The sequence below is a fragment of the Diospyros lotus genome, chromosome 7 (genome assembly GCF_014633365.1).
Source record: "Diospyros lotus cultivar Yz01 chromosome 7, ASM1463336v1, whole genome shotgun sequence".
NCBI lineage: Eukaryota > Viridiplantae > Streptophyta > Magnoliopsida > Ericales > Ebenaceae > Diospyros > Diospyros lotus.
The window spans coordinates 25,471,344-25,606,179 of record NC_068344.1 but is presented as its reverse complement, the minus strand read 5'-3'; the positions used below and the strand labels follow the sequence as shown (position 1 = coordinate 25,606,179).

At 35.9% G+C, this 134,836-nt stretch overlaps 3 protein-coding genes across 4 annotated transcripts; 2 read left to right on the top strand and 1 right to left on the bottom strand.

Moving 5' to 3' along the window:
- Nucleotides 1–35,152: 35,152 nt before the first annotated feature.
- LOC127806065 (histidine--tRNA ligase, chloroplastic/mitochondrial) lies at nt 35,153–93,957 on the top strand. Its single transcript, XM_052343057.1, has 11 exons — nt 35,153–35,725; nt 35,844–35,939; nt 38,364–38,452; nt 38,634–38,763; nt 44,612–44,704; nt 47,385–47,459; nt 48,905–49,022; nt 89,143–89,285; nt 90,065–90,193; nt 93,315–93,478; nt 93,571–93,957. Exons 1-11 carry the CDS (start codon nt 35,243–35,245, stop codon nt 93,707–93,709), a joined length of 1,659 nt encoding a protein of 552 aa, XP_052199017.1. The 5' UTR covers nt 35,153–35,242; the 3' UTR covers nt 93,710–93,957.
- Nucleotides 63,335–65,229, bottom strand: LOC127806066 (uncharacterized). The gene is made up of 3 exons (XM_052343058.1): nt 64,449–65,229; nt 64,248–64,366; nt 63,335–64,151 (listed from the first exon to the last, which is right to left on the bottom strand). The coding sequence occupies exons 1-3, from the start codon at nt 65,182–65,184 to the stop codon at nt 63,648–63,650; spliced, it is 1,359 nt and encodes a 452-aa protein (XP_052199018.1). The 5' UTR covers nt 65,185–65,229; the 3' UTR covers nt 63,335–63,647.
- Nucleotides 93,958–125,595: 31,638 nt separating the features above from the next.
- LOC127806540 (transcription factor MYB1-like) lies at nt 125,596–127,181 on the top strand. Of its 2 annotated transcripts, XM_052343903.1 has the most exons (4): nt 125,611–125,690; nt 125,721–125,864; nt 126,040–126,169; nt 126,422–127,181. In XM_052343903.1, exons 2-4 carry the CDS (start codon nt 125,732–125,734, stop codon nt 126,921–126,923), a joined length of 765 nt encoding a protein of 254 aa, XP_052199863.1. In that variant the 5' UTR covers nt 125,611–125,690; nt 125,721–125,731; the 3' UTR covers nt 126,924–127,181. The 2 variants fall into 2 exon arrangements, with proteins under 2 accessions (XP_052199862.1, XP_052199863.1); XM_052343902.1 differs by having other exon boundaries at nt 125,596–125,864.
- The last annotated feature ends 7,655 nt before the right edge of the window (nt 127,182–134,836 follow it).

The following is a 134,836-nucleotide window of genomic DNA, read 5'->3' as shown; positions in this document are numbered from 1 at the left end:
TTCTGTTAATGTTGTTAACGTTAATATTTCTGTTAACTGTTAATATTAATATTTCTTATAATATTAATTAACTGTTATTTATTAATGTTAGTATTATTTCTAACAGAAATAACAGAAATAATACTAACAGATTTATATTTATAACAGAAATAATATTCTATTTACAATAGAAATAATAGCAAATCTGTTAGCATTATTTATAACAGATTTATAAATAATAATCTGTTAGTATATTTTCTGTTATAATTTTAAATATTTGTTAGTATTATTTTTGTTATTATTTATAAATTATTATTATGTATTATGTGATTTAATTAAATAAATTAAATTTAAAATAGTATATAATTAAAAATTGAGTGACTGTGTTGGGGGCGGGGGGGGAGGGGCGACTGTTAGGGGGAGGGTTTATTATATATTTTGTATTATTATTATTATGTATTATGTGATTTAATTAAATAAATTAAATTTAAAATAGTATATAATTAAAAATTGAGTGACTGTGTTGGGGGAGGGGCGACTGTTAGGGGGGAGGGTTTATTATATATTTTATATTATTATTATGTATTATGTGACTTAATTAAATAAATTAAATTTAAAATAATATATAATTAAAACTTTAGTGACTGTGGGGGGGGGGGGAGGGGCGATTGTTAGGGAGAGGGTTTATTATATATTTTGTATAAATTATTATTATATATTTTGTGATCTAAATAAATAAATTAAATTTAAAATAATATATAATTCAAAACTTTGTGACTTGGGGGAAGGGCGGCTGTTAGGGGGTTAAATTAAAAATAAAAATTTAATATAAAAAATATTATATTAAATAATTAGTAAAATGATTAAAAATATAAAAAATGAATAAAAATAGGAGTTTTATTATAGGAAATTAAATAATTTATAAGAGTTTTAATAGAGGAAAAATTAGAGTTTCTTCTCCTTGTGCCTTTTCTACGTTAGATTTTAGATTATAAGGAAGATGAGAAATGAATAAAAATAAGTAGATGATATTTTAAATAGATAAAAAAAAATTATAAATCAAAAAATATAAGAGTTTTTTGTAATTATTATTTTTAATATCAAAAATATTTATTCAATCTAAAAATAGATATAAATTTTATAATGACTTTAAACAAATTTAAAAAAATTAAAATTTTTGAGTAAATTTTCGTCTAGAATTTTTTTTTGTTGCTAAGTTAAAACATATTTTTTTTATTTTTTATTTTTTTTGGATGAAACTATTTTTAATTTCATTTTTTTGACACATAGAATGAATAATAAGAATAGGAGTTTTAATTTTTAATAATATATGTATATTAGGTGATTTTGTTTAGTTTTTAAGTCATTGAAAGTTTAATCAATATTATTTGGGCAAATTAGAATTAAAGAAAAATCAAAACATTAAACATTAGAATTAAAATGAAAACATTAAATGAGTGGATTCTTGAATGTTTTAATTTTGAATTTATGATGTGATTTAATTTGTAGCTCAAAAATGATTTAATTTGTGATGTGATCATTTAATTCAATGCTTTAGCCACCGGCACGATAAACACTGGAATCAAACATAGAATATTCCACGTTGATACCACTATAATTGCAATTGCTTGCACAAAATTCATAAATTAATTTATGTTTGGCATGTTGATTGTGAGGGTTATGAGGTATCAAATTAATTTATCTAATACTCAACATTTTTTGTAACGACCTTTAGTGGGCCTAGGAGTTTTCTAATATTTTATTTATGAAAATTGGAAAATTTTTTCCTATCAATTTAAATGTTGAGAAATATTGTTTTTTATGTGGCAAAATTTATGTAATTAAATGATGTATTAAATTAATGGATTGGTCTTTGGAAACTTGGGTTGAGCCCAAGGGGAGATTTTGTATATTGCAAGTGTTGTATGATTGTGAAGCCCATTGGGCTTAATGTTATGTTGAGACCTTTGAGTGGGCTAATGGAAGTGGGCCATTATAATTAATTGAGCCAATGAGTTGGGATTGGGCCCATGTAAGTGTATGAGTGGATTTTTGAATTGGGCTTAGGCTTATGTGTAAAAATGTGTAAAATATGAGAGATGGAATTTAATAAATAAAATTATATATATATATATTTGTATTTTGTGGATTAAAAGAAAAGAAGAAAAGAATTGTAAAATGCAAAATGACCAAATGGTCCTTGCTTTATTGAAAAATGTGAGGGTAATTAAGGAATTTTATAATGAGGTTGAATAAAGAAAATGAGAAAAAAATAAGAAAAATGAGAAATGTCCAAATGGGGCATGTGGATATTTTCATTTGTGTGCGAGGGGAGGGGCTTAAGGGTCATTGTGAGGGGGGGGTAGTAGTTGGGAGACCATCCCCTTTGTCTTCTCATGTTTCTCCCAATTCTTCCCTCTCTCTCTCTTGTGGCTCTCTCTTCATCATCTTCTTCTTCTTCTTCCATTTTTGTAGCCCATTGAAGCTTCAAGTGGAGAGGTCCAAGTTGGGTGCTCTTCTTCTCCTTGGGATTCCATCATCAAGGCAAGTTCTCCTTGCACTCTTGTTTTCTTGTGTGTGCAAGTTTGTCATTTTCGTTTATTGTGATGTCAAAATGCCTCGTGGCTCTTTACCTTCTCATGGTTAAAAGTATTTTTGGTATTGGATATATATTTTCTCTTAACCATTTGTTATTTCAAAACCTGTATTGGGTCTTTGTGTTAGTCTCCATGGGGCTTGTTCACCCCATTTTTCATTTAAGGAATGGCATTTGTGGGTTAGGATGCTAGTGGGAATTGTTTTGGGGTGTTTATTGAGCATTTTGAGGGGTTTTGGAGGCTTTTTGGGCCCTTTTTAGGTGTTCTCGACCAAGTCGACTCACCCAGGTGGTCAAGTTGACTCAGGGCCGAGTCGACTCGATTTTGGGCAAGTCGACTCGGGCCAAGTCGACTCGACCGCAGCTTTGACTGCTCTGCGCATGCTTCACTTTTTTGGCCATAACTTTTGACGTAAACTCAGAATTGATATCCGTTTGAAGCGTCATAAATTAGACTTCGAGGGCTTCGATTTGATATATAATATCATATATTTTGGATATGATTCGAGCTGATTAAAGCTTTTCTTAAACCAAATCATGTGAGAATGTTAAAGTAAAATTGTTTTTAAATGCTCCTTTAGATATCCCTCAATCCTCTAAATGATAAGATGTGTTTGAAGATATATATATATATGTAAATACATGGGATTCATAAGATAAAAATACAATTGACTTGTATGAGGAGGTATAATAATAATCAATTGCGAGATTGTTAAGAAATATCATTGGATGGTATGTTCATAGAGTCTCATGGGGGATGCATTGATAACTCTAGATAAATAATTATACTTAAATAAAATATAGTAGCCATAAAAGGATGTGATTGAAGATATGTATATGTGCATGAATAGACTCATGAGTGAATATGTTATTGGCATGTTAAATGTGCATGATGTTATATTTATGTGAGATTTCATGAACATTGCATGACATTATGATCTGCACCCTATTGCTATTATTTTGGCGCTGCAGTTATGTTTCGCAAATGGGAAAAGAAAAGGATATCCTAAAAAGCATCTAACGCGGGTGAGGTAGCCATAAACCCGGTAGGCGATGCTCAGGCTACTGAGTGGCAAATTGATTTTTTTATATATATGTATGCATTCATGCATGTGAATAAAAGGGCTTTGAGAGCCAATGTGATCCATGTATATGGAAGGCTGTGTGAGCCAATGTGATGTATGGAGATTTATGTATTTATGAGAAATGAATCGATGCATAAAATGCATAATGTCAATGGCATGGAAATGATTTAAATGATGGGAATTAATGGGAAATGCTACCGTATTTGGAAAATCGAATCTATTCCACTTGGGATATTTTTCCATGCCTTAACCCTATTGCTTTATTGTTGTAGCATATGGTTGCTCATATAATGGTTTTATAAATGAGAATTGAAGGATAGGTTTAAATTATATTGGGGAGTCGGGTGTACTCTATTTTGTATCCATTCCTTCATTCGTGCTCCCAATATTATATATATGTATACTTGTTGAGCCTTATGGCTCACTTTGAGATATGGGTTGATGAACCAAAAAGGAAGTATATTTCTTTGAGGATGTTATTGTCCAGTCTAGAAGGCATGAACCCAATAGGTATCTGGATGTTGGGGAATGGTCTTTCTTTGGCTCTAAATTATTCATGCCTTCATGTATCGTGCTATGATTACTTCATTTGCTATATACTTACTGAGCCTTGTGGCTCATGTTGTTTCTTTTGTCATTCCAGGTAATGGAAGATAGTTATTTTTGGGACGAGTTCTGGTTAGATGTGTACAGAGATGTCCCGGCCTCAAAGATTCGTAGGGTGTATGTTAAGGGCAAGAATTTGAGGGTTTATCTTATTTCTAAAACCTTGTTGTCTTGTATTTTCAAAAGGTATGGGCTGTAAGCCTAGGATGTTGATGTAATGAGTGTTATGTAATTTATTATGACTCCTATTGTTAGTGAGCAAATTCGAAAAATAAATTTCTTGTAAATTTGAGTATCTGTATCCATTTTGAATGGACCTTCTCTCGGACTTCCTGTGCTAGCGGGAAAATCTGAGAGCGGGCCCTGACATTTTTAAATGCTAATAAATTGCGATGGCAAAAATTAATGGCAAAGTTTGAAGAGTTATATAATTTTCTTACATGTCTCATGTTTTGGGATATATAAGATATATGGGGTTTAATTAATGTTAAATTTAAATTAAAAAATTAATTTTAATTATTAAAAAATTATAATTAAATAACAAAATGGGGCCGATTAGGGGTTCAAGTAAACGAGTGTTTTAAAAATAAATTATTAATAAATTTTAAATAAAATTTAATTTTATATTTAGTATTATTTAAAAAAATTTATGTTATTAATATTAATAATATAGTTAAATAATTTTAGTAGGATTAAATAAAATTATTTTGCACAATTGGGGTTTTAAATGTATAATCTTAATAAAATTAGATAATAATATATAATTTTAATTAAATTAATAATAATCACAATTAGGGTTTTAAATGTGGTGTGGTCGGGGCTTTGGTTTACGGGTTTGGTTAATTGTAAATTTGGAATAAAATTAAAATATGTAAAATAATTTATATTAAATTTTTATTAAGTTATTAATATTACTATAAATTTGGTTGTTAAATAATTTTTTTAGGGCCAAATCAATATTTTCTTAATTAATTTTGATATTTTGACTTTAATTTTAATTAAAATAATTATTCATAAAATTCATAAATTTGTGTATTAGTATTGTTCTTAAGAATATAGCCTAATTTTCTAACTTTATTTTTTATTAAATCTCTTATTAGAAATTAAAATAATTTAATTTTTGAATTTTATTAATTATATATTATAAATTTAAAATATTAAATATATGTTTTTTAATTTTTTAATAATAATGGGTGGGTTTCAAGATTTAAGCAGGGTTTAACTTTAGGTTTAATGAAGACTAATCTTAACAAAATTATACAATAATACATAACTAAAATAAATAAAAACTTGTGGTCTAGTCTAATTTAATTGAAAAAATGATTAGTTTAACGATAAATAATATGTTTAAATATAACAGTTGAATGTTCGATAATATAGTTCTCGAGTTAGTTATTTATTTAATACAATTTTAAAATTATAACTACAAATATAATGTTATTAATTATTTGGTTAAACTTTTGTTACTTAGTAAAAAATTTAAAGTTCTGTACGTCTGAAAGTGCAATTATAAATTACGTACTAAAGGATAATTTTGTGAATTTTCAGGATAGTTTTTTCGTCATACATATTATTTAATTTAAAATAAAAATTTCGTCGCATCGTAAGTGGATTGATAATAGGTGTAACCCAAGAAGGGGCGGGATTACTAGAGAATTTTATGAGGGTGTCGATGAGTTCATTCAATTTGCGTCTACCCAAGAAAGTTTTATAAGATTAGAAGGAAAGTTAAAGTGTCATTGTATGAAATGCGAGTGTCTAAGGTTTAAATCAGTCAATGAGGTGAAAAGAGATATTTGTGAACATGGATTCATGAAAGGTTATTATTATTGAACGCATCATGGTGAAGAAGTGCCCGTTATACCTCATTCGGTTGTTGAAAATGAATATTATAGAGAAGACAATTTTAGGGATCAGTTTAATTCTTATGAACAGATGGTAATGGATGCGGCTGGGCCATCAAATGCGCCATATATAATGCAAGAGACTGGTACTGGAAGTGGTTATCAAACTTACAAGATAGATGAAGCATCGAATGAAAATGCACAAGCATTTTATGACATGTTATCTACTGCACAAGCTCTATTGTATCCAAACTGCGAAGTAGAAAGTGAATTTTCTGCTACAGTTAGGATGTTGAGTATAAAGTCTGATTACAATATTCCCGAAGGTGGATATAATGAAATCATGCAGTTTATGCATCAAACAATGCCAACTGGTAATTGGGTGCTAACTGATTTTTATCATACCAAGAAATTGGTTTCGTAGGTTGGCCTTGGTTATCAGAAGATTGATTGTTGTTCAAATGGGTGTATATTGTGATAGAATTGAACTTATATGACACACACCAAGAGGGGATTGGTGAATTGGTATAATTAAAAAATTTCTTTTGAGAAGCAAAGATACTTTCAAATGGTGAAGAGTAAATATGGAATTTTATCAATGAACATTCAAAGTCAGTAGAACCAGAAATGCAAAGGAAGCAAGAAGAAATATGAAAAGCAGTGAAGACACGTATTTATAGTGGTTCAGCTTTCCAAGCTTAGTCCACTACCTTAGCTATCAACTAAGGATTTTTAAAACCAATCTTTACTCTCAAACCCCCTACTCAATACGAGCAGGTCCTCTAGTCCTTGACTAGGGAACTTACAACCTCCCAACTTAATGGGCCCTCTAGCTACCGCTAGGAAAAATACAGAGAATGAAATGGAGATTCTAAGAGTACAACTCTTAGTTACAAGCTTTCTCTTTAAATGTAAGATCGAGGCTTAAAAGTAATATAACAGTAAAATATCAAAGCCTCTTAAATGAAAATACAGAGAGAAAAGTTAAAGCTCGATGTAACAGTGAAGGCACGATTGTTCAAGATATTCAATGTGTTTCAGCAGCCTTCAATGCATCTTCAACCACCTATTTATAGTTGATGGTGGGTAAGTTTGAATTTTGGACCGTTGTGGGTGGTTGGGCGAGCATTTAATGCGCCAAAAACTAGCCGTTATAAGTTTCTGTAAAACACATAATCGACAGAGAAAATGGGTTAGTCAACTATTTTATCAAATAAAGCTAAGCATAGTCGACAGACAGAAAGAGATAGTCGACTATCTTTTAATACAAAAATCCCATAGTTGACAGATGCAAGTGAATAGTCGACAGATGAGAAAATGTGAAGAAAATTTTGAATTTACAGAACAAAAATAGTCGACAGATGAAAAGCCATAGTCGACTATCCTTACTTGATAGTCGACAGACTAAGAAATAGTCGACAGATGCCTCACGTAGTCGACAGATCAAACCAGCATAGTCGACTATCCTTATACATAGTCGACTATCCTTAACAGTATAGTCGACTATTCTAAGGCATAGTCAACAGAATGAAACACATAGTCGACTATCCTTTTGAAAACATAGAAAACTTTAACAAATCCTCATTTTGATCTTTTTAAAGGCAAGTTGAGATTATCAAAAGTATATTTTTAAAATAAATATCACTCAACCAAACTCAATATTTCTTCTATAGGATTTCATATCTTACTTCAAAGTTCATGTATTGTAAATTTGTTTTCTCATTCATATAATCCATACCTTACTTCACAATTCACATATTAAAAGCTATTTTCTCATTTACATAATCCATGCCTTGCTTCATATTATAAAAGTTATTTTCTCATTTATGTAATCCATATTGTAGAGATTGATTTTCATATAGTCATTATCAAAACCATTTTATTACTAAGAGTAAAATATCATGTTGTATTACAAGGATGACGAATCCGGGATGAGTTGTAAGTTTTGCGGTCATCCTCATTTTAAACCTGTAAGAAGTGGGAAAGAAAAATTTAAACAAATTTCTTATAAAAAAATGTGGCATTTGCCTCTCATACCAAGACTGCAGAGAATATATGCTTCTACGATTACAGTTGCGAACATGAGATGACATCATGAAAGTCGGAGGGAGCCTGGTGTTTTATCTCACCCATTTGACGGGGAAGCATGGAAACATTTTGATCAGAAATATCCTAACTTTGCCGCTGATCCTAGAAGTGTGAGGTTTGGTCTTTGTACAAATAGATTCACTCCATATGGTAATTCGGGTCGACCGTATTCTTATTGGCCAGTTATTGTGACACCATATAACTTGCCTCCTGAATTATGTTTGAAAAGAGAGTTTCTTTTTCTGACTACTATTATTTCAGGTCCATCAAATCCGGAAAACAAAATAGATGTGTTCTTACAGCCTTTAATTGATGAACTAAAATTGTTGTGGTACGAAGGTATTCTGACTTATGATATATCAACCAAAAATAATTTTTTCATCAAGGCTGCTCTATTGTGGACCGTCAATGATTTTCCTGCCTATGGAATGTTATCTGGTTGGATGACATCGGGTAGATTAGCGTGTCCATATTGTATGGATAAAACTAAAGCATTCAACCTTAAGTATGGTGGAAAGACGGCATTTTTTGACTGTCATAGACAATTTTTACCTATGGATCATGCCTTCCGGAGAAATACAAGTGCATTTAGAAAAAACAGAGTCGATAATTCTTCTCCACCACCACAGTTAACTGGATATACCATTTTTTAGAGAGTCTACAATTTTTCCTCTATCCTCCAATTACAGGACTGTGCGATGCTTGGGTATGGTGTTGAGCACAATTGGACAAAAGGAAGCATTTTCTGAGAATTGCCATATTGGAAAGATAATCTGATCCGACATAACTTAGATGTCATGCATATTGAGAAAAAAAAATTGATAATCTTTTCAATACAGTTGTGGATTTGAAAGGTAAAACTAAAGATAATACCAAGGCTAGAATGGACCTTAAAGAATATTGTCGGCGCAAAGAACTTGAACTAATAGACAGTGATGGGGGCAAATATTGGAAACCTAAGGCCCAATACACGTTCACAAGGGAACAAAAGTTAATGTTTTTACGTGGATAAAAGAACTTAAGCTCCCTGATGGATATGCTTCCAGATTAGGTAAGTGCGTTGATATCAGAAACACAAAGTTAGTTGGGTTGAAAAGTCATGATTGCCATGTTCTCATAGAGCGATTACTTCCAACGGCATTTGCAGTATTACCAGATCGAATTTGGAATCCGGTCACTGAGTTATGCCAGTTTTTCAAAGATATTTGCTCAACAATATTGAGGATTGAACACCTAGATGTTATGGAACAAAATATACCCATCATTTTATGCAAATTAAAGCATGTATTTCCTCCCAGATGGCTTAACCCAATGGAGCATCTCCCAGTGCACTTAGTTTACGAAGCAAAGCTGGGGGGACCAGTACAATACAGATGGATGTATTCGTTTGAAAGGTACCTCTGATATAATTTGAATCGTTAATTTTTAACGATAATAAAATTCTTTTATATTGATGAGATTTTCGAATGATTTAGGTTTCTCAACACTTTAAAGAAGAAGGTCCACAATAAAGCTCGTGTAGAAGGATCCATATGTGAGGCATATTTAATTGAGGAGACGTTCACATTTGGTTCATATTATTTTGCACCAAATGTTCCATCAAGAAGAACGAGAGTCCCTCGAAATGACAATGGGGGAGATTCTTCATATCCACAAATTTCCGTGTTCAATTATCCAGGCCGTGCTACAGGAGCAATGAAAATCAGGTGGATGGATGGGAAAGAGTTTGAAGCCGCCAAATTATATGTCTTGTTGAATACTCTGGAGGTCGAACCTTATATCAAGTAAGAATTAAAATTTAAATGAATATATTTATAAGTTTATTCTTGGTTCATATTAAATGATTGATATATCATTTAAATTTTTTAGCATGTACACCAATCTATTGCATCAGCTATATTCAAATATCACAGACGCAGAAATAGACAAAGAAATCGAGAAACATTTTCCTAGGTGGTTCCATCATCAAGTATGTTACTTCATATTAGATTATTTTTTAATTAAACTTTAAAAATACATTACGTGATTCAAATATTTTTTCAGGTTAATTCGAATACTCAAGTTGTTACAGATCCACTAATTCAGAATATATGATGGGGACCGACTCTAAACGTGCGGTATTGGTGTTTGCGTGCCTAGGACTATAAATTTCAGAATAGAGGATGAGGACCGACTCCAAACGTGCGGTATTGGTGTTTGGTGTATTCGCGAACGGATATAAATTTTATACCGTCGAATGCAGTACTAGTAGATCTACCAAAAATTTTGGTGTTTGCGTGCCTAAGACAGGGGTTGGATCCTCAAAGACCTATTATTACGGAAAATTTTTAGATATTATTGAATTGGAATATGCAGGCCTACCAATTAAAAGGGTAGTTATGTTCAAATGTGAATGATACGATCCAAGTCCCAAGGGAACCAAAATTCACGAAAAGTATGGTATTATCGAGATTCGATCATCAAGAAGGTATAGGAAATATGATCCTTTCATTTTTTGCTCAACGAGCTGAACAAGTGTATTACGTGTTGTACCCCAACACTTGCCGTGATAAACATGATTGGATGGTTGTTATTAAAACAAAGGCATGACCTACAATAACGGCTCCCGAGGCTAATATGGAAGAACCTTTCTAGGAGGATGAAATACCAAAACTCCCGCAAATTGATCAAAATGATGATCTTAGAGGTAGTTTACAAGATTTAGATGGGATAGTCAAGGAAATAGATGTTTCAAATATTATTCAGCAAGAAGAAGATGATACAGAGGAAGAATCTATATCAGAAGACGACGAAGAAGAGTTATTGTCTGATGACATAGATAGTGATGAATTTGTAGAAGAAGATTGATATATTTATGAATGCATGTGAATTTAAATATATATATTATGATATAATATCGATCTTTTGTATTTTTTAATGTCTGTGACCTTATATGTTTTATCGTATTTTTTTGTTCATGTAATTTCAAAAACAGATGTCAGGGCATTCATCTCCCAAACCAAGTAGGGGTAGGGGTAGGGGTAGAGGAAGACGTCGATCTTATAGGGACACACATTCCCCAGATCCTAGTAGTGCTGGTTCACAGTCTTCTCTTTCTGTCTCCACACATACTGTTCCGTCTACTCCTTTATATCCTCAACCATCGCACCCACATGCTTTCATTCCCATGCCTCAGTTCCAACAACCATTCCTCTTTATGCCATATCATATGGGTTATACTACAGTCTCACCCACATCCCACCCACCTGAGACTACACCACATTCTATCCCCTATCCTGGGTCTACTTTTCATCCCATAGAAGGTTCATATCCATACTCATTTATGCCGACACCACATGCACATCCTTCGACATCTTTTCCTACACAGAATGTTGACCCGACTCCATCTCAGCCAATTAATACCGACCAAGCTGATCACCGAGTAGAGTTATCCTGCAATCAGAACTGTGATCAGTGAGTATCTTAATTATATTCTTTTTAATTAATGGTTTGTGATTGTTTTACATATAAATGCAATTTCTTACATGATAAATATTGGTTTTACAATTTTTTTTCCCCGAGGTTGGCCCACCAGGTGTACAATCCAAGATTTGGAAGAGACGGTACACTGAAGCTTAGCTTCATTGGGATGATGTGTCTGAATTAACACGACGGATGTGGGTAGACGAATTTAGCGTAAGTTTAATTGCAATTCTTAATTATAGAAAGTTTTAATTTAAAATTGTATACATATTTATTCATTTTTAATTTCTTGTAGAAGGAGTTTAAGTGGCAACCCGATGAGAGTGATCATATACGGATCACTTAGAATAAATCTGGTCGGAGAAGTTTTAGAAATAATTTGAACAAAATTAAAGGAGGTGCAGATAAGGGGGAATGGATGGATCCGATGGTGCGGCGAGCATTACAGGCCAAGTGAGATGAAGATGAATACAAGAAGAGAGTAGAACAAAACAAAAAGAATCGCACATCCGAGACTGGTGGGTCAATCCACACAGGTGGATCCATTCCTTTCACAAAGAGCCGAAGAAGGATAGTAATTAGTTTTTTTACTAATTAAATGTAAATTTTATAAATTTATATAATGGTTTATATTATTTTTTATTTATTTCATATATTTGTCATGCAAACAAGGGAATTAGACCACGAGCCCAATGAATTTGAGATTTTTAGGAGAACCCACACTCGAAAGAATGATCAAAAACAAGAAGTGTGGGTTGATAATAGATCAAAGACCGTCGCGATAATTGTATTTTGTACAATTTAATAAATATTATAATTTAATAATTTTTTTTAATTAGTTGACAACATCAATATTTTAATTTATATAGGAGGCATTCGAAAGATTAAGTGCAGAGGCATCTTCAGCATCAGCCGGTGGTAGTGAGTCGTCCTCTCCACCTACAATCGACGAACGTCATATTTTTTATCAAGGTGTCTTTGGTAGGAACAAGAAGGGTCATGTCTACAGTCTCGGCTCTTAAGGTAGGCAATCCTTCCCAGTTGGATCTGATAGCAATTCCAGTGGTTCATATGGTTTGTTGACGAAATTAGAACAAATGAGATTAAGGGTCACTCAGCTAAACGAGGAGTTACATTCTGCTCAAACCAAGGTCGTCTAGGTGGAAAATCAGTTGCAATCCACCGAGTCTCGGATGAATGCGGAGGTGACAGATGTGAGAAATGAGAATGTATAGCTGCGTCAGTGGCAGCAACAGATGATGGCATGGCAAGAGCAGATGAATAGACAAATGATGGTGTTACAACAACCTGGCATGTCTTATCAGCAACCTAGACTATCAATTCAACTAGGACCGAGTAATCAGTTTTTTGATGATGAGGAACAAAATGATGATGATGATGATGATTGTAACTGAATATTTATGAATTAATCAGTTTGACTTACAAATTCAGTATTGTTATGAATTTTGATATGAATTTAGTTTGACCTAATATGAATTTTGATTTTTTTTAAAATAATATATTTTTAATTTATAATAATTAATTAAAATAAATTGTTAATTATCATTAATTTCATTTATATATAAATTTTTTTAAATAAATATAAATATAAAAAAATTGAATAATAATTAAATATGAATTTTTTTATTTATTGTAAATTTTTAAAATTTTATTTTTAATTTATGTTAAAAATTATTTTTTTTATTTTATCTATTAAAATTATTATAGAAAATAATTTAAAAAATTTGTTTTTTTAAATGTTTTAAAAAAATTTATTTATATAAATTATTAATAATTTTAATTTACATTTAAATTTAAATAATTTAATTTTTTTATTTAATATTTTTTTATTTTTAAAAAGTTGCCGGTCAGCGACGGACCCCAATCCCGTCGCTGAATCTGTCACAAAACTGTTCCGTCGCTAAATTTTAGCGACGCAAACTTTAGCGACGTATTTTAATGTTTTAATGACGGAAAATTCCATCGCTAAAACTCTAATTTTTTGTAGTGGAACGACATGAGAAAATTTTGAAAATCATTGCCAAGAAGCCTCTTTTAAACCATAGATGGACTTATATAATCAACATACCAATTTCTCCCCCTTATTACAAGAAACCTAAGGTTTATACCCAAGAGGTAAGTCCATATAAACCTCCTCAAAAAGATCTCCATTTAAAAAGGCATTATTGACGTCTAATTGAACAAGAACCCACTACTTCATAGCAGTTAGAGCAAGTTAAACCTTTATTGTAACAAGTTTTGCAACAGGAGAATAAATGTCTAAGAAATCCAACCCTTCTTGTTGAGTATACCTCTTTGCCAATAAACGAGCCTTATGCCTTTCTATGGAACCATTTGACTTAATTATACTTAATTTTGTAAATGCATTTGCACCCAATCGTATGTTTATCAGAAGGAAAAGAAGTGACAGTCCATGTGTTATGCAAATGCATGGCATCTAACTCAACTGCCATTGCATCTCTCCATTGAGGATATTAAACAACCTAGTGATAGAATTAAAGCTTAAAATTAGAAGAAACATTAAGAAAGAATGAGTTGTGAACAACGAAGAATTTTAAATAAGAAAGAAAATGTTGTAAAGGATAAGAGGATGAAGTGGAAGGAAATGGTTTATGAGATTATAAGTTGCAATGATAGTCACGAAGATAAGAAGGTGGTCTAATGTTTCTAGAGGTCCTGCGAATAGATATAGGAACAAAACCACTAGAATTAGAAATGGGGATGATAGACTGATTCTTAGGTAGGATGGATGAGGTATTCAAAGGAATAAATGAGCAAGAAGGTAAATCAGACAAAAGAACAAGCAAAACCATATCAGGAAAGGGATCTATGACTTCATTAGAAGAAGTAATAAAGTGAAAAGGAAAAATATGTTCATGAAACACCACATCTTTGTAAACGAAAACAAATTTGGTGTTAATATCATACACTTTATATGCCTTGACACTAGGAGGATATCCTATGAAAACACATGTTGTAGCTCGAGGAGAAAATTTTGTTTGACGAGAGGATAGTGTAGAAGCAAAACAAAGGCTGCCAAAGACCCTAAAAAATGAGTAATTCACATGGGAATGATATAATAACTGATAGGTCGAATTGTTTTGTAGAATAGGGGCATGAGTCCTATTAATCAAGAATGTAGCAGTAAGAACACAGTCCCCCCAAAACTTTATAGGAATTCTAGACTAAAAAAATAATGCCCTAGCCACATTAAGATGTTGGTGTTTCCTCTCCACTATTGAGTTTTGTTCAAACCTTTCAACACATGAAAACTAATGAATGACACCTTTAGAAGAAAAAAACTCAATAAATTGTAATTTTGGGGTATAATTAAATCTGAAATTTTTCATTACCTTATTAAACTGAGTTTCAACTAAAGAGAAGAACTTAGGAATAATAACCCTAGCCTCAGATTTGTGTTTCATAAGGAAGACCCAAGTAAATCTAGTGCAATCATCAACTAAAGTAAGGAAATATCGAAGCCCATCATAAGTTGGCGTATGATAGGGACCCCAAGTATCACAATGCACTGTTGGCATTTGATGCCTTTGCAGTTGCAACAAAGCTGGAGGTCTACAAACACATGCAATGGAAAAACGTGTCTAAATAGCTGCAACTTGGAATGGATGACTTAGTCTTTAGAAGTTTGTTACGACCTAGTCTTTAGGATCCTATTGCATCTGTATTTTTAAATTAGGATGTTGTTAGTCATGCTTAAGAATAAGGGATGTATCTGATTTTCTATTAGACTCTAGCTCTATTTATGGAGCCTTGCAATGAAGGTTTAAATTATCCTCCGCATAACACTTCTGATCTTCTTTTCTCTAGCCTTCTGCTGTTAAAATAACTATAGATTGGTATCAGAGCCTATATATCTTGAGGGATCTGTGAGGAAACCCAAAAAACACATTCACAAACACTCAAATTTAAGCCAACAATCTACAAAAATGGAAGCAGAATTAGGTCACGGAATGCCGATAACACCGATATTTGGTGGCGACAACTATCAGGTATGGGCTATCAAAATGAAAGTCCATCTCAAGGCACAAGATCTTTGGGAAGCAATTGAGGTAGACTACGAAGTTGCTGATTTGCCGGCCAATCCAACTGTGAACCAAATAAGGATTCACAAGGAGAGGAAGACAAGGAAGGCTAAAGCCATGGCCTACTTGTATGCTGTAGTTTCTCCTTATATTTTCAAAAAAGTCATGAACCTGCTTTCAGCAAAAGCCATTTGGGATTATCTCAAAGAAGAATACCAAGGCAATGAACGAGTGAAGAATATGCAAGTGTTAAACTTGATCAGAGAGTTTGAAATGCAAAGAATAAAGGAGTCAGAAACTGTGAAGGAGTACACTAACATGTTGCTTAGCCTTGCTAACAAAGTCAGGTTGTTAGGTAAGGATTTTCCTAATCAAAGAATCATCGAAAAAATACTTGTTACACTTCTAGAGAGGTATGAAGCCATCATCTCTTCTCTAGAAAATGCTAAAGATTTGTCAAGCATTTCCTTGGTAGAGTTAATTAATGCTTTATAAGCTTAAAAACAAAGAAGGCTTATGAGGAAAGCAGGAGTCGTCGAAGGAGCTTTGTAGGCACAAACAAGGATCATTGGTGAAAAAAAATTCAGGAATCACAACTAGAAGCTTGCAAATGCTGAAAACAGCAATAATGGAAATTATCCACCTTGCTCATACTGCAAAAAAACCAATCATCCACAACACAAGTGTTGGTGGAGGCCCGATGTAAAGTGCAACAAGTGTGGTCAATTGGGTCCCATCAAAATTGTGTGCAGATCACAACAAGAAGAATGAGAAGCTAGAGCTGCTGCTGACCAACATGAGGAGGAGATAGAGGAGTTGTTCATAGCAGCAACCACAAATATAAAGCATTGCTCATCAGAAAGCTAGCTCATTGATAGTGGTGCCACACACCACATGACAAACAACAAAAGACTCTTTAGAGAGCTCTATAAATCTATAATTTAGAGTTACAATTGGAAATTGAGGCCAAATTGTTGTGAAGGGTGAAAGAACGGTTGCTATACAATGTCATAAAGGTTTGAAACTTGTTCGAAATGTCTTATATGTTCCTGAAGTTGCAAAAAACTTGTTTAGTGTTAGCCAGTTGCTTGATAATGGTTACAAGGTCCTATTTGAGGGCAAATGCTGCACAATAATAGATGCAGGAGGTAGATAAGCCTTCAAAATCATGAAAAAGATAAGAGTATTGCTTTGAATCCATTGGATGAGGAGGATCCTTTAGATAAAGATTTAAGTTCAAAGTCTGCATATATTATCAGTGCAGAATATCAAGAATACTCTCCTTCAACTAAGAAGGGGATTCACGTGGAGGTGAACAACATAGGACCAACACAAAAAATGAAAAGAGTAAAATTGTAGCAACCATTTCCCATCTAGCATAGGAAATCCAAAAGGAGGTCGTCACAAAATGGATATAGAAATAATAACTCGGGTTTATCACCAAAACTTTTTTTTTACTTGCTCACTGATCATCAGGAGCCAAAATAAAACATATCCACATATGTTCACAATCAATAGAAGCTCAAAATAAATATTACACACCCTTTACATTATCATCTTGGGCTTACCGCCCATACATTTTCCAAATAAAATGGCACTAAGGTTCTAACAATAAATTGAGCCCTCTATTTCCTACCCTCAACATTACACCCATGGATCTTGAGGCTGGGACATCCCTGTACACAACTAAAACCCGAGCTCTAGCCTCATTGGACTCACCCTCAGCAATTGCTTTTCCCTTACTTGGAATGACATGAATAAATAAGGTGAGCCACAAGGCTTAACAAGCATGTAATACAACAAATAGAGCAGTAAAGTCAAGGCATGGATAAACCAAAGTGGAATAGACTTGACTTCCCAAGAACGAGTAGCATTTCCCATTAGATTCCAATGTTATTATCATTCCCATCCATTGTCATTATGCATTTCATGCATCATTTCATTTCTCAATCATTATTATCATTCCCTAATCATTATTATCATTCCCATGCTTTTGTCATTATGCATCTTATGCATCATTTCATTTCTCATGAATACATAATTTCCATGCAGCACACCAGCCCTCAAGGCCTTTCATTCACATGCGTGCATACATATACATAGAAAAATCATTTAACCATTCATTTGGCTTGAGCATCGCCTACCGGGTTTTAAAGCCACCTCACCCGCGTCAGGCGCTCTTTAGGATATCTTTTTCTCACCCCGCAGTACATAGCCGTCGCACAAAATAATAGGTGCACAAATAATAATACCATGCAATGCTCATGAAGGTTTCAAGTAAACATATCGAACATGCTTCATTATTAGAAATGTTCTCATCATGATTATCATGCGCACTTAGACTTTCAAGATTATATCCTCACATGAGCCAATGATATTTTCATCACATGATTTAGTATCATTCATTGGGATTCATTTCCATACCATAAATAATAATACCATGTAATGCTCATGAAGGTTTCAAGTAAACATATCAAACATGCTTCATTATTAACAATGTTCTCATCATAATCATCATGTGTACTTAGACAATTCAAGATTATATCCTCACATGAGCTAATGGTATTTTCATCTCATGATTTAACATCATTCATTGAGATTTATTTCCATACCATTTCTCAAGGTCAAACAAGTTGATTACATGAATTCACGATTAAAAACTCATGATTTTCATTTTCAATTCTCACCATTAATTAACTTCCCCATTTTTGGAACACCTACATATCCACGAGATGATTTTTGAAGCCAACAAAAATATCACAAGAGCTTTGGGGAAGAATTACAAACTTTAGAAAAGAATCGGACCAAAAAGAGAGAATTAATGCATTATGTTAGTTGACCGAATAAAAGAGTTGGTCAACCAACTAAGGACTTAGTCAACTGATGAAGAAGACTTAGTCAACTAAATAGGGATTTGGTCAACCGAGTAAAACACTTAGTCGACTAACAGAAGTCAAAATACCTACTTGGTCAACCGATTGAAACATTTGGTCGACTAACAGAAGCTAAATTACCCACTTAGTCGACCGACTAAAACACTTGGTCGACTAACAGAAGCCAAAATACCCACTTAGTCAATCGAAGCATAAATTTGGTCGACTAACAAAACCTCACACCCCCACTTAGTCGACAGAATGAGGACTTAGTCGACTAACAGAGGTCTGAAACTCAAAAGTAACAAAGACAATCCACAAAACTCAACATCCGAAGCTAGATATACCAAAGCCTTGCTTCTCTAACATTCTTAATCAATCAAGTGTCATTCCTTTGAGAATTTAGGGTGAGCTAGACCCTAATGACAACTCTCAAAAAGACCCATCAATGATAAAACACAAAGTTTTTAAAGGGATGAGAAGAAGATCCTCCAATCAGTATGGATTCAAGATTGGATCTTCTAATGAGGCAGAAGAATAGAAGACAAGTGAACAACAAAGATAACCAACCTAACCTTAGAGAGAAAGAAGAACCAAACTTGCATTAACAAGGAAAAGTACCATGAACGTGCATTGAGATGAAATAAAAGAAACAAATCTCACACCGAAATGGAAGGAAATAATAGAACCTTTATTTAGAAGAAGAACTTGCCTTCAAAAGAAACAAGGAGGAAAGGGAACTTGCCATGTAAAAGAAATAGAGTAAAAACTTGCATAACCAAAAAGAAATGCAAGAAGAACTTGCCTTAATGATGCTCGGTCCAAAGAGAAAAACAACCAGCTGCAACTTCCACCTTTGAAGCATCAATGGAGATTGACAATGGAAGAAGAAGAAGAAAAAGATGACCGATCGAGAAAGGAGGGAAGGAAAGAGAAAAGGAGACAAGGAAAAGAAAAAAACATGGGGGAATGATGGTCGCCATCAGCTTTCCAACCACCCCTCTTGGCCAAATTACCACTTTGCCCATCTCTTTTACCCACACACCACAACTCATTAGACCCACTTTGGTCTTTTGTCTCTTTTTCTTTTCTTTTCCATTTTCTTTTTTTCCTAATATCACTCATAAATTCATTTATAATAATACCCATTTATGAAATTCCCATTTCACCCTTACTTTTCACACACACAATGAACAAACTTCAAGCCCTCATTAGACTTTTCATAATTCATTTATTTTGATTAATTAAAATACACAAATCTTTATGCTCATGGGCCTAATGCCCATTTCATTAGCCCAACACAATGGCTCCAATATATATTCTTAGGCCCAAGGTGTAATACCCTAAGTCATTATGAATAAATTTAATATTATACTTAGTTATGCTTTTATTTAGTTTAAATAAATTATGCTTATATGATATATTTACTTAGTTTAATATGATATGTAATTAAGTTATTAAAGTATGCTTAGTATATAAGTATGTGTAAGTATGTAAATATGTAAAATATAAGTAAATATATAAGTATGTAAATGAAAATAATATGATTTAAGTTATTAAAGTATGCTTATGACAGAAATTATATAAGTATATAAGTATGTAAATAAAAAATAAGTATGTATATAGCTTGCTGTATATATAATTTAATATGTATGTATGTATATGTATATAGCTTACTGTATATATAAGTATGTATGAAAATTCGTATATATATATAATATATATCTGTATATGTATATATAATAATAATACAAAAAAAATCCAAAAAATCTGGATTTTGCAGAGTAGACACGCGGCCAGAGCATGGTCACGCCTGCAATCAGCCATCTAGGGTTAAGGGAGGGTTTTAATGCTTGCAAGGACGTCGAGTATGGCTTCTAAGGCACGTGGGTGCCTCGATGGGACGTTCCGCGGTGGAGTTTTGGCTATAAACAGCCGCGGCCGAACGAAGCTTCTCATCCGAAAATTTTGAGACTTAGATCGGTCGAGTGGGAGAGTGTTTGAGAGATTTGAGAACGGGGTCTTGGTCTTTGCTTCGTGGGTAGCATTTCGGGTAACTTTGGTGGCCAACAGATCAGTAAGGAAGAAGAAATCAAGCTCATCGAAAAACGTGCAACTCGCCGAAGCCGAGGCTTCATCACGCGATTAAGGTATTTTTGCTACTCTTTTCTCATTTTTTTTGGCATTTTTGGGTTCGGGGGGTCAGAATTTAGGAGATTAGAGGCTCCTTTCGAAGCTTCGAAAAGTAGCAGCGTCGCTGGTGGCAATAAGGCTGCCGGAGAAGACGACCCGAGAGGGAGGGAGTCAGGCGCGTGGGCGCACGCGCTCGCAAGTGAGGCGAAGGCGCGTGGCCCACACGCACCTGCCAGAAAGAAATAAAAATAAATAAAAAGAAAAGAAAGAAATAAATAGAAATAAAAAATAAAAGAAATAAATTTTGCAAAAAATTTTAAGTCTGGAATGTTGTTTATTTTGTGAAAAATTTTCTGGAAAATGCTAATTTTATTAATTATTTAAGTAGTTTTTCTATTATGGAAATAAAGAAAAAATAGGATTTTAATTTGGAAAATTCCAAGAAAATTACAGAATGTTAGAAATAGTATTTAAGGAATATTAGTAAAGAGAAATCAGATTTTTATGAAAGTCTAGATAATTTTTATGCAATTTTGAGGAAATAAGGTTTAGAAATAAAGAGAAATTATAGAAATTATGGAAAAATAGTAAAATGATATTCTAAAAATAAGTCTAATGTTTTAGGAGTCCTCGAGAGTAAGAAGATTAAGCGAAAGCCGCTCGGCATGATTTTCGAGGCCGACACGTTTCTCGAGACAACTTAGCTGTAAGTGTACTGTTTCAAGCTTAGTACGATTATATCTTTAAGAATGCCTACGTCATATTGACATACTATGATATGTACCTATCACGTAGATTGCATCTATGACATGACTATGAAATGCATAAATACACGTTGATGTTGTTGATCACACGCATATGAGGCCGTAGGGAGTACGAACTGGCACCGTTGCCTTACCAAGGGTGCACCCATACACCCCAGCTTCGAAAGAGGTGGCCGCTAAAATGGTAGGTAGCATGAGGGGTGCAGTTGACACCTACGATGAAAGATATTGCATACACTCATGACATAACATTATGTACCCTTACTTAGATGGTTTATCATCTAACTTGGGTTTGCCCCTGGAACATTCAACGTTCCAGTCGGGACTTGCAGTGATGATACAGAGGTTGGAGATGTGTAGTGATGCGAGATGAGGAAATGTGCCATGTAATAGTTTAAGAACTTTGTACAATTGTTTTATTTTCAGAAGCTTATGTAATAACTTTGTAATAAATATTATGTCCAAATATTCATGTATGTATTGCCATGAGCAAGTTCGATTCAGCTTCCATTTCGTATTTATTTTCTAGTGTAAACATCTCATCTAACACTAGATAAGGTCTTAGGGAATTTCGGATATAAAAAAAAAAAAAAAGACCAAATTTCCTAAGGCATAACATGCCCCGAAGAGGTGGGCTATTACACAAGGGCTTCACAGCCTCATTCTTAAATAAAAATCAACCCAAAACAAATGGTTTCAACCCAAGTTTTCTTTAAAAGCCCGATCCCTTAAATTAGGCACCTTACAATTTTTATAGCACCTAATTCTTGAGGCTAATTTATCACACATAATAATCATAATTCAAGAAAAACTCTAGACCCGCTAACGGGTCGTTACAAAAATTGCAACCACAAAGTCAATGAGGAGTTTGTTGGCATTTGATGCCTTTGCAGTTGCAACAAAGTTGGAGGTCTACAAACACATGCAATGGAAAAATGTGTCTAAATAGCTACAACTTGGAATGGATGACTTAGTCTTTAGAAGTTTGTTATGACCTAGTCTTTAGGATGTTGTTGCATCTGTTTTTTGAAATTAGGATGTTGTTAGTCATGCCTAAGAATAAGGGATGTATCTGATTTTCTGTTAGACTCTAGCTCTATTTATGGAGCCTTGCAATGAAGATTTAAATTCTCCTCTGCATAACACTTTCAATCTTCTTTTCTCTAGCCTTCTACTGTTAAAATAACTACATGCACAAGTTCAAAAGCACACGAAGACATGTGATTAATTATTTGAAACAAAAGAAAGCCTATTCTATTTAGCTAAAGGTCATACAAAACAAAAATCAAGTCCAGCATTGCTATCTTTTAGAGTATCCATTTTCTTAAAAGATAAATGCCTAGCCTATTATGCCAAGTACTCTTATCAATCACACGAGCAATAGTAAAGTTTTGAATACATCCCTTATTAGTCATCCTATCTCTAGAAGCATCCTTGGTGGCATCAAAAACATATAAGCCATCAATCAAATCACCCTTGCCAATCATCTTCAAACTATAAGTGTCCTGAATAATGCAGGCATGAGTTGAGACTTAGGCCATTTTTTCCAACCAATTCAGTTATAGAGATTAGGTTGAACTTGAATTGAGGAACATATAGAACATTTTCCAATATAATATGTGGGGTAAGCTTCACAGTGCTAATAAAATCTACTAATAACCTAGTATGATTAGGGAGGGAGATAACAGTATTTCTAATAGGCAATAGTTCAACAAATAAGGATTTGGTATAGTAAACATGGCTAGTGGCTCCAGAATCCAATGTCCAATTCTTAGGATTAAACAACCTACTCTCACATATAGGGAGACAAGTACCTGACACCTAATCAGTTGAAGTATCAGATTATGTACTTGTTTTAGCCATTGTTAGGTGAGAACTCAACATATTCGGCAAGTGTTGATATTGTCCTGGGTTCAAAGACTGCATAAACCCCTCAATGTCCTGAGAATTACCACTACTTGGATCAGAAACTTGACTAACAACAGCAGACTTGGCATTAGAATTCGTTTGGTTAGGATTATTTCATTGCTTAGGCTTGTACCTTGGGGGATATCCATGAAGTTTATAGCACTTGTCTACTATGTATCCATTATACCCACAGTAAGTGCATACAGGCCTTTTTTGAGATTTATTTTGGTTAGGCTTATTCACATTATGCTTATTAGAAAATGTAATGGGATTAGAACCATTTGACAAGACAGATTGAATGGATAGACTATATTGTCTATTAAAAAAAAAATGCTCGAACAATTTGATTATGTTAATTTGATTGATATTTTCGTCTTCAAAATTGTAAAAATAGTAGTTTTTAATTGATCATTTTGAAAAAAAAAATATTTTATTCTTTGATATGGTATGAATATTTATTTATTTTTTTAATATTTTATTATAAAAAAATAAAATTTGAATATACGCTACGATTCAAGGGCTCATTTTTACATTTCTCTCACAAGGCCCCAAAATCTCAGGTATGGCCCATGATAAATGCTATAACATGCTATGAGAATTAACTAGCAAGGATTAGTTCAATGAAAACCAATTTAGAATGGAATCTTAACATTAAATCACACATTCAATTAACTTAACTTGTGACCTGGGTAACCATTGTTTCACTTTTTGTCAGACACGAAAGGAATATGCGAAGTGGAATGGCACAAAATACCTCATTCATTGTATGTTTTGAAAGGATTTTTTTTTATACAAGTTTGACACCTATTATTGAAAATCAAAGAGAACTCATGTTTTTGGGCCTCATATAAGTTTTCCATCAAAACAAATGTTAGCCCAATGTTAAGTATGGTAGCCCAATGTTAAGTATGGTAGTACACAAGAAGTAAGTAATTTTTCTTACCAAAACTAGGGCTACCTTTCTACCATATCATAGTTCTCATTTCCCAAATCTCTATATACAAAGAGTAGTATTCAATGAAAGTTGAATTTTAGGGCTCTACTCCGTCATTCTTTTGAGTTGAAAAGGTTTTTCTTTTCTTTCTTTTACATCTCTCTCTCTCTTCTCTCTCTCTCTCTCTCTCTGTCTCTTTCTCTCTAAATTTAAAGATCTTCCTTTTTGGTACCATTTCGTGCACTTTCGTCTTCTTCCTTTTGCTTTCACCCTAGGGTAATTTTAAGTGATTTTATTTATTGAGATGAATTTCAATATATATATATATATATTGTTTTTTCTTGCCATATAAAGCTAAACTTGGACTGACAATTTGTTGATGTGTTGATGCAAGGCAGATATCAGAATTTCCAACTAGAAGAGAATGGAGAAGAAAGTTTTGAGCGATAACATCTTTAATTGGGCTAATTTGATACCAACAGCATAATAAAGGGATTAAAAGTTTCTTGGTTGTGGTTGATATTTAACATTGAAGTGTGTTTTGATTAACCTATTTTCTCATTTCTTAGTACCACCACATGTACATTTCCCACACAAGCACCCTAGCTTATAGTTACAAAGTTCCTCCCAAAGAGTCTTTAGTTTTGTGAAATATGCAGTCACGGATAATTGTCCCTTATTCAAATTCATCAATTCTTTCCTAAGCTGAAAATTTCGAGGTCCATTACTTTGTTGAAATCTTTCCTTTAGATCAGTCCATATATATATCATGAGCAGAATTAAAGAAAATTAAACTTGCAGATATCTCCTTAGAAACAGAGTTCAATATCCAAGAAATCATCATATTATTATTTTTGATTCAAGCATTGAGAAGAAGAGTATCACCTGATGGTTGAGAAATTGAACCATTTACAAACCCCAGCTTATTCTTTATCGATAATGAGATCCACATTGCTCGGCTCCAAGAACTGTAGTTATCTCCTGTCAAAGGCTGAGACACCAGGACTAGGCCAGGGCTGCCAGAGTGATGTAAGAAAAAAGGACTTGTTTCGTCATCAATGGCAAAATTGAGCCTTGATGAGGAAGAAGACAGATTTTTTGTCGCCATATATCAAAGATGGATGAACATATTATGAAAAAAAGTAGAAAAATATTGAACAAAGGAAATCACAAGTGTAACATCCTGCATCGAGCAATAGGAAGGAGCGGAACAACTTCCCCTAATGGACCTACGCGAACTTCCCAGGGGGTCACCCATCCTTGAGCTTCCCCAGCTCAAGCACGCTTAACCCCGGAGTTCCTTACCTACATTCAGCCCAAAAGATATCCAACTGGTGTTATTTCCTTCCTTACTTATCCTCGATATATACTACTTTTCTCTAGGCTCTTAGGGTATTACATTCTCCCCCCTTGAGCACATGACGTCCTCGTCATGCGACCTTACAACCAGTCCCAGATCTCCGCCATTTGCATGGCCGATGTAGGATTCACCTAAAGTGCTTACACGCACCCCCCCTTGGGGACTCAGCATCCTCCCTGAGGTTTGCCCCACCACTGCGCTCAGAGGCTCAAGGGTCGGCTCTGATACCACTTGTAACATCCCGCATCCAATAATAGGAAGGACTGGAACAACTTACCCTAATGGGCCTACGCGAACTTCCCAATGGGTCACCCATCCTTGAGCTTTCCCAGCTCAAGCACACTTAACCCCGGAGTTTCTTGCCTATATTCAGCCTAAAAGGTATCCAGCTGGTATTATTTCCTTCCTTACTTATTCTCGATATATACTACTTTTCTCTGGGTTCTTGGGGTATTACATTCTCCCCCCTTAGTACATGACGTCATCGTCATGCGACCTTACAACCAGTCCCAGATCTCCCCATTTGCATGGTCAATACGGGTTTTGCCTAAAGTGCTTACACGCACCCCCCTTTGGGGACTCAGCATCCTCCTTTAGGTTTGCCCCACCACGCGCTCAGAGGCTCGGGAGTCGGCTCTGATACCACCTGTAACATCCCGTATCGAGTAATAGGAAGGACCGAAACAACTTACCCTAATGGGCCTACGCGAACTTCCCAGGGGGTCACTCATTCTTGAGTTTTCCCAGGTCAAACACACTTAACTCTGGAGTTCCTTGTCTATATTCAACCTAAAAGGTATCCAACTGGTGTTGTTTCCTTCCTTATTTATCCTCAATATATATTACTTTTCTCTGAACTCTTGGGGTATTACAGCAAGATTCACGATTACTAAAAATATTCAATTGCAGATCTCTGAACAAGAAAAACTACAAGTAATCGAGAAAAATATTCAGTTGCAGATCTTCGAACAAGGAATAACTGCAAACAATTGAAAAAAACAAACCCCCAGAGAAGAAGAACATAGTGGTCGTTGAAGAAGAAAAAGAAGCAAAGAGGTAGAAAGAACTGACGAAAACCCTAGGCTTCAAAATCGCTCTGACACCATGTTTGAGACAGATAGCATATTCGAGAGAGAGAGAGACAGAAGATTATAAAATGTCTCATTGACTATTTTATTTATGGGTGTCCACTTTAAATACCTAGAACTAAAAACAACATCTAATAACAAGAATGCCATTGATTTAACTAATCAATACAACGAACTAACTAGTAACAATAATATAAAAATAATAATATAACAGAAACAAAATACAAAAAATACAACATCAAACTTTGTTACTGTCTAACAACAGGAAGAAGAGACAGCAGCGTGAGCCTCCCTTGGCGTGCATTATATTAAAAGAATGATTGGTTGATTAATTTAATATTAAAAAGGAGGAGTGGTTATCGGCAAACATGGAATTGGAGAATTGGTGCATATACATAAATATATGATGTGATATATAATATATAGTAAGAAAAGATGTAGGTGATCGGCATGTGCTTGAAAATTTTTATACATTGTGTAAATTTAAATTTTTATTAATAGTTAATAAATTTATTATTAAAAAATTAATAATATTTTAATAAAATATTAGTTATAAAAATTATTTTTATTATGTGATTAATTTTTATATAATATTATGTGTAAAATAATTATACATATATTATATTAAGAAAATATTTAATTAAAAAATAAAAAATTAATAATGGAAGGCGACCATGGAAGGTGATTGATGGAGGGAGGGCCATTCACGTGATTATATATATTATATTATAATAATATATTATATAATATATAATATTATAAAAAAGAAAGCCAGCTGGCGCTGTCTCCTCCACTCTCCCCTATATAATATATAAAAATATATTATAATATATTTAATATAAAATAAAGAAAGAGGCAGTTGAGAGAGCCGCTTCCTCCACTCTCACCCTTCTCTCTCTCTCATTTATTTATTAAATATAATATATAATATTATTATTACAATAAAAAAAAGACAGCAGCGCGTTTATTTCAAATATCTTTTCCTTTTCTAATTTCTCTATATAATGTTTTTCTCCTTCCTTTCTTACTTGGATAGCTCCCAAGTTTATTTCAAATATCTTAAACACTTATTTTCAAGTAAGAATCAAATGGAAAAGTATCTAAAACAAATTCTTTTTATTCCTTTCGAAGATAAGTTCTTATAGTTCTTTTTCTTTTGTATACAAGTTCCTAAACCTCTTTTACATTTGAGAAAATTTATTTCTTTTATTTTTGAATTTTTGTTTTTAAAATTCTTATTTTCAAATAAGTTGATATTATCATTCTTGCCAACTCTATCATGATTAATCTTGTTGTTTTTCTTGAAAATACAGCCATTTTTGACATTTGTGGAAGAAGAAGTTAGAACATGAAAGAAGCCAATGCAACATTGAAATTAAACAAAAGGAAAAAGAAGAAAAAAAAGCTAGCAGATACAGAAGAAGTTGGAAAAAGCTAGCAGCTGCAGTAGTAACCAAAATTTTATGCAGCGCCAATGCATAAAGAGATAGGCATCCCCAGCTCAATTGCATTACATTCCAATATCCCATTTGCAAAGAGAGGGAGAGAGAAAATAGAGATTTAGAAATATTCAGAATGTTTTTCTCCTAGTTTAGAGATATTCTTATTATTATCTTATTGTGATTTAGAAAAAAAGTTGTAACTCCTATTATTTTTGTATAGTGAATTTTCTATCCTTATCCTTGATTTTTACTCTAATTTGTTTGGGGGGTTTTCACGTAAAATTTGTGTGTCCAATTTTTTTCATTATTATTATTTTTCTCAAATTATTAGTTGTAACCTTATTTTAATTCGGTGTTATTTTTACAACAAGTGGTATTATAGCCTAACTTGGGATGTTTATTTATCTACTTATTGTATGTTCTGTGGTTGCCACTATAAAAGTGGATCCTCCATATCAAAAAATAAATTAGATTATTAACCACTCTTTTGAAGGTACTAGATACTATTCACGTATACGAGAGTACTATTCTCATGTACGATTATTGTTCACGTGAAATAGTGAAAGCTAATTTTATGCGCAAAGCAATTCGTGATAAAAGCAATGGCGATAAAATTTGAGATTGAAAAGTTCAACGGAAGAAATTTCTCATTGCAAAAATTGAAGATAAAAGCTAACTTGAGAAAAGATAATTGCTTGGCAACTATTAGGGATAGGCCGAGGGACTTCACATATAACAAGAAGAGAAATGAGATGGATGGGAATGTTGTTGCAAATCTTTATCTAGTACAAGTAGATGAGATATTGTCTAGCATAAAAGAGAAAAAAATGACGAATGATATTTGGGATCATCTTACAAAATTGTACGAGAATAAAACACTTCACAACAAATTTTTGTTAAGAGGAAATTGTATACTCTACGGATGTTAGAATCTACTTCAGTAACAGAGCACATCAACCCTTTGAATACTCTATTTTCTCAACTCACATCTTTGGGTTATAAAATAGAGATAAATGAATATGCTGAATTTTTTACTTCAAAGTCTATTAGATTCGTATAATCAACTCATCATCAATTTGACAAATACTTCCACAACAAAAATCCTAGTCTTTGATAATATTGTAGCTGCTATTATGGAAGAATAAAATCGACATGAAAATAAAGAAAACAAATTGGTCAATTTGCAACAAGCTGAGACACTAACAATGGTGTGAGACAGATCAACGGAACGTGACTCAAGTGGGAGTAAAAATCATGGTAGGTCAAAGTCAAGACGTAAGAAGAACCTAAAGTGCTACCATTGTGGCAAGAAGGGTCACCTGAAGAAGGATATTGCTGAAATTTGAACAAGAAAAATTCCAGTCCTCGAGGAAATATAGCAAGTACCTCAGGTGAAGATGATGCACTATGTTGTGAAGCAACGACAACTTATGAAGGTAGAAAAAGATTTGTTGATATATGGTTCATTGATTCTAGAGCCACATTTCACATGACCTCTTGAAGAGAATGGTTCCATCATTATGAACCTGTCTTTGAACGATCTATGTACAGTTGTGATGATCATGCCTTAAAGATTGTCGGTATTAGAACCAACAAGTTGAAGTTCCATGATGGTACAGTTCGCACTATTCGAGAAGTGCGGCATGTGGAAGGCCTGAGGAATAACTTGTTTTCTTTAGGATAACTAGATGAACTTGACTGCAAAATTGTGGTTGAAAAACGGATTATGAAAGTGGTTCAATGAGCGCTTGTACTAATGAAGGGAGAAAAGATGACTATGAGGTTATACATATTAAAGGAAGAGACTTTGCTAGAAGGAGAAGCATCAGTTGATTCAAGTAATCTAAGTGAAAGATCTACAATAGTGTGGCATTAGAAACTTAGACATATGTCTGAACAAAGAATGAAAATTCTTGTGGAGAATAATCTACTTCCAGGTTTCACAAAGGTATCATTACCCTTTAATTATTTGAGATAACAAACTATTATTTTAAATAAAAATCCATTAGCATTGTTCTACCCTGCAATTGGGAATCATAAGGTAGATCTCGAGTTTTACAAAAAAGTTTAAAAAATAAAAATCTAAAGCTTCCACCGCACCTAGGATTCCCAATTGTAGGGTAGAATAATGCTAATGGATTTCATTATTGATTGAGAAAGTATTGTAGTTATTGGTAGAACCCATCTGATCAACACAATGGACTCCAGATATTGGTGAATTTCATCTATAACTTAGAGAGAAAAAGAGAGAGGACGAATGATAAAGAGATGACAACATGAGGTAATTTGTTGAAACACCAACTAATGGTGTGAGGAAAGAGATGATCGCAATGGCGACAAATGATCAATGGTTGGTTGTTGACAAATAATAGTTAGTGACTAACAAATAGTGGCAAAGAAGAAAGAGAGATCTAGATTAAAATTTCTAAATTTATTTGAAAATATATTTATTTTTTTCTTAGTCAACATTAGCATTTTATACATAACACTTAAACTTCAAAAATAAAAGTTAACCCCGTATAGTTTTTTTATAATATAACTATTAAATGTACTAAATAAATATTTATTTATATATATTTTTATTTTTTTAACAAGAATAGCAATGTCACTTCTCTAGTTGTTTATTATGAATAACTTTTTACTTTTAAATTATACATTTAATTATGTTACAATGTCTATATATTAGATAGTAACATATGATATTGTTATCAAGTATAAAATATAATGTCATTCATATATTATGGTTTTTAAACTTTTTGTTTAGCGAAAAATTCTCATATTTATAGAGAAAAAGAGACTGACATGATAGCTCTTAGACTTCTTTCTATATAATGTAATCCTTCAATATTATTTTATTTTTATAATTTCTAAAATTTAAAATAATAAAAACTTTAACAATATTATGATTTTAAACTTTTTATTTATTTTCAAATATAGTGTTTGTTTACATTTTGTACACATTTAATAAATATTACCAATAGTTAATCATTATACATTTAATATATTTTTTAATTTTTTATTTTATGCACATGAAATATATTAACAATATTATGGTTTTTAAACTTAATATATTCATTTAAATTTTATAAATTAATTTTTTTATATTCATCTCATGTTTAAATGTATATTTAATTTTTTAAATATACATTAATATATTTATTTTTTTAAATTTAAATATTTATATATTTAAATATTCATCTCAAGTTTAAATATTTATAAATTAATTAACTAAAAATAAAAAAATAAAAGTTGAACTTAAATTTAGTGACGGATTGAATATTCTGTCGCTAACGTTAATTTTTTATTTTTTTTATTTAAACTAATATTAAATCTATTTTTTTATTTTAAATTTAGCCATGAAAATAATAATCTTCGCTATATTTATGGATAGAAAATTATTTCAGTTGATAAATTTTAATAATAAAAAAATAAAAATAAAATTTATTTTTATGGATGAAAAATTAATTTTTCGTGGCTAAAATTAACAATGAAATATTCATTCCGTCACTAAAACTAAATTTTTATTTTTTATTTTTTTGTTATCTAAGCAAATATTAAAATTAATTTTTTATTTTTAATTTTTACGACAAAAATAGTAATCCATCGCTAATGCTAGCAACGAAAAGTTGTTTCTATCTCTAAAATTAGCGACAAAAATTTGTTAACAGAATTTATTTCTCTGTCACTAAAATTATCGACGAAAAATAAATTGTCGCTATATAAAAATTTAATTTTTTTTATGTTTAAAATTTAGAGAAAATAACTTTTCCTCACTAATTTGAGTGACAGATTATTTGTTCCATCACTAAGAAATTAATTTTTTTATTATTTTAGTGACAAAATTTTTTTTCCGTTGCTAGTTTCCTTTGCTAATCCTTACAAAAAAAAAATTCCTGCAATTTCGTTGTTGTTTCGTCACAAAATAGTGAAGAAAATTTTCGTCGCTAAATCCTAAATTTTTTGTAATGGTAGTTTGATTTTTATATTTTTTAAAGTAAATTTTAATTATTAAAATAATAAAGTTGCTTTTATTTTATCATGTCTAGAGGTCATATATTTAAATCAAGAAATATATTTTTTGATTGTTGCTTTTTTTATATTTTAAAGCAAAATATATAAAAAAAAATTGAAAAAACATAAAAAATGACTTTAGCAATTATTAATTGATAACGCTTAGTTTGATATTACTTACATGATAAAGCATGTAGAGATGAAATAATGAACCAACCCAAATAGCACAACACATAAATAATTTGTACATTTGAACATGAAAATAATCGTTTTATACACTAATCCTCAGAATTAGCACTAAGTTGTATTATAACAATAACTAATATTATTACTCTTAATATTAAAATTTTGAGATTGAATTTTGTGACCGTCAATTACTTATTCAATATTTATATTAGTGTCAATTATTATGGATTGCGGAAATTTTCATATGAATGAACCAAGTTTTCTATTGTTGACGGTTCAAGGTTTGCAATTGCAGCCCGTTTTAAGTACCAGTGCGGAAAGGGGGAAGCCCTCAAATGGGGGATAGTCATGATATGTTGATTCCTATCATAATCCTTTAGATTAATAGACCGAAACAACATATACAAATAAAAAAAACGAATGACCTTGCTAGCAACCAATAAATTGAGTAGATATCAAAAAAACAAATCAGACATGGTTGCACATATATATGAGTGTCAACATAAAACTGGAGTGGTGGGGAGCTTACAACTATGGAGACATTGGTTGATGGTTGTTGCCTCCTTACAAGTGTTCTTACAAAGAGGGCATGCCATGAACCGAAGGTCAAAACGAACTTTTTTATTCATTGGTGTCTCACTTGTTTTACTCAAGCCTACAAGAGGTAATGGAATTTTAGTAGAAAAACTCACAACAAAGAAACAACAAGAAAGTTAGAAGAATATATTTAAGCATTCAATATGTATTATTTGCACAAAAAAGAAAAGCATCAATGAAATGGTGTGATGGTAAGGAGTAAAAAGAATATAATTAAAGTAGATCAGAAGAATAAGGCTCATTGCATCTTTACAGTATGAAATTCTGAATTACATATGATGCCACAACATTTTGATAGAATGTTCAACATATAAATCTATCATGTATACATGTTTTGCGTGATGAATAGATTTAATTGTCAATAAATAATACCAAATAAAGACTAGTGAGAAAAGCTCTTCATCTACCTACTTTAAGTGTTTTTAACTTTTTAATTCTACATGTAAGTATTTTGCAAGGAAAATACGAGTTTGTATTTATTGCGAGTTATCAAAATGAATGTGTAAAGCAAGCAAGGAAGTTTTTTTTTTGCAAGTTGAAATTTTCGACAATTAAACTAGATTACTAAAACATATACCAATGAGTGTAGATGCTTAGCAATTATTAAAATTGTCAAATAGGACAACTTTTTTGACAGTTATGGAGACCACTAAAGGTTCTTCAATAGTATAACTATCTTGGGGTTTGCCATTGAAGGTTTCCGAAATTGATGAGTTTAAACATTTGCAAATATCTTTGCGCGCCAACATTAATAAGGACTTTTCGTGGACATGTTAACCACTGCTAATGTCCATAAAAAATGCCCTTTAGATAATTATAAATGAGTTCAAACTGTTCCATTAAGTTTGAAGATCCCAATTTAGGGAAATAAAACGAAACAAACATAAAATGAGAAAACAAAAGTTATTTGCACTTTGTCGAAGAGACTGCACCCCACTAAATTTAAAAATTCTAATTTGGGGAAGGAAATATTGTTTACTAGTTTCTAGTCCTAAATAGGAGCAAAGTTTCTAGTCCTAAATAGGAGCAATCAAGACGGAAAACAAAAATTATGCCATCAAAAACTAACCAAGAATTAAGGAATCATTCGCTCTTGCACTAACTTATTTTGTTTGTGTTTTGGAATAAAAAGAAAAGAATGTAGCATCATCAAATTTAGTCACACCAACACTAGTTAAGACTTGAAAAAACATTTTAAGAGAACAATCAAACACAATTAGTTAATCATGCGTGACTAAAGCTCTAATAACTTGAAGCGAAAAAAGTTATTATAAATCATGGATAATGCTAACCTTATTTTCAACCTCTAAACAATTGGTTGATGGTATCATATTTTAAAACATTTAATCAATCAAAATAATTGTTTGGAAAATTGCAAACAAGATACAATAAATCCTTCTTGTTTGAAAACAAGGTACACTTATTGCAGCTTAACCATTGCCTTAGCATTACCCTAAATCAATTTATCCTAAACCTAAATTTATTTATTTTCCTTATAAACCACTATAAATAATTAGATTTCCCAAATTTAGTTGAATGTAGCCATAAAATACCAATTAAAATTGCCCTGTTTGATTATATATGAAGATATCAACAAAGAATTGAAAATTTATAGAAAGTAACTCAAGAATCGGATGAAACACACTACATGATATATGAATTGTCAAAAAATAAAGTTATTTTTATATTTTTTAAAGTAAATTTTAATTATTAAAATAATAAAGTTATTTTTATTCTATTATGTCTAGAGGTCATATATTTAAATCAAGAAATATAATTTTTTGATTATTTTTTTATTTTTAAAACAAAATATATAAAAAAATAAAAAAATAAAAAATGACTTTAACGATTGTTAATTGATAACACTGAGTTTGATATTACTTATATGATAAAGTACATAGAGATGACATAATAAGTCAACCCAAATAACACAGATACATGAATAAGCATGAAAATAATCCTCAGAATTAGCACTAAATTGTATTATAACAATAACTAATTTTGTTATCTTAATATTAAAATTTTGAGATTGAATCTTGTGAGCGTCAATTATTTATTCAATATTTATATAGTGTCAATTATTATGGATTGCGGAAATTTTCAAATGAATGAACCAAGTTTCGTATTGTTGACGGTTCAAGGTTTGCAATTGCAGCCCGTTTTAAGTTCCGGTGCGGAAAGGGGGAAGCCCTCCCTCTCTCTCCCTCTCTCTGGCGAATACAATGCCTGGAAGTGGAAGCCCATCGGCTTCACTTCTTATCCTCCACCATCCCCGCTTCACCATCACCGCCCTTTTTCTCAGACCACTCGCCTCCTCTCCCGCCGCTCACCCACGCCACAACCATTTCTCTCTCTTCTCTCCTTCACGGAAATCCTATGTTCCTTTCAGTCGCTCCTTCGGCCTCACTGCCGTTGCCTCCCGTCGGCAGTCCACTGCCGCCGCCTTTTCAAGTAGTTTTAGATGCCACTCTTCTTCTCCTTCGCCTTCTTCTTCTCTATCCGCGGCGGCATCAGCGGAGTCGCTTCCTCTGGATGAAAATAATGGGGGCGGGCCTTCTGGCCGTTCCGGAGCATTGCTTCCTTCAACGGTGGCACCGGACGCTGCGCAGAAGGAGAGAATCGACGTGAATCCTCCGAAAGGAACCCGAGATTTTCCGCCAGAGGAGATGCGCATTCGAAATTGGCTTTTTCGCAATTTCAGAGAGGTTAAGTTGCTATATGGAAGTTTTGGACTTGTTTACTATGCTAGAATAGAAAATTACAAGTAAAATAAGTCCACACATTTGCTTCCAATCCTCCCTTTTTTCTCCCCCCTCATTTCAGGTCTCGCAATTGTTTGGTTTTGAAGAGATTGATTTTCCGGTTCTGGAGTCCGAGGCTTTGTTTATTAGAAAAGCTGGCGAGGAGATAAGGGAACAGGTATGTTTAATATTGACAATTTGCTCGAGCTCTATAGCAAACCCTGTAATTTCGGCTTGAATTTGGTATTGGTTTGCGAAAAAATGAGCTTGGTTTGACTTTGGTAGTAAATGAATGCGAACTAGAGAAAGAAATGCTGCAGCTCTCTTTAACTTGCTTTTGGCCCTACGTTTTCATGAGTAAACAAGCCACGCAAACAACTTTTCTTATTATCTTCTACTTGAAAAGCTGCTTGATGGTTGGAGACAGAGGTATGACTTGACATGTTAACTTAACGAATGGTTTGGTACCCAGAGGCCCACTTAACTTGGAGAGGGAGTATTTGTTTGAATCTATTAGGAATTAATTTTAAGAGATAAGGCATATCTGTAAATACCCCAAAATAGTTTGGGTTGAAATTATCCTTATTCTTTGTTGAAATGATGTCCTAGGAGATATGAAAGGTTGTCCTCTATATATGGGATCTCTAATCCCAGGGGATCATGATTGAATCTTAGGATTGGAAAATCCTTATCTTGACCCCCCCCCCCCTCTCTAGTCTTGTTGCAGTACCTTTCGTCCTTTTCCCACACCCATGCTTCCTATGTGCATTAAATCACTACAGAATTTGTGTATTAGCAATTCCACTTACTTTGCCTCTCTCCCTTTATAGTCCTGTAACTCCTGTTACAATGTTTTTCATCTCTATCTTTGATACCCTTTTTTCTTGCCTTTCATCTCTATTTACCCACAATCATTTAACCAATGACTCTTTTTAACCCTGGGGAGAGGAACTTGGTGATTATCCACCAAACTGATAGGCCTCCAATCCTTCATTTCTTTTTCCCCCGCCTCTCTTTTGCACAAGAGTAAAGAAAGAGCTCCTCTCTAATTCCCCCCTCACAGAACCATTGCATTACTGCCCAATCTTATTCAAACCATGCACTAATATTTCTTAAAGCAGTGTTGAATCCATCAAGGTCTGGAGCTTTGTCCTCATTCAAACTTTAATGCTCTTGATACCCTTTTTATTGAATTGGGTCTCTCAGTAAAATCTGTCCTAGTTAATATCTCTAGTCCTTCAACCAAAGGTTGGCTAATCATAATCTTAGAATGCGAGCCCTCATAGAAGTCCGGTATACCTTGTTAAGTCTTCTCGTTCTTGTCCTTCCCCTCGCATTAATCCTTATCTTGCTAATATGGGTGGGTCAATATTGCACATTGGCTGATTTATGAAAGAACTTAATATTAGTCTCATCATCCTTAAGTCTAAGGTATCTCATAGTTGACCTTTGAATATTTTAGGGATTAACAACTTTGGTTACTCTTTGCCGCCTTCTTAGCACGTTAACCAAATTGGTGTTAATACAAACCTCCTTACCCTATTTATCATCAAGATTGCTAATTTGGGTGGAGATTTTATAAGTTCACCTTCAATCTCTTACACACTTCTTTTTCCCCATTTTTTAGATATTACAGTGTTTTGTTGACTCGGTAATTCTGGTGTCATGTAGGACTTTGCCCCGCCCCACCCCAAAAAAATGGGCGGGGTAGAAATATTTTCTTCAATCTTATCTTTTGTCTTGCCTTTCTAAATGACAACTGGAGTAGGGTTAATATAGATGGAAGAGAAAGTAAGAGTGGGACCTTGAAAGAGGAACTTAACTAGGTTAATCTTAGGATCTATGTTTATTAAGGACTTTATAATCCGTCTCAACAAGAATATTTTGGCCTCATCATCATAAGGGATTTGATAAGTTTAAATTAGATATTGGAATAAAACACCAAACCTGCTGGCTATCAAGACTTATAACTGCTTTCGATATTCAAAATTAAATGAAGAGTTTAGCTAATGCAAATCCAAAATCCTTATTTGCACGCAGAGGTGGTCTTTCTGGCCATTGGTTTGACTTCAGTAGGTAAAGTTCAGAACTGCTGGTTGGAATATAATGTGTGTTAGTTTGATAGGAGCTTAACCTAATGACTATAGAAGACAAAAATGAGGTCAAGTCTCGAATTCTGCAACAAAACAATCATTATTTGTGATTCAAAGGTGAGATTTCTGATATTTTAGTTACTTATTTTTATGCTACTATGGGACATGGGTATGATAAAGTGCCTCCTCATCTTATAATGTGACAAATATTCAATTCCAGTTTTTATAATTGCAACCTAATATGAATTGTGGCACACACAAATGATGGCATTGTGATAATTCTAGATTCTTGATCTTTTATCTTCTTGTTAAAAGCAATATTTTCTTCATCACTGAACTTGGCATTCTTCTTTGATATAGTTCCAGGTATTGAGACTCATTGAGATAAGTTGCAAACTGTAAATTCGTTGGCATGCCAAACCTAAATTTGAATCAATTTAAAAGTGAAACCTCACATTTTAGAGATTTTACTGTTAGACTTGATAAAATTCTATGTATTGCAATTGCAGCTTTATTGTTTTGAGGATCGCGGGAACCGTCGAGTTGCATTGAGGCCTGAACTCACGCCTTCCTTGGCAAGGCTTGTTATACAGAAAGGGTGCTTGAATGTAGTTTTTTGTTGCTATTATTTCAAAAGCGTTTCCTTGCAGTTGCTGAATTGCAGTGCAGTTTTTTGTAAAATTTAATTATTCACCTACTTATATGTTCTTTATTCATACTTTTGTATCTAGGTGAGATGCCAAAATTTGATCTCCATCTTCTTTTCCCTATCTATCCAGAAAATCTGTATCCTTGCCATTGAAATGGTTTGCCATTGGTCAATGCTGGCGTTATGAGAGAATGACTAGGGGACGGCGTCGAGAGCACTATCAATGGAATATGGATGTTATTGGTGTGACTGATGTTACAGTGAGTCAATTCAACATGCTTTACTGGATGTTTTTTCCTTTCTCTTTCTCTTTATACGATGAGAGTTTACATAGTTTTATGTGCTAAAATTTGTCTCTTTTTCATGCTTTACTGGATGTTTTATGTTTTTTCCTTTCTCTTTCTCTTCATACGATGAGAGTTTACATAGTTTTATGTGCTAAAATTTGTCTCTTTTTCATGTTCAAGTGATTCTGTTCTGAGTGGTCATTGCTACTCATACTTACTAGGGAAAGGTCATTACTAGTCCTTGGAAGGTTCAATTTGAATGCTTTTTCTTTTCCTTTTTTTTTTTTTTGGGGGGGGGGGGGGGGGGGTGTGGGAAAGGAAGATTCATGGAGATTTTCGTGTGACTTTTGATGATTAATATTTGGTAATTCTTGTAAATGAGGGGTATATTTTGGGAATATTTAACTCTTAATGAATGTTGGAAAATATTTTACATTAGGGATTGGTTTGTTTCACTTTGTGTGTGTATGGGCCTTATGGAGAACCATCATTTATAGCCATTTTTCTTTTGTTCATTCTCTCTCGATGAGTTGTGTACAACTTTAAATATATGGTGTTTTTTTTTTTGGGATCAATGCTGTTATTTAGGGTTCAACATGTCTTTAATAGTGATTTCTTCTGTATCTCTTTACTTAAAAAAAAGGCTTCAAAATATGATAAATCTAGGAGAAATACAATGATATGAATGGAAATGAGCATGGTCGTGAGAAATAAAATCTTTTGTAAGTGATGGTATTCTGAGAGTTTGAATCACAAAATATTGGTTTGCACATATGATAGAGTGGTTTAATGTTATTCACATGGACATAAAATAGTGTTGTTTAATGTTATTTGAAGTTAATACACATGGAAATATGATTGTGACTTGTTTTTATAATATCAACCATAATAAGAAATGGTATGCCCTGCAAACAGCAGATAGTCTAGATATGGAACGGACTCATGTGGCAAGTCCTATTCAAAATCTACAAGGGAAGTAAAGCCATGCATGTGAAGACATAATTGAAGATGGCTGCATATTAAATTGGAGATGGCCACAATTGAAGCAAGTGTTATGGTAGCTAGTTGTTTAGTATAGATAACAGTGTATTTGGGCTATTAGAATGTAAATAATCATTGAGCATAGCAGGGGAAAATGTCCCAACATGCAGGAACGCATGAAGCACACCCAAGCGCACACTGTAAGTGCACATGGCTAGTGGTTCGTGCACATGGGCGAGACCCAACGGCTTTTGGTGCCCAAACGAGCTTGATTAGTATATATAACTAATCAAGAGCGCCTAAAATAGCATGTTGAATGAAATCAGGAAATCAGTTTCCTTCTTAATTCTTTTCCCTCCTAAATTTCACTCTTCTTTTTCCCTCCAAATTCTCTCAAGTCTTCTCTCTTTTTTCCTCTTGCCATTCTCGATTTCACTTGTTAGATCAGGAATCTGACAGCAAGCATGAATATTAATAAACAAATGGAAGCTTGGAATGAAACAATTGAATAATGGAAGCTTGGAATGAATTGAATAATGGAAGCAAGAAATGAAAACATCAAGTGGAGGCTGAAAGGCCCCCACTTGGCTCATCCAAGAGGCTCTTGGTTCAAGTTGCAACCACCTTCGATGATCACCACCGACCAAGAGTCTCTCGGTTCAAGCTGCCACCATCGAGAACCTCTCGGTTCTTGATGTCCCAATGCTTCTTCAAGTCTCGAACCAAATATGCTGCGGAATATACCAAGAATATACCCGGAATATGCCATCCGAGAAATTTGGGATGGTTGCCACGTGTCCCCCTCTCCCTCTTCTATAAATAGGAGGCTTGCCTCCTTCCTCAGGCAGGCTCACTCATTTGCTAGGACTCCATTTTGCTCTCAAGCTCGAACTGACTTAAGCATCGGAGGGTTTGCGCAGGGGTTTCCCGCGCCTCTCATTGTTTGTTAATTTTGCAGCCCTCTCCATTCTCTAGGGCCAGTCGGTTCTTCAGGTCCAGACAGTTATTTGTGGTCTTTCAGTTATTTTTGCCTCCCATTCATTCAGGAGACGGTTCTAGAGGCAATTTCCTAGTAGCGATTTTAACTGTTGATTCAATAGAAATTATCAAATGGCATGTGAAGGCGAAGCAAAGCCGGTGATCCTCGGCCATTGAATTGCAATTGAGGGCTAAGTAGATTCGATAGATTTGGAAGCCATTTCATAAACTACTACAGTGATCAATTCCCAATTTCGGCGAATTCTGTTGGTTGCATTAGTGTCGATAAATGTGGCAGAGTTGTTAAGCCTCGGCCGTGGTTTCAGTTTGATTTAAAGGAAGTAGAGACAGATTGAGTCACAAGAAGTACTCTGGGCTTTCGATTCGAAGTGTGAAGGCAAAGTAGGAGGTTAATTCTTGGCTGCACATCCTAATATTCTTACAGTTGATCAAGGAAGGCAAGCAACCTAAGCAATTTCGATGGTGAATTCCGGCGATCTGGCAGAATTCCGGCGAATGGAAGGTTATGCAATAATCAACGTTGTGTAGGTCCTGAGACAACAAATCCTAGCTGTAATTGAAGGCAATTCAAAACAGCGAAGTCAGTTGATTATCGATTGATTGATTTCTTATACTTCTCTATTATTAATTTTCAATGGTGATTTTCGATTGTGATTTGGAGTTGATTCTCAATTGCTGCGATTTTGACTGTGATTCTTGGCTGAGAGTTAGGGATTCTAGGGGACTCTAGAAGGCCGATCAAGTCACTGTAACTGTGCGACTTCTTTCGCTCCTAAAATATGTTTGACTTTGAAGTGGAATAATGCCTGCAATTTGCCACTTCTTGAATCAATTTTAGAGGCGACTGTTGTGAAACAAATATGGAAGGGAAGTGTGGGATTTAGGATGTACAAAACTCCTGCTCCTTGGTCTTTGGCTTGTCCTGTTCAAGAGATGTTGACCTTGGGGAGTAGTTCACACATGAAACAATACGAGTCTCAATTGCAATAGAAGAATGCTACAGTCTTAGTTGGATACAACAAAAATCATGAGGAGTTTAGCCAGAATCAGGAGACATGGGAAAACAAAATTAGATAATAAGTTCATTCAAATGCACAAGGAAACAAGCAGTGTGATACACGAAACGTGCAAGGAAATAGCCTGTGTGTTATGCGAGCTTTTGCAGGAGTTTGCGATGCGGTGATGCTGTCTAAGAGGTATCAGGTCAGCATTCCCGTTGAATTATTTGATAAATTGAGAAGAGATGTTTCAGATGACCATCTTGGAAGTTCAAATCAAAAGATGATTGATTTAGACAATCAATCATCAGGATTGAATTATTGTAACACAAAACTCTTGGAGGAGAAAATTGTTGAGAGTGAGCCTTTAGAATATTCTGGTGAACAAAAAGAAAAAGATGTTGTTGAACTGTCTGCATGGAATTAGGAAGCTTCGACTGAAAAATCGATCAATATTAAGGAAGTTGGTGCTGGAGTCCTTCGGTAGGATTTTGATTTACAAGGATTTGAGGGACCAACTGAAGTGAGCTTGTCAACGGTAATTCAAGATTTCGGAGATGAAAGAAGATTGGATAAGGAGATCTTTGTAGACCACATTTCACAATAGCAGGAAGCTGATGATCTGGTTGATATGCAGGCTACAAATCAGAATGGAGATGAGAATTGCTATGAAGATGGCTTTCACGCATTTGATAGTCTGGACAACGACATTGTTTCATCAGATAATCCGACTATTAATCATGTTGGGGATGAACCTCGTGATGGAGGTCATGTTTCAGCCATTGAGGAACATGTGGAACTTTCTCATCCCTTCCTATACAATCAGTATGTCCGGACAAGGAGGGAAATTGTAGGGATGGACATTGGGACACCATTGGAGGAGAAAATTGTGGAAGATAAATCTTGGGTGTACAATAATGAGCAGGAAACAACTCAAGAGGAAGAGTTTTTTGCTATTTTATTTGTTCAAATTCCAGTTGCTGAGCGGCAATGTTAGATCGGCTTTTGTTTGGCAAAGAAATTTGAGTCCCTTACTATTACTGGAATTGGTATGATTGGAGATATATCCTCAGCTGAAATACCTTCTAATGTGGTGAAGGTGTGTGATTTGGTAAGGAATTTCGGGGATAGTTGGTAGTTGGGGGAAAGCTAAGGGAGATATAGCTAAAGAAGTCAAAAGTTTTGTTGTGGGAAACAAAGCCCCCGCTAATTTGTTTGTTCTTACTCCAACTAGCCAATTCAAATTTCTGTCTATTGTTTTGAAAGATGGACCGATGGCTGGGGTTGGCGTTGCAACAGCTCCTAGTTCTGATGCTCACAGACAACCTTTGTTTGAGTATCCAAGGCGAGGCTACAATTCTCCATTGCTGCATCTCCAGGATATTGCTGATATTTTTGCAGTAGAGAATGACAGTTGGTTTGTCGGGAATACAATAACTGCAGCTATGGATGCGTGTCTGCCATCCTTACTTGTATTAGACGGTGATGAACTATTAAAGGAAGACATGGACATAGTTAGTCCCTCCTTTGGACTCCAAGTTTCAGCTACTAATTATGTCAGACCGGGAGTGGCTGATCATGTTCTTAAATTGGAGACCAATCTTGATTGGACAGCTATTGCAAGAGGTGGTTATATTGGGCTTGAAGTCAATAAGTTTTCTTTTATTGAAGTTTTGGGTCAACTTATGCCTGGAATTGATCTTGAGAACCTAAGAACGAAGAAGAAGAGGCCTAGGGGGAGAAAGAAAGAAAGAGGAATAAAACAAATAGAGAAAAATGGTATTGGATAAGAGCAGTGGCCAATTGTTGTAAGTTCTTGAGGATAAGAACTCTCTCAAGGAGAGGGGAATTGTTACGACCCTAAGATCTCCAAGGATAGATTAGTAAATATAATAGTAGTTAGCTTACATGCATTACTATATTGTACAACTATTCAGAGGGTTTACTAGAGCAGTAATTGTAATTTTCTTTCTTTTTCTGTTATAAATAATTGTCCTTAGCTATAGGCAGTTATGCTTATTGTTGTACTGCACATGGGTGCATGTGGGAGGCTGTTAAGCTATATATGCGCCACAGCTAGAGGATGGGAAGGAATGTTTTGAATTGATAATTGAATTCTCATTTCCCTCTCATGAATTCTCTCTCAATTTCCCTATGAACTCTCTTCCGTTCCTCTGATTTCTCTCTAATCTCCCCTCCTTGCTGTTTTCTTTGTAATCCTTCCCCATTTCTTGCTGCAGTCCCTTCCCCTTCAGTCTAATTCCCCCTTGAATTCTTCCAATTTCCTATCAAAATCCTAGGTAAACCCTAGGTACACGACAATATATTGAATAACTTGTCATGGCTCTTTCTTGTAACTATATTAGACCTTGACTCCAATTTCTCCCTTGATTTATCTTTACTATTTAGTTGTTTAATTAGGATCAGCAGTTTGTGGAGAGATGTCTTCATGTATACATTGAAGGAGAATATCCCAAATACTCTTAAATTGTGTTTTAATAACCCACCTTTTGCCTCGATAAAACTGTTCAGAATTTATATTAGTTTGATTGTATTAGATGTTGTACATATTAGCTGTACCTAGCTCAGGTGACTTGTACATAACAGCTACAGAATTATAGCATAAATATTTGTAAACCCTACCTGAATAGAATTCAGTTTTTTTTCCCCCTCCAATCTCTCTTTTTCCTCTCTTATTTTCTCTTAGTTTTGCATATCGTTTCACAGAACTATGAAGTTGAACTACAGAGCTTAGTTTATATTGTTGTGTGAGTTTCAATAACATGCATGGGATATTGACTCTAGTCTTGTGAAACATAATCATTTGCTATTTTTCTTTATAGGCTGAAGCTGAGCTTATTTCTTCTATTGTCACCTTTTTCAAGAGAATTGGGATCACGTCATCAGATGTTGGGTTTAAGGTTTCCAGTCGAAAGGTGTGGATGACACTTGACATTTATTTATGTTGACAACTAAAGCAAGTGACAAATTTTTCTGTCATTTTCCATATTTGTTTTCTTAGTGGTGTTCAATTTTTTTTTTTTTTTTTGGGTGAAAGATCAGTCTTTGTATGTTAAAGCTTTTTTATGAGAATATTAATATTCTCTCTCTCTCTCTCTCTCTCTCTCTCTATTAACATGTGGCCATTGTTTCTTGCATGATATAAGTTTGCATGTACTGGTACTTCGCTTATTTTCTTCTCAGTTGATATATAAAGTTCAGATATACTTGGACTATGAAGCTGTCATTGGATTGATTCTAACAGTGGCTTGTTTGCCCTTTCATTTCTAGATATGGGTTCTGAATGTGGATGGTTTATGCTTGGTTACTGGACTCTCTCTTTTTGTGAGCTATTGGAAAATGCTTGTATCACAAATTGTAATCTTTATGCAAGTGTACAAGTAAATCAGTTTAGCATTTTTTGGTTGGAAACTTCTGTTTTTCTTTTCTTTTCATTTTACTTTGGGGAAGTCTGATTTATGCCATGTAATGAAGAGTAGTGAAAACACTGATTGTTGATAAGCCATAAGCTACCAGAAAATAAGCCACAGGGTACCAGGTTACCAAATAAGCTGTTGAAAGAGCTTATAAGCTGGGTGGATGATAAGCTCTTTATGATTTTCCAAACAAGTCAAAGAAAATTTTAAGCTCTTGAACATTTTATAATCTTTCTTTGACCAAAATTTAAGCTAAGCCAAACACCCTATTAGTGTTTGTCATGACCCCCAGGATATAATAGTAAATATAATAGAAATTATAGTTTAATTACAGTTATTATTTATAGTTGGAGCAATTATGAAGTAGTGGAAATAGTGGTAACCGTTTTGTAAAACTGTTGGATAGCTTTATATATAAAGCTATAACCCATAGTGCTGATGGGCATCACATCAGAATTGAATGAATATTTCATAATTCTAGTTTCTCCCTCGTTTCTCTGTTTCTCTCTACTTTCTGTCTATTTCTCCCTCATTTCTCTCAATTTCCCCCTATTATTTTGTCTGTCTCTCCCTCATTTCTTTCTATTTCTCCCTCAATTCCAATTCTATCTTCAAAGGAAATATTAATTAGGAGTAGGGTCCTGACATTTGGTATTAGAGCATCAGTGTCTGACTGTGATCTAGGGTTCCTAGTAGTTGATTTTGATCAGAACAAGGCAGTTATTGGAGGCAATTTCAGAGCAGTTACTTGGCTTCAGATCTAGCTTTATTTTGGAATTTCTCCATGGCTGATAGTTACCGGACGCTTGAAGCTTCTATGGATAGATTTGAAAGGAAATTGGACAAACTCATGATTATGATGGTCAAACGATATTAGGTTAGTCTTTCAGCTGAATTACTTTCTCATGATTATGATGGCCAAACGATATTAGGTTTAGTCTTTCAGCTGAATTACTTTCTAAGAAATACCTTGATCCAATTATTCAACAAAAGAGACCAGTCCCTATGACGTGATCCATAGAACTCCGTAAGTTAACTTGCCGGAGGACTTTCTGTCAAATGAGAAGGATGAACAAATTCTGGAAGATAGTGAGTTTCCCTTGAAAGAAGATGAACAATCTGAATTGGTAAAAAATGTTGATTCATTAGATATTCTAGTTATAAATCATGTCAGAGATGAATCATTAGATATTCTGGTTATAAATCATATTGGATATGAAAGTTGCAATGAAGGGATTTTGCAGCCATCCGATGAGACGTATGCTCTTGGCATCTACTCTAGGCTGGATGGAGGTCAGGTTTCGGCCATTGTGGAACCTGTGGAACATTCTTACCTCTTCCTATGCAAGCCAGATGCCAAGAAAGGAATGTCCATTGCCGGAAAAAATCAATGTGACACCATTGGAGGAGAAATCTGTTGAAGATAAACCTATGGTGTACGATAGCAAGCTGGAAGCAAAAGATGCGTTTAAAGAAAAAGCTCAAGAGGAGCAAAGGAGGATTCAAAAGGAACAATTGAACCGGACTGAACAAAAAAATCATGATGCATTGCAGATTAATAGTAAATGTAATAGTAATTGTAGTTTAATTGCAATTATTATTTATAGTTATGAGCAGTTATTTGTAGTGGAACAATTATGAAATAGTTGAGAAGTAGTAGAAGTAGTGGTAACCACTCGATAAAACTATTGGATAGCTTTATATATAAAGCTATAACCCACAGTGCTGATGGGCATCACATCAGAATTGAATGAATATTTCAGAATTGTAGTTTCTCCCTCATTTCTCTGCTTCTCTCTCATTTCTCTTGGTTTCCCCCTATTATTCTGTCTCTCTCCCTCATTTCTTTCTATTTCTCCCTCAATTCTAATTCTTTCTTCGAAGGAAACATTAGTTAGGACTAGGGTACTGACATTGTTGTGGGACTCGATATCTCAGATCAATGCAATTATTTCTTTCTTCAGCTTCACTGCAGGAGATATTGTCCAGATTCCGTGATTAATTATCCAACCTGGGGAGTGTTGTATATACTTCATAAATTCTATTGCAATTTAACTGTGGTCTGCTCGATCTATTTTCTCATATTTTATTAATTGTTAATATGTTTATTTTAATAAGCAAATTACTTACCAGCTGATAAATATCTCTATCTTATTCCTTTCTTTGTCCACTTTTTCAGGTTTTACAAGAAGTGTTGAGGTGTTACTCCATACCAGATAATCTATTCAGCAAAGTTTGTGTCATTATAGATAAGGTCAGTAATATAGGCGAGGATTTCTGTAGTCGTGTTATTCTGTTGCATGGTCAGTCATTTTTGCAAGGCTCTGATTTCTTGTAGATCTTCAAATTGGATTTATTTTCCACCAATTGTTTACATTTTTCATTCTCAAACTAAATATCTGGAAACATGAGTTCAGATTCTAAGAAAATTGAATTGAGGTGTTAGGAACTAGCTTTAAAAGCTGCTCCTAATGACATGGATCCAATCTATCACCTAAATTCCTTCTTGCTGTATGCTCTGTAAGACCTGCATTTACTAGACATCTCCATCCACTTGGATCTGACACTTCTTTGTACCTAATGTCCAATCTGTTGTGTAAATTCCTTGTTTTTTCTTCTTCCTCTCTCTTTGTAAGGCTGCTAAGTTACTATTCCTCAACTGTTGTTCGTAGACACTAACAGTTTTTTACACCAACTACTGACATTTCAGTTCTAAAACCCTATACAATTAAAGGTTGCTCAATTCTGAACTTTTCCTCTTATGTTGCCTTTAGTTTAAAATGTGACAATCTTAAAGTAGCTATTATCCGGATGATTTTCCAGCCAAGTGTATCTGCAAGTTGAAAACTGGCAGTTGGTAGACTAAATTTGATCCATTAACCATGTCCTCATACTCAAACCTTAATCCAACTAGCTTATTATGGCCTACTTTCCGTTCTAAAATCAATAGTGAGCAGGATTCACTGTTCATCAAATATTTCATTACTAATTTTTATGGTACTTGGCACTTACTCTTTGCCTACTCGCTTTTGTCTTTAGATATTTTACTATGAACTGGAATTAATTTAAAAGGTTAGGGGACCACAGAAATGCTCAGTGAATGGTCATCTGAATATCTATATACACATTGGACTTGACCAAGCCTTTTTCTGGTTATGCTTTGACACTTATGCGTATTCTGTTTTTGAACATGCATGTCATATGGGATTAAATTGATGAGGGATCAGATATGCTATGAGGTTTGATGAATTCAAGACCTTTTCTGATGGGTAAGGACCGAGAATATAGCTCCTCTGTTAAAGTAAAGACAGTCTTCTTCATTTGAGATTGATTGGAGATTAGTGAGGACAACTTTTGCTAAAGCTCTTTTTTGCAAATATTTCATTTTCTTTCTGGCATGAATGTGGTATATGCAGTTGTAGATTCCCAATTAACAAGCTAGGTCTGGGTTTTACAAACTGTTTCACTTATCATTTTCACTACTACTGTTTTGAGGGGTGAACTAAACATGCTTGTACTGTGGAAGTTGCTTTCTTGAGTTCATATTTTATTGTGAATGGTTCTAGAAGATTATGGCACATTAGTGTTGAGTTGCTTGTCTATACTATTTTAACATGTGTATCGTATTCTATTTATCATGTTTCTCAAGTTTGTTTTTGTTTGTGAAGCCCTTTTGTTGCTACATGTATCTTTATATAGATTGAAAAAATCCCTGTTGATGAGATTAAGAAAGAGTTGAAGTCTGCTCAATTGTCAGAGGCTGCCATTGAAGGGCTTTTGCAAGTTCTTTCTTTGAAATCTTTGACGTTGTTGGAAGGTTAGTACATGCAATACTTGAAATGTATTGAAAGGGCAAGTGGGAAACTAAATTTTGGCTTTTGGATTGTATTTAAAAATGATAATTTTTGGCATTCCTCAATTTTTGTTAGGTATATTGACCCTTAATGATTCTCCCAAACTAATATCTCTCTGGGGTTAAAGTATGTTTTGTGTTAGCATGAGTACTCTCTTGAAGTATTATAGAAATAACACTGATAACACTTTTAAAAGTAGCAGCCACTTTTTTGTTTATCTTTAAGGAGCATGACCACTTCTATGAATGTTGTCATTGCAATGTTGAGAACATGTTAGACACTGACGCTTGTTGGATGCTTTTAAAGTCATAACCTTAATTACCAGGAAGTTATATTTGGTCGGGAGAGACCTGCTCCCATGGTATACCTCATGGATATTGATACTCACATGGTAAACTTTTTGAAGAACATTTAATGAACTAGAAAACCCTTTGGGAAACATGTAGAACATGGTTATGATGCCAATAGGGAAGTACAAAAACTCAGAAGGGAAACTTATAGAAAGTGACCTGAAGTTATTTGAAAATTTAAAGTATGCAGTTGCTTTGATTTTCAATTAGGCACCTTTTTTATTAATTTATTTCTTTTGGGTGCGTGCCATTTTCCTTTAATTCTTTTGGGTATGTGCCATAATTTTCCTTTATAAAGTATACACAAATACCTTCATTGACCCTTGCAAAATGAAGAGTCTTATACATTGGGGACGCTCTTTTAGGCTTAGTGGTCTTAATATTGCCATTTGATAGTGTACAAGCTGAAAAGATGGAATCTGTGCAAGTGGATTGTTTACAAAAATCTTTGTTTTATTCAGATATCAGAACTTTCCATTTTTTCAATCAGTTTGGACTGAAAATGAGATTTGGCCAGGACTTGTTACCATTTTACCAAACCATTTTGGTAACTGCCACTTTACAAAAAATGAAGAATTTCGGTAGAGACTTGAATGAAAACTACCGTAAATAATTCATTCGATGGTAATGGAACTTATACACAAAGAGTCCTAAAAACAGTTAACTTATCTCCTAGATATCAGCTCACCTATCTCCTAGATATTCTCCTATTTTATAGGAGAAGATTACAACTTAATTTACAGATAACAAGATAATCTACAAACTTTAAATAATTTTCAGAATTTATCTTTTCCAGCTTATCCAGTGATAAAGCTTCTTCTTCCGTGAGATTATCTTCCAAGACTCCTAATGGATTACAACTTCTTCCAACAAAAAACAATGATCTCCATAATTTTTGAAAGGATTTGCCTCCTTTTTGCTATTGCCTTGCCTTTTCTTTGCACAATATTCCTAAATTATCCCCATCTGATATAGGGTGTGATTTGTCTAGGTTAAACCTAACTTACCAAGAATAAAATATCAAGCCTTTATCCCACTATATGTGGTCAATTATATGAATTCTAGCTCGTCAACTATTTCTTTCTATGGTATTATCTTTTGTAAGGCCTTTATAATTCATACCGTACCTATGTACTTCCCACCAAGTTTCTTTTTTTGGTCTTCCTCTACCGGTTTTGCTACATACTTGTTCTATTCCATCTACTCTTAACAAGAGCCTCTATTAGTTTTTTTATATAACCAAACCATCTTAATTGTGTCTAACACATCTTATTTATACCAAGAGCCATTCTGACAATATTATGGGTAACCTATTTTCTAATGTTATCTTTTAATGTATGGCCATACATCTATCTTAATATTATCATATCCATTACATTCATATTTAGTATATGTTGGTGTTTTATTGCCCAACATTTTGCACCATAAAAAAGAGCTGGTATTATAGCTATTTTATAAAATTTTTGTTTTAACTTTAATAGAGTCTGACCATCACATGAAGTGTTGGATGCACTTTTCCCTTTTAGCAGTCATGCCTTAATTCTGTGGTTAACATCCTTATTAGTCTCCCCTTCGTTTTGGATGATTGATCCAAGATATTAGAACTAATCTTTTATGGTACAATTTGATCATCATGTTATTATTGTTGAATAATTCATGGAAGTATTCACGGAAATATGCATCAGCCTTTTGGAAAGAGATAAGTCAGCCTTTCTAAAAATCAGCTTTCTAAAATCAGCCTTGGTCCTATCCTCCATATTTAGAAAGCTGTTTAGTTTTTCGAGATTTTCTAATATTGTTGTTTCCTAATTTTGTGTTGTATCTTTTGTTTCCTTGTGCAGTGTATAGTGTATCTTTCCATTCTTTGTTGCTTTCCTAAAGTGTAACTCTCATCCCTATTAATAGGGAATGTAATACCATGCATAGATATGAAAGTAAGAGAATTATTCTTGTTTATTCTACATTCATCAGCCTACTTTCTACAATTATTGTTATTATTATTATTTTGCTGGGTTTTGATCTTCATTTTTTTTATAATAACATCATAAACACTTAAATTTTTACTAAACTTACACTCCATATTTTTAGTTTTCAATTTGCCTTAACTTAAAATCTCTACATCTAAAGTGTTCCTCCATATTTCGAGCTTAGCATTCACAACTTCTCTTTACTCATACACCAACACAATGTCACCTGCAAATAACATACACCACATGTTTTTGACATGTGTTTTTGCTCCATGATACATGCCTTTAATAACCTATATCAAAGTAATTCAAGCCCCTTTCTTCTCATAAACTCTCCATAAGACTTCTTTAGGGATTTTGTCATAAGCTTTTTCTAAATATATAAATACAATATGTAAATCCTTTTGTTTATCTCTATATCTTTTTATTAAGTGCCTCAACAAGTGTACGACTTCTATTGTTGACTTACCAGGCATAAAACCAAATTGGTTTTTAGATACTTCGATTTCTCTTCTTAATCTTTGCTCAATCGCTCTTTAATAAGTTTCATAGTGTGACTCATTAGCTTAATTCATCTATAATTTTCACAACTTTGAATGTCTCCTTTATTCATGTAATGAAGGCTCACAAGAGTTCCGAGAATGCACCACTCCTATAGATTGGATGGTGAAAACTATCTTCAATGGTCCCAATTGGTGAGGACTTTTAAGAAGGGCCGAGGGAAGATAACCCATCTCACCGGACTAGCCCCTAAGGAGATGGATCCAAGCTTTGTTGCCTGGGATGTGAAAGATTCAATGTTGATGTCATGGTTGTGGAGTGCCATGCTTTCGGAGGTAAGTAAAAACCATATGTTTTTATCTACCACTAGAGAAATTTGGGAATCCGTGAAGATGACCTATTCTAAGGTGTAAGATGCAATGATTGTGTATGAGATTAAGACTAAAATCAATAGTACAAAGCAAGGGGCTCTAATTGTGACTGAATATTACAATCAGATGAATGGTTTTTGGTTGGAATTAGATCATTGGATATAAAAATGGTGTGTAGTATAGATGCCATTATCTTAACCTCCATGTTGGAAAGAGATAGGATAGTGGAATTTTTGGCAAGTCTCAACCCTGAGTTCGATCAAGTAAGGGCTCAAATACTTAGCAGGGAAAAAATGCCATCCCTAAATGAGGTTTTTTTGTATAGTGAGAAGTGAAGAACATAGAAGGGTAGCCATGTTTTTTGATCATGGCATGGAGGGATCAGCTATGGTGACTAATAAGGGGCAGGGGGCATGGATGAAGCCTCTGCAAGGTAGAGAATAGTCCTCGTCAAAGCAAGCAAAGGAGGGGTTTTGGTGCTCGTACTGCAAAAGGCCTAGACATACAAGAGATACATGCTTTAAATTGCATGGTAAGGAGGTAGTACTAAGCAAACTTGGAGGTTTCAAGAACTTGCTGCCAAAGAATCAGGGGAGAGCCTATCTCTCCACTAAAGAAATAGAGGAGACAACTGAAAAGATTAACTCTATAGCCTCCCTAGACTTGGGAGAACTGAATGCAAAAGAGATTGGGAAGCTGAAATCTTTCCTTAAAACTCTCCAAGGTGAACGCTCCTTAACTCAAGCAGGTATGTGCCTTAATTCTGAGCTTTCACTTGCCTCGTATACAATTAGGGATGAACTATGGATTTTACTGGAGCAACTGACCACATGTCACCTAATTTGAAATTTTTTGAAACCTATGAATCAATAATTGGCTCCAGAAAATCACTATTGCTAATGGCCAAACTATTCCTATAATTGGGAAAGGAAATGTCCGTTTGAACCCATCTCTACCTGCCCAACATGTCCTATATGTACCAAGCCTTTCCACCAATCTACTTTCTGTTGACAAGCTTACCCAAAGCCTTAAATGCAGTGTGAATTTCTCACCTCATGGCGGTGTGTTTCAAGATCTAACAATAGGGAAGATGATTGGTGTTGCTAAGTCATTGATTGGGTTATACTACCTACAAAGAAGTAGAGAGCTACCTATAGGAGACCATTCCAGCCTTACTCATTCCTCTATGCTCACCTCTACTCACTCCGATGTATGGCTTCAACATTTTAGATTAGGGTACCCACCTTTTACTCTATTAAAAATCATGGTCTCAAATTTATTTAAAGGTGTTGATGTTAATTCTTTTCATTGTGATGTGTGTGAGCTATCTAAACACCATCGAGTTCCTTATGTTGTTATCAATAAACTTTCTTTGTTTCATTTCTCCTTACTCCTTAGCACATTCTGAGGTATGGGGGCCCTTTAGAGTTCCCAATTATTCTAGGGCTAAGTGGTTTGTATCATTTATTAATTACTGCACTAGGATGATATGGGTCTATTTACTCAAAGACAAAGCAGCCATTAGCACCATCCTACTTTTGTTTCATAGGATGATTTTTACTCAATTTGGGGTCTCTATCAAAAAATTCAGAACTGATAATGTAAGAGACTATTTTAATCATCGCCTCAATGACTATTTTAATCATCACCTCAATCACTTTTTCCAACAAGAGGGAATTATTCATGAATCCTCTTGTGTTGAAACCCCTCAGCAAAATGGAGTTGCTGAAAGGAAGATAAGGCATTTCCTAAATGTTGCTAGGGCACTCTTGCATCTACAATCAGTCCTTAAATCTTTCTGGGGTGAGGCAATGCTGACTGCAATCTACTTAATCAATAGGGTTCCCTCAAGAGTCTTAAACCAGCTTACCCCATTTCCATGTCTTTCTTCCTACTTGCCAGAAATTGATCTTCATACCTCCCTTCCTCTTAAGGTATTTGGGTATGTAGCTTTTGTTCATGTCTCTAAACATCATAGGGATAAGTTTGATCCCCAAGCCCTTTGATGTGTCTTTTTGGGATATTCTCCTACCCAAAAAGGGTACAAGTGCTACCATCCTCTTACTCAGAAAATTCTTGTGTCTAAGGATGTCACCTTTGTGGAGAATCAGTCATTTTTCCAATCTTCTACTTCTAGTCCTAAGGGGGAGATTACAACTATTAGCGATCATGATTTACCTTTCATGGAAGAGTCTTAGTCATGTCGGCCACATTCTCCTCCTAATCTCTCAACTTCACCTACAACAGAAACAGAAGACTAGCAAACATCTCCTAATTCTCCACCCTCTATTAAGACCAAAAGGTCTCCTGTCAGGTTCAAGGGCTCACCGTTTGTATACAAGAGGAATGAACAACCCAATCAATGTGCTAAGCAGGGTCCATCATCTATTCCTCAGTCAGGTATGGAACTCACTCATCCCTTTGATGGTTCTCAATCCGTTAATTGTTCTAATCCCATACATTTTGATTTGGATTTTCCTATTGCTCTTAGAAAAGGGGTTAGGAGCTGCACACAACACTATATTGCCCAATTCATTACCTATCATAGGTTGTCCCCAAACCACAAGAGTTTTCTGACCTCCCTTGATTCCATAGCTATTCCTAAAACTGGAGAAAAGATATTACAAAATTAGAATTGGGTACAAGCTATGCATGAGGAGATGAGGGCTTTGGAAAAGAATAAAACTTGGGAAATAGTGCCTAAACCAAGGGGGGCTCAATCGGTAGGGTGCAGATGGGTGTTCAATGTGAAATATAATGCTGATAGAACATTGGAAATGTACAAAATCCGATTGGTAGCCAAGGGTTGCACTCAAAACTTACAGTATAGATTATTTGAAAACTTTTGCACTTGTGGCTAAGATGATTACAATGAGGATTTTAGTCTCTTTGGCTAGTTGTTATGGTTGGGAATTGATGCAACTTGATGTAAAAAATGCATTCTTGCATAGTGACATAAAGGAAGAGGTTTTTACAAAACCCCCACCAGGTTTTACTAATGGAGTTGATGCAGGTTATGTTTACAGATTATAGAAAGTCCTTTATGGGCTAAAGCAGTCTCCAATGGTCTGGTTTGATCGGTTCTCAAGAGCTATGCAAGAAATGGGGTATTGGCAAAGTAGAGGGGATCACACTATTCATCAAGCATTCTAAGAAAGGTACTGTAACAGCCTTACTTGTGTATGTAGATGACATAATTGTCACTGGAGATGACTGTGGTGAACAAAAGTTATTGAAGGAGCATTTGGCCTGCGGGTTTGACATCAAGGATCTTGGTAAACTTAGGTATTTCTTGGGGATAGAGGTTGCCTACTCTAAGGAAGGTATATTTATTTCCCAAAGAAAATACACAATGGATCTATTTGAAGTGACCAGGATGCTAGCTTGGTGGCATAGCAACTAGCACACCTTTGGAACCTAACATGAAGTTAAGTTACAGTGATAGTCTAGTGATTGATTGAGGGAGATACCAAAGGTTAGTAGGTAGATTAATCTACCTATCTCACACCCGGCTTGACATAACATTTGTTGTCAGCCTTGTGAGTCAATTCATGCATCATCCTACTAAAGAACACATGCTAGTTGTTAGAAGAATTCTGTATTATCTTAAAGCAACTCCAGGAAAGGGTTTATTATTCAAGTCAGGGAAAGAACTGGAGGTCCTAGTCTACACTGATGCTGATTATAGTGGCTCCGTTGTGGATAGAAGATCGACTACAGGTTATTGTATGTTTTTGGGAGGAAAATTGGTGTCCTAAAGGAGTAAAAAACAAGGTGTAGTAGCTAGGTCTAGTGCTGAGACAGAGTTCTGAGCAATGGCATTTGGCTTGTGTGAGTTACTTTGGTTGAAGATTGTGCTCGATGATTTAAAGGTTTCTATCAATGGTCCTATGTAATTACTTTGTGTAATGTCCCAGCCCCCACAGTTACTTCCACGGCCTATTGTGAAGGACGACTATGCCCTGTCAGCATAAAGTATTAAAATAATAGGGGTGCCCTGGGTGGGGTCCAGGCTTCGCTGCCTTCGACTTTCGAGAACTCGGGTTTAAAATACATAGGTAGCAGAAATTCACCCGAATCTCGTGCTCGATTAGGCCTTTAAAATATAAATCCAATTTTCATAACTCAATAAAATATCCCAATAGTCAAGCATATTTAAACAGGTTTTATGTCCTGACTATAACCGACTGGTTCAAATACACTAAATTACTCATATCGGGAACCTTAACTTGACTTTAAACAAGTACCCTTAAACCATATTCATCCCTCCATTAGTCCCACACAGAACAAATATATTACATGATTACATTGAAACCCGACGCACACTATTACTGTCTGTAATTACTGTCAACTGGAGGCTTGTCCACCAACACTACTTTTTCTTTCTTAAACCCCAAGCAATCTGTATGGTTAGTAGGGAAATATAGGGGTGAGTTCGGGGACTCAGTAAGGGTAATATGAGATGCAGTAAATTAAAATGCATGACAAATATTGAATGATGTGAAGTGTATCGTGCATGCAGGCTTGTCTATCGCACCCTGGTCCTGATTTTGGTGGCCCTACTGATTTCATCTAGGACCCCATATCGAGACTCACACGGCCCAAATTCTATAGCCTCATGCCTAGACACTTCCCCCATCATCTAATACAAGCCATGCCAACATAAATTTACACGCAAATCATATTAAACCTTATTGCGTATTAATTGCTTGCTTCGTGCTGGTTCTGCGTCCCGATTCTCTATATAATTATAAAGTAAAATAATTTAGTTAGGCACACAATTAGTTTTAATTATCGCTGTTACATTACAAAATAATATAACTAAACATGTAATTAATTTTAATTAACACTATTAAATAAATTTAAAATATTTCTATACCTCACATATACACACGGGCAGAGTTCCAATGCGCCCAAATTTCATAGTGTGTTGCAGCGGTGAAAACACTGTTATTTATAGGCGAAACGGGCTCGGGCAAAAAGGGTGCAGGGCTTGGGGCCAAACCCAGAGGCTGCCATGTGGTAGCAAAAAGCAGGGGAAGGGTGGCTAGCAAGGGGATACACGGCCGCACCACGTGGCGCGGCCTAGGCGCGCCTAGAGCGAGCGGCTAGCATGCATGGGCACCACCTGGCGCCCTGAAACGACACCGTTTGGCGCTTGGAATTAGTTGGAAATTAATTCCAGCAAAAATCGTCCCCAGCACTAGCGCGAATTCGATCCCGCACCCACCACCAAGCCAACCCTGTATGCGACTGCTCGCGCTACAGCCATCCTTACATATATATTATGCAACAATAAATTTAAAGTGATCCTGACCTATTTCCGGATTTTGCGCCTAACCCCCGAAGTTTCTAAAATTCGACACATACACCCTTACACTTTATTTATCCCTTATTTCACTTATACCCTAGATTTACCAAATATTTTCCTATTTCCTCAAGTCAAAATAATTTATATTTTCTCCTAAATCCTAAGATATTCAATAACTACCTCTAGTACCAAAATTAATAATTATTATCTATTTCCAAAATTCTGAGGCATTATACGTTGTGACAACCAAATAGCAATCAGCATTGCACACAATCCAGTGCAACATGATCACACTAAACATGTTGAGATTGATCGTCACTTTATCAAGGAAAAGATAGAAGCTAAGGTGATTTGTATACCTTTTTTCTCTTCAGAAAATCAGCTAGCTGATTTACTAACAAAAGGATTGCCTATCAAACGATTTGGAGAACTTACAAGCAAGGTGGGAATGATGGATATTCATTCACCTGCTTGAGGGGGAGTGTTGAATAATTCATGAAAGTATTCACGAAAGTATGCATCAGCCTTATGGAAAGAGATAAGTCAACCTTCCTAAAAATCAGCTTTCTAAAATCAGCCTTGATCTTATCCTCCATGTTTAGAAAGCTGTTCAGTTTTTAGTGATTTCCTAATATTGCGGTTTCCTAATTTTGTGTTGTATCTTTTGTTTCCTTGTACAGTGTATAGTGTATCTTTCCATTCTTTGTTGCTTTCCTAAAGTGTAACTCTCATCCTTATTAATAGGGAATGTAATACCGTGCATAGATATGAAAGTAAGAGAATTATTCATGTTTATTCTATATTCATCGGCCTACTTTCTACAATTATTATTATTATTATTATTTTGTTGGGTTTTAATCTTCATTTCTTTATAATAACATCATAAACACTTAAATTTTTACTAAACTTACACTCCATATATTTAGTTTTCAATTTGCCTTAACTTAAAATCTCTTCATCTAATGTGTTCCTCCATATTTCGAGCTTAGCATTCACAACTTCTCTTTACTCATACACCAACACATTGTCACCTGCAAATAACATAGAGTTTTTCCTCCATGATACATGCCTTTAATAACCTATATCAAAGTAATTCAAGTCCTTTTCTTCTCGTAAACTCTTCATAACACTTTTTTAGGAACTTTGTCATAAACTTTTTCTAAATATATAAACACCATATGTAAATCCTTTTGTTTATCTCTATATCCTTTCATTAGGTACCTCAACAAGTGTACGACTTCTATTGTAAACTTACCAGGCATGAAACCAAATTGGTTTTTAGATATTTTGATTTCTCTTCTTAATCTTTGCTCAATCGCTCTTTAGTAAGTCTCATAGTGTGACTCATTAGCTTAATTCATCTATAATTTCCACAACTTTGAATGTCTCCTTTATTCATGTAAATAGGCATTAAACTACTCTTCCTTCACTTGTTTGACTTCCTTTTTTAAGGATCACATTAAATAATTTTGTTAACCAAAAAGTGCGCTCTTCTCTCATACATTTCCATGTTTCTATAAATATATTATTTGGTCCAACTACTTTACTATTCTGTCTTTTTCAATGTCTGCTTGATTTCATTTGCTCATATACATCCTGAAGGATGTAATTCTTATCTTCTTTCAAACTTACTAAGATGCCCTAACATAACAATTATTTCTCTACTTTTATTGAATAATTTTGTGAAATACTTCTTCCATCTCTTCTTGATTGCCCCCTCATTTACTAGGACATTTTGTTTTTTGTCTTTTATTCATTTCACTTGGCTCAAATCCCATATTTTTCTCTCTATTGTTTTAGCTAGTTTTTTGTATTTTTCATCATTTTTTGGGTATTAATTTTCATAAACTTTTGAATTAGCTTCACTAACTTCCTTTTTCGCTTTTATTTTGGTATCATTTGTATGAGTCTCTTATGGTGAAGGTTGGTCTAGGAAGAATGACTATGAATATCTTTAGTACATATGCACCACAAGCCGGGTTAGGTGAGGAGATAAAAGCAAAATTCTAGGAGGACCTAGAGGAATTCATACAAATGATACCAAGAGAGAAAATGATTATAGGAGGTGACTTAAATGGTCACGTGGGTAGAGGCGAAAACGGCTATTGAGAGGTACATGGAATGTATTGATTCGGGAAAATTAATAATGAGAGTAAGTTTATTCTAGATTTTGCTATGGCATATGGGCTCATCATAACCAATACTAGGTTTAAAAAACGGGACGAACATTTAATCACATATAAAAATGTCACATCAAACACCCAAATAGATTACTTCCTCATGAGACAAGAGGATCGGTTATGTTGTAGGGATTGTAAGGTGATACTGGGGGAGTGTTTGATTACTCAACGTAGACTTTTGGTACTTGACGTCCAAGTAAGAAATTGGAAGAGAAAAAATCACATAAAACAAAATCCAAGAATTAGGTGGTGGGATTTAGAAGGGGAGAAACAATTAATCTTCAAAGAAAAATTAAGGGGTAGAAGGGAATGGAATTGAGAAGGACAAGCAAACCAAATGTGGAGGGAAATGGCTATTGCCCTAAGAACCACGACAAAGGTAGTCCTTGGAGAGACAAATGGTAGAGCCCCAAATCTTAAGGAGTCTTCGTGGTGGAATGAAGAGGTATAATTGAAAATTAGAAATAAGAAAACTTGCTATAAGACTGTATATTAGTGCAACAATGAAGAAAACCTAAAAAATTATAAAGAAGTAAAAAATGCAGTAAAAAGAGCTGTTAGTGAAGCAAGGTCAAAAGCATATGAGAATCTATATAAACGACTTGATACAAAAGATGGAGAAAGAGATATATATAAATTAGCTAAAGCAAGAGATAGAAAAATAAGGGATCTAAACCAAGTGAAATGCATAAAAGATGAAAACCAAAATGTATTAGTGAATGAGGGAGCGATTAAGGAGAGATGGAATGAGTATTTCACAAAATTATTCAATGATGGTGAGGACACGAGAGTAGGTTGGGACATCTTAGTAACTCCGAAGGGAATGTGAACTATATATTTTATTGACGCATAAGTTTAAATGAAATAAGAAAAGTATTAAAAAAGATGAAAAATCATAAGGCGGTGGGATCGGATAATATACCAATAGAAACATAGAAATGCATCGGAGAAGAGGGCATCTCTTGGCTAACAAAATTATTTAATGCAATCCTTAAATAAAAAAAACATGCCATATGAGTGGAGGAAGAGTACTTTGGTTCCTATATATAAGAACAAATGAGATGTTCAAAATTGTGAAAATTACAGAGGAATTAAGTTAATGAGCCATACTATGAAACTTTGGGAGAGAGTAATAAAGCAGAGGCTCAGAAAAGAAATAGATGTCTCGAAAAATCAGTTCAACAATGAAAGCAGGTGCCTAATGGAAAGGTGTCAGGATCAGCAGAAGGATCTGCATATGGTGTTTATAAATCTAGAAAAGGCCTATGATAAGGTCCCTAGAGAAGTATTATGGAGGGTTTTAGAGAAGAAAAGGGTCCGAATAGCCTATATACAAGCTTTTAAGGACATGTATTACGGTGCAGAGACAAGGGTCAGAATATGCGGAGGGGATACTGAACCGTTTAAAATTACAATGGGATTGCACTAAGGTTCTGCACTAAGTCCATACTTATTTGCTTAAGTAATGGATGAACTCACTAAACACATTCAGACATAGGTGCTATGGTGTATGTTATTTGCTGATGACATAGTGTTGGTGGATGAAACAAAAGAGGGAGTGAACACTAAGCTTGAGTTGTGGAGAAACAATTTAGAATCTAAGGAATTTAAATTAAATAGAAGGAAAACAGAATATATGGAATGTAAATTTAGTAAGAATGTAAGAGTGGAGGATATTATAATAAAATTGGAAGACCAAATCTTTCAAAAAAAAGACCATTTTCGATATTTGGGATCAGTGATTCAAAAAAATAGAGAAATTCACGAGGATATCACACATAGAATTAAGGCAGGTTGGCTAAAATGGAGAACTGCATTGGGGGTGTTATGTGATGGTAAAATTCCATTAAAACTGAAAGAAAAATTCTATAGAACAGCTATAAGATCAGTTTTGTTATATGGCTTACAATGTTGGGCAGTCAAATACCAGCATGAGCAAAAGACGAGCGTAACTGAAATGAGGATGCTAAGATGGATGTGCGACCATACAAGAAAAGATAAAATTGGAAATAAGGTTACTCGTGTTGAGATTAGACAACAAGGCCTTAGGGTATTCACAGAGAACGATCAACCTTGAATACGATAGCCAAAACAGGAAGCATAAACATTCATACACAAAACAGAAACGAAAGGAAACGAAGAACGAAAGTAGGCGAGGATTTTACCGTGGTTCACCTCAAAATGAGGCTACGTCCACGTTGAACTCTAGTGAGAAGAGCTCACTACACTAAGATAAGAATCAAAGATTACACCCTCATAAACCCTCCCAAACTCTCTGTACAAACAATGGTTCACGAAACAAAAATATGCCTAATAATCACATAATACAAATTAAAGACAAAACCTATCGAACCATAGAACTAAAAAGCTATACAGAGCATTTATAGAGAATGAAACAGAGAAGCAAACCAGAAACCCTAGCCCGAAGATGAAGGCCCTTTATGCCCGATCTTTCTTTCCCCTTTCCTTTTCTTTCTTATCGTTTCTTTCGTCTGACCGGTTCACATCCTGAGGGGCGAGATTAAAAGCGATGATGGATGGCTAGGATCAGGCCTCATAAAGCATGGATGAAGGGTTGAGATCAAATCGTGCAAGTACAATGATTATTCCAACAAAAATGGCAAACGGGCAGAGAATTCAATTGGGCGAGATAAGCAATCGGGTGCCATCAGGGAGCAGCTGATGGTTGCCACGTGTTGCCATCCAACAGGTGACACTTGGCAGCCTTCGGTTGCTACACGTGGCCCTCCAACCAGCTAATTCCAACGACGCCGTTTGGTGCTTCACAACCAACAATCTCCACCTTAAAGTAACAAACCATAGGTGAATCTAGATCCTCTCAAGTGCAGCATGCTACAATTCTCGCCTTCATAGCTCTGGTTGATTTGATCAACCAATACCCACATGCAACAGGTCCAAGCAATGCTTGAACTTTGTTGCAGTTAGCACCTTTGTACCCATGTCTGCTGGGTTGTTTTCTATAGGCACTTTTAGTATAATAACAGTGCCATTAACTACCAAATCTCTAATATAATGATACCTAACATCCACGTGCTTTGTGCGTTCATGGTAGACCGGATTCTTGGTCAAATGAATTGCACTTTGACTGTCTGAATACACCACCACCTTGCTCTAAAGCAGGTGGATTTCCTGAAGAATAGCTTGAAGCCAAACAACCTCTTTAACAACATCAATCATTGCTCATACTCAGCCTCAGTGGAAGACAGCGCAACCAGAGGCTGTAGTTGTGATTTCCAGCTGATATAGTTTCCACCCAAGGTGAAAAACAGAGTAGTAGTGGACTTCCGAGTGTCTCTTTCACTTGCAAAGTCATAATCTACATACCTAATAAGATCAAGTGTGATAAATCTTTTCTTATAGCTTAGTCCAACATTTACAGAGCCATGAATGTATCTTAATAAATATTTTAGAGCATCCCAATGTGGTTTACTAGGATTTGACACATGAATCTACTAAGGGAAGAAATAGCATAAGCTGTATCAGGCCTGGTACTAATCATGGCATACATAATGGTTCCAATTCATAGTTCTGAAAGGCGCGAGGCGCAAAAGGTCCTGGAGCCTGAAGCGCGAGGCGCACGAGGCGAGGCGCGCCTTTGCGAAGCGAGGCGCACCTTTTAGGAAAAAAACTCAAAATCTTGTAAAATCATAAACAACTATCAAATTATCAATAATAACACATTCATATCATTCATGATTCATTATCTTCAAATTCTATAAACTAACAACATCAAAGTTAATTCATTCATCATGCAAATTCTAAACTAGAAACATCATCAAAGTTCAAACTTAAAGTCTTAAACTTTACCAAGTACCAATTATAATGCAAAGTTCTAAACAAACACATAAACATTACAAGTCCACAATCAATATAAAAAAGTTTTTTAATCAATCATCATCAAGGAGATCATCAACATCAAGGTCAATATCTTCATCATCCCCTTCAATCACCCCTTCATCTTCTTCTTCATCTCTCAATTCTTCTCCCTCTTCCAAGTCTTCATCATCTTCGGTCCCTGCCTCACTTTCCTCCTCTTCAATCTCTTGAGTTACTCGCCGCTTTGAAGTCGAAGCCGAAGTTGATCCCAATTGTGATTGAGTTTGTTTAGTTCTAAATTGATAACTAGGCTCTCCAACTCCTGCAGCCGCAGCAACATTACTCCATGTCAACCCATCCCCAATGTCATCTGGAAAAACAGTTTCATCATCTTTATCATTCTCCTCATCAAGTTTTCCAGTCAACCATTCATTGCTTTCATCAATGTCAGTCAATATGATAGGGTCAATGGTATCACGCATTTGATATCGACGCCTCAATGCTCTATTGTATTTCACAAACACCAAGTCGTTTAAACGAAGTTGATCAAGCCTGTTTCTCCGTTTAGTATGAAGCTGCAACAATTTATGCAAAAACATACTAAGAATAAGTTACATGAAATAAACCAACTACTAATAAAAATTGTAAGTGTATATGTACAATGCACTTACATTTTCAAACACACTCCAATTACGTTCACACCCAGATGAACTACAAGTCAAGCTAAGAATTTTAATTGCAAATTTTTGCAACGTGGGTGTTGACATTCCATATGAAGCCCACCATTCAGCTGTCCAATAAAATTCATGGGTTAGTTATTATCTATTATCTAGAATGATTATATATATAATGTAATATATATATATATGTACCTGGTGATTTCTCAGCTCTCTTTCTAATAGCCATATAGTTTCCAAAGAACCCATCTGCATTGTTATACATCGAAAGCTCAGCATCAATTTGGTCTTGAACCTTTATATCTGGATTTAACTTTCTAATGCATTCATATAAGCCATTCATGATCTCTGGATCTATATGTTCAGCCTTGTAGAAATATTCTGGGTTCAAGTACCAACCAGCTGCGTGCAAGGGGCGATGAAGCTGAACATCCCATCGATTATCAATAATCTGAAAAATGGGTGCATACTTCTTTTCATCCCCATTAAAAGAGTTAGCAATCGCTTCTTTGGCCCTATCCATGGCCTCATATATGTATCCCATAGCAGGTTTCTTCTCACCATCCACTAAGCGCAATACACGCACCAATGGACCAGCCACCTTTAAAGCAAATACAACATTGTTCCAAAATGAAGGCATCAAAATCACTTCTACAACCTTTTTAGCCCCCGCTTCTTTTACCCACTTGCTTGTCATCCACTCCTCGGAGGTAAACATCCTTCTAAGGTTGCTTTTCAGACTATGCATCCTACCCAAAGTGATAAAGGTAGTTGCAAACCGTGTTTTTGCAGGCCTCAACAACTCTTTCTTGTCAGTAAACCTTCTAAGCATGTTTACTAGACCCGAACGAGTATAGATATAGCTATTCACCATAACAGCTCTCTCAAATGTCTTCTTCATATTAGGCAACTTGAAAATATCTTCCAACATTAAATCCAAACAGTGCGCTGCACATGGTGTCCAAAACAACGTAGGATATTTTGTCTCCAAAAATCTTCCTGTTATTATTTAGAGTGAAATTAACAAGATATTAGTAAATAATAAATATCTAATGAATATTCAAATTGTTCTATTTATAAACATAATACAAATTACAAAAATAAATTTCATACCTGCTAAAACATTGTTTGAAGCACTATCGGTGACCACTTGTACAACATTTCTTACTCCAATCTTTTCCACACATTTACTTAATAATTGAAACATCTTTTCCCCAGTCTTTGAATAGCTAGAACCATCAACAGACTCCAAGAACATACTTCCTTTAGGAGAATTGACTAAAAAGTTAATCAATGTCCTTTCCTTCTTGTCTTTCCAGCCATCTGACAAAATGGAACATCCATATTTGGCCCACGCCTCTTCATGATCTTTCATCATTTCACGAGTGGCTTCCACCTCTTGTTTGAGAAGAGGAACCCTGACTTCATGGTAACTAGGCGGCTTCACATCCGGACCATACTGACCAACTGCTTCTATAAATACTTTAAAACTGTCATATATCACTGCATTGAATGGAATGCCTGCATCATACATCCATCGTGCAAAGCTTCTACAAACTCGAGCTCTTAACTCTTTTTTTGCAAAATCATGCTCACCCAACCTTGTTTGCTTTCCTTTGCCCTTGCTTTTCAACACATTAACTTCTGGGTCTTTAAAAAAACATCAAGTGGACCCTTTTGTGTTGGCCCTTTAACACTACCAATACTACCAGTACCGCTTCCACTTCCGGTAGATACATTGGGTCTTTTTCTACTTTGAGGCAGCGGCTCATCATCATCATCATCATACCCTTCACCAAATTGAATATCATCATCTAACGATGCTATATTTAGCTCATCCCTGTTATTTTTCTTCTTTTGCATGTACTCTCCAATCTCTTCTTTTACTGATGGAGGACATTTTGGACAAGCTTTAGTATTCCTAAAACCGCCCACAAGATGTTGTTTCGCCCGAAATATACCACCTTTTGTTACTTTACGACAAAATTTACATGTGGTGGTATTTCTATCATTAGGATTAGCTTCAAAATAATTCCATGCCGGGTCCGTTTTGGAAGTGGTTGACGACATTTATTGGGCTGTTGCAACACAGTTCCAATTTCATCAAAATTCTCCTAATTATAGAAATAAATTATAAAGACTTAAAAGCAAATTTCAGCAACCAGCTGCCAGCAAAATAAATTAAGCAAAAATGCAAGAAATAAACAAATAAAATACAACTAAAGAACTTACAATATGAAATTATGAATATAGGAGAAGATGTGGGCAGCAGCGGCGGCAGCTTTAGGCCCTTAGCAGCTTCAACTTGAAGAGCTCAAGAGCAGATGAGAAGAGGCGAGGAAGAGAGGAGAAGACCGTGGCGTGGGCAGACTCAGTAGAGGAGAATAGAAGAAAGGGTGCGGCTGGAGACTGGAGAGGAAGATCGAGCAAGCAGCGAGCTGGAGAGGAGAGGAAGAGAGGAGGCAGGCGCGGCAGAGAGGAAGAGGAGGATCGGGCTGGGGCTGGAGAGAAAGAGAGGAGGGGGTCGCAGCTGGAGAGGAGAGGAAGAAGAAGATCGGGTGAGGGCGAGCTGGAGAGAAGAGGAAGAGAGGAGGCAGGCGCAGCTGCGCGGCTAGGGCTAGAGAGGAAGAGGAAGAATGGAAGATCGGGCGAGGGCAAGCGAGCAGGGAGGGCGAGCGAGCAGCGAGTTGGGAGGAGAGGCAAGCACGGTAGATGCTATAGTCGGGAGGAGTGAGGAGCGAGCAGCGAGCTGGAGAGGAGAGGCAAGCGCGGCTGGATGCAGTCGGGAGGAGAGGCAAGCGCGATTGGGCTGCAAGATTTAAGTAGAAAACCTCAATTTCATGAGGCACGCCTAGGCGCGCCTCACGCCCCAGCGCCTAGGCGCGCAAGGCGAGAGCCTCGCCAAAACCGCCTCGCCTTGGCCAAGGCGAGGCGCCAAACTGGCGCCTTAAGGCGCCTCGCGCCTAGGCGCGCCTTTGATAACTATGTTCCAATTGCATTAGCATATGGAACATTTTCTATTTTAATAAGATCTGAGTTGGACGATGGGCTTTGAGATTTGGTTAGGATAAAATGTCTAGCTAATGGAACACTCATTGGCTTGCAATTATGCATGCCAAATTTTCTCACAGCTTTCATTATATAATCATTTTGATAAACCTTTAAGCTGAATTTACCTCTATCCCTCTCTATGGTCATTCCTAAAATTTTCTTAGCTGGCCCTAAGTCTTTCATATCGAAATTTGTGTTAAGCATTTGTTTTAATTCATTTATCTTAGACTTAGACTTGCTAATTAACAAGATATCATCCACATATAACAATAGGTAAACAGGGACATTAGATAGAATAAAATAGAAACAATTATCATATTGACTTCTAATAAACCCAATCCCTAGGACAAAATTATCATGGGGATTGTTTTAAGCCATACAGAGACTTTTTCAGTAAACAGACATGTTCAGGCTTATCTGAGTCAATATACCCAGAAGGTTGAACCATGTAAATTTTCTCCTCTAAGTCTCCATGCAAGAATGTTATTTTGACATTTAACTGTTCTAATTCAAGATCAAATTGAACAACAACTGCTAGCATCATGCGAATGATTTTGAATTTAACTATAGGGGAGAAGATCTCAGTGTAGTCTATGCCCTCCCTCTGAGTAAACCCATTTGTCACTAATTTTGCTTTATACCTAATTGGGTCAGTGGGAGATATTCCTTCTTTTAATTTGTACAACCATTTACACTAGATCAATTTCTGTTTCTGAGGTCGAGGGACCAATTCTCAAGTTCCATTAACTTTAAGGGAGGACATTTCCTCATCCATGGCTTGTTGCCACGTTGCGCACTCCTTGGAGCTGACAACCTTCTCATAAGTGCATGGCTCACTACTCCTTAATTCTAATCCTGCTACTAGTGCACAATACACTAGGTTTGAATAGGCATACCTTGCAGGGGGTCTAAAAACCCTCCTGCTTCTATCACGGGTTAGCTGATAGTCACTGAGATCTTGGGATGAGCTATGATGCTCCACCTCAGTCTCAGGTTCATCTTCTTGTTCCTCTTGATCATCATCATGATCAGAGGTTTGGTTAGGGACTGGAACACCTCCTAGGTCAGGCTCTATTGGAGCAGCTGGAAGGTTGATATTACTTGCAGCTTGCTCCACCTCGATTTGAGACCCCCCTAGGATAACAAAATCATCTGGACTTCTAGGAATGTTGGTTTCTTCTGTATTTATAATTTTACAAGGGAAAATGGCTTCGTTAAATATGACATCTCTACTGATAATGATTTTTATCCCACCATATTGTCTTTCCCTTAGTCTAAAGCCTTTGGTCCCTTCTTGGTAACCAACAAACACACACTTAATGGATCTAGGTTCTAATTTACCCTCTGACTTGTGAGCATAAGCTTCACAACCAAACACTCTAAGATAATTAAGATTTAATTTCCTACCGGTCCATTTTTCTTCAGGGCATTTAAAGTTTAGGGCAGTTGAAGGACTTCTGTTTACTAAGTAGATAGCAGTTGACAAAGCCTCTTCCCAAAAGGACTTAGGCATATTAGAGGTGAATAAGAGGCATCTAACCTTTTCAAGTAAGGTTTGGTTCATTCTCTCAGCTACCCCATTTTGTTGGAGTGTATACCTCACAGTTCTATGCCTAAGTATTCCTTGGGTATTACAAAATTCATCAAATTTCTTGTTACAAAATTCCAGGCCATTGTCAGTTCTTAAGACTTTAATCTTCCTATCTATTTGGTTTTCAACTATGTTTTTCCAAGTTTTAAACTTCTCTAGAGTCTAATCTTTAGATTTTAATAGAAAAACCCAAACCTTCCTAGTGAAGTCATCTACTATAGATAGGAAATACCTATTACCACCGTGGGTAGGGACCTAAGAAGGCCCCCACAAGTTTGCATGAATATATTCTGGGCACCTTTGCCAGGTGAGTTCCTTTATGGAAACTCAGCCTGTGTTGCTTGCCTAAAACACATGGCTCACAAAAATCGAGGGACCCAATAGGCACTGATTCAAGGTAACCTTGGTTAGACAGTGCCTTAAGATCTTTCAGGCTCATATGGCCAAGTCTCAAGTGCCATAATTCTGTCTTATTAGTTTTGGCTATGCATGTAGAATGTATATTAGCTGAAGGAAAATAACAACCATCCAAAACATATAATCCATTTCTCTTAGCATCAGTTAGGATTAGATCATTTTCTTTAAACACATGCATAGATCCATTTTCTACTTTATAAGAAAACCCTAGCTCATCTAAAGTGCCAAGAAATATCATATTTCTTTTCAAGCTAGGAACATATCTTACATCAGTTAAGGTTCTAGTTTTGTTGCCATGCAATTTGAGAGATATGTTACCTATGCCTTTAACACTACAGGATTGGTTGTTACCCATGTACACTGTTCCAGATTCTTTGTTGTTAAAATTTTGAAACCAATCAATGTTAGGACACATATGGAAAGAATAGCTCGAATCCATAATCCATTCATTATCAACAGAAAAATCTGAAATAGTAAGAACTTCAGCTAAGCAATTAGAATTATTAGCATTAGTACTTGTGTTTCCCCCTTGCTTTTGTTTTCTGATAAAGTCATAGCAATATTTTTTATTGTGCCCCTCTTTCCCACAGTGATAGCATTTTCATTTTTGCTTACCCCTTTTGTCTTTCTTTTTACCCTTTTGCCCTGACCCACTAGTTTGATCATTGTTACTTATAAAGTGTTTTTTTCTCATTCTTACTCTTTACAAACAAATTACTTCCAGATTTCTTAGATGTTCCTAGTTCCAGTTCCTTAGCCTTAATGTCCGAGATAACAAGGTCCAGACTAGGTACAATGCTAGTATATCTCAATGCATGCTTAACAACATCATAATTATCAGGTAATGAATTTAACAAAATCATAGCTTTACTAGTGTCACCTAATGCTTGATCAGTACCTCTAAGTAATAATGCAAGCCTAGTAAATCCGTCTATGTTTGTCATGACCCTAGGGTTTAGTTAGGGTCTTAGAAGGGATTGAAAGGAATTTGGGGAAGAATAAAGAGGAAATGAAGGGGGAGATTGAACAGAATTAGGGAGAAAGTTAAGAGAAATGAGGGAAAGCAGAATGAAGAGAAACGAGAGGGAGAATTGGAGAGAGAGAGAATCAGATTTTCTATTATCAATTTCAGCATGTCTAACAAACCAATAGCAATAGCCTTATATAGGCATTACAAGCTCAATAATGGCCTAGCACATGCACCTCATGTGCTTCTAAAATATCTCCTAGCTATTATTATAATACTACTACTATATTGCCCTTGAATTACTACTTGGGTCATGACAATTCCCCCCTTCTTGAGAGAGTTCTTGTCCCCAAGAACTTACAACAATTTAGTAATTGCTCCTCAACCAATACCAACTCTCTCTAGCTTGGTTGTTTTTTCTTTTATCATTCCCTTTCTAGGCCACTTCTTCTTTGTTCTTGGATACTCATCAGCCATAGGTTGAGGATCCAATATGATGCCAAATCCAGTCAACACATCCTCATCTAAGGCCTTCATTGAATTTAGCTGTTTCCAGCCATCGGCAACAGGTGTAACTTGCAGTCCTTCAGCCTTCAATTGATGTTGCTCCTCAACCTCAAAATTTACAGCAACATTGTGGCATATTTTAGGATTAGTGCTACACACCTTCACAACATTAGAAGTCATTTTAGCTACAAATAGGCCATTTTCATAGTAGTTCTCATCATTTCGGTTGGATGGGGCAGAATTTTCATTGCAGTGTTCACCACGCTCCTAGTTCCACCTTTCATTTCTGATTCATGCTCCAACTATTCCATAAAATGATCAATGCTCCTTGCCTCCTTGTTTGCTCTTTCTTTCAGCTTCTCCTCCTCTTCATTCCTCTGTTCTTCAAACACAAATTCGTGGAATCGGGCACTATCAGCAGCTTGCTTGACAGTCTTGGGCTAAATCCCCTTCACTAATCGACATTCTGGTTTTAAGCCAATTAAGAAGCTTAAAACGAAACAATCCTCTGTCAAATAGGGGTTATAATTGTGCATCAAGGCCTTCAGCTCTTCAAACCTCATTTCGTACTCCCTTACTGACCCATCTTGCTTGATTTTGTAGAATTCTTCCACCACATTAGACAAACATCGATCTCCAAGCATCTCCCTTTGCAGCCTTTGGGTAGTTGCCTCTTTAGGTCTTCTCACTTCTCTTTCATATTCATTCCAATTGTCATGACCCAAGTGGTAATTCAAGGGCAATATAGTAGTAGTATTATAATAATAGTTAGGAGATATTTTAGAAGCACATGGGGTGCATGTGCTAGGCCATTATTGAGCTTGTAATGTCTATATAAGGCTACTGATACCAATTGTCACGAACCTAGGGTTCGTGATAGGTTAAAGAGGAATTGGGGAAGAAAATTAGATTGTAAGAGGGAGAAATCAGTAGTTAGAGGGAGAGATATTAAGGGAAAGAGAGGGAGAAATAGAGAACAAAAAAGATAGAAGAAGAAGAATGAGAGAGGAAGAATGGTAGAGGAAAGAAAATGGAATTTCAATTCAATCAATTTCAGCATACCCCTCAGTATTCTCTAGGATATTTGGAGTCAGTTTCTTCATAGATGATTGACTTTGGCGGGTGAACATGTCCATGAGACCCTGTAGTTGATCCTTCATTTCATCTAGAAACCCATTCACCCTTATCTCAAAGCGCCCCAACCTTCTCTCCAAGTTTCCAAAAGGAGCATCCAATGTCATGACTGTTTAGATGGAATTGCACCAGCAGAAGAAGATGAAGACTGGGATCTGCTCTGTCAGATCACTTGAATGTGCTGGACCAACCTAAATTATAATCACCGATTGTCTTTGCCTTCAAAAGTCAGATAGGACTGTTCAAAATTTCTGGAGATAGTAGCCTCACACCAGCCCAAGAGAATCGCATGCGCCACCATCAACAATTGCAATGGATAGCGGCAGCGAACCCCCCTCAATCGCTTCCAACACAAGTCGGAAGGCAACCAAAACCGTAGCACACAGTACCTTTCGATCGAAGCGGCAACACCCCAAAACTCCAGTCGGAATTTCTCGATCAAACCTGCAACACCCAGTCGCGCCTACAGGAAGCTTATCAGTCTGGTCGCAACTCTTTGGGTCATCCGCTTCACCTCCGACGGACTCAAGCTCGCCTCAACAGTCGCACTTTAGTGGTTGTAGACCACCCTCCCTTCGTTGCCTTCCAGCAGAACCAAGAATCACCTCCAAGGATCAGATCTATCACCGTCCAGAATCACTGTCGAGGACCACCGTCAACCCAAAGATCCCCGTCGACCCTCTGTTGCCTCTCGAGGTCGACGATTACCGACTCAGCGACCCAGACCCAGTTGCTCTAGAATCACCGTCAAAATTGCCTAGGTCAGTTTCGCCTTCACCCGCCTTCCTCAGTCGGTCTCCTCCACTCAATCAATTGATGCTTCCGATCGGGTTGGGTGTTCAATTTGTTCACCCGGAATTCTGTCTTAGGCTGATGACCGCCTGAGTTCCAACCGATCGCTAGGAATTACAGCACCCAACCGCTATCAACTATCGTTTGAAATCCGCTTCACTGTGGATCAGCAACGAGGTTTGCATCCACGTCGATTAACGTGTTCAGTGTGGCAGAACCGATTGAAGAAGGTGCAGAGCTTGATCGATCAAGGAAGGCGATTGTGATGCAACCAGCAGAATTCTCTGAAATTGAGAATCAATGGTTGCAGTTTCTTCGAAATCTACCTACAACAGCTCCAAGGATGGGAAGGCCTTGCTCGTCTATAAGTTCCAATCAACTGGAATCAAATCCACAGCCAAGGATTGACTGCTCTGATACCAATTGTCATGACCCTAGGGTTTAGTTAGGGTCTTAGAAGGGATTGAAAGGAATTTGGGGAAGAACAAAGAGGAAATGAAGGGGGAGATTGAATAGAATTAGGGAGAAAGTTAGGAGAAATGAGGGAGAGCAGAATGGAGAGAAACGAGAGGGAGAATTGGAGAGAGAGAGAATCAGATTTTCTATTATCAATTTCAGCATGTCCAACAAACCAATAGCAGTAGCCTTATATAGGCATTACAAGCTCAATAATGGCCTAGCACATGCACCCCATGTGCTTCTAAAATATCTCCTAACTATTATTATAATACTACTACTATATTGCCCTTGAATTACTACTTGGGTCATGACAATGTTCTCATCCATTGACTTAGATGTATTCATTTTAAAGTTAAACATCATGCCTTTCAAGTATACTAAATTAGGTGCAGTCATAACAGAAAACAAAGAATCTAATTTATTCCAGAAGTCTAGAGGATTGGACATACCATCTATCTTTCGGATTACACTGTCACCCAATTGGAGGAAGATCAGATTAAAGGCTTCCTCTCTGATCTCCTCTGTTCTCGCAAGTTGGTCTGCTGACCATTTGCAATCATCCGCCTCAAGTGCTATCAGCACTTTATGATGAGAGAGTAACACTCTCATCTTCTTTTTCCAGCTTCCAAAATCTCCTTTGCCATCAAATACACCGATTTCAAATTGGGTAGATGTCATCTTCGCCTTGCACGAAGGTAACCTAGGGAGCTCTGACTGAGACCAACACAACAAACACCTCGCCGACAAGGACTCTCAGTAAAACCCAGACCACCCACAAATAGATGACAACCCTAGATTTGAAAGAAAAACCGATTGAACTTATAAAACCCTAAGAGCCGATCTTAATATGGCTCTGATACCACTGTTGAGATTAGACAACAAGACCTTAGGGTATTCATAGAGAACGATCAACCTTGAATACGATAGCCAAAACAGGAAACATAAACATTCATACACAAAACAAAAAACGAAAGGAAACGAAGAACGAAAGCAGGCGAGGATTTTACTGTGGTTCACCTCAAAATGAGGCTACATCCACGTTGAGCTCTAGTGAGAAGAACTCACTACACTAAGATAAGAATCAAAGATTACACCCTCATAAACCCTCCCAAACTCTCTGTACAAACAATGGTTCGCGAAACAAAAATATGTCCAATAATCACAGAATACAGATTAAAGGCAAAACCTATTGAACCATAGAACTAAAAAGCTATACAGAGCATTTACAGAGAATGAAACAGAGAAGCAAACTAGAAACTCTAGCCCGAAGACGAAGGCCCTATCTTTCTTTCCCCTTTCCTTTTCTTTCTTATCGTTTCTATCATCTGACCGGTTCACATCCTGAGGGGTGAGATTAAAAGCGATGATGGATGGCTGGGATCAGGCCTCATAAAGCATGGATGAAGGGCTGAGATCAAATCGTGCAAGCACGATGATTCTTCCAACAGAAATGGCAGACGGGCAGGGAATTCAATCGAGCGAGATAAGCAATCGGGCGCCATCAGGGAGCAGCTGATGGTTGCCACGTGTTGCCATCCAGCAGATAGCACTTGGCAGCCTGTGGTTGCTACATGTGGCCCTCCAACTAGCTAATTCCAACGACGCCGTTTGGTGTTTCACAACCAACAATTGGTAATAAGGTAAGAGTAGTGCCAATTGAGGAGAAGATGAGAGAGACTAGACTAAGATGGTTAGGTCATGTGAGAAGGAGACCAAAAGACGCTCATGTGAGGAGAGTTGATGAAATGGAACAATTAGTCAAAAAAAGAGATAGAGGCAGATCCAAGAAGACTTTGAGAGAGACATTAAAGTTTGATATGAAGTGATGGGCCTAAATGAAGATATGACAAAAGACAGAAATACATGGAAGTCTAGAATTCATGTAGCTGACCTGACATAGTTGGATTAAGGCTGGATATGTTATTGTAGGTTTTTTTTATTCTGGCCTTTATGTAATGTGTTGTAGCAAGTGCTCATTGTTTTGATTTTCTCTTGTAACTCTTCATTCAACCATCAAGACTCTTTTTGATATGGGACTTCTCCCATTGACTTTTTCATATTTCAAATAGTAGTAGCCATTTCAACCCACAATTGCTTTGCCCCTGCTTCTGCAGTCGAATCTCTTCTGCCACACACTTATTACTAGAAAATAATTTGTTTTCACATTTTAATGCCATCATCAGATTTTTGGGTTTCATGTTGTATAATTTTTTCTCCATTTTCTTCATAGACATTAATGACTGTAGGTTTATGTTCAGTGGTGTAATTTTCTCCTAATATAACTTTAGAATCTGTACAACATAAGCAGTCCACTGGTCTCATTAGGAAGTAGTCTATTTGGTTAGTTAATAAGCAATTATTTTTATGTAAGTGTTCATCCCATTTTTTAAACTTAGTATTGGCTATAATGATCTCATATGCTGTCACTACCTGAAAGGTGGCCTATGACTGGTTCTTAACCTTTAATAAACCATAGGCCCATTAAGAATCTAAGATCAAGCAAGCCTCTATGCATATCACATCATGACAGTAACAAATAATAACCAATAACTGAACTATAACAATATTCATTTTGCAATAATAAACTGAATCAATGCCTGTACAACTCTGGCTGTAATTAAGCTTTAGTAAACTACGAAAACTGTCAATATTAAGAAAATAACTAATGCCCACAAAAACAAAAGACTAAGCTAAGGTGAATTGAATTGGACTGAGCTCCTCAAAACTGTCTGATGCTTTGGTTCCAAAGTTGAATCATGATATGATAAAAAAAAAAAATACACAGCAAGAATGAGTTGAAACTTAGTGAATAGACAACATTCACCATGACAGAATTGGGACAAGCAATACGAATGAGTTTTTATGCTACAAAATATTTTTTTGGAATCATGCAAGAATTTTTTTTTTTTCATTTTAAGACAATAAAATTCTGTTTCATGAAAATTCTTCTTTTTCAAGAAAGTTCTTTTCTTTTTTTTGTAACCAGTACTTCTGATTTCATGGGAGCACACTAAGCAAAATTATTACGTATAACTGTTCTTTCATTGGCCACGCTCGTGCCAAAGTAAATAATCAATTCATGCGTGTTAGTTGACACATAAGGTTAACACTTCCCCTTTTAACTAGAGTCAGATCATGGTGCACCAAGGCTAATGTTTACTGTCGTTAACTATACAATTCTGTCAAAGTTCATTGCAGAACACTTATTATAAACAAAATCCATGTATCAATCAACTTTTCTAATAAACCAATATGTACCAAACAATCCAATCTATCATTTGATCAAATCCATAGCAATATCACATAATCAGTGAGCATAGTAGAAGGAATAATAAAAGGTTTGTTCTGAATTCTGATATTCTAAGCTCTACATTTATGGCATAAACAATTTTGCATATCAGGCTTTAAAAAAAAGGTTTTGAAAAAATACATACTTCTTTCATGAGTACCGAAAATTCCAATTCATGGAGTCATAGACAAAAATATTTATGTATGCACGACTATGATAGCGAAACAATTAAAAACCATGCTGCAGTATAAATTGTCTACTCAGTGTGACTGTTCCCAATTAACTGGTTACACTGGATGCAAATTAGATATATTAGAAGATCCTAAAAATTGAAATAATATAATCAATAAATCAATTTGAATTTTCTATGTCAAGTCTTATTTTTTCCAATTTTTTGCAATGTTCCTAATTTTCTATGATTTAATCGACGCTATTAACATAGTAATTTTCCTAATTAAATTCCAACCTTATCTACAAAAACTGAGCTCCTAATGAATTTATCTATTGATGTCGGTAGATATGGTTTCCAATCCTATAAATTATGATTGATTGATTTATTTATAAGGAATGTATCTTGTGTATATTGTACATTTAGATTAATTGTTTCTATAAGTTGCTATATCCTAAAGATTGTGTAGGTTTCCTAATCTAGGTTTTAGAATCTTTCTTTAAATGTTTTTGGCAACTTCCTAATTCTAATAGGAAGCTGGTGTATAAATCAAATCAGCCTCTTTTGAGGCGAATAAGATGAAAAGGAAGAATTTTGTTAAAAAAAATAGGAAAAATGCTTCTCTTCAATCTTATTCACCTCTTACCCGAGGAACTCAATTTATACAAACTTCCTTACAAGATTAGGAAGTTGCTAAAAACTGGTTAAGGAAAGATTTCTAAACTTAGATTAGGAAACTATACAAATTTAGGATACAACAAATCAATCAAAGATATACTAATCTAGATCTAGAAGATACAACTCTTATTTTAGAAAATATATACCGCCAATCAATTACCCATCAATTAAATCAATCAATCAATCTTGATTGAGTCTTGTCTGAAATTGGGAACAAGATCAGAACCCTTAATTGTTGACACTCCCCCTCAAGATTGGTTATGGATATCATGAATACCAATCTTGCTTGTCATCCTTCTAAACACGGCTGCAGGCAGGCCCTTGGTTAGCACATTTGCTAACTGATTGTGTGATGAAATGTATGGTGTGCATATCAAACCACTATCCAATTTTTCTTTTATAAAATGTCTATCCACTTCAACATTCTTCGTTCGGTCGTGTTGAACTGGGTTATGAGCGATACTAATTGCCGACTTGTTATCACAATAGAGCTTCATAGGTGCAGTCCATTCAACCCTGAGATCATTTAGCAAAATTTTTAGCCACAATAATGCACACATACCTAGGGCCATGGATCGGAATTCTGCTTCAGCACTTGACCTAGCAACCACATTTTGTTTCTTGCTTCTCCATGTCACCAAATTATCTCCCAACATGGTACAATAGCCAGAAGTTGATCTTCTATCTACAACAAATCCTGCATAGTCAGCATCTGTGTATGCCTCTAGTGTCATGGCTTCTCCTTTCTTGAATATAATGCCTTTCCCAGGTGCTCCCTTCAAATAATGAAGTATCCTGTACACAGCTTTAAGATGGCTTTCTTTTGGGATTGTGCATAAATTGATTTACCACCCCTACCGCATAGGCTATGTCAGGCCAAGTATGGGCCAGATATATCAACTTTCCAACTAACCTCTATAAGTTCCTTTGTCAACCATATTGTCTTCTAAAGCTTCTCCTAGTTTATGATTCGGGTCAATAGGAGTTTCAATTGCCTTGCAGCCAAGCAATCCAGTTTCATTCAGGAGATCCACTATATATTTTTGTTGGGAAATGAATATGCCATCATTTGAATGAGCTACCTCTATTCCCAAAAAATATTTTAATCTCCCCAAATCTTTAATCTCAAATTCCTTCACTAGATACTCCTTTAATTTTGTCATACCTTCCTCATTATTTCCAGTAACAATAATATCATCCACATACATAACAAGCACTATTACTCCCCTATAGCTGAGTGGTATATAAAAAGTGCATGGTCTCCTTGGCTTTGCCTATACCCCATGTTAAGCATGACACCTGTAAATCTTCCAAACCAAGTCCATGGGGATTGCTTCAGCCCATATAAGGCTTTTTTAGTTTGCATACAATCGGTTCTTTTGTCCCATAACCTGGTGGTATTTCCATATACACCTACTCTTCTAGATTCCCATGTAAAAATATGTTTTTAACATCAAATTGATGCAGTGGCCAATCTAGGTTAGCAGCCAAGGAAAGAAGAACCCTAACTGTATTCAGCTTTGCCACAAGTGCAAATGTGTCCAAATAATCCAGCCCATACACTTGTGTGTATCCCAACTAATCTTGTCCTGTACCGATCTATAGACCCATCAGATTTATATTTCACAGAATAGACCCATTTACGACCTACCGGATGTTTTCCTTTAGGTAATTCCACCAAATCTCAGGTCTGATTTTTTTTCTAGGGTTGCCATCTCAGCCTCCATGGCATCCTTCCAATTCTTATTTCCTATATCTTCAAAAAAATTGCGTGGGATAGGAATAGTGTGTCGGCTAGTAAGAAAGGCTCTATGGGTAGATGACATCTTAGAAAAGGAAAGAAATAGATGCAAAGGATGTTTAGTGTAGGCTCTGGTTCCTTTTCTAAGTGTAATAGGCCAATTTAGATCATATGTATCTGTTTTGGGTGTGGATTCAATATATATCATAGGGCTATTATCAAGAGTATCAGTTGAGGAGATACCTGGAGATGACTCTGAAATAGTGGCAGAATTGTCAGTGTCTCTTCTGCCTGTGGATATTTCAGGACTGGCAGGACTTGTAAGGGATGTTGGAGCTTGCACAAGGTTAGATTTAGGTTTCTTCCTCCTTAAATAGACCTGTAATGGACGAAGAGTAGATGATGGCGCCTCCTCAGATGACACTCCTACTGAATCCTTTAGATTTGAAGATGGGTTCAAGGAGGGTGACAGATCATGATCAGAAAGAGATAAAGGAGAAGTCCCACTAGTTACGGTTAGATTTTGTTCTGGAGTACTAGAGGCTTTGAAGTAAAATTCATTCTCAGCAAAGGTCACATCTATGGATACAAAAAAATTCTTTGAAGGAGGGTGATAACACCTATAACCTTTTTGTGTAGAGGAATATCCAGTGAACACACATTTTAATGCACGAGGATCTAGCTTCCCTCTATTAACCGTAGGAACATGAACATAGGTTATGCACCCGAATATCTTGGGCTGTCAGCTATTAGCCACATGAAAATCAGGAAAATGGTTAGTCAACAATCGAATTGGGCTATGAGATTTTAAGGTTTTGGATGGAAGTCTATTGATGAGGGGAGTGGTTGTTAGAGCTGCTTCTCCGCAATAATGTTTTGGTACATTATGGTGAAAGAGAAGGGCTCGAATAACAGTTAAAAGGTGGCCATTTTTCCTCTCGGCCACTCCATTCTGTTGAGGAGCATAGGGACAAGAGGACTCATGGATTATCCCTTGTTGCTGAAAGAAATCAGATAAAGATAGGTTGAAAAAATCTCTAGCATTGTCAGATCTAAACCGCTTTATTCCTACTCCAAACTGAGTTTTGATCATGGTATAAAATGTAGGAAACACATGGCTTACTTCTGATTTTGATTTTAGCAAATACAACCAAACTACCCTAGTACAATCATCCACAAATATAACAAACCATCTTGCCCCAGAAATATTAGGAACATTTGATGGACCCCAAATTTCACTATGAATTAGAGAAAATGGAGATTCAGTCCTTTTATTGGATAGAGGAAAAGATACTTGTTTATGTTTTGGAAGTTCACACACAGCACAACTAAATTGTTTAAAGTCAAGACCATAGTTACCTGGTTCGTGGAACGCCCAATACGTAGAATGCTGTATGGGGATGTGGTACGCCATTTTTCCCGGGGGCGCGGTACGTGGGGGGTAGGTTTCTTCGGTTCGCCACTTTAGTTCATGGTATGCTTTGGTGCGCCAAAGTGGAATGGCAATGAAATATATAAATTTTTGAAAAAAATATTTTAAATTTTTTACTATATAAATTAAGAAATAGAAACTAATACAAATGATCAAAATTCTTAAGATGGAGAAATGATGAAACTTACATGGGAATTCGGATTAGGACTTAGGAGTTTAGGATTGAAAACAATGAAGACATTGAACAAGATCAATAAGATTTATGAACAAAATCTTGAATCTTGATAATAATAAAAATATCAAATAAATAAATATTAATATAATAATTATAAAATTATAAAATTTAAAAATATAGAATGGGACGTGGAGTCCCAATAAAAAGCTTTAAACAAAAAATGAAATCACAACTCACGAGAGAGGCTAGGCTGTCTCTCTCTGCAGACCCACCTATTCTCTCCACCAACTGATGCAACTTCAAGTCTCCATCAGCTAATGCGACGGAGCGAGAGAGCCAGAGAGGCAGCAAGCGAGAGACCGAGGGGAGAGCCGACGGCCGGTGAGGGCGAGGGGGCCACGGGGGCGAGCCGGTGAGTGACGGAGCTAGAGAGAGGCAACAAGGAAGAGCGACTGAGTGAGACGAGTGACCGAGGAGGGCGAGCAAGTCAGCGACCTCAGTGACGATCCAAGTCGTTCGATGGAGGCATGAAGGCCAGAGTGAGTGAGAGCGAGAGACAGCAGCCCGCAGCGGGCAACGAGCGAAGCGATAGGTGGAGAAGGGTAGGGGGATGGGCGGCGGGCGCTTGAGCGAGAGATGGTCTTAGGAAGGGTTAATGGCGGGCGTGAGTGTAGGCCGTCATTGCTTCACCTTCTAGTTCTTGACAAAGAACATGAACTGTTGCAAAGAGAAAGGAAGAAGACAACATCACTGCAGAGAGGAAGAAGACGGCATCGGAGATCTGGGTCTTTATTACAGGGGAACTGGGACGCGTCCCCAAGCGTTCCAAGACGCAAACGCACTATGTTCCAGTGCATGCGTACTGGAACGTGGTTCCTGGGGGGGGTGGGGCGTATTAGGTAACTATGGTCAAGATCTTTGGCTAAATCAGGAAACATTAATTTGACGGTGAGAAAAGAAGGGTGACTGAGCCTATAGTGTTCTAACCATATCTTATTTTTATTGGATTGAGCTAGGCATGACATAAGAGGAAGAGACTGCTTCTTATCCTGTCCATCTAGTTTCTCAAGGTAGTAAAGTCCTTCCCTAGCCCTAGCCAGCCCAATCATCCTCTTCTTGTCCTGTTCACGTATCTCACAGACGTTAGAATAGAAAAAATACACTGCAATTAGTATCTTCAATGAGTTTTTGGATAGATATGAGATTAGCAAACAACTTAGGGACATGAAGAACATTTTTTTAGGGTTAGGTGCTCATTGAGGAGAACATCTCCTTGGCCGGCAACAGTGGTAAGAGAGCCATCTGCCATTGTGATTTTTCTTGAGCTAGAACATGGGCTATAGGAGATGAACAAGTGTGGATAGGAAGTGATATGGTCTGAAGCACCCGAGTCTAGGATCCAATAATTTTGGTGCAGATTTTTTGAAGCATATTTGGAAGAAGATAAGGAAGGAGTACCTGTGAGGGCAAGAGAGCAGGTACTTTTTTTTGCCTTCTTGTCTAGGGACCCCAATAAACTCCCCAGCCTTTCGATTTTTGTCTTGCTGAGTTCAAAAATCTCCCCTCCCTATTCTAAATCCCTTGTTTTAGATTGTTGACTGCTGCCTGCCATATTAGCCTATCCCTGCACTTGGCTTCTTGCTGGTCCTCCTTTGGGTGGCTTTCCATGAAGCTTCCAACACTTCTCTATGGTGTGCCTAGGCTTTTTACAATAGGTACACCATAGGGAATCCCTATCTGTGGGTTTCTTCTCATCTCTAGGTTCGTTGCTCTGATAGTGAGCTTTTAAGGACACTAAGGCCGAGTTCTCATTCGAAATAGGTTCCAACTTCCAACATTACACCCTTTCTCCCTTCTTCTACTTGTATTAGAGAGATTACCTCGTTCAAGGAAGGGATGTCTTCCTTGCCAAGGATTTGCACTCTGACTGCATCAAATTCTATGTTGAGACTGGCTAAAAAATCATATGTTCGCTCCTTTTCAACAAACCTCTTATGTAGTGCAGCATCCTCACTGCACGTCATCTCTAGACACTGGCAGTGGTCAAGTTCTTGCCACAGAGTTTGTAGCAAATTTGCATACTCAGTAACAATTTTCGTACGTTGCTTGGTTGCTACCACCCTTGCCCGTATTTCATAGATTTGGGCCGCATCCTTGACCTTTGAATAAGTCAACTTTATGGCCTTCCATATGTCCTTGGCTGTTATCAAGAACATGACAGTGTCACTGATTTCTGGAATCATGGAATTCCAAAGCCAGGACATCACCAAGGAGTTTTCTTCATCCCATGCTCCAAATGTCGGATCACTCTCCTTTGGGCCAGTTCCCACAGATGGTCAAGATTCCCTTTTCCTTTAAGGAAGGTTCTGATCAGTTGTGACCACTTTAGATAGTTCTTACCATTCGAGCGGTAAGTTGTCTGAAGATTCTGCAACTCCCCCCCGAACCCTCCATTTTGAGTTCTAGTGATTGGAATCTCTGAGGTATGGCTGGATGCTGAATCGGGTGAAGGATCTTGAATGATAGACATGCTTCACGAAGGTTGGGTGGAAGAAGAAAAATAATACTAATGGAGAGAAGATTGAAAGAGATAACCAACGATCGTCCCAAGGAATCTGTTGAGGAATCCTAGGGCTCTGATACCATGTTAAGAAAAATAGGAAAAATGCTTCTCTTCAATCTTATTCATCTCTTACCCGAGGAACTCAATTTATACAGACTTCCTTACAAGATTAGGAAGTTGCTAAAAATTGGTTAAGGAAAGATTTCTAAACCCAGATTAGGAAACTATACAAATTTAGGATACAACAAATCAATCAAAGATATACTAATCTAGATCTAGAAGATACAACTCTTATTTTAGAAAATATATACAGCCAATCAATTACCCATCAATTAAATCAATCAATCAATCATGATTGAGTCTTGTTTGAAATTGGGAACAAGATCTGAAACCTTAATTGCTGACAAATTCCATTATCCTTTATTCGTGACATGGTATCAGAGCCATAGAAGCATTAGTCCAGCTTCGATCAATAGCCTGTTCTTTCAATCTTCCTTTGTCAATTCTTCCCCCTTCCTTCTCCTTCTTGTCATCATGTCTGTTACGCATGATCTTATACACGAATTTGGAGATTCTAGCCATGCGACTGAGGTTCCATCTTTTGAAACTCAATCTGCTGGGACTCATGGTAGTGGTATAGGGGGGGAATTACAAAACCTTCAAGTAGCTTACCAGTTGAACGATAAAAACTACTTAAAGTGGTCCTAGCTAATCCACACCTTTCTTAAAGGGAAAGGGAAAGGGAAACTCAACCACTTGTTGGGAACAGGTCCTAAAGAGACGGATCCAGCATTTGGAGCATGGGATGAAGAAGACTCCTTGGTAATGCCTTGGCTCTGGAACTCAATGATTCCAGAGATCAGTGTTATGGTTATGTTCTTGACAATGGCTAAGGATAGTTGGGATGCAATAAATCTCACCTGCTCTAAAGTCCGTGATGCAGCCCAGATCTATGAAATAAGAGCGAAGGCAACAACAACCAAATAGGGAACAAGGACCATCACCAAGTATGCTAACTTGCTGCAAACACTATGGCAAGAACTTGATCACTACTAGTGCTTGAAGATGAAGTGTAGTGAGGATGCAGCCCTACACAAACGATTTGTGGAGAAAGAGAGGATCTATGATTTTCTAGTTGGCCTCAACCTCGAATTTGATGCGATAAGAGTACAAATTCTCGGTAAGGAGGATTTGCCTTCCTTGAATGAAGCTATATCTTTGATTAGAGCAGAAGAAGGAAGAGGGGTGTCATGCTTGAAACCCTTTCTGGAGAAGGTTCTGCTCTAGTCTCCTTGAAGGCTAATAATCTTGTAGAAGGCCTAGAGAAGAAAAGAAATCAGTAGATAAGGATTCTTTGTGGTGTTCTTTCTGCAAAAAGCCTAGGCATTCCATAGACAAATGCTAGAAGTTACATGGGAAACCACCTAAGGGAAGATCGGTGAGAAGTTCAATGCAGGAACATGGGTACATGGCCAATTCTTAGTCACATGAACCAAGAGATTCAGAACAAGGAGAGGTCCAGGAGCTAAACAAGTCAGAAATTGACCAGCTAAGAAGTTTCTTGGAATCCCTTGACAAGAAGACTGACAAGGGCACCTATTCTCTTGCTATCATCAGTAATAATTCTTCTTCTTATTCCCTACAAGCTTCAAAAATTATGCACCAGAATTCTTGGGTCTTAGATTCTAGTGCCTCAGACCACATGACTCCTTTTCCTCATCTGTTTATCTCCTATTACCCATGTCCTAGTTCTAGAAAAATCCCAATGGCAGATGGTTCTCTCACCACTATTGCAAGCCAAGGGGATATTTTCCTTAATAAAAATCTTACTTTGAAAAATGTTCTTCATGTCCCCAAGCTGTTCACTAACCTAATAACTATCCAAAAACTCATTGAGGATACTAACTGTCATGTCTTGTTTCATTCAAATATATATGAGATTCAGGAGCAAGGCAAGAAAAGGATGATTGGGCTTGCTAGGGCTAGAGAAAGACTCTACTATCTTGAGGAACCTATTGGCCAGGACAAACAAAGATTTTTCTCTCGGGTGTCATGCCTAGTTCAGTCCAATTCAGATCAGTTTTGGTTGCACCATTATAGGCTTGGTCATCCTTCTTTTCATACCCTTAAGTTATGTTTCCTAAATTAGCTAGAAATCTAGAAATAAAAAACTTTCACTGTGCTATGTGTGAGTTTGCAAAACATAAAAAAGTGTTTTTTCCCTTATCAAATAAAAAATCTGATTCTCTCTTCTCTCTAATCCATAGTGATATTTGGGGTCCATCAAATGTCCCCAACATTTTCGAGACAAGATGGTTTGTCATATTTGTTGATGATTGTACTAGGGTTGTTTGGCTCTATTTGCTAAAAACAAAATCTGAAGTTAGCCAAATTTTTCCAACATTCTATAACACGATTCAAAACCAATTTGGTGTAGGGATAAAGAGATTTCGATCTGACAATGCTAAAGACTTTTTTAATCAATTCCTGTCACTGTTTTTCCAGAAAAAATGTATTATATATGAGTCCTCTTGTCCCTACACTCCCCAACATAATGGGGTGGTAGAGAGGAAAAATGGACACCTATTAATCGTGGTTAGAGCCCTTTTATTTCATCATCATGTCCCTAAATACTATTGGGGGAAGCAACACTTACTGCCACTACTCTCATTAATATGCTTCCTTAAAAAATCCTAGCATCTCGTAGTCCAATTCAACTTCTGATTGATTATTTTCCTAATTTTCACACAACTAGTTATTGGCAACCTAAGATATTCGGGTGTACAGCTTATGTCCATATACCTGTTGTCAATAGAGGGAAGTTGGACCCTCGTGCTTTAAAATGTGTGTTCACTGAGTATTCTCTAACCCGAAAAGGGTATCGATGCTATCATCCCCCTACTAGAAAGTTTTTTTTGTGTCTGTTGATGTGACCTTTGCTGAGAATGAGCCTTACTTTAAAAATTCTACCGCTCAATAACAAAATTCCAATTTGTCCATTGAGAAGTATCCTCTCATCCTCTCAAACCAGGACGTGTTATCATCTCTTCAATCACCTACTGACCTAATAGAATCTTTAGGTCTGACATCAGGAGAAAAGTCCCCAAATACTCCTGGACCACTGCAGCTATACTTAAGGAGGCAGAGGTCGGAACCTAGTTCTATGCAAGCCTCAACATCCACTCTTGGTTCTACTCCACTTACAGACGAGAAAGGCACTGACAATTCAGTCTCTCTTTTGGAATCCTCTCCAGGTAATTCCATCTCTAACTCCTTATCTATTTTTGTTTTTGATAATTCTGAGAAGTCGATTGAACTTATTTTCACAACTAATACATCTCACAGTGATCTTGATTGGCCTATTGCTCTTCGAAAAGGGACTAGAACCTGCACTAAACATCCCCTATTTCTCTTCCTCTCATATTCTAAACTCTCCTCAGCCCATAAAACCTTTCTTAGCAATCTTCATACCATTCCCATTCCAAAAATTTTTCTAAAACCATAAGGGATAAGCATTGGAAGGATGCCATGGAAGCTGAGATGGCTGCCCTTGACAAAAATCAGACGTGGGATTTAGTCCCATTGCCTAAGGGGAAGCATCTGGTGGGGTGTAAATGGGTTTATACTGTTAAATACAAATCTAATGGAACCTTAGACCGATACAAGACAAGATTGGTGGCCAAGGGATATACACAGGTGTATGGAGTGGATTACTTAGACACCTTTGCTCTAGTAGCTAAGCTCAAAATAGTTAGGGTGATTCTCTCATTGGCAGCTAACCTAGATTGGTCTTTACATCAATTTGATGTAAAGAATGCATTTTTGTATGGTACACTCGAGGAAGATGTCTACATGGAAGTGCCACCAGGATATTCTGCCTCGCCTCAAGAAAACCCTATATGGCTTAAAACAGTCACCAAGGGCGTGGTTTGGGAGGTTTACCGGTGTGATGCTTCGTATGGGGTACCGAAAAAGTCAGGGAGATCACACTCTTTTCTTCCACCACTCGGCCACAGGGGTAGTCACAGTTCAGCTCGTTTACATGGATGACATAGTAGTCACCGATAACAATGAAGAGGGTATACAATAGCTAAGAGAATGTTTGGTGAAAGAGTTTGAAATTAAAGATTTGGGGAGGTTGAAATATTTTTTGGGAATAGAGGTGGCTCATTCCCAAGAAGGTATTTTTATCTCTCAACAGAAATATGTAGTGGATCTCTTAAGAGAAACAGGGCTTCTCAGTTGCAAAGCAGTGGAAAACCCCATTGATCCAAACCATAAGCTAGGTGAGGCATTAGAGGATGATTTGGTTGATAAAGAGGCCTACCAAAGGCTAGTTGGGTGATTGATATACTTGGCTCATACTCGGCTAGACATAGCATATGTCGTGGGAGTTGTCAGCCAATTCATGCATACCCTAAGGGAATCTCATCTTAAAGTTGTCTATAGAATCCTACACTACTTGAAGGGCACGCCTGGGAAGGGCATTCTATTTAAAAAAGGTGAAGCTATGTTACTAGAAGGTTACACAGATGCTGATTATGCAGGATCCGTGATGGATAGAAGATCAACCTCTGCCTATTGTACCTTACCGGGAGGTAGCTTGGTCACATGGAGGAGCAAGAAACAGAATGTGGTTGCTCGATCAAGTGCTGAAGTCGAGTTTCGATCCATGGCCCTAGGTATGTGTGAGTTATTGTGGTTAAAAATATTATTGGAGGATCTCAAGGTTGAGTGGATAAAACCCATAAAATTTTATTGTGATAACAAATCAGCCATTAGTATCATGCATAATCCAATTCAACATGATAGAACAAAGCATGTTGAAGTGGATAGACATTTTATAAATGAGAAGTTGGATAGTGGGATGATTTGTACGCCCTATATCTCCTCGGGAGATCAGCTTGCAGATATGCTAATCAAGGGCCTTCCAGCAGCCATGTTCAAGAAGATGACAAGCAAGATTGGGATGAAGGATATCCACTCCCAATCTTGAGGGGGAGTGTCAGCAGAATTGGTTTCTAGTCCTATAGATTATGATTGATTGATTTATTTATAAGGAATGTATCTTGTAGATTTAGATTAATTGTTTCTATAAGTTGTTGTATCCTAAAGATTGTGTAGGTTTCCTAATCTAGGTTTTAGAATCTTTCTTTAAATGTTTTTGGCAACTTCCTAATTCTAATAGGAAGCTGGTGTATAAATCAAATCAGCCTCTTTTGAGGTGAAGAAGATGAAAAGGAAGAATTCCATTATCCTTCTTTCATGACAATTGAATTACCTGCTTCAATTTGAGTCCTTGATTTTCAAGGCATCACACCTTATCCAATTGGTATTTCAATGTGAGTCTTGGGTTCCTGTTTTGGCATTTTACATTTGGGTTGGATTTCTCTATCTAATTACTCATGCTTATGCTAGAATTGAGTCTTCAAAGCCCCAATTACTTCATTGTGGAGCTTGGCCAAAGTGTTCAATTACACATACAACACTAAGAACATTTCTCAAATGATTTGGCCAAACACTAAAATGTTTTTCCTACAAAATTGTTTTTCACCTAAGTGATTTTCATGACAACCAAAATTTCAGAGCAATACTAAATGGGCACAAAGTCATAATTGGCCAAGCTTGTTAAACCTTGCATTTTGTGCTTCTTCTTTCTTTTTATTTAAAAGACGATCCATAGGTAGACCATGGTAAATAACTGGTAATGAACCCACTCTATACCCAAGAGTAGAAACCAAGGCCTGCATATTGGAAACTTTACCCATAAGGGGGCTATCCTGAAATGTAAGATTAGTTGGGTGAACATCTTTCATTCTCTCTGAAACATGAGTTGGTTATCCTGTGAAACTTTACATTGCCTTTCTCAGCAGAAAGCTATTGTTGGTTAGACTTTCATTTTAACACCTGCCTTGTGTATGTAGAGAAATTAGGAACTGCAGGGGAAGCAGTTGCTGATCTGAAAAAACTTTTCCTTCTTGCGGAACAATTCGGCTTTTCTGAATGGATTCAATTTGATGCATCAGTAGTTCGAGGCCTGGCATATTACACTGGGATTGTATTTGAGGTTAGATTTGTTAATTTGATTTTTTGTAATTTTGTGACTGTTAAACAGGGAAAACAGGCACTTAGAAGAACCTTTTGAGCCAGTGTGTTTGATTGTTGGTTGTTGATATCCTGAACTGCCTGTCTGACCTAATGACTCCGAAGGAATAATGCTGCCCAGCAAAGCTGCTTGGTGTAGCGTTGAGTTCTGATGTTTATATATTGATGTAAGCATGACGTGACATAGACTTTTTACTTCGTCAATGTGTAAAGTATCCTGAATGCTGCAATTGATATCTGGGAGTGAAGATACAAATCTCAATTTTTAACATTATAAGCACACAGAGATCTTGATGAAACCCCAATCTAATTCATTGTGTCAAACATTTATCTCATGCTGCTTCTAGTAGTACCGGAGACAAGTAATTTTATTTTTGTCTGAGTGATACTCCCCTGCAGTTATAGGATCCTAACGAAACTGTTCCTTTAGAATTTCACAAGCTAAAGTTTGCTAATTTACATACTGACAAATGTCTCTAGCTTCCTTTTATTGGGAGAAAGGGATATATAGTTGCACTGAATGAAAGAGTGAAAGGCGATATAATATATAATAACCAACCAATTACAATTCTACATGCCAAAGAAGCCTGTAGAAAAATACTAAAATATTTTAACAATGCTGAAGACACTATTTTTAACCAAAATTGATCTTTATCCACAATTGTAAGCACTTGGCAAAATGTCCTCACAATAGGACACCCTGTCCCCTTTGTTTTTATAAGTAGATGTGCGTTTCTGCAGGGATTTGATAGGGAAGGGAAACTTCGAGCTATTTGTGGTGGTGGAAGATATGACCATTTACTCTCTACTTATGGAGGTGATGACATACCAGCTTGTGGCTTTGGATTTGGTGATGCTGTCATAATAGAAGTAAGCTTTTAAGCCGTTTGATATCAGCTATTTTGATTGCCTATGGTGAAGGCCCAAAAAGTAAATCCTGTTACCCAGAATTCTGCAGGTCATGTATTTCTTACATGAACTATGTTGGATTGTGATAAAATATATCTAATGTCCGTACTCTTGCATTTGTCTAACTGAGCATCTTTGTCTACCATAGCTATAGGTTTCTTCTTTCATGTTATTTTACATTGATAGAAATATGACGCTTTTAACTAATTACAAATGGAACAAGAATGTATCTGGCAGCATACTGTGTATTTTAATGCACATAGACTTCTATATTAGGTGACCTTGGTTCTTTGGTTTGAGTGTCTTGAGTTTCCTGTTTAGCCCTTTTGAATTCTCTTTGGCAATATCTGTTTACATATTGTATCTGGATTTTATTTTTAAACCAGATGGACACTATATCTGTTTCTATTGTTCAGTGATTATTGATGAGGAGGTTCATCAGATGAACTTTTTGATTAGTAGTTAGGAAGAGTCCGGGTGGGTATCCATTTAAAGAACTATTAAGTGGCCATGTGGTTTCTACATTAATATTTTTTGCAATAATATTCTCACAAACTGTTAATTGCTTATTTGGACTATCAAATTAATATTTCATGATCAGGCTTTTGAGAAGAAAGGAGCCTGAATTGCTTATATACAGTTATTAGAGACATGAATCATTGTAAAAACATGTGCTAGTACTTGTGGAGGAGATAATAGAACTTTTTCAATTATGATTGGATTATATCAAAGATTTGCACTAACCCCTTGTTGCCTTTTGATGGATGGACTCTCAAAGCATATCTAAGAAGAGGTATCTTAGTAAATGAGACAAAAGAAGGCATTCAAATTATAGACACCCTTAGAATCCAAATACCTCAAGTTGAGTGGGCTGGGAATTGAATATATGGAATGTAATTTAGTAAAAAAAAGTGTGAATGATGTCATGGTGACACTTGAAAATATGAGGATAGGCATCTCAGTTTCAATAGTTCAAAATGAAAGGGAGATTATTGAGTATGTTAGTTATAAATTCAATGCAAGTTGATTAAAGTAGAGAAGTGTCTCCAATATTTTGTGATTGTAAAATCACCTTAAAGCTAAAAATAAACTTTTTTCACATGATTATAAGATCATCTTTGCTATATGACTTGAAATAATAGGTAATACAAGCATAACTAAAATGTGGATGTCACTAGACAGTAAAAGATCAAATTAGAAATGAGATTGTCTGTAGTATGAGGTTGGAGTGGCACATATTAAATATAATATGTGTGAGATATGATTAAGATAGTTTGGACATGGGCAGAGCATGACAAACATTGTTGTATGGGCTGAAGACATATAATTATATGCATTCATAGATATTAGCATAGGCTTAATCAAAATATGATGCTTAAAAATAAAATATATATACCTCTTTAATTTTTCAAAAGTGTTACACTTATTCCTTTTCCTTAGTATAAGATGTTGGGGGGTCATTTTTGTAAGAACTATAAATAAAATTTAAATGTCACATGAAACAAACTTAGTGTATATGAAAACATCTTGAAGGATGGGGTGAAAAAATCATGAAAGGTATTAGGGATTAGAAGAAAAAATCTTGAAAGGTAAAAGGGGATAAATGAACAAATCTTGAAGTTGGGGGGGGGGGAAATCATGAAAAATTCTTGAAAGGTATAGGGGACAAATGAAAAAATCTTGAAAGTGAGGGGGGGGTAAATAAAATAAATTGAAAGTCATGCCCCCTCCCGCCCGCCTCTGTTTGGACATATGAGAAGTAGACCAATAGATGTACTTTTAAAGCAAATGGATGGAATTGATGAAATTTGTAGCAAAAGAGGTAGAAAAAACTAGAGAAAATTTGGTGGAAAATCCTTCCAAGAATTAGAAGAATGGCTTTTGAGTTACTCTTTTAAGGAGTGTGTGTTTTTAAATAGTAAATTACCCTAAACTTTCACCTTTTAGTAGGTGGCAAGTTCTTGTGATCTCATTGACCAAGTCATCAAATATAACTTGCTATGTTAGTAAATTAATGAAAAAAGGTAGCGGTAGCAAATAGTAGTCTATGTTGATTCTTGAAGGAAAAGATAAGGCAGATTGGCTAGAATCAAAGAGGGGTTTGTTAAACCCTTAGTTTAGAAACTAATCGTATCTTTTGTATTTTAGAAGTTTCTAATATAGTTTTAGGATACTTTCTAAATCTTGTATAGTCAAATCTTTCCTAGTTTTAGCCATTCCTATGTTGTAAGTCCTTAACCCTATAAATAGGGCTGTATTGCTGTGTAAATATATGAGAAAATACATTCTATTCTCACAGTCTAGAATTGAAAATAAATGAAAAGTTAGATGCCCCAAATGATAGTAAAATTGAAATAAAGTGAAAGTTGGGTATTTCTTTTGGTAATTTATCCTTTTTCTAGATATGGTAGATAAATTCTTATATTTTTTAAACAATAAAAAGATTAACAATTATATTAATAACATTAGAAGATTTGTTGCACATCAAAACGCCTGTGTATTTGTGAGGTGGAGATAATATATGGAAATTCTTGCCCAAAGAAACTAATTTGTTGAATTACATAAATCTTATTTTAAATTAGAAGTGAAAAAAATATTGAAGAATTTTAAATATTCATACACATTGGAACAACCTGAAAAATCTTGGAAGATGCAGCGTTGGGTGAATTAGACTGCTTCAGGCTGATATAGACCAGTAGATGAGATAATGTATAACATATACTCTTCCTTTTACCGTTATTGAACCAATTCACAGGATGTACCAACTAGGATTGGGCCAATCCTGCAATATAGAAACCTGTTAACAACCATGGGAAGAGTCACATAAGCAGCGACACATTTTAATTGAAGTAATATCTTATTTTTGTTGATCCACCGTTAACTACTTGGGATCAATTGGAAACATTTTGTGAAACCAGTAAAAAGATATTGTCCACCATGGACAAAATAAAGTCATGTCTTCTCATGATTCATCCATTATGTGTCTGAAGTCTTGAGGCATTCTTACATGGGTATTCATTTCACCCTTCTTTGCTAACCTCCCATTTTGAGCTCTCTTATTCATTTAAGTTTCTTTTATCAGCTGCTCAAGGACAAGGGTCTTCTACCTGCACTTAGTCACCGCGTAGAGAACATTGTCTGCTCGCTGGATCAGGATCTTCAAAGTGCAGCTGCTGCTGTAGCTACTATACTCAGGGAAAAAGGCCAAAGCGTTGATTTGGTTTTGGAGAATAAACCACTTAAGTGGTAAACAATCATCTTCTGGATTTAGACTCCTAGCCAGCATCAAACATATCTTGCGTGGATATCTTTTGACATATTTGACGCTTGTTTTTCAGGGTGTTCAAACGGGCAGCTCGAATAAATGCAAATAGACTGATACTGGTAGGCAGTTCCGAGTGGCAAAAGGGAATGGTTTCTGTAAAAATTCTTTCTTCTGGAGAACAGTATGAGGTCAAACTGAATGAGCTGGAGTGATAGGGCACTGGCCATTTGGGACAATTAGCTTCTGATTATTATGCCATTATTAGGTTGTGAAAATCTTATTTATTACCCTCAACCTCATGTATTACTTTTTGTAGTGACCTAGTAAACAACTTGGACTTTGTGGGACAAATCTTAAATTATTGTATTGGGTTTGATGTATTATTGATCAAGCTGTGCTTTGGTTGGTTCAAGGAAATTCTATACGTTTTAGCGGGCGTTTGAGCTGACAGGTCTCTGAATTTGGCCTTTTTATACTCTTTTATTAGCTATATAGTGGAGCAGGAGGCTCCATTAGAGAGAGCAGAGTAGTAGACTGCCTGCTGAACTGATAAAAGAAGCATCCAGCTAGCTGATCATACTATCAAATTTTCAAAGTAAAAAATTATTTGTTATGGCCAAATATTATGGTTTTGTATAATTTTTAGTAGTGAAACAATCCTCGTCTTTTAAACGTGTTATTTATGTAGCAAAATGTTGTATGGTGGTGGCAAAAGATACGGGAACCTTTTTGGGTTAGGGTGGAATTAAATATTGTTTGATCGGGTTCATGTCCGGTTTGAGTAATTCTTGATTAAGTTTCAACTAGGGTTAGGATAAGGATGGTATTTAATATGTCTTTCTCGTCTCAACATGCCTCTCTTTATAAATAAATATATTATCTATTCTATTAAACATGAAAAATATATATAAATATAAAAAATATTATTTATTTTATATATATATAAATATCTATATAGATATATAAATTTAGGATTTGCTTGTCAAATCTTATGCAGAAATGGCTTTTATAGTGAAATCAATTATAATACGTTAAATGTGTTGTTTTTCATTGTCAACTTTACCATCATAGGATTGGTCACAAAATGTCATATTGCCAATTCATCACAACAAAAAAAAAAAAAAAAAGGTTTTACTTATGTTTCTTTTGATCCAAAAGGGTGGTCGGACGTAAGTTTGCAGCGACAGGGAGTGGATTTCGACAATTGGCATGGTGGGAGGTGGCTGGCACTTGCAAATACTCTGACACTTAAGTAAGTAAGAGATTAAAGTGATAGAGTATCAGTGGACTCGAGAAGAATATACATTGACTCTTGATAGAGCTAGTTTATGTAGAATGATGAGAGTTTCTCCTGCATGCATGCTTGCATCGGGCATTGCAAGGTGATGGGACTGGATATCCGACGTCGATAGGGCTTCCTGACGGTGGCATAGTGTCGACAGGACCTTCATTAAATATAGATGGAATATACCATTAATAAGGGTAGGATTTGGAGTAGTCATGGGAGTAACCAACATGCAATGGTAATAATGGCTGCCGCAAGTTGAAGCTGGGTCAAGACCAGGCTGTGGGTTGGGAGGTCTTAGGGCCTTTTAAACTGGGCTAGACCTAGTTTGGCTGGTATGATCCACAGCCCCCAGGTCAATTGGTCGCGAAGCGAGCATTCAAGCTAGAAAAGGGGAAGCTGGGTGAAGCTACTACTTAGTCGAGGTTTATAGCCAAGTTGGCGTTTGGATCTAGCTGAGATAGATGGCTGAGCTAATGTGCGGATGCATTTGAGCGAATAATCTGAACTGATGTCGGGATGCATCCGAGGCGTGTGGCTGAGCTAAGGCTTCAAGTATGTCCGAGATCAATGTCAAAGCTAATGTGCAGTCGTGCCTAGATGGATGTAGGTCCTTATAGGTACTTGAAGTCAGCTCAAACCCTATGATGAGGTGAATTTCTCAAGGTTCTGATATGCAGCACGTGTAATTTTGAGAATCAATGCGCTACACTTGAGAGGTGGGATGTCGCAGACAAGTAACTAACAACCCATTATTTTGTTCGCAATTTTGAATGCACGACAGATGGCGACTTCCTAGCAGTGGATTGGTGACGAATGACTTCCGATCATCGGATGTGTCTTATGGTGACCATTATAAAGGCTCTCATTTGCCTAGAATTTCTACTCTTTGCTCCTCCAAGTTTTCGATTTTCTATAATCTCGCAAGTTCCTGGTACTTTCCTTCCATCTTTGCGACCTTCGATTGAGATCGTACTTTCAGCTCACATTTCCCCTTCGCCCACAACTCTGACCAGGTAATCTTTCAAATCTGTCTTCCTTTCATTACTATATACTTGTGTTGGGGTGTTGTGGGGGGTTTTTCCAAGTACATGAGTGGTTCTTGGCTTCACTTCGCTTTTTTGCTCATGTTTATCCTCGCACGTATATGCTTATGCATATGTATTCTTGCTGTAGGCAAAATGGCACCAAAGCTTTCAAAGGTGAAGGTGCTCTTAAACAAGAGGGAGGAAACTGCGCCAAGTTCAGAGCAGGTCAACAAAGCAGCTGGGAAGACCTTAGCCTTACTAAAGTTGGCTCCTAAACATCTAACCAAGGCCCCAATTGCCGAGGAGCTAGCTCAGCACCAAAAGCTGCAGAGGGTTTTCGAGGAGGAGGCCAAATTGTCCAATAGCTCAAGCCCAATCAGCCACAAAGCCTTACTCGATCAAGTTTCAGGATCACAATTTTTGGAGCGACCTTTTCATTGATGACCATCTACATTCATCGTCAGAGCAGAAAAAGCTATTGGATCTTGGACAATCTATCGCACTTCACCGGGTCGAGTGCCAAGCACTCCATCTCCTTCATTGAGGTGGAGTACGAAAGTTTGAGTCTAGAGGATTAAGCTTTGGCTGACGCATTCATGTTTTCTCCCTATCTTAAGTTCGCGAAACTCGTTGAGTTGGGGGAGGATCCTAAGGGCTTATCGCAATACATGCGTAAGTCGTTGTTTTCTTTCTTTTGTTTGGTTTTCATTGATCGTGGCTCATATCAGCATTTATTGTTTCAGGTCAAGCGACCCCCAATTTGACTACAGAGGAGGTAAGGAGGCGAACAACAGAAAATAGTGCCCAACTAAGGTCTGAGGTGGCGGTCGGCACAAAAAAGGTTGTCTCTGCTAAGCCAAAGGGCTCTACCCATACTTAACCGACTTCCAGGGCTGCTGCTGTTGAAGCCGTCCCTTCTTCTCCATCCAATGAAGTGGTCAGGGTTGAGGAGGTCCCTTTGCAATGGAAAAGACGCCGATTTGACCCCTTCGAGCTCAGGCCAAGCTACCAACATGCCGAGGCCTTCGAGCCCAAGTTAAGTTGGCAGCGAGCTGGTGCCCTCAAGCTCAAACCATTGTCAAAGGCCAAGTTTATGGGGTTGCAATGATTTTGAGGCTAACCCCCGAAGCCTCTAGAGCTATGAGTTTTGGCTGAAAAAGTTCATAGAGGAACACCTCTCCCTGGACTCAGACCGAGAGAGGTATGCTTGCCTAGGGGACGTCGGGCTATTTCGTTGGGTAGAGATGCAGGCCCTGCGCGTTGCCAGTGCTACCCAAACATTGGCGCTTGAGGCTAGGCTACAAATGGCCGACTTCAAGGAAGACTAGGAGAAGCTAGAGGCGATGACGCAGAAGGCTCGGGAAACCTAGGAGACCACTGATAAGTGGGTTGATGAGCAGTTGGCAGTTGAGACGGAGGACTTGTAGGCCAGGGCCACAAAGGCTGAGGAGGTGGCTTCCAGGGTGGACTCCAAACTGCTAAAGGGTGTCTTAGTAAAAGGATACACCCTGAAAGGACATAAAGGAGCTGAAGGAGAGGCTCGCCTACTTTGAGAACCAGTCTCAAGCCGAGAATGAGAGGGCAGAGGCGTTGGAGGCTGAATAAGATACTACCCTTCACGAAGCTGTTCGTCTGAAAGCCGAGGTGGAGGGCATGAAGAATAAGGCCATTGATCAGTACCTCAAAGGCTTTTCAACGGCCTTAGCGTAGGTTCAGACGCTCTACCCCAAGGAGAATCTTTCCAACTCCGGCCCCTTTAAGGAAATCGAGGATGGTCGTTTGAGGACCCAGATGCAAAGGGCCTAATCAGTCAAGGTGAGGCCTTAGAGGGGGTACAGGAGGTTTGAGGTCAACCGAGGAAGGCCGGCAAGTAGTCTGATGAAGCCAATCATCGCCCAGCCTACTGTTGACTTATGGCATAACTTTTTGACTTTTTTCTCTCTCTTTTTGCTTGGTCTCTTCCTTTGTTGCGTTGTATAGATGATGTAGATACTTCACTTTATTGTAGAATAAAATAGATATTTATGAGTATGTTCTGGCTTTTGCATTTACTTTCTTTTCCCTTTGTTTTCTTTGTGGTAGCATTTTCAAGCCTTATCTCGTGAGAGAAAAAGAGAGAGACTGGTAGGGGTGTACACGGTTCGGTCTGGCCGATTTTGGGCCAAGAAAATTCGTCGAACCGAACATGCGGTTTGCACTTATAAGCAAACCGACTGGTCTGACTTGGTGAGGAGAAACCGCACCGAACCGCACCGCAGATTGCGGTGCGATGCGGTTCAGTTTCCACGGTTTGCTGGAAATGCAACAACTCTCAATTCACCACCACCAAACTTCCACACTCGCTCATCGACTAAGATTTACTCCAAATAATAAAAGCTTCGAACCCATTTTAGTCAAGATATTGCAGTACCTTGATCGAAATGGCGTCTTGAGTTGGTCTGGTGCGACAAGCGGCGAGGGTCGGTTCGTCGCAAGCTTCGTCGCTCTCGCTTCAGTTTGTGTCTGGGTGCAGTAGGTGGGTCAAGCAACTCAAGTCCATGTGTGTGGCAGCGGCGGCCGGCGGGAGGATGGGTTGATTCGTCCTTCTCGCTTCGGTCGGTGTTTGGGTTGCGGCGAGTGAGTCAGGGCCAGGTGCGTGGCAACGGCGGCCGGCGGGGGCATAGGTCTGTCGGTGAGAGACCTGGACCTAGTGCGGCGAGGGGTGCGTCGCCGTCACCGATGCTGACAGAGGAAGATGAGGAGAGACGAAGAGGGGGAGAGAGAAGTGGTTTGGTGATTTAGGGTTGCTGCTGGTTAAACACCCCTTCCCCCATCGCGTTTCTCATTTTATATTTTATATTATATATATATTAATATAATTAAAGGATAATCGGGTAGTTCGGTTTCAAACCGAACCGCCAACCTTCAAACCGCGAAACCACGGTTTGGAGGTTTTCCAAATAGCACTGAACTGCCTCTTTAAAAAAATTGTGCGGTTCGGTGCAGTCCGATTTGGTGTGGGCGATTTTTACGGTTCACCGATTTTTTTGAACATCCCTAGAGACCGGGATGGACCCAAGGTCCGCTCGTCGGGAAAGACCCGAACGCTTGTGGGCGGACTGACCGCTTCAATTTGAGCCTCGAGCACGACTTAGGAAGATGCTGGGATGGATTCGAGGTCATCTTATCGAGGTAGACCTCGATGCTTGGGGGAGGACTGAGGCTTAAAGGCTAGCAGGCGAGGCCTCCATTCAATATGTCGGAAGGTATGAGATGGTTGTGCCCCATGCTCAGGCTTTTTACCCCGGGCTAGTCCTTTTGGTGCTTGGTCCTTTTAGGGAGTTCAAAGATGGCAGTTTGGGTATTATGGTTAGGACGCAAGTGCGACCTAGAGCCTGAAGTGTGTGCTCATGAAGATGAAGCGATGTTTCCCTAAAAGGGGGGCTTATGAAGATGAAGCGACGTTTTCCCACGTAGGGTGCGTCGCTTCCCTAGGATGCGTTTGGTAAGATATTAATTATCTGGGCACCATATTGCAATGGTGATTCTTTATCTGCTGGATGTAGGGCATTTATGTGGAGACACATGGCAGGATCGTATCAGTTGTGACGACGGAGAACCCTGGGCCATTGGATGTCCCTCATTATGCCTATAAAATGAGAGGATTCCACCTTGTTCCTACATGCCTTATAGTCGTTTTTGGTCGCTTTTTGTTTTCTGGGAAGCCTAGGGTTTGAGATATGAGGTTGTCGATTCGACTGAAGGCCTTGCCAACCAATGACAGCGTTTTCGTTGGTACCGTTGCGGAGGCAATAAAGGTACCTGTAGCCGGAGTTAAGTGTGTTTTGGTAAGAGTAATACTAGCATGGGTGATTTTGGGTGAGAGCAATACTAAGATGGGTGATGATGCTTCCTTTGGAGTTCATTTCGGGAGTTATTATCACATCATGTCTTCCGGCCTGCTAGACTACTTGTTCCTATACTCTTCTGGTATATCCTTCGGTTGGAGCGTGGCCAAGAAGACTTCCAGCTGATTTGAGCCATCTCAACATTCCCAACTGAGATACATGGTAGGATCTCCAATTGGATGTTCGTAGCTGGCTAGGGGCTCTACCAATGGAATTGAGGAAGCATGGAATAGATTTGGCGATGATAGTTTCTTTATCTAGTTGTGTCTTCGTAATGTTGTAGATTGATTATCAGAAATGTAAACTTTGTAATGAAATGAAATATTTTTCGAGTACCTCGTAGCTTCTGATTTTCTCTATTCTTGCTTTGTTGTAGTGTTTATTCGAATACCTCGATTGGTACAAGTTGTCTGCTGAGTTGAGGTCGCCGAACCTATTTGATACAAAGTGTGATTTTGAATAAAAACGAGGTTACTTGAGATCTACTTATACCTGTTTCATACAAGGTGTGATTTTGAATGAGACCGAGGTTACTTGAGGTCTGCTCATGCCTTTTTTATATAAGGCATGATTTTTAATGAGATTGAGGTTAATCGAGGTCTGCTTATGTCGGTTTTATACAAGACATGTTTAATACAAGGCATGATTTTGAATGAAATAGATGTTACTCGAGGTCTGCTTATGCTTGTTTGATACAAGACGTGATTTCGAATGAGACCGAGGTTACTTGAGGTTTGATTATTGCCTATTTGATACAAGGTGTGATTTTGAATGAGACTGAGGTGGCTGTGCCGAATTAACCCTAGCCCTTGTCTACTCCCAGGGACGATAGACGACACAATGGGAGAGAGAGGCATGGCCTCGAGGTTCGCCTGCCCGGGTAGATCCGAGTGCTTGGGGGACTAACGGTGTTGAATTGATGCCTGCCCCCATCTGATCCCAAGGACAATAGACGGCGCAACAAGAGAGAGAGAGAGAGAGAGAGAGAGAGAGAGAGAGAGAGAGAGAGAGAGGCATAGCCTCAAGGTCCGCTTACTGAGGTAGATCCGAGAGCTGGGGGGCAAACTGGCCGTGCCAAACTGACCCTTGCCCTTGTCTGCTCCCAAGGACGGTAGACGACACAGCGAAAGAGATAGGCATGGCCTCGAGGTCCACCCACTAGGGTAGACCTAGGCGCTTAAGGGTGGACTGATTGTGTCGAACTGACCCCCATCCCTGTTTGATCCCAAGGATGGTAGACGACACGACGAGAGAGAAAGGCATAGCCTCAAGGTCCGCCTGCAGAGGTAGGAGTGGGTGCTTAGGGTTGGACTAACCGTGCTGAACTGACCCTCGCCCCTGTCTGATCATGAGGATGGTAGATGGCACAATGAGAGAGAGAGAGAGAGAGAGGCATGGCTGTAACGACACGTTAGGCGCTATCGGTGAGTTATTTTGGGTATTTTAATTTTTGTCATAAATTAAATGTTTGCGAAATATTTTCTTATGTGAATAAATTTTAAATGTTGTTATCATAATTTATGAAGAGATGAGAAATAAAGAAAATGAAGAAAGAAAATGAAAATGATTGAAAAGTCCAACTTAGTGGGCTAAAGTGAATTGGGAGCTTTGAAATTGGGTTAAGCCTAAGTGTAAAATTTTTGTATAATAAATTTAGTGAAGTTGTAAAGCCCATTGGGGCTTATGATGGAGAATGGGCCATTATAATTAATTGGGCCAATGAGTTGGGCTTGGGCCCAAGTATTTATGTGAGTGGAAATGAAATAAATGAAAAAGAAAAGAAAATGGAAATGAGATGAGAAATGTCCATAAGGGGCTTGGATATTTGTGTGTGTGTGTTTTATGTGAAGGGTATTATGGTAAAAGCAAATGGGAGAGTGGTTGGCAAGCCATTCCCTCCCCTTTACCTCTCCATGCCACCTTAATTGCTTTCTTTTTCATCTCCCTCTCCCTCTCTCTCCCGTGGCTTTTCTTTCTCCTTTTTCTTCTCATTTTTCCTTATTTTGTTCTTCTCCATTTTTGATGTTCTCTGAAGCTTCAAGTGGAGAGGTCTAAGTTGGGTGCTCTTCTTCTCCTTGGGTTTTCCTCATCAAAGGCAAGTTCATCTTGCACTCTTATTTTTTTTTTTTGTGTGCAAGCATCCTTCTTCTCTTCTTTGTTTTAAATGCAAGATTATGTTTTCATTTGTAATCAAGTTTACACTCTCAATCTCCAAGTAATGGTGTTAAAGCTTGAGTTGAGTTGGTTGTTTCCAATTTTTTTTTTTCAAAAAATGCGGGTTTCTTTCAATGGCTTCATTGAGTCTTGTTTTTGGTCTATTTGGGGCTTGTTTTCCCCATCTTTATTTCATGGAATGGCAACTTGGGGGTTAGGAGATTACCTATGGTTTGTTTTGGGATTGTTTTGGGGTCATTTTGGGCGTTTGTGGGTGATGAGTCAACTATTTTTGAGGCTTAGTCGACTCATTGGAAGCTTATTTTCTCAGTTTTTCAGTGCCAGCCTCAGCCCAGTCGACTAATGAGCATTCATGAGTCGACTCATCAAAAGTCGACTAATGCCTGCCCAAAAGTCGACTATTGCCTGCCCATAAGTTGACTAATGCCTGCCCAAAAGTCAACTAATCAAATTTTTTCAACACTACGCAGGTTGCGCTATTTTGATCATAACTTTAGATATAAAACTCAGAATTGCGATCCGTTTGAAGAGTCATAAATTAGACTTCAAGGGTTTTAATTTGATATATAATATCATATATTTTGGTGATAAATTGAGTGGGCCAAGGCTTTCCTTAATCTAAATTAAGAATAATTGATACCCTAAATTGTTGGTAATTGCTTTCTCTAGCATCACTTAACCTTCCAAAATGCTAAGAGGTGAACGTGCATGCATGGGCTCATGAGTGAATATGTTATTGACATATATAAATGTGCATGATGTTTATGATGTGTACATTTCTATAAAAGAGCATGTATGTTATATTTTATGTGAGCTTCCATAAGCATGGCATGGCATTATGATTTGCACCCTATTGTTATTATTTTGGCGCGGCAGCTATGTTCCACAAATGAAAAAAGAAAAGGATATCCTAAAAGAGCGTCTAACACGGGTGAGGTGGCCATAAACCCGGTAGGCGATGCTCGAGCCAATGATTGGCAAATTGATTTTGTATATATATGTATGCATTCGTGCATGTGAATAAATGGCTTGAGAGCTAATATGAATAAAGGGCTTGAGAGCCAATGTGATCCATGTATGTGGATAGCTGTGTGAGCCAATATGGTGTATGAAGATTTATATATTCATGAGAGATGAATCGATGTATAAAATGCATAATGGCAATGGCATAGGAATAATTTTATTGATGGAAACTAAATGGAAAATGCTACTCGTACTTAGGGAGTAGGGTCTATTCCACTTTGAATTATCCATGCCTTAACTCTATTTCTCCCTTTGTTGAAATATATGCTTGCCTATGAAATGGTATTATTAATGAGAATTGAAGGATGGATTCAAATGGTATTGGGGAGTCGGGTGTACTCTATGTGGTAATCCATCCCTTCTTTCTTGTTTTCGTGTATATATGTTTACTTGTCAAGCCTTATGACTCGCTTTGAAATATGGGTTGATGAACCAAAAGGAAGTATTTTTTTTAAAGATGTTGTTATCCAATTTAGAAGGCATGAACCTAGTGGGTATTTAGATGTTGGGTAATGGTCTTTCTTTGGCTCTAAATTATTCATGCCTTCATGTATCGTGCTATGGTTACTTCTTTTGCTATATACTTACTGAGACTTGTGGCTCACGTTATTTTCTTTGTCATTCCAAGTAATAGAAGATAGTTATTTTTAGGGTGAGTTCTGGTTAGAAGTGTACAGAGATGTCCCGGCCTTAAAGATTCGTGGGTGTATGTTGAGGGCAAGAATTTTAGGGTTTATTTTATTTCCATAACCTTGTTGCCCTTTTATTTTCAAAATGTATGGGCGGTAGGCCCAAGATGTTGATGTAATGAGTGTTATGTAATTTATTTTGGCTCCTATTATTGGTGAGAAAATTTGGAAAAGAAATTTCTTGTAAATTTGAGTAACTGTATCCAGTTTGAATGAACCTTCTCTCGAACTTCTCGTGCTAGCAGGAAAATCTGGGAGTGGGCTCTGACAATGGCCTCGAGGTTCGCTCGCCAGGGTAAACCCAGGCACTTGGGGGTAGACTAACAGTGTCAAATTGATCCTCGCCCCTGTCTGATCCCAAGGATGATGGACAACACAATGAGAGAGAGAAAAGGGCATGGCCTCGAGGTCCGCCCACCGAGATAGACCTGGGCGCCTGGGGGCAAACTGACTGCATCGGTTTAATACCTGGAGCATGGTAAGAGAGAGATTGGGACGAGTTAGGAGTAGTTATGTTGTTTCCTATGATGAAAGATAATCCAAGTTGAATAACTCTTTAAGATAAAAGACAGTCCTTAAGATGAATAATTTCCAAGATAAGAGATAAGTCTTTAAGATGAATAATTTCTAAGATAAAAGATAAATCTTCAAGATGAAAAATGATCCGCTGAATAACTTCCAATTTTATTAATAACGAGTAATCACATAACACACAGGCGAAGGCCTGATATGAGAATATCAAATGCTGGCAGAGCATAAGACAAAATTTGGGCTTGGGCCCGTGTGAGAACATAATGAATAACGAATGAATGGAATTGATTAATTGACTGAACAAAATTAATCAATTGAATGATACAAGAAAAATACTTTAGATAGTCTCTTAGCTATAATATCTTGGTAGGCTAGCTTCCATGACCTCAGCAAGGGTCGACCTGTGAGCTTAGCTAGGTGATAAGCCCCATTATCAAGGTTGTGGGTGACACGATAGAAGCCTTCCTAGTTAGTGCCTAGCTTTCCTTCCCCAGGTTGTTGACGCATTGGTTCGAGCTTCTTCAGGACCAAGTTTCCTTTTTGAAAATTCTGGGGTGTGACCCTTACATTGTACTTTCGAGCTGCTCTCCGTTTGGCCACTTTCTCCAAAATGTGTGCCATTTCTTAATCCTCAGGTAGCAGGTTGAGGTCGGCTCTCTGTTCTTCTTTATTGGCATCCTCTTGGGAATGTTGTCTTCGAGGGCTAGGCTCTCCGACCTTTACTTGAATCATGGCCTCAGCTTCGTATGTATGTGAGCCTAAAAGGGGTTTCCATTGTTGAGGATTAAGTCGTAGTGTGGTATGACTATAGCACCATTAGAAGTTCTTCTGCCCAGGCTCCCTTTACTTGGTCGAGCCGCCTTTTGAGGTAGGAAAAGATGACCCTGTTGGCAGCCTTAGCTTGCTTGTTTGTCTAAGGGTGCTCGACCGAGATGAAAGTCTGATGGATGCCGAGCTCTTTACAAAATTCTTTCAACTTCTTGTTAATGAACTAGGTATCGTTATCTAACATAAACTTTTGAACCCTTTCTATGGTGATGGTGGAAAGAGGCTCGGCTTCGATCCACTTGGTGAAGAGATGGCCACAATGATTTATTTGAGCTGGCTTGGGGTGACCAGGAAGGGCCTGAGCATATTTATTCCCCACTTGTAGAAGGGCCATGAGGTGTTGAGGTTGTGTAGCTCCTCTGACTAAAAATAGTGCATACTTGCAAACTTTTAGCACTTTTCACATCTCTTTACGTGTTTCAAGCAATCATTCCTCATTGTTGGCCAGAAGTAGCCGGCTCTCAAAATGTTTGTTGCTGAGGATCATCCCCCTATGTGGCTGCTACAAACCCCTTCTTGTACCTTGGCCATCATGTATGCAGACTGATTATTATCCACACATTTGAGGAGTGTAAGCCTCGTTGGTACAGTTGGTACTGGATCAGGAAATAAAAACAAGCTGATCTCCTTAGCTTCATGGCTTCCTTGGCGTCAGTGGGAAATGTTCCCTTTTTAAGAAACTGGACTATGGGGAATCCCTAGAATTCAAAACCTACTTCTATGGCTTGGATATTGGTTGAGTTAATAATGGGCAAGTCCAGAACTTCCTGTATTACAGATCGATTACACCCCGTCCTTTTCGTACTATCGAGTTTTCATAAGATATCGGCCCTTGAGTTCTACTCTCTAGGGATGTATTCGATGCTAAAGGATTCAAAGAACTCAGCTAAGGATTTGACTTTGCTAAGGTATTGGTCAAGTTAAGGGTCTTTTTCCTGGAAGTCTCCCCTTACTTGATTGGTTACTAAATGGGAATTGCTTCTAACAGCCACCCAGATTGCTCCCATCTCCCTTGCCAAACTCAATCTAGCTATGAGGGCCTTTGTATTTCACCTGATTATTACTTGCCTTGAAATTGAAACAAATTAACTGCTCGATTATCAACCCATCAAGCCCTTCCAGAACTATCCCGACCCCGCTTCCCTTAATGTTGGAAACTCCATCAATAAATAATAACCAAGGATTAGATCTAGGTTTTTACTAGAGGAAGATATTTCAGCACAGAAATCGGACAGTACCTAGGATTTGATGTGCTTGCGGGGATGATACTGTATGCCGAATTTAGAGAGTTTAATTGACCATGCGATCATCCTTCCTGAGAGATCAGGCTTTTGGAGCACTTGTCGGATTAGTTGATCCATTTGGACTATGATCTAGTGACTTTGGAAGTATAGCCTAAGTTTTCGAGTTACAATCACTAATGCAAGTGCTAGCTTTTCGATCTTCTAGTAACGCATCTCGGGCCCTTGCAAGCCTTGCTAACAAAGTACACTAGCCGTTGTGATTTGTTTTCCTCCCTGGCTAGTAATACGTTGAGGGCATTTTTAGTGATGGAGAGGTAGAGTGGGAGTTCTTCCCTGGGTTCTAGCTTTGAGAAAATGGGGGAAGCTGCTAAAAACCCCTTAAGCTCCTGAAAGGTGACTTCGTACTGTTCAGACCATCGGAACTTTGCTAGCCTTTTTAGGTACTAGAAGAAAGGGAAAGCTTTGTCAGCTAGCTTTGAGAGGAAACGAGATAAGGCTATTATCTGGCCAATCAATCGCTGTATTTCCTTCACACTATTAGGGTTGTGCATGTCCAAGATGGCCTTGCACTTGTCCGAATTTGCTTTGATTCCTCAACTCGTTAGCATGAAACTGAGAAATTTTTTGGCTTGTACCCTGAACACGCACTTCTCTGGATTGAGCCTCATGTTGTGTCGTCGGAGTTGGTTAAAAATTTCGGGCAAGTCCGAGCAATGATCCCTACTCTTCGACATCTTAGCCATCATGTCATCTACGTAGACTTTGATGTTCCAATCTGCTTTACGAACACCTTGTTCATTAACAGCTGATAAGTTGCACCTACATTCTTCAATCCAAATGGCATAACCCGATAATAGAAATTATCATTCTTCATGATGAACGTTGTCTTCTCCTCATCGTCAAGGTGCATTCGAATCTAGTTGTATCCGGAATAAGCGTCTATAAAGCTCAAGTATTTGTAGCTGGAGGCCCCTTCTACAAGCTGGTCGATGTTGGGTAGCAGATATGAATCCTTCGGGCATGCTTTGTTCAGATCAGTGAAGTCAACACACATTCTCCATTTTCCTGAGGATTTTTTTACCATGACTACATTAGCTAGCCACGTGGTATATGGCACTTTTCTGATGAATCCGACCCTAACGAATTTTACTATCTCCTTAACCACTATGCGCTACCTTTCTTCTCCTACCTTCATCTTTCTCTGGGCGATCGGTCTAGTACTTGGGTCCAATGCCATCTTGTGGCAGATGAAGGATAGATCAATTTCGGGCATGTCAGCAGGTGTCTAGGCAAAGCAATCGACATTCTATTGGAGCAGACCAACTAGCTTCTCTCTCAACTCGTCCGGTAACATGGAGCCGATGTGGGTAACTTGTTCTGGGCAGGGACCCAAGCTTACAGGATGAAGTTCCTCTATGGGCTGGGGACGATTGTCAGAGAGCTTACCTCGCAGGTCCAACTTGGTCATATGCACACTATGGTGTGGACCTGGTTGTTAATGCCTGCGACTTGACTACTGTTGTCGGTAGCCCAGTTTCTATCGTCATCTTTGTCAGGTTTGGGGCGTCGATCCCTGAGACTGTCGTGATAACACTATCGGGTTTCCTTTTGGTTGGCGTGAATGACTCTGACCTCGGTGGCTAACACCGGGAACTTCATAGCCATGTAGGGGGTTGACACAACAGCACCCAAAATGTTGAGAGATGGGTGGCCAAGGAGCACATTGTATGGCATTTGGAAATCAACAATCAGGTATCAAATACTGATAGTTTTGACAAGTAGAGTAGTCCCGAATGTAGTCAGTAGATCGATATACCCCTAACACGTACCTGTTATCCTAAAAAACTAACAAAATTTCGTGGAAAGGCTTCAACCCCTCTTTTGGGATTCCCATTTTTTTTCGAAGTTGATAGAAACAACAAGTCGGTCGAGCTACCTTGGTCAATGAGGACCTTTTTCACCAGGAAATTGGTGGTAACGACTGAGACTACCATGGAGTTGTCAAGGTTTTGATCAATCCCCTCAAAGTCCTTGTCGATGAAGGAGATTACTGGATGGCCGACTATCTTTTTTGACTTTTTCTCGGCATTACTTACCAACATCACTACTCGAAGGTGTCACTTTCTTGTTGAGCTCGAGTTTTCCTCGCCCGCGAAACCTCCATAAATTGTGTCGATGACCCCTGTTATCTGCTTGGTTGGGGGTGGTCCAGCGTTTCGCCTTTCATCCACTCGCTGTTGCCTCTAGGGGTTGCAACTTCTTTGTTTGTCCAGGTTACCCTACAAGGATTGTCTTTGATTTGCCTTGTAAGTGTACCGGCGAAGATGACCCTTCTTGACCAAGTGCTTGATCTGGTCTTTCAAGGCGGCACACTCTTCGGTTGTGTGTTCAAACATGCGGTGATAATCACATCACCTGCTGGTATCAATGTTACTGCATGAAGGTTGTTACTCTTTGGTGTCTGGGAGTGGGATAACCCTTGAGTTGTAAACCTCCTAAAAATTTTGATCTCACCTAGTTGTGAGGGGAGTATAAGTATCATAACGCAACTAAGGTGGCTCAAGGATTTGAGCTGGCTTCCTTCGTCCCCTATTGCGATATCTGTTTTCCCCTTTTTGGCCAAAGTCTCTCTCAGGATGACGTTTATGCTCGGTAGAAGGCCCCGACTAGTGGACTGGCTGTGGTTGAGCTTATGGTCGGGTATCATTGTGTCGAGTGGCTGACGCCTCTTCTATGTTCATGTAACCCGTAGCCCGTGTCTTGAGATTGTCTAGATTAGCGAAGGGGCTTCCGAGCTAGTGAGTCTACGAAGGACCCTGGTTTTAACCTGACCATAATAGCATGTAGGGAAACCGCATGGTTGAGATCTTTGATTTAAATGGCCTTCCGATTGAATTTGTTAAGGAACGCTCGAAGTGGCTCGTGCTCGCCTTGTTTCAAGTTGATAAGGCTGGCCGACGTCTTGTAGTGGGCTCAGTTGGTGGAAAAATGGGTAAGCAAAAGGTTGGCCAACTCAGAGAAGTCATGGATAGAATTTGGTTCTAGGGAGGAGAACCACAGCATGTCCGACTTCTTCAATGTGCCAGGAAAGGTTCAGCACATGATCGGGTTCGTGCCTCCATTTAGGAGCATTACGTCATTGAACATGGTGAGGAGCTCATAAGGGTCGATAGTGCCATCATATGGCTCCAAGGTACTAGGGAGATGAAAACCATCTATTAAAGGTACAACCATGATGAACTATGAGAATGGATGGCCCAAAGAATATAGGGATGTAGAAGGTGGAAGAATGGGGTATGGGTAGCCTAGTGGTGGCTACCCTTTGCATCGTTGTCAACCCGTTCACTGCATTGGCCATAATACTGATTTTGGGTTAAGTCAGTGACTTGGTTTTAAAGCTGTTGGATGGTTTGAAGGAGAACTTCCATGGTGGCTGAATTTTTTAAAAGGTGGTTAGTGTTTGGGTTTTCTAGGTTAGGGACACTTTTGGTTATGGCCATGGGAAGATAGTTGAGATTGGTATGGATGTTTTGGTGAGGTTTATCGGGTAGGTAAGTTTTACCAAGCCCCACGGTGGGTGCCAAATGTTCCTTTTGACCCAAAGGGGTGGTCAAATGTGAGCTTGCAACGACAGGAAATGGACTCCAGTGATCAGCACGACAAGAGGTGATTGGCACCTGCAAGCACTCTGACGCTTAAGTAAGTAAGAGATTAAAGTGATAGAGTATCAGTAGGTTCAAAAAAAATGTTATAACAAGTGGAAGACTCAAACACACAGTAAACCAGTATTCACAGAATCCAAAATTCTTTAGCAGAAGGAAATCATAAAAACACTTACGTAGAAAATAAAACGCAAGCAAACAAGAAAGAAGAACAGAACTGAGAAAAGAGACAAAAGTTTTACTATGATTTACCCTAGAATAGGGTTACGTCCACGTTAAGCTCAAGAAGAAAGGGTTCACTGCACTATTTCGAGAAATGTTACACCCTTAATTACATGCAATCTATACATCAATGGTTCTTCTAACAAAATAACCTCACAATCATCAAATATAGATTAGAAGCAAAACCTAAGAACTAAAGATTACATAAGAATAGAAAGCTTCAAGAATGAAAAACTTTGCTCATCGAAATGAAAAAAAAAAAACCTTCTCTGATCGCTCTTCCCTCTTTCTCTTTCTTTATGTGGTTTCTCTTCTTCTCACAATCTCGAGGCACTATAGAATTTATATATAATTTGAGCGGTTGAGATTTGATCCAATAAATGTAGCATCAACGGCCACAGGATGATCGTATAACATGATTAATAGAAAAGGCCAAAGGACAATCAAGAGGCGTTGGGTAGAGAGGTGTAGCCTTGATGGTTGCCAAGTGGCCATCCATCAGTCACCCATATTAGGCAACTGAGGTTGCCAACTCTACCCTCTATCAAGACGGCACCGTATTGATGTTTCACTCATAACAAATAACATACATTGGTTCTTAATAGAGTTGGTTTATATATATATTAAAAAAAAAAGAGGTTCTCTTGCATGCATGCATGCTTGCATTGAGCGTTGTAGGGTGATGGGATTGGATATCTAGCGCTAACGGGGTTCTCTGATAGTGGCATGGTGCTAACAGGACTTCATTAAATATGGATGGGATTTATCATTAATGAGAATGAGATCATTATTAATGAAGATGAGATCTGGAGCAGATGCGAGAGTATTCAGCATGTAGTGGTAATGATGGTTGTTGCAGACTGAAATTAGGCTAAAATCGGGCCGTGGGTTGGGCGATCTTTGGGCCTTCTAAACTGGGTTAGACCTAGTTTGGCCGGTACAATCCATCATATATATTTTCGTAGGCTTAAAAAGGGAAAATTCATTGTTGGGAAATATTGCAATTTTGTAGTGAGTTTATAGTGAATCAAGTTTTAAAAACATCAATTAGTGGTCCATGAGAGTCGCGTTTAAGGGATAGTTTAATAGTTCACCAATTATTAGGGAGGAGAGTAGGAGTAGGACCACACCCCAAGTCCAATCCAAAATATACGAATGGAAAGCTGTGTGTCTGCCAGGTAGAGGGACAACTTTGAGAAGTTAAATGAATCTTTTTCCAAATATGAACCCAATAATGTTCAATCAAAATATTATCTTTCCCTTCATGATGCAAATTAAAATATTAGGAAACAAGGAGTAGGTGGGGGGGCAACAAAATGCATGGAAAGCAGGCGTTAGGTGATCACGTGCATTGCTCATTGGAGATAGATAGATAGATACACATGCTTGTGAATGTGATAGCAACCCCTAGAGCTACGCTGCCCGTCATCTATCATATTCTAATCTAACCTAACTGTCACGCACATGGCTATATATATGGAGAAATTCCATGGTACATGGGCATATACCTACCTTATATAATTTAAAATGTATAATATATATACAATAATAAGAAAGGTGTATTGTATGTATAAAAAATTTGTCATCTCATAAATACTTTTTATATTATCATATATTACACTTGTCTGCAATATATACCACACTAGTGCCTTTAAGTGCCATAAAATTTCTCATATCTATCTAAGTTAGATTTAACTGTAATTATAATATCTTTTAACACTCAATAAGAACTAATATTTGTAGAAACAAAATTAAATATAAATAATTCATAAAAAACAATTTATTCTATAATTATGAGTCACTATAATATATTTTAGAGTAAATTCCACCAATGTCTCTTTGTGATTTGGGGTATTTTTATGGAGGCACTCATGTATATTATTTTTAGTATTTTAGGTTTTGTGAACTTTTTTTTTTTTTTTAAGATAGTGTTTGTTAATTAAGATATAAATAAAAAAAGAATAAGATATGAAAAATATTGTAACAAAAGTATTTTTTATTGTCTTTGTTAAATTTATCTGATAATCCTTAAAAAAGAAATCATGTGACTTCTTATCAATTTATCTCTCTCTACCAGATAAATTTATCTTGGTTCTTATAAATAAGAAAAAATAACACGTATTTTACAATGCATTCTAAAAAATTTAATAAACAGTTTGATAAAAATCTTAAAATACTTCTCATTCTTATCTTGACCATTTCATATCTTGGTCTGAAAAAATATTCTGACATTATCTTAATACAATCTTATCTTAATCATTTTAACAAACGTTACTTAAATAATCATTTTTGTTGTATCAAAAACTTGGTTATCTCACAAAATATGTTTAAAATAATATTTTATAATTCAAAATTTAAAATATTGAAAACTAACCACAAAGACTACATCTAAAAATTGTCCAAAATTCAAGAAATCAAATGAAAAATTCTCAAAAGTTGTCTCTCCAAACATGATGAATCGGTAAAGCACTAGGAAGATAAATTAGAGTATCGGAGGTTTGAATCTTTATGAAGGTAAAGTTATGATGTGCCATGTTGCCCCTTCAGAGTCCGTCCGCATAACATAAAGAGGGGTCTATAGGAGGGTAGCAGTTTCTCAAAAGTCCATTTCGGGTATGTATAAACTATGATCGTATCTGTATTTACCTGAAATGCGAACTATAGAAGAAAATTGCTCTCCACAAGATTAGTCGTACGAAACACGGAACTTGGGTTATAAAAAAAAAAATCTCAAAAATTTATTTGTTAAAGACCACCCACGTGCGTGAAACATATGCCAAAAGTGACTGCTGGAGGAGCCATTTTCACGACGTACAGGTCTCATTGAGTAGCCAACTCAGCCAAAAGTGACTGGTTGCCCCACTTTCAACATCATGTCATGCATGTATATGGCATAAGAATTTCAGGGATTTAAAATCGCGGAATCGAGCATGGGCCCTCCCAAGGGAGCGCATCACAAGAATTTTGGAAAAATTTCAAATAATATTATTTATTTTTTTAATAAAAATTATTGCAATAACACTTTAAATAATTTTTTTTAGAGTAAATTATAATACCTATCACTCAAGGTTTGTCTTAATTATAGGAACTACTACTCATGTTTGAAAAATAAATTAAAGAGGTCACTCATGTTGTTTAAAATTAGGATAAATTAACTATTTTACCCTAAATTTTCTAAAATGTATTATAATGATTCAAAATAGATTTTCTTATCTTTATAATGCTTTAAACTAAATATATTTTAATTAGTAATTATTTTTAAATTATATAAAAAGAAAAAATAATTTCTCCAACAACAAAATATTTTTCATAAGAGAGAACCCATCAAGCGAGAGAGATTTTTTATTGTCATATTACAATAAGTTTGTCTTTTAGAGACAAATAATTAGAGTTAAATAGAGACCAATATTAATAAATAATTTTAAATATATTATTATGTACTTCTAAATTATTCGACATATGCCTCTAACAATAATTATAATTGTCATTAAAAGGTAGAATTAGAGATGCAAGCAAACAAATAATCTACCGTACATAATTTATTTTAAATTTTCTTATACTATTTAATTTTTGTTCACCCTAATTAAAATTTCTGGCTCCCCACCAGTAGATGAACCTACTTAAGTGGCAAGCCTAGTGTTAGAATTGGTGGTTGAAACAATTTTTAACTCCCTTGAGTGAAAAAACAAAGGTTCGATGTTTGACCTTGTCTTGTGACAATGGATTTGATGTTAGTTTCATTATAAGTAATTTCTTTTTTTATAGGATTGCAATGGACTTCTTAATTTCCCACTTAATCTTCTCCATTTTGTGTGTTCTCCTCATTTTCTTTGCATTTGTTATATGTACATTATGTCATTTCGAAAGAATGGAGATAATAAAAGAAATAAATGTATATATGGTGCTTAAATAACAATTCATACTATACTTAATAATTGACCAAATTATGAATAAAAATGTTTTGTAATAATAAGTAATTATATAGATTGTAATTGGTGTTAAATATCATATCAATACAAATATACAAGATATCAATATAGAGTGTTAAAATTAAGCGTTGAAATAAAGTTTTCGTGACATTAATATAGAATGTTAGTCAAGCTATCAAATTTAAGTACTTAAATAATATTACTAGTTATAATAAAACAACCAATAAAATCCTAAATTACAAGTTAAGGAATTATAAATTAAAATAATCAAATTTACATAAAAAAGGAAACTAGCATAAAATTGGAAAATTCTTAAAGATAGAAAGACTTGAAGTTGGGACCCTTAGGGTTCCTAGGGCCTTCGTTTTGCCCTCCCTAGCAAATAATTAACCAAATCTATTACCTAAACAAAATAAATCATGCTTGTACTAATATAAGTAGTTGACTAAATAATTAATATAACAAAACATTAAATTCAAAAAATTAAAGGAAAAAATACGCTCTCCTAACGTTTAAAGTAAATTCAAGTAGTACCCCTTAGGTTTGAGAAAACATAATGAGTACCCTTGAACTTTAATATCATATTGTAATATTTTATATCGTTAGTTAACTCTTGTAAAATATTTAAAATAACTAAATTACCCTTATAATTTAAAAACATTTCCCTTTTCTCTATCTTTCTTTTTCCATTCCTTCTTTTTTTTTTTTTTTTCTCCTATCTTATTCTCGATAGATGACTAGCGACAAAAGCTAAGAGACAATAACGAACTAAACTTGGAGGTGACGACAACAAACGGCGTAAACTTGAGGGCGACAAAAATAATTATCTTTCCCTCTCTTTACTTCTTTTTCATTTTTGGTAGCAACCCTTATTACCAATGAGGTTTTGTCACTGCAGGGATTTTTCTTTGAAAAACCCAATCTACCATCAACAATGAGAGGATTCTGCTTGGCAAAAACCACATCCATGATGGGCGGTGGGCTCTGTTTGGCAGAACTAATTGTTGATGGGGTTCTACCATAGATACTCTCTCTCTCTCTCTCTCTCTCTCTCTCTCTCTCTAAATATATATATATATGTGTGTGTGTGTGTGTGTGTATGGATATCTCATGCGGTGTTAATTTGTAGATAATCAAACCATGAAATGGTCCAATTCATTTTTTTCCAACATCATCATTGCATACGACTAAGAAGGCAACCTTACTTTGGCTTAGCATTATTGAAGGGTTATCCCTTTTCTTTCCCCTTCCCCTTTCTCTCTTTCTTTCTAATGATGGAAAAAAGAGACCCCAGCATCAAGCTGGGTTTCGATTGTTGAACCCCAATAATTTGCAACAATAGTTGTTTCTCTCCTTTTTTTTTTTTTTTTTTTAAATCAAACGAGAGAGAAAAGAGAAAGAGTGAAGAAATTCCATTGCTATGTTCAAAATGTGGAGGATTACCCTACAATTAAGACAAACCTCAGTGGTGATTATTACAATTTACCTAAATTTAAAATAGAATTTATATGTAGTTTGTAGAAAAACAAGTGCAATGTGTTTAAATAAAACACCAATCATAAATGTAAGATTGAATCTTAAAATACCTACATGAATATGTGAAAATGAGCACACACACAAAAACCCTTACATTGATAAATTAAATTGAACGTAAGAGTTTAGATAAAAATGTGAGATCACAAGAGGTAAACCTCCCTAATTAAGCGATGCTTAAGAGTTAATGAAAATATAAGGTCCACCAAATGAATATTTTGAAAACAAGATGTAAAAAGTAAGAGTTGGTGAAGGCCTCTACAAGAAATGTTTTGCTTCTTGTTTATAAATAGAGTTGTTACCTCTTTCTTTTGCTTAATTAGATTTGTCACCTGAATTGCTGCTTCTTCGATTAGTGTTGCTTCTTCAATTGATAGGGTTGCAAATGAGCTAAGTCATTCGTGAGTAGCTCGGTGTTCGGCTCAATAAAAGTTCGTTCGATTTCGTTTATTAATGCAAACAAGTCGAACTTGAATCTAACTTTGAAACTCGATTTGTAAACGAGCCGAATTTGAACTCAGTAAATCTCGACTTGTTAACTCACGAGCTGAGTCAATTAGTGACTTGCAAGCAGGCTTGATTAGAAGTTCTTGAATAGATCGTGAACAGCCTTATTTATCAATACATTAATAAATTTATTCATAATTTTATAAATATATTATTTAACATAAATACATGTCAAATTTAGTAGAGGTGCAGGAGACCCCAAGAAAGAAACCCTAGCATAGCCGCCTTCGTCTGTTCCTCTCTACCTTTCACCTTCACTTTCGCATGTTCCTCTTTTTCTCTAGGCAACAGGACAAGAGTCCATCTTTTTCGACGACGACGTGCGACTCCATGATTGCACCCATCCGCCTTCTCTGGTGAAGGCAACCGCCCAAAGATGTGAAACCATTCATCTTCTTCGACCAAAATGACGCCTACAACCATTTTCCTTCTTTGCAGCCTTCGATCACCTAAAACCATTATCTAAGCTTCCTGACAAACTGAACCTAAGCTGAGCTCGAGCTTGAGCTTGAGTTGGGCTTTAAGGCTTGAATCGAGCTCAAGCCCATTTACTGACTCACTGAGCCGAGCCTAATGAGCTCAACGAAGTTCAACTTAGCTCGATTCGATTACAACCCTATCAACTAGCTTCTTCGTCCTTTCATTAATTTTGTTCACGTGGCCTTCAATACTGCCTTGGAATTCTACAATCGTCATCTTGTTCATGTCTCAAGATTCCTTGCTTGAATTTGCCACATAATCATACTTAACTAACATATAGTTAGAAGGACTTTGTGATCAACAAATTTATCTTCAATCTTTTCGTCATAAATTCACATCTTGTTTACCAAATCAGTTAATTTTGAAAGTTACTGCTCCACTATCTCTATGTCCAACATCTCACAAAACATGTACTTCCTTTGAGTTCATTGCAGACTGTACTTTTGGATTTTGTTCCTTCGTATATATGTCAGTTTCAAAGTATCCCAGAGTTCTTTTGAGGTGCCATTGACAATTTACCCAAAGACTGAATAATCAACGTCTTGACGGAGACAACACTAATTGATCCCTGCGCTTATTATTATTTTCATCACTTGTTTTTGGTATTTATTCATCAACTATACTCCACAAATTATGAGCCTTCATATGCTTGGTCATTAATGTGCCACTAATTGCAATTGATCTTGCCTTTCAACTTTTGTCCCGACCAAATAATATTGTAATTGGTCGCCATATACTAAGAACTAGGCTTCTATGCAAAATAAGAAACTTAAATAAAGTTGGAGCAAAAATAATTAACTTACTTGAAGATGGATGAAACTTGGACCATGACTTGCGCTCTAATACCAATTATTATATATAGGATCAAATCTTAAAATACCTACGTAAATAAACTAAGGAAGAAATAATTTTATTACTTAACTTTATATGCTAATTAATACTAATACTAATTTTGCACAAATATTTATAGTAAACATAGAAATCTAATCTCACGATACTTATCTATCCCTATTTCTAGTGAATAATGATTGCAATCATAAATAATTCACATCAACCATGATTTGAGTTTGTCTAAGACAAAACTAGGGCTAGGATTTTTCAAGTACCCTATAATTTTTAAATATTATGAATATTTTAAGAATTTATTTTTATCTATGACTAAGATAATATTTTTACAAAATAGCTAATAAATAGATTAAACACGTTAATTAATTTAAGTTGACACAATTAATATGTTGGATAAATAGGTTCAACACGTCTTGTTCTTACTTGAGTATTTACTAAACACCTATACGTAATCAAACTCATGTTACGTACTTGACCTCACCTTACTTTATTTTATGTCACCTTAGGGTTATATATATAAACCCTTAATGATTCTCTACTGGTCACTAGTTTAACCAACAATATATATTATGATAAGCTGAAAGATTCGACATTATTTTAATCATGGGATATTGTCCGCACACTCGATATTGTTTTGGATCTTTTGTCAAGATATCACCTGTGGTTTGTTTTTGGCCAAATTAGTCCAATTAATATACTTTTGTTAAATTATCACTAACACTGTCAATTAAATGAGATTAACACATAATTAAATCTAATATCTTCCCAATTAGAAAAGAAAAATTAAAATTAAAAATATGAAAAAAGTATTAAAAAAAAAAAATTAACCTCATCTTGGAACCCACTTGGGTTTAGCTACCAGAGTGCTCACTGTGTTTTGGGAATGATGGTTGCTACAATGGTGGCGCGAGAGAACGGATCCAGACGTGAGAGGTAGGCTGTGCTGGTCCTCAATGGTGGCCATAAATGATGAAGGAGCTGGTCCCGTTGGTCCTTAACGTACGGTGGAATTCTGACGGAGGCGTTTGTTGGCAGTATAGTCACACTAGGGCTTGATGGCGGCAAATCCAACGGAGTAGGCGATGGTGGCGTGAAGACTAGTGGTAATCATAAGATATCTAGATAAATCGTTCAAATCAGGAAGTGTAACAATTTATCCTTTTTAAATTAATTAAAAAATGATTGGGGAACAATGTCGGATAGTATATACTATATATTATCCTATATGTTTAATTATACTACATTTTTAAATTTTAAATTAATATATAATTTTATTTTTAAAATTTAATAATTAAATTTTCTTTCTTTTGTTTTTCTTTTCTTTTTTCTTTCTCTTTTCTTTTCTCTAGCACTCTACATCTTCTCTGTCGTCGGCGATCACCTCTAGTTGGAGATTTACACAAGAGCCTACCATTAGAAACTCTATGCCAAGGGGGTTAACATATTAAAAAATGAGCTACATTTAACGATTGAATTTTTGTAAATCTAATTTTTAATTTTTGCCACAAGTGAAAACACACTATCAGTTGCCATCGTAATCGGTGGTTTCCAGCGATAGAGGCAACCACCCAATATTCAAAGGCCCATCGACCAATATACTCAAAAACTAGTAAGATCCAACGGTCAAATCTTCTTATATCTAAATTTAAACGTTCAACCACTCTCCTATATACGCACTGTTAGTCGTCATAGGCTATCGTGGCTAGTGATTTTTGACGATCAGAGGCGATCACTCGACACTTAAGGGCCTATCGACCAACATACCCAAAAACCAATAAGTTGAGAAGGAAAAAAAGAGATGAGAGAGGAAAGATGAGAGATTTGACAAAACCAGTAAGAGAGCGATGGGGGGCGATTGACGATGGCTTGCATCGCCTGTGGCAACGTGCAATCAACGACGACAATTGCAGTGGCAGTGACAGTGACAATGACGAGCATAGTTGACAGCAGTAATGGCGATCAATTATCGAAGGAAAAAAAAAAGAAATGAGAGAATAGAGGAGAGATGTTGAGGTTGGGTATTGTAAGATTAGTGGGGGGTGTTTTTTGCATTTTTAGTGTGTTTTACTTGAAAATACTCAAAATAACAAAATATTGTTTTAAGTTTTTTTTTATAAATTTTGTTATTATTTTGAAAATATTTTTTTAAAAATAATAAAATAAACACATTTTTAATGTTTTAAAAACTTAAAATTCAAAATGAATTGAAAATAACAAAAAAAAAAAAAAAACCTAATAACTTAAAAAGAATGTATAGAAAGGAGAAGGTAAGATAACATGACGGGTGAGAATGAAGCCATGAGCCGTCTGGTCTGGATGGTGCGACGCCATCATTGTTAAGAGCTTGACAATGGACCACTCATCCCCAATTATTTAAGATCTGCGACTTGGTCCAAAAGGTGAAATTGTTCACTTCGGACGCCCTCCACACCCGACCCGACAGGACATGGGGGAGGTCAATCATGGTGATCTAATCGGACGCAGTGGTTAGACCCGAGCTCACCGCGCATAAGGAGCCCCCCTCACTTTGAAGAGAGGTACCCCACACTACCACTTACGAGACTCAATCCTCGATCTTAGTCTAAAATTTATTACGAAAGACACTTTATGCCTTCTTCTTGACTAATTGAACTACCCATGCGGGCTCCAGACGTGCCTCTTAATGCATCATTGTGAAGAGCTTGTCCTCTCTCTCCTCTCGTCCAATAATTCCATAATAGTACGGTCTCTGCCCCAATTATTCCAGACTTAATGCATCCACCTGATTAGCTCATTAATTGATTAATAAATGTGACGTGAAGTAGACCACTCACTAATGATTTGCTTCAATCATATTATTATTAGTATTATATTTACAACAAATTAATTTTCTTATATTAATTTATTACCAAAAATTTTATAATAGTGTTAAGAGTTATTTGTCGTAAGGGAAAAGTCAAGAGTAAAAGTTCAAGCCAAACAGAAAAATAAATAAATAAAGTTATTTACAAGAACCCTTTTAACCCATAAAATGATAGCTGAAGTGGCTAGTGGTGGATAATAAAAAATTTCAGGTCGCCCATCTAGACGCATATATAAATGAGTACATCCAAAATTAACAGTTAATTTATTTATTCTTCTAACAACTAATTGTAGGTTGATCTTATTGTAACATTAAGTAATATGCTTGTCGTAACATATTTTTGTGTATTTAATTTAATTTCTATAATAAACACGAACTCAATTAAGGATACGCATTATAGTAGTTTGTTTATTTTTTTTTTAAATATAAGTATGATAATCTTGTATAGATATCATTTATGATGCGTATAAACATCTCAAGAGTGTCATTTCAAAATTTTTTGAAACGTTTTCTATATTGAAATACTAAAAAAATATCAAAACAACGTTTCAGGGCCATTTTTTCAATTTCAAAAATATTTTAAGATCATTTTTGTAATATTAAAAAAAATATCGAAAACACAGGTTAGGGAGAGAAAAAATTCTAACTCTAATAAGGTTATATTTTATTATTATTTTTTAATTTATTATTTATTTTTAATTACTAAATCATAGTTAGTGGATATGTGTATGTTTGTTTGAATGTATTATAGAATTTATGTTTATTTTTATATTGAATAATTATTTTTTATATTAAAAATTATATTTATAAAAATACTCTTATATATTTATTTATTTATTTTTCTTAAAAATTTATTTTTTTATTCTTATTTCGTATGGTATCCGGTTTTTTATTTTGGCTTTCGTATGATTTAGAATAGCATCAGACTTTTAACTTATTGTGAAAGGAATTTTCTTTAACAATATTTATAGCACATGTGCCATATAATTATTATATATAGTACAATGCGCAGTCATTTTCTTTGCAGGTTTATCATGTACGGAACCCTGATTTTTCAATATATTTTTCTTGTTAGAAGTCATAATTTCCTTGGATTTCAACGTTTCAATTCATCAAGAGTTCGGACCTACGTTTTCTTACTCACTCACGACAAATTTCAAGAAAAGAATACATATAATGAAAGAATAGCTGGACGGTTTTGAACCGATATTAAATTAACTATGTACAGTGGAGGAGCCAAAAATTTTAGATAGAATGGGCAAAAATTAAATCTTAAACTCTAAATTCTAAATTTTATCTAAAATTAAAATAATATAATGTTAAAAATATATATCAATAAATTATACAATCGACATATTTTTATATTTTAATAACGTCGTATAATAATATTATTATCAATTTTATTAAATATCTATTTTTGAATATACACAACTAAATTATCGTTCGATCATTATTCTCCAATTTGATTATACAGTTGAGTTTTGATAAGTTTCATGATAGACTGTCGTTCCATTATTGATCTCTAATTCAATTATATAGTTAAGTCTTGACAAATTTCATGATAGAAAATATATTTTTTGTCATAATTTTAAATATGTAATTGATAAATTTGTAACAAAAAAATAAAAAAAAATAATCCCTCTAATTAAAAATAGTTAAATAAACAGTCAAAAGATGTTAACATATACAAAAAAAAGTGGGTCAAATTTTTATATATCTTATTATTAATTTTCAAGTAATATTGAAAAAAACACTGGCAGTCGCCATCAGCTACCATGACTGGTGATTTTCGGTGATCAGAGGCAACCACTCGACACCTTTATTCTCATCAACTAACATACCCAAAAACTAATAAAATCTAACGATCAAATTTCATAGATCTAAGTTTAAACTTCTGGCCAAACCCAATGTGCATAAACGCATTGGCAATTGTCATCGACCAAAGTGGCCGGTGCTTTTCAGCAATCACTGAACACCCTTATCCTCATCGACCAATATACCCAAAATTTAAATTTTTTTAAAAATTTAGGGTGGGCATTTAAAAAAAATATTAAATTATTATATATAATAATTTTTTAGGTGGGCAACTGCCCACCCTTGGCTGTATGTGGCTCCGCCACTGACTGTATATATAGGAAGAGGAAAACTTACAAATTCGATAAATATCATCTTAATTGTGAGAGATGTCACAAAATCTTTAAAAAAAAGGAAGCTAAAACTTATATGATTAATGTAAGATCTTACATCTAAGGGCAACTCCAAGAAACGTAGCGTGTAGCATTTCCAACGCCAACTTTCAATTGGCGTAAGAAACTCTCCAATGAATATTATAAAATGGTGTTGGGCACAATTTTCAATCATCAAATTTGGAGTTAAGTAAGTAGTATAACACCAAATTAACACCAAATTAGGTGTTATACTATTCACCAACACTAATTTTTTTTTTATTTTTTTTTAATTTTACCACTCTTTGTATAACTTCAAAACAACTTATTTCTTTTATATCATTTATCACTTTTATTATATTTGTATATTTTGATTAATAATTAGAAATATAAATTAAATTATTATAAAAAATATATACCGATGGAAATATTTTATTAAGATCTATAAAATGATTATAATATTAAATATATTTTATAAATACCATGTTAATATAAAATTAACTATTTTTGTTTATGTATATGAATTTTTTTATTTTAATAATTACTTAATAGAAAAAAAATATTCTTAATGCAAAAATTCAATAATAGATAAATATTAAGTGATATTAGTTGAAATATTAAGTGAAAAAAATATTTATGGGAAAAATAGTTTCTTTGATTTAAAATATTAGTTGAAAAATGAGATAGATAAATAATTAGGTGGATAAATAATTAGTTTGATAAAAGTTAGGCAAAAATAATTAATTAAAAATTTAGTAAGAAAATTAATTAGAATAACATATTTTGAAAAAAATTAAAAAAATTATGAGAGTAATTTTTAATTTTTTTATAAAATGTGACTAATTATTTTTAATTATATTATACTAAGTTAAATAAATTAATTAATATTTATTTATAAAATATTTTTAAAGATTCTTTTTTACACCAATTTGATGTTACACATCGAGACAACATCAATTTAGTGTTGAAAATTTTGGTATAAACCAATGCTAGACACCAAATCAACACTAAATTTGGTGTCCAACATTGAAGTTGCCCTTAGCTTTTAAAATTTAAATGTAAGGTCTCAAATTCACTCACAGTTACCTAAAACTAAACTATTCAACCGGTGATAGCTACAGCTATAAATAGGATTCTCAAAAAGGAGGCATTCGGTATAGAAACCATGTGGCCAAAACCATCAACACCCAAGATTCCAAATAGGCCTCGAACTGACTGCATGCAAGCCACTGAAGCTCCTTGCCCAGCTTTTAATTAGTGAATGGGAGCCATTCAGTTTTTAACCCCCCGCCCATCTGTAGAAGATCTTGGGGCCCCAACATTTTCAAGTTGATCTAATTAAGGTTTAAATTATAAGAGTACCAGAAGATGTTATTTTTCTGAGATTAGGGGTTGTTATTCTTTGGGTAAAGTCTTATTTGGCCTTCGAATAATATACATGAATCTATAAATAAATAAGACTTTACCCATCCTCTCATCTCAGAAAAATAAATAGTTTATATATACATGGCCCCTGCGCAAGGATGACACGCACAAATCGACCGTCGCATTGCTGTCGACCTTGCCACCAGGCCATCAATTTTCTTTTCTGCCAAGTTCGCAGAGATACTCCCCCCCAATGCATGGATGAAGTTCGATGGAGACTTACTCCCATAAAGAAATCGACTTCATCCATTGCGGCGAAAATTGTCCGATCCGCAGTCGAGAAGCGCTTGGAAATGCCAGCAACGGTGGCGGGTGGGGGGCAGCAGTGGTGGGTTTCTGTGGTCGACAGATTGGAGCGATGGCGGTGCAAGTGGCAATGTAGGGGCGATGGCGATGGCGGGTTTTTCAAGACTGGAGAAGAGTATTTTCGTTATTTTATCATGTGTATGTAAATATCTATGTACAAGTAACATTGTACTTTTATGTAAAATGTCTTTTAGCTGTTATGTAAGCATCAATACTTTTAACCGATAATGTCTGATAATTAAGTCATTTCATCCTTATTTTTTTCTTGTAAATAAAAAAGAATTAATAAGAAAAGAGGGGCACAAGCGAATTCAAAAGACAAACGGGGCATACCCCACGAAAGCACAAGGCAACAAACTAACCTTGACACTAAAAATGGAAATAAAACGTCAACTGCCTCAAACCTGTTTGTTATTAGCCTCCCATTTTTATTTTTTAAGACCCTATTGATGAGATGTATAAATTCAATGACCGAATTAAAATTCATCCAATCAGACTTCGTTATCAATTATCAGGCTTTATCAATCATGAAGTCTGATCGGATGCAGCGACAAATTAGGTGAGGGTATTTTTATATTTCGATACCTTCGATCATCCTCTCAATAACTTAATTATTTATACAAGTAACATTTTTTATTTCATCCTATTTTGCTACTGTTCCGTGACTTCCGTCTTCTGGTTTCTTTTGTTTCGTTTCCCTAATTTCCACAAGTACATGCTGATATTTCGAGCAATAATCGTGTGATAATTAAACTTTTGAGTAAGTTTTAACCTAAACTTCTTGTAGTTTAAGCAGTTTCTGTAAAAATTTATGTAATATAAAAATAGTTCTAACGGTTTATATATATATATATATTTGTATTTCGTCAAAAACAGCATCAATTAAATATTAATTTAGTAAAATGAAACTAAGTAAATTAAATAATAATTAATTAAGTTAAAATTAACTAAAATAAAAAGCAAAAATAAAAAAACTCACTGGACTTAAAACCCATCATGGCAATGCATCCCAGTCGGCACTGCTATACGTACTACGGTTTCTCTTCTTCTTCATCATCATCATTCCCTCTCTCTTTACCATCTTGCCGAGGGGGAGAAAGGCGGCGCCCGGGGGGAGAGAGAGAGAGAGAAAGCACAAGAAGCAGCAGCGAAGAATATGAAGAAGAAGGAAAAGAAGGAAAAGAAAGAAGAGGCAACCACAACAAATAGATTCCAGTTTCAGTGAGTTTTTTTTTTTTAATTAATTTTAATTTAATTTTTTTATTAGTTTAATTTTAGTTCCTTAAAGTAAGCTTAATATTATTTTTAATTAAAACTTTATTCAATTAACCATAATAACATTTAAATTCAATTTTAAATCACAAAAAATTTTCCATCCAAATAACCCAAATTATAGAGACATAAATGATAAGTAAATTATGATAGGTGTCATCGTCAACCATATTACAAGACAAGAGAGACACAAATGAACAAGTTGCTCCAGTCGACCAAGAACACACCCTTAAATTGCCCCCCCTCCCTCCCTGGAACTGAAGCAGCCAAACCAAGCTCGCCTCTCCTGGGAGCAACACCCAGAGAGAGAGAGAGAGAGAGAGAGAGAGAGGGAGGGAGGGAGATAAATATTATAATGGGAAGGAAGCCATGCTGTGCCAAAGTGGGACTTAATAAAGGGGCATGGACTGCTCGAGAAGACAAAATTCTTGCTAATTACATCAAAGTTCATGGAGAAGGCAAATGGAGAGATATGCCTCAGAAAGCTGGTAATCTAACATTTGTTACTTTATCATCAAAAGAATGCTGTTGTGTTTGCCGGCCCCTTTGCTGCTTTTTGTCCTTATTTTGTTCTTTCTCTTCCCCAACCAACCCCCCGGGCCCCCCCTCTATATGTATGTATGTATGCATGCATGCATAATAAACCAATGTCTGGTTTTCTAGGGTTAAAGAGATGCGGGAAGAGTTGCAGGCTCCGGTGGCTGAATTATCTGAGGCCAGATATCAAGAGAGGCAATATTTCAGAGGAAGAGGAAGAGCTCATTCTCAGACTACACAAACTCCTTGGTAATAGGTATAATATCTCCCCTTATATGTTCATATATCTTGTTTCATCAGAACCCATATGTGATTAGATGAAGAAGCAGTTGGCTAATTTTTACGAATGAGTGCCTTGATAATATATCTATGCAGTCATCAGATCTTGATGAAAAAGAAATTATTATTATGGTGTTGGCTCGGGGGGTCTCTGTACGTGTTTTGGCATATGTATTTTAATCTCTAAAGCCATCAAAATTGAAGAAAGATCATCATTTGGATGGTGCAGGTGGTCACTCATTGCTAGAAGATTGCCTGGGCGAACAGACAATGAGATCAAGAACTACTGGAACAGCAACTTGAGCAAGAGAATTAATCATGGCGACAATAACTACTCTAAAAATTCTCGAAAACAGCGAAGCCCACGTCCAGAGAAACACACAGTCATCAGAACCAAAGCGGTGCGATGCACCAAAGTAGTCATCCCGCAGGAACTAAACGTAACAGCAATGATCGAGAAATGTGAAGCTCCGGCGGCCTCTCAACCCGATTATTTGCTTGACTTTGACGCCGCCGGCGACCTCTTCGTGACTGATCTTCTAGACTTGGAAATTCGGCCGGAGCCAAACGAAAACGACGGAGGTGGTGGAGACTTTAGTGGCGATGTTTGTGGGTTTCCTCTAAGCGAAGCCTGGTGGAGCATAAATGATTTAAGCGACGAGATAATATTGGAAGCAGATGAAAATTGGAGGGCTAGTACTGAACCACCCCAAACCCATGGTTTAGGCTAGTAGATGACAAAATCATGAATTAATGTCGTACAAGCAAGATGGGTCTTGGAGTGAGTAGTACGGAGGTATCTTCGCAATATTTTCAACTGTGAATTGAATGTCAATGGTCCAATGATTTGCCTATATGATGGAAATTAATTGCAAGGGATGCAATAAAAGGGATTTCCAACCAACCCTCTTTCCTGTATTAATTTCTGCAAGAAATTATCTGACTGTCGTGATGCTCTCCCCCCAATCATTTGACATTTTTGCTCCAAATATTACCATATATATATATATATATTTGTACGCACACATATATATAGAAAATTTTATGGTGTCTGAGTGAATGGATATTCTATATAATGTAAAAGATATTTTGTATAACATTACAAATATATATTTTGGTGCTGTAAGACACAATTTTCATGTTATATACAAAGCCTTCACTTTATATAAGGTACCTGTACCCATGCTACCATTAAATTTTTAATATATATATAGATAGATATATACCTGTATGTGTAGAGTAGTCTATCGTTGTCATCTCCGTTCGGTTATACCTACCTAGCATCTTCGTATGTATATCAAATCAAAAGGGCAAACATGTCAAAATTGTGAACTGTCGAATTGCAGTCAAACGGCAGTCGAGGGTTTCATTTCAAAATAATTAACTGCATAAATAAAAAATAATTATAAATTATGTCTAGGAAATTAAAAAAAAAGAAATTAAAACCCATCCCAGCTTTTAATAAAAAGTGGAAATTTTATTAATGAAAGATGCTAACAACTCCAAGGTGGATTTTTTTTTATCAGAAAAAAAAAAAAAGAATTAGCATAAAAAAAAGAACCCGCAATTTTGGTTTTCTCAGTAGCCAAGAATGATAATCCTCCAAAGCAGTCGACCAATATGAATTATAATTAATAAGTCCCTTAGGATTAGTCCCAAAACTAGAAGAGATTCATCACATAGTATTACGATCGACATACAAAGCAAAAATATTATAATAGACATAAATATTTATGACGAAATTTCCCATAATTTAAAAAGTTTTAAGTACAGTAATTTTCCTGTGGGTGGCTGACCTCTTGAAATAGGCGGGTGAGTATGCTTCAGTTTCATTTCATCTCATTTGGTTAATTCCTTGGGTGTTGGGAACATTTATTGTTGTGGGATCAATCGGTAAATTATTATTAATAATTGAAGGAGTACTTTAAGACAACCCAATAATGCTCAGCTAGTTTCTTAATTTGTTGCTCAGCTAGGATTAATTAGGATAAAAATACGAAGTAATGCGGAAAGAAGACTTCACCCAGAATGGAAAGAATCAACAAAGCTTTTGAAGCTTCTGTTAGAAAAATATATGAACAAAATGGAAAGTTACTGAAGCTTTTCTCTGGGTTTGTTAGAAAAAAGCATACATATTCCGGAAGGATCCATTGCACCTTTATACAAAAAAAAAAAAAAAAAAATCACACCTAATACTTTTGAGATTAGGGTAAATGTTAAAAGTATTTTGGTGTTAGAGAAAATACAAAGAGTAGTCATGAGATTTAATGTTAAACTATAATTTCTTTTTTTATCGTTAGTTAACAATTGTTAAATCTTATAAAATAACTAAAATTCCTTTGTATTTAAATTCATTCTTTTTTTTTTTTCATTTTTGTTTCTCTCTTTTTTCTATCTCCTTTGTTGTTTTCTCTCTTTGTTTGTGGAGAATAGACGATGATGAACAATTAATGGTGGTGAATGGCGACAACCTAAATTGTACGAAATGGATATAAGACGTTTCCAATACAAAATAGAAACGGAAAAAACAACATTTTTCTAAAAATGTAAGGAATAGAAACGCAAGATAAAGTGTAAATTAAAAAAATATAAAATTTTTTTCAAATAAAATTTTATAAATATATTATTTAACATATATACATACATCATATTCCTCTTTTTTTTTAACAATCTATACATACATATATACATATCAGATATTATATCATTTATCATATTCATATTTCTTTTTCTAAGAAACCATTTTCTCTCTCTCTCTCTCTCTGCTCTTCCCTTCCCGCCCCCCTCTTGTTCCTTTTCTTTTTTAGCAATCGCCTCTTGTCACCTTCCTCTTGCCTCTCATGGCCTCGCCTCACCTCTCGCCACTGCCTTGACCCTCACTTCTTGTCTTCAATCGTCGCTACATTCACTACAAGAAAAATGAAATTTAGTTAAGAAAAAATTAGTCACTAAAACATCAAAATTCGTCGCTAAAAAATATAGCGACAGGCAACTTCCCATTGCTAAAAATGGCGTCACTAAATTTTAGCAACGACACAAATCAGTGACGGAATTAGCGAAGAAAAATTTCCATCGCTGATTAAAAAATAAAAAATAAAATTTATTTAAAAAATTAAATATTATTTTAGAGACTAGAAAAAGTTTTGTCACTGAATAGCGACAGAAAACTTTCCTGTCGCTAATACATAATAAAAATTAGAATATTAAAAAAATTAAAATAAATTAGAATCAGCGATAGAACTATTTCAGTCGCTAACTTCAATTTAAAAAAAAAAATAACTTGTGCTGGAAGGACGCACGCGCTACCTTGCAAGCACCACACCACCACGTGTAGCGCTAGGATAATTTCCCAGCGCACTCCTTTCTCCCCTTCCTCAGTATAGATCCTTGGTCGCTCGTGTGCGTGCATGCACACACAACCGTCCGAGCAGCGAGCCTCCTTAACATATATATTGTACATATTAACTATATACTATACTTAGCTGTCAATCATTTTAATTTTATTTTAAATTAAGCTTTTAAATTTTAAATTTTAAATCTTTTAAATTCATAAATTAATACTTAAAAAAATAAATATTGTAAAGTTTAACTCAAACTAATGTATCACTTAAATATTATAATTAATTAATCTCTTAAATATTTAAGTTTTATTCGATTAAAAATTAGTTTAATACATATTTGTTATTATAAATTTTACAATATCATATCAATTTACATATTTTTGATTTGTAAATAAAATTCATAAAATAAGCATTTAATACATTTTAATATTTATTTAATCTTTGTTTAATACATAATTAATAAATTTTATTTTTTTAATTTAGTTTTTTCTTTTTTAGCAACTGACTAAAATTTTTAATTATTAAAGTAATTTTTTTAATTATTTATTGCTAAATATATTTAATTTAAATTTATTTTTTATCATTTATTTAATTTTTTATATTAATTAGTGAAGGAATATTCCGTCGTTAAATATTTTTAATTTAATTAAATAAAAAATATAAACTTTAGCGACGAATAACCCCATAGCTAAAAAATAAAAATAAATTAAATTAAAAAATTAAAATTTAACAATAGGGTTATCTCGTCACTAAAAAATAAAAATGAATTAAATAAAAAATACAAAATTTAGCAACAAGATAGCCCCCGTCGCTAAAAAATAAAAATAAATTAAATTAAAAATTAAAATTTAGCGACGAGGTCACCACCATCACTAAAAAAGAATAAATTAAATAAAAAATGCCAAATTTAGTGACAGGGTTATTTCGTCATTAAAAAATAAAAATAAATTAAATAAAAAAATATCAAATTTAGCTACGAGATAGCCCCATCACTAAAAAATAAAAAAAAAATTAAATAAAAAATACGAAATTTAGCGATGGGATAACCCCGTCGCTAAAAAATAAAAATAAATTAAGAAAATTAATTAAAGATTATTTAGCGAAGGAATATTCCGTCGCTAAATAATTTAATTTAATTTAAATTTTTAAATCATTTAGCGACAGAATATTCCGTAGCTAAATAATTTTAATTTTAATTTAATTTTTTTAATTATTTAGTGATGAAATTTTCAATCACTAAATTTAAAATTTTAATAAAAAATATTAAAAATTATTTAGTGAAGGAATTGTTCGTCGCTAATTCCGTCGCTAAATAATAAAAAAAATTAAAAAATTTGGCGACGAAATTTTTCGTAGCAAATCCGTCACTAATACGTTTTTATTTAGAGATGAAAAAAGTTCATGGCTAAATCCGTCACTAAATTACTTATTTTTTGTAGTATTTTTTATCTTCGCCGCCGCTACACACCCCTCCCTCTGTTGCTGTATCCTCCCTCTTTGCTGCCTCTCGTCATTGAAAATGCGTTTCTAACCATTTTATGTAATTTGCGAAACAACCCTAGAACATTTCGCAAATTATAGAAATGGCTCAAAAAATGTTTCGAAGATATCATTTTTTGTTTTTGAAACGAAAAATGGTTCAAAAAGGCCAAAACTATGTCTTCAAGCCCTTTCCGTGCTTGAAATGCAACAACAATGACGAGGACATCCACTCATAGCGATGGTTGTTCATTTTCTCTCATTTCTTATGTCTTTCTTTCGCTCTCAACTTGTAGTGGTGGAGGTTGATGGTAGCAATAGTGATAATATACATATATTATAGATGTTCATATATATAATCCCTCACAGTAACTAAGGTGAAGAGACTAATAGGGGAACTTGCACAAGACAATAAATAAACAAGGGAGCTCGCACTGAAAAGTATAAAATGGGAGTGCAAGAAGAACCTGCAAGAATGAAGAGAGAGTGAACGAAGGGAACTTGCCTGATGATTTGCTGACGAGACTTCTTCGCTGAAACTCCAGTCGAGAATAAACAATGGGAGAAAAAGAAGAAGAAGATGGCGAAGAAGAATGGATGGAGAAGAAGATGAAGGCAATGGAATAGTGGGGGGAAAACAAAGGGAGATGCAAATCGACACAAAAATGGAAACAACCATAGTGTGCAGAAGAAAAAGGGGCTGCGGCACTAGTTCTATACGCCAACCTTCAAAAGACTCATTTAACCCTACTTTTTCTTATAACAAACAACCTTCTAGGACATTTCTGACATTTGACACTTATTCTCATTTTCATTCTTCTTTTCCTTATTCATATAAAAATTTAAATTCCTTTTTCATTGGGCCCAAGCCAAATCCAACAATTATATAGCCCACCTGATAAACCCATGGACTCATTAACTAATTAATTGTGGCCCATTACATTATTTCTCAATTCTTAAAAATTAGACCCATACACTTATTTTTACAATCACATGAACCATAAAATCAAATTTTAAAATCCAAAACTATTTCTATGCCATCAAAGTAGTTTATCATAAATATTAAAATATTTAGACCCACATTTAAAATGCTATCAAATTGACATTAAGTAATAAAACTCCTATACCCACTTTAAGGTCGTTACATAATGTGTAGCTTACCCTTTGGACATAACTGATCCAAAAAAAATTGAAAAAATATTAATTAAAATTTTATAGACTTATTGGTAGAAAAACGTCCTATAAGAAGGAATATGGTTGATTTTTTTAAAGATTCAGAAAGCAGGCATTTCTCTTCTACATATTACACTCGACACTTATCAAATGGTGAGAAGAGTGATAGAAAATGGTTGATCTACTTTGTTTCATTGGATAAAGTATTTTGTTTTTGTTGCAATCTAAACAATAACAAAACAATATTCAATTAGCTAACGAAGGGACAAGTGATTGGAAAGTTCTAAACTGAAAAATCATGAAACAAGTATTGGACACATGAATAACATGAGAAAATGAATTGAATTGGTAAGGCCATTACAAAAGAATTTAACAATTGATAAAGTTGTGCAAAATCAAATCAACAAAGATATAAAACACTGGAGAGAAGTTTTTGAAATAATAGTTTCAATTGTTAATTTTCTTAGTAAGAATAATTTGGTATTTCATGGAAGTAGTGAAAAATTATTTGAAGAAAAGATAATGGGAATTTTCTAGATTTGATTGAAATAATTGTTGAGTTTGATCCAATTATGAAAGAACACGTTCGACGTATTCAATAAAAGGAAATTCACTATCATTATTTGAGTCACAAAATTCAAAATGAATTCATACTCATGTTGGCAGGTGAGATAAAAAATGCAATCATTAAAACAATTAGAAAAGTCATGAGTCACAATTAGGAAAATATTTTTCGGTGATACTTGATTGTACACACCATAGAAGTCATGAGGAACATATATCTCTAATCGTACGATATACAAATGTCTTAGCAAGTTTAGTTAAGGTAGAAGATTTTTTTTAGGATTCCTTAAAGTGGACGATACTTCAAGGCAAGAACTATTTGATGAATTAATAAATGCTCTACAAACACTTGAACTCAATATTGGTGACTTAAGAGCTCAAGGTTATAATAATGGTTCTAATATGAAAGGAAAGCATAAAGGTGTGTAGAAAAGAGTATTAGAAGTAAATCCAAGGGATTTTTACACTCCGTGCGGTTGTCATAGTCTAAATCTTGCACTATGTGATATGACAAATTCCTGCATAAAGGTTAAATATTTTTTTGAAGTTGTGCAATGTTTATATATATTGTTTTCATCTTCTACAAAGTGATGGAAAGTTTTGTAAGATAATGTAGAAGGCCTGACACTTAAGTCACTATCACAAACACGTTGGGAAAGTCGAGTTAAAAGTATTAAAGCAATAAGATTCTAAACTCCACAAATAAAAGTTGTTTTATCTCATTTGATGGAAACATGCGATGACCCTAAGGTATTTTGAGATGCTAAAAGTCTATTACATGACATTATGGATTTTGAGTTCTTGTTTGGCATGGTTATTTGGTATAATATATTGCCTGCTATTAATAGAATAAGCAAAATGTTGCATAGTAAGGATATGCTCATTGATATTACTATAAGTCACTTAAAATAACTCATTTCTTTTTTTGAAACCTATAGATAAACTGGATTTGAATTTGACAAAATTATTGCTAAAGAAATTACTGCTTAAATGAAAATTAAACATACTTTTCAAGAAAAACGTATTATTCATAAAAAGAAGTAATTTGATAAAAATGCCAATGATAAGATAACACATTCAGTTGAAGAATCTTTTAGACTTGAGTATTTCTCACATATAGTTGATCAAGCTCTTTCTTCGTTTAAGTGTACATTTGAACAACTTCAAGAATATAAAATATTTTTGGATTTCTATTTGATTTGAACAAATTATATTCTACAAATGATAATTATTTGAATAGATCATGTGATAAGCTAGAAGAATTTTTTAGGTACAAGATAGATTCAAATATTGATTTATAAGAGTTATTCTCTAAGTTAAAAGCTGTGAGATGTTTGCCAAAAGAAATCAAGAAGACAATTGAAGTGTTAGACTACATAAAGACGATGGATTGTTGTATGTTTTTCAAATTTGTGAATCGTGTATAAAGTACTTCTAACCATATCAGTTACAGTTGCCTTTGTAAAACAAAATTTCTCAAAGTTGAAGTTGATAAAATCTTACATTCGGTCAACAATGACACAAGAAAGATTGCATGAATTGACGATGGTGTTTATTGAAAAACATATATTGAAATAAATTGATTGTAATAGTTTAATTGTTGATTTTTTATTTAAAAATACTAGAAGAGTAAATTTAAAGTGAAATATGGTGAATTTTAAACTATTATTGTGATAATTTTAAATATTTTTATATAATAAAAAAATTATTTGTATTCATTACATATAATTTTATTTTTAAATATAAAAATTTGTATTTAAAGTTTCGCTTAAGGTTCTAAAATTTTAAAGTTGGCCCTGTTCGCTAGTTTCCAAAAAAAGGTGCTTAACCTAATGGGTGACTCACTTTTCGATATTCAAAAGGATTAGTCCAAACCGTCCGATTGGATTTCTGCAAATATTTTCGAAGAATTGTAGGGTATGGAAACGTCGAGACATTCAATAAGTCAAAGTCAGAATTAAAGCAAAGTAAAATAGGGTGTCTGATGTTGGTGGAACTGTCCACACAAAAACAGTTCCATAGACTCCTCCGGGAGCAGAAGAGAATATACGTAATTATTTTTAACTCTTTTTTTTATTTTGTTCATT

What these genes read in the sequence shown, in the direction of transcription:
- LOC127806065 (XM_052343057.1), top strand. Translation starts at nt 35,243, where the DNA reads ATGCCTGGAAGTGGAAGCCCATCGGCTTCACTTCTTATCCTCCACCAT. An exon ending in TTGGTGTGACTGATGTTACA is followed by an intron (nt 38,764 to 44,611) that starts GTGAGTCAATTC and finishes TTTTCTTTATAG; the next exon opens with GCTGAAGCTGAGCTTATTTC. An exon ending in ATCTTTGACGTTGTTGGAAG is followed by an intron (nt 49,023 to 89,142) that starts GTTAGTACATGC and finishes TTGTGTATGTAG; the next exon opens with AGAAATTAGGAACTGCAGGG.
- LOC127806066 (XM_052343058.1), bottom strand. Translation starts at nt 65,184, where the DNA reads ATGTTGGAAGATATTTTCAAGTTGCCTAATATGAAGAAGACATTTGAG. An exon ending in GAGAGCTGAGAAATCACCAG is followed by an intron (nt 64,367 to 64,448) that starts GTACATATATAT and finishes TTTATTGGACAG; the next exon opens with CTGAATGGTGGGCTTCATAT. An exon ending in ATTGGAGTGTGTTTGAAAAT is followed by an intron (nt 64,152 to 64,247) that starts GTAAGTGCATTG and finishes AAATTGTTGCAG; the next exon opens with CTTCATACTAAACGGAGAAA.
- LOC127806540 (XM_052343902.1), top strand. Translation starts at nt 125,732, where the DNA reads ATGGGAAGGAAGCCATGCTGTGCCAAAGTGGGACTTAATAAAGGGGCA. An exon ending in AGATATGCCTCAGAAAGCTG is followed by an intron (nt 125,865 to 126,039) that starts GTAATCTAACAT and finishes CTGGTTTTCTAG; the next exon opens with GGTTAAAGAGATGCGGGAAG. An exon ending in CACAAACTCCTTGGTAATAG is followed by an intron (nt 126,170 to 126,421) that starts GTATAATATCTC and finishes TGGATGGTGCAG; the next exon opens with GTGGTCACTCATTGCTAGAA.